The following is a 120,638-nucleotide window of genomic DNA, read 5'->3' on the forward strand; positions in this document are numbered from 1 at the left end:
TGAAACACAGACAGCACTTTCTCAGGGGCTTGAGGAGTGCACCTTTTTTTACCCCACAGTCATTTGATGTCAGTGGGTAGTAAATTTACTTTTTAAAACAATCTATCTCCTCGCCAGCAGTGCAATGACTTCTATCCCAAGCAGCATTTTGATTCACCAGGCTGGTATTTTAACCTCATTCTCTAAAACCAGGGTTCAAACCCTTAAATGTTTCCAAACTCCTGACAACCATCTTCAAATTACTCCAAGCTCCCCCACCGCCTCCTGTTCGTGCAGCAGAGAGCCACCACCAAGGCAGAGACACCCCCTTACACAAAGCTACTTAAAGCAGAATGCTCTCTACTAAGCTAGCAGAGAGCTGGAGGTCAAAGCTTTACAAAATAAAGAGATTTTCAGGGGTTTTTTTAAGTTTTCTGTCTTCCACCACCTTCCAAGGGCCCACATCTGATACCAGCAATGTTTTCTCTCTAAAGTGATCTTAGTCTGGATCCTAAGAACACTTATTCTTAGCCTGCATCTCTAGTGCAAGTTCTGCCTGTTCTGGGCGTGGTGATACCCCAATAGTTTGTAAAACTGCTAAAAAGACTAGTCTCAATTTCTCTTTTGTTTGTTTGTTTATAAAGACCTACTGCACTCATTCTTACCTAACCACAACGGTTTGCAGCATGTGACAAATCCCTGGATTCTGACCTCTGCAGGAATCACAATCATTCCTAGAGGAAGTGTTGCAGCTGTGCAGCCAGGTAAAAGAACATCTGGACAACACGGATCTCCAGAGCCACCCAAAATTCTCAGAGCTGGCAAATGCAGTGCTCACCCACTGCCAGCCCAGCCCAACACACCCACCCAGCCCCCTGGCAAATCACCCAGAAATCACAGCTTTAATCACTACTTAAATAAATTCCGCCCTGCTCAGGCCAAAGTGATGCATTCCCAAGCTTCCTCAATTCAACAGTTTTATTTTTCTTAAGAACACTTCCAGAGGACAGAGAAACACAGACAATTGTCAAGTCTTCATATTCAGTTCTTTCTCCCATCCTTTAAGAGAAAAAAAAAAAAAAAAACCACCTAAAAATTGAATCTTTTTAGTGAGTTCCAACACTGCTCTCAGCTCTGGCTGGGAGACAGTCCCTGCCCCGAGGAGCTTCCAGTCTAAGAGAGAAATACAAAGGTGAGGCTCACAGGGACAACGAGGAGGAAGGTGACACAGTTTTCACGCTGCTGGTGCCATTCCTGGAGACTGGTACATGTGTTTGTGCTGGCAGTCAGGGCAGACACGCCGAGGAGACCACACAGTGCACGGGGCACGACGTGCTCTCTCCGCAGGCATTTGGAAGGGACAAGGGAAAGAAGCTCTCAAGAAAAGTTTTCAAGGCAGTCCTGTGATGAGGAAGGCATTTGTTCTATGTAGAAATTTTTGCCTATTTACATCCTATTTTGTTTTGTTTGGTTTTTTTAAGAAGAAAATAAAACAGCGAAAAACACATTCATCGAATCAGTTAAATTACAAAAATAAAATCTTCAAGTGATGTCTTTCTAAAATAAATATCAATAGGTAAAAAATGGAAAATGGAAATAAATAAATATATGTATCCAAGCTATCTTGTTAAAACTTAAACGAGCATAATTTCCTACTGAAAAGTAGCCATGGGATCCCAATTAAAGCAGCAACTGTTCAGAGCATCCTTCTCCTCAGTAACAGAGGAAAACGAGTCCCAAGCAGTAAAGAACAGATTTGTAATAAAAGAAATATAAAGGACTGTGTTCCTTATAGGAAAGTATAGAACATTTCCTTCTTTGCTGATCAACAGAGGCTAAAAACCAGAGTTCCATGATATTCCCCAGATGAAATTTACTGGAATTTCCAACCAGTGGAAGGTTAACATTTTTTCTCTCATAGGATAAAAAAGAAAAGCCCCGTCTATGAACTTGATTGATTGTGAGCATACATCTTTAGTCCCCTGATTGAGCAGAAAATTAATCCATCTTAAAAATACTGAGCTGCTCTTTCTACCCCCTCCCCCAAACAGCAACTCCCATGTGCAGAACCCAGACATTTCAGTATCCAGGGACTGCTCAGCCTCGGGCAGGACACTTTTACTGCTTGGGAGCACAAGCTGCACCAGTTTGGGATGGTCCAACACGACATCAATGTTTCCACGGCAGCACCTTGCATTTCAAGGAGTAGTTGATTGCCCTGAACTCCTGCTGGCAGGAGCCAGGCTCAGTTTGGCCGGTGTAAGTCACAGTGCTCTGGGTGACAAGAGGCAGGGTACCCTACTCCCCACGCTCATAAGGCAGTACCACTCCAGGAAATCTGTTTCTTTCTTGAAGGTTTCAGGTTTTTGTGTGGTCCTGTATGTCCTCTTACTTTTTTAAGTTGTTTTTTCTACCTATTTAAAAGGAGCAACATGCCCAGATTAACAACAGAGGTCAAGTAGGCAAAGATTAAAATGTCCACAATGCAAGCTCTATGTTTACAATGTACTGGTCATGCATAAACCCCTACAGATCCTGGCAGGCATTTAAACATTTAGATTGATGGAAGATCAAATTGCTAATGAACTGACTGCTGAATGGACTGTAGCCAGCTTGAAATCACTGGTAGGTTCTGCTTCTGATGTCACAACTGAAGTCATGTCAGTGGTCATCTACTTTAGCCCTTTTTGCTTTCAAGGAAAGATGCTGCAAGAAAAGAAAAGAACAACAACAACAACAAAAAAACTGCTTAGCAGACAGAACAAAATTAGAAAAAAAATCAACTACAATGCTTTCTATCCCTAATCACAATTTAAATAAATTCTAACACAAATATCCACACCCATCCAAGCTCTGCTTGTCACTGACACAACTGAAATAAACCCATTAAATAAAAATCCACATGTACCCCAAAGTGATATTCTGGCTTCTAATAAAATAACTTCTAGTTCTTCTGTACTAGCTGCAAGCATAGGAACAATTTCCCACTGGAAGCGATTTTCCAGGTGTAAAAATGCACAGGAAGAAAGATGTGGCCCCAACATCACATCTGCAAAAATCACCAGGAGAATGTACGTGAAGGACAAGATTTTAACAACTGTATAAATCCTGAAGTTGCACTGGACCTTTGGAACCTCTGCGCCCTTAAAGACCTACAAATACGGAATGAAATATGAAAAGAATTCTGCAAAACTTGGAATGAGAAATAACTGCTCAAGATCAAGCTAGAGAAGAACATTTTTTAGCAGAGAGTCCTATTCAGTGGTAATTTGTTTTCAATTTGACAAAAGAATAAAGATGTATCCTTTTTCTACTGACGGATACATCTTTGTGCTTTCCTTCCCAGCACAAAGATGTATCCTTCAGTAGAAAGAGGGTCTGAATATCCATAAACTAACACAAACCTGTGTGATTTCCAACAGTTCACTTATTCAAATTTTACATGTATGACTCAAAGTTTTATACAAGAGAAATATTTCTAATTTTCAAACATTTTATAAGGACACCCAAGACTTTAATATGGATAACTGACCAGGCTGGAACAGAGAATTTTCCTCAAAACCAGCAGAATCCTTGAGAGCCACCATTTATTTTAAGATGAAAGCAGTGATTAGGTCACACTGCCAAGAAACTTCACTTGATCAAATAAAAGGTAAAAATTGGTAAAAATTAGGTTTTGATGTAATTTGACAGAATATCTACAGCAGTAGTAGCACTATCCTGAAAAACATGTTCCCTCAGACAGGTAGGCAGCACAATTCAAGACAAGTTTGCTACCATCTACCTAAAGGAAAACCTCATCCCAAACTTCAGCCCAAGGAGAGGTCACAACTGGATTTTGTGTGGGTGTGGGCTGCTAAATGTAAATTACATGACAATTGTAAATAAGTGAGTCAAAGGACTAATTATTGCAGGAACAGATTTAATACAACATTGGCTCAGCTCCTTTTCACACCATGTCTGCAGATCATTTCCCAGCAGCCGAAGGCTCAAGGCTCTGCCCCAAAGGGGTCATCAGTGCCTTTGGCAAATGTCTCACAGGAAAAAGGCAGAAAATATTCAGCTCCTTAGTAAGTCCATTTATAGATGGGAATTGTTTGGATAATTGAGATGAATTATCCAAGATGAGCATAAAAAAGCCCTCTCTCAAGTCAATCACATGAAGAAATGCCAAACCGTTGGGAAGTGTAAAGAGGTGCCCTAAGGTGCTCCGTGCAACACAGGATTCTCCACTTTGACAAAACCCCAAGGAAGTGAAAGAAAACAAACATCACATTCTCCAAGAAGTCAAATAGGGAAACAGATGTATAAATTAGAAACAGATCACCTTTTTCACAGGTCTGATATGCAAATGCAGTTTTTCACTCAGATTTTGGAAATATTTCATTAATTTAAAATATAAAGCTCAGTAGATATTAATGTCCCACGGGAAATTCAAATACAGGATCAATTTGTTAATCTGTATAGTATTTATAGGCTACATGGTACCAACAGCTCCAGCTGAACTAACATTTAGTTAATAATTCATACCAATTCAGCTCTCAGAATGACAAGTGAATGAGTCTGGATTGACAGATTCACCTGGGACAGTCAATAAAGGTTAGTGACAACTACTAAAAGATACTTATAAATAAAAGGTATCTGTATCACACACAGCAATTTGCAATAAAGGTTTGCACAAACAGCAGCTGTTTTTTGCCATTTCACATTTGAACAGATCAGAACTGATTTTTCTGCAGTAAACATAATTAATGCTCCAAAAAAAAAAAAAAAAAAGGCTCAGGATGTTCACAAACATTTGCAAAGCATGCAAAGGCTCTCCTAAAATTATTATGCAAATTGTGACCACTGCCTACCTACAGTGCTGCTCAGGGAAGTGCTACCAAGTGCCTGTATTGAAGTGTAGAATGGCTGAAGGCTTCATTTCCCAAAGTGATATGATGGTAAATGTAACTTGACCAGCAAATGGATCTCATTTTGTAACTCTGAGATCCATTGGCTGGATAACAGGGAAAAACGCTTCATGCATCCACTCATTACCCCCTTCCTTTATATTAAAACCACCATAACGAACAGACCCAACCTAATTTCTGTCCCATTAGACCACAGCAAAACAAAAACCCTTAGAAAGTTCAGACACAAGAGCTGCTGGTGCAGCAATGGTACCGTTTGGCCTTTATGCCGATTCCGTACCGTTCCTTGCTGGTAGAAGTGAGGTGCCAGCTCCAAGAGCCACGAGGATTCAACAGCTGTCACATCTCTCATGTAGTATTTAGCAGTCTGTATGACTTCATTGTAGACCACCCTGGGAGAAAGGAGACAAAAATGAACAGTGTTTGGTGTCAAGCAAGGAGCTGATTAACAGCATGTTTGGACAGTTTCACATACATGCTGCCAGAGGTGGCACTCACAGAGTGACTAGAGAGTCTCTGAGCTGCAATTCAGCCTCTTGCCTCTTTCTCTCGGGTTGGTCAGAGTTCCCCACATCAAGAAAATCTTTGGATTGCCATGAAAACAACCTCACATACTACCAGACCACATGGGTGCAAGGTTTCTTATGATAGGGTCAAGGGGGACTCACAGCTGATGCTTTGGAAGACAAAGTATGAATTACTCTGGGATATCAAAAGGGAAGATGTCCAAAGCACCAAAACTCTGCACCCACAACAAGGAGGGCACAAACCCCAGCATGACCATCCCTGGCGCCAGTCTGCAGACAAGTGAGATAATCATCAGAGGAAGAAATCAGCTTTAACTCCTGCCAGAACATCTCCTGGGAGGAGATTTAGGAACATCCAACCATGTGGACTCATCCCCACTGCCAGCACAGTCAGGTTCCCAGCACAGGGGAGGTCATATTTCTGAGGTCACCTTCAGTAGGTGAGGTCATTTTCCCCAAGGAAGTGCAAACCCTTGCACTGGAAGGGCAGCTTACCAAATCCTCGAGTCACTATCTGCCTTCTACACACAGCAGAGCTGCAAACACCTGAGGTTTGTGGTTTCTCATTAATTGGTATTTAGCTCTCAAAAGCAAAGAAGAAAGAGTCCAACATTCTCTTTGCCAAATGCGCCCTGAGACATGGTAACTAACACAACTAAAAATAAACCAGAGGAAAACAAACCAGAATGAAAACACATTTCCTATGCACCTGTAGGAGAAAAAGAATTGAAGCCCTCAATAGAGGATGGCTGCCCAGGCTGCAGTAGCACTGAAGTTTAGGCTGCTGACTAAGTTAAACCCATATGTGACAGGATGCCATGACAGCAGGACAAGCTTATCCTTCTAAGTCTCAGCAGCAGGCAGTGAAGGATGAACATCCCAATATTTCAGGTTGATCATGCTGACCTGAGAGTTCAACACACATTTGTGTTTGTTATCTGAGGACCTTTGACCTACCTATGGAATGATCATATCCCAGCTGATGGGAAGTACAGTCAGTTCTTTCCTCAATCTGCTGGACTGCCATAACTTTTCACATCATGCATTTTATGTGTAAGCCCTTTCCCTGCAATCCATTTGCCATTTTGCAGCACCTGTTTGATAGGCTATTTCCTTAACAGGCTTAATAAGAGTAAATTGACCCTAGCTCTATTGAGGTACAGAGACTACTTGGAGAGCAATCTGCAGTGCAAGATGTGGTGCCCACTAAACAGGGTCACCTGGCTCTGCTTTCCAACCTCTGCAGGTTTCTTTGACAGTTAAACATCACCCTATTTCCCTCATTTATTTGGATACTCCCTACAAAGGAAATGCCATTTGGATTCTCCCTGTGGGAACTATGACCTTCGACATCTATTCTCCCACTGATGCAAAGAAGCAATTCAATTTGGATGCTGCAAATCCCTTTAAAAAATCCCCAAAGAAGAGAAAGCAGCTGTAACGTACCAGCGTGGAGGTTTCTCTGCATACAGCACCGAGCTGGGGTGGATATGAAGCTCGTGGTCATCACGGATAGTCCTTGAAAGCAAGATACTATTTCAGACTGTGCCTCTCTTTATTGCTTAACATTTGGTTCCTTTCTGCCCCAGTATGGATGTTTAATAACAGCAAGAATGAAAGGGCTGGAGTAAATTAACAACATTTGCATTTAATGAACAGATGAAACCAGGCTTAAATACTGGCCAAAGGAACAATTGATAATTTGATGTCCTAAAAGAGTTTTATCCCCATTAAATGAAAAAGTAGCATTTCAGCCTTTTATTCAGTGCTCTGGGAGCGCTACAACACTACTGCACTACAATTGGACTTGCTTAACTTTAATGAAACTAATGACTACTAGTATCAGCTTCCCACTATTAATAATTTTAGTTATATTTGCCAAAGAAAAGGGATAAACACTGAGGCAGTTTGCAAATACTGAGCTTCAAATATTTAGTGTATCAATTGCCACATGGTCCTAATTGCAAATTAGGAGAAACATCTGCTTGTTTATTAAACTTAGATTTATTCATCAGAGGAGCTTTCCAACCAAGCACCAGTTGCAGTGAAACCGTATATAGTCACCTGTAAGCTCCCGTGGAGTGGAATTTAGCTGCATTAGCAAAGAATCCAGAAACTATGCATCTCAAAACAGGATCTGGATCACCTGGAAAGAAGATTTTTTTTTCTGTAAGATGAGTCAGTGGAATGGCAAAAATCCCTAAAATACCACTTAATCATCTCAAACAACTTTTCAGAGTGCATCAGGCTTTGATGGCAAAGGCAGGAGAGCAGATGAACCCTGAAATTCCTTTTGACTTCAATTTCACAGCAAAGCAAAAATTCCTGCCTAAAAAATGAGCGTTGTCTCCTGTGTCTCCATGCAGAGTTTCAGCCCCTAAAGAAGCCCAGTGTGACAGCTGAGCACTGAAGGATGATTTTTCAGAGCAGGTAGAGACAAGTGCTACAAACCAGTCCTGGCACCCGTGCACACACAGCACAGCTGGAAATCACATCCCAAAACCTGAACAGCGCTCTGAACAAAAATGGCCTTTTTGAAAAGACAAAGAGGGAACAGGGTGACCTATTTATGAGTCTCTTGGAAAACCTGTCCATTAAATAGACAATCGGTGGTTGTAACTTTTGTTGGAAATCTCAACTAATGAAGACTGGACTAAAATTTAATTGTACAAATAGGTTAAAGCGCTCTTCTGCAGCCATTTTTAGGAAAAAAAAATCTGGTCAAAATTAACATTACTTTGAGGCCACGATAAAAATACTGCAAAGGTTACAAGAAAAGCAGGGAGAAGACTGACAGTTTGGAAAGGACCTTCACTGTGTATTGGACAAGAGCTTAAAAAAATCACCTTCACTGGACTTCTTTGGCACTTTAAAGCGGACGAGAAGTTTTTTTAGCTGCTCTCTTACAACAGAAGCTCTCACAAGCCCTTTGTAGTTCAAAAAGTGCTCCTGGCACCACTGGGAGCTCTTGCTGTGCTGTACAGGGAGAAGAGAAAAAAATCTCAGTGAGATACCATCAGCAAAGCAAACCCAATCTCTTTTGGATAGCCTTGTTCTGTTTCAATTCTCATCTCTTACAACACATTTATTGTGGTTTTCCCTGAAAATTACCTATTTACAGAGCAACTAACAAGGGTATGTAGCACTAATAACTAAGAAACATGTCTCAAACAACTTGTAAATAGCAGCAGATCAAATGCTACAGGGTATTTTCAAACAGATGTGCTTCATTTCTTCATACGTGGTGAAAAAGAGCATCAGTCATTCCATTTAATTCTCTCAGACATAAACTCATCTGCTTTCAACCTCAAAATGTAAACAAACTTCTCAGTGCTGTTTTCATTGGTCTCCTCTCTGCAAAGAGCTGCTTCTCCAGAAACCAGCACTCCTTCCAAGAGCTTTTGCATCTGACTGCTTCTAAGAGAATTACACAGATACAAAATGTGAAGGCAACATTTCAGTTGGTGCCTGCCTGGCTGCTTTGTGGCTGGGGGAAAAAAGTCATCTTTAAACACTTGGGTGGTTATACTGCTTCAACTCAGCACTGCTGCAAGTATTTTACTACAGAAGTGCTTTATCCCAACAAAATATACTTCCCTCAAATAGGTGTAGCAATTTTAAAATTATTAAATAAACTGCAGCTTACAGAGCAGTACTAAGGTTGGTGTTAGACATCAGGGTAAAAACACAAGGTGAATGAAAAACATGGTATGACCATCAATGAGTTTAAATTAACACCAAAGAAAGACTGCCAGATTTAAATGCATATTATCATCAGTAAAACATGAGAAAATAATAATTTCATTGGAAATTTGGATATTTGCTTTCCCCCAAGCCAAAATCTGTGTCACCTTGAAAACACAGCTGTCTATCCATAACATTTCTGTGCTGTACTCCAACAAAATCCTCTTTTACTCCCTGTTCAGAGGAACTGTGGAAGGTCTGTGGCAAATGGTGACCAGAGAGTCTTTCAATGCAGAATCATCACTTGATAGGCTTGGTAAGTCCTCAGCTTTGAGGACTTTTTGTATCCAGAACTTCCAGATTCAGAAGTGAGATCCTCACGTTCCTTTCATCCCTGCAAATCCACATCCACTTGAACTTACTTTGACAAAGGCTTCATAAACATTCAGCATGGTCAGATGATCACCTTCTTCCACAGCAAACTTTCTGTGTTGCCTGGCCTGCAGAACAAGAAATAGCATTTTATAAGCAGATTGATTTTTGGTGAAATCAGGTCTGACACGCCCAGTTCCCTTCAGTTCTGTATTTCCTGGGGGCTGTTAAAATTCTTACCATCTAGGGCAGCTCCTCTGGGCAACAGCAACACTTTACTAACCCCCCTATAGCCAGGAACACTTCTAAAACTGAAATTAGAAAAATGAACAGATAAAGAATCTCCATTCATTAAAATCAGGCCCCTGCCTGATAATCCCCTATTAAGGATTTGCTACATCCTTCCTGTTTTGTTCATCTCAAAAGGAATTGGTGTGTGGCAAGGTCTTGGAGGATTTTTTTGCAAACTCTTACACTGACCAACATTGTTTTATAACCTTTCATGTTTCTGACCCTCAGAAGGAGGATTTTAGCACTCTAAGGTTCCCCTGTTATTTGGTTTCTTCTTTTACCTGCAACACAGATACAATTCCAGACCTTATTTTATTTTCACACGAAGTTGCAGTCTGTAATAGGCACCAGTAAAATACTTGCCAGAAGTCCAGAAATGCGGAACCAACAAACAGAAAACGAGACACAACTGAACTTACAGCCTGATTTTTTTGATTTGGAGGGATCACAAAGATGTTTTGAATCTGCATCATGGCAGCAATTGTCAGTATCTCTTGGGAGCAGCCAAAATTTCCTGAAGAGTAAATGGAAAAATTCAATAAAGGAAATCTTCCATTCAACTTACCCCCACAGAGAATAAAATGAAAAAGAACCAGAATATGTTTTTATAATATTTAAAACAAAAATACATAAACTCCTGGATTTTTTTAGTATAAAAGTGAATGTTTTCAGTGGAAAACTTAAGAGGCAAATGTTAGAGTTATTAGGCTGCAAAATGTCTTAGACTAATTATTTAATAGAGCCTTTAACCAATTCTTTTCACTGCAGACCACACCAAGATGAAGTATGGTTTGAGTTTAGCAAATGTCTATCAACACATTACAATCACATGACTGCGAAGAAACTCTGATCTTTTTTTCTCCTACCTGATTCCAGAAGCATCTTTGCAAACATAGGGTTCAAAGGAAACTCTGCTATTCTCATTCCAAGGGGCTCTGTTAATCGGCAGTGCATATCCAAACCTGCAGCACATTAAGAAATGCAGCTGGGACACAGGGAAAATAGCACAGCAAGGCTTCTTTTAGACTTAAACTGCACTAAAGAGCAGAATTACAAGCTAAAATATAGCAAATGCACCTTAGATTTGCTGAATGTATATTACACTAAGCTTAAAGGCAATCCATGATACCCATTTACTCTCCCATGGGTCACCAGAATTTTTTTTTTCCAAAAATACTCGAACACACAAGTTTTTTAATTTTGACCAAGTTTCACTGTTACTGTCAATAATTAAAAAAACATGCAGTCCAAGTCAATGCCATGGCCAGAGGGGATATTATATGTTAGACCTCTGATCCCCTGTTTAAATATTTAGTAACATTTTTGTTCATGGGGATGTAAAGCAGATGAGAATGAAAATGAGGATAACCATGGAACAGGCATTATTGCAGAAACAGGAAGCGCTGCTGACAGTAGGCTGTCATTTTTCCAAGCACATCTACTTAGGTCATGGAGAAAAAGAATTCATTATTATCTAAAAAAGAGATGCACAGTTGATGAAGGTTTTCTACACTTTAGTCTGCCCCGTGTATCAACCACTCAACTGCCAGCCACATTCCAGCTGTAGCCTTTTCCCTGGAGATGGCACAGGAGGGAGGCCTGAGCTTGTTCTGTGATGCCCAGTTCTCCCTGAGCAACCCTGCACATTCACCATCTTAGAATTCTGGCTCCCTCCAACCAAAGCCCTGCAGCAAGGGTGACCCATGCAAAGCAACAGGTCACAGACTAACCCTGAGTTTTGTGGTGAGATTTCAGGGAAAGATTTAAATGGAAAAGTTTTTCCTTTGCAAGAGGAGGTTGAATTAAAAAAAATACAATACCCAGGAAACAGTAACAAGGAAAAAAAGCTTGCTAAGGAAGGCAGAAAAGAGGAAAATTTGAAAGAGAAAACTTCAAGTTGTATGAGGTATGACGAAGAGGTAAAGCACAAGAAAGGCTACACAAGCAGGGGTGAGGGAGAGCCCAGTAACAGGACTTTGGGGCACTGCAGGTTGCAAAACCAACCACAGCAAAGCGACCGGAGGAAACACAACTGTGGCTCCCACATAATCTAAACACATTATTTGTCAGACTGCGTGGTGGTAACAAAGCCACAGCTGCACTGCAGCTCGGTTTCACACAGAAAAGCAAAACCACAAATCAGGTCAAGGAATGAGATCTCCTATAAGTCATGTCAGCATATCTGAACCCACAGATCCCTCCAGCCAGTGTTTATTTTATTATTTGATAAGCTATCAACTCATGACAATGTAGTAATTCACTCTCGCACGCCTACACTGTCCAACAAAACCTACCAGGCTTTTCACATAATGTCACAGTGCTTTCCTCAGAAACAGGTACCAAAGGCAGCTTTGGTGCAATGGTGAACTAATATATTTAAACACAAAGTCACAGCAGCTGCAAAAATTAAGCTATGATAGCTTTCATTTGACTAGTGCCCCATGAGACATTTAAGTTCTACCACAGCTAATAGCTTTGATGGGTTTTCATCCACAGAAAGACAACTGCATTCCTAAGTAGCAGAAATTACATATGTTTATGCATCACTTTCTACAGGTGCATCCAGCCAAAATTTTTTGGCTTCTGCTACATTCTACAAATGTCAATACAATTTTGCATGATCTATATATGGGTTGGGCACAGATCTATCTGTAGTAATAAGCTTGAATATAGCGTGCAATGGGTATTAGTTTGGAATAGGTGAAAGTTTCCTTCAAATAATCCTGGAACCAACCACTGAATCCACATATATACAGGAAATTAAAGATCTTAGAAAAAGATATTACAAAGATTTTAATTAAATGTTCTCAGGAGAGATTATTCAAGCACGATGGCACTAAAATGTTTCAAGTAACAACCACCAGTGTGTGACAGGCTGAGGGATTAAAACTATCCTTTTTAAACTTAGGTAGAGTGGCTGTTTCTGATAGGTGACAACCCACAAACAAATCTTCAACAAAGACCTGAAATAACTCTAAAAATAAAGCCACTTTTTGCCTGCTTATTTACCTCTTCAATTATACTCAAAACAAATAAACTCCAACAGACAACTCAGACGCTCAAAAGGGCATCAAAGGAGAAGGCTGAGGAGAGATACTACTGATGTAATCAGTTTGCACCACTGTAAAAATAATCCCTCTACAAAGAGTGATGTGTTTATTCAACACAGCTATCTCAGCCTTAGGAGCATCTGGAGTTGGCAGCACGCTGGCACAACAGGGGCCTGACCCCAAACTGCATTTCTGCATGTGACTGCAATGCCAGTGATGAAATTCATGTTCCTAACTTGCATAAGAGAAATTTAATCCTCACTGCACCTACAAATGCTTGGGCAGCTTCACCTCTGCTCCTTATATAAAATCTTTGTAATAAACCACCTAAAACTTAACTTCACCTTAAACTTCAGCAAAAACTGAAGAGTGAATCCATGTATCACACACATGCATACACATTTCTTTCCATCTGAAACACCAAGATCAGCACTTCTCTGTTCTGCTACAAAGCCAAGAGAATTAAGAGCTCTTTGAGGCTACATGAGCACAACACTTCTGCCAAAACATCACCCAGCTAATCAGTGAGTTTATTGAACTTTCCTCTCCATTTCCCTAAGGTGGTTTTGGCTGTGAATTCATCCTTGCAACACGTTCCTGAGCCACTGTGAAGGTCCTTGTTCCCAGCTTGCAGAGGTTGCCAAGAACCAAGTGCCTTAAGTGAAACCCTCCTTTGCGAAATGGAACTGAACCAGCACAGGGCAAAACCCTGGCCAAGCAGTGTTACAGCTCCATGAGAATAAAAAGAGAGCAGAGTGCCACAAGTTACAGCACAGCATCTGTGAGTGGTCTAAAAAACAGCCACAAATCTCTGGAAGCTTCCAAAACTTACACAATCTCCTTTATGCTGCCTCATGTTTACATTATGGAGCAAACACTGTCAACTCAGAATTAGCTACAAACAAGGAGCTAAAGTCAAACAGAGATTAGTTTTGATTGCTTGGCCTCACATTGAGTTTCTGTTTTGTTTAGTTTGTTGCATTCAAAAAGATTAAATAGCTGTCAAAAAACCTCCACAATTTAACAGTTCTTCCTATAAACAAAATTAGGCAGCAGGCATCCCACTCACCACACAAAAAGGAATTGAAAACTGTGTATAAAAACATATTACTACAGTGTGATCTGAGTGTTAAAAGTATCCAACAGCAACATAATGAATTAAACCAGAAAGAACACACTTAGAATCAAAGCCTATCTCAAGCTGGAAGGGACCCACCCACAAGGATCAAGTCCAAGTCCCCACTCCTCACAGAACCACCTAAAAACAAACCATATGCCAACAGTGCTGCTGAGACTCCAGTGATTAGTAACACAGAGAACAGAATTTAAAAAATATACTCTTTTAAGTAGCTAATAATGAATTATGCTCTCAAGATCTGTCAGACTGATCTTTTCTTCTCATTACAAGTTTATGTGTATCTGTTGACTTGTCCATAATTGGCAGGTTCAATACTAAAACTAGAGCAGAGTCTTTTCAAGCAGCATACATTTCAAAGCATGAAAAGCCATCAAGCTGTGCACTGGAACACACACACACTGCCTTGACAAACAGAGTTCCAGTTCATCCAGGAGAAAATGTGTTGGTTTTAGGGATGATCGGAGGTTTTATTAGTGGTTGTATCCTGTAATCACAGCTAATAGAATCAGAACAGTTTGACTCAGCTGCAGGACCAACAGCACAAACATGAAGAGCATTACACTACAGCAGGTGTAGCCTTACAGCCACAGCCCATCCTGCAACCAGAGCAGAGAACAGACTGGAATTCATTTTAAAAATTGTAATTAAATTACCTCTTAATAACTTTTGTAAGTCAAACCTTCAAAATTATAGCAAGAAGGCTGTTTGAAAACTATCACATTCTCTGTGGGGTTTCATGCATAGCCTCCAGGGACTGAGCTCTCCCAAATTCAGGCATCACATTTGACTCACAATGCTTAGGCAGAGTTCCAGTACACACACAGCAAGATCAGATAATGACAGCAACGTGTTAACAGGAAAATTTACAATAGACACACTGGACTTTTCAAAGTCCCACTAAGGAATAAAGTTGCAATTCTATCAGCCTTGATAAATTCTGGGTTATTACAGCCAAACCTTTGTTTACAACTTTTTTTGTTTATATTTGCAAGTGTTAACATTTCCACTGCTGGCACAGTAACATGAAATAAAAGACACCACACACCAAGTCTTAGGCATGTAACAACTTATCTAACTGGATGTAGGTAAATTTAGTGTCTAACTCCTCTACCGGTCTAATTAGTGTCCATACTCTATTTTTATCTTCATATCACTCTGTAAAGACTGAAGAAACTCAAACAGGATCTGCCAGGGAACAAACACCCTCATCAGCTCACAGCCTTGTTCTTAGCAAGGACAAATAGCTGTTTTCCTCCCATGAAATTGCAAGGAAATACAGATAAGATAGCTACAAAATACTCATTTACCCAATCTAAATAGTTAAATTCTAGTTTAAACTCTATTGCTGCTGTTTGCTTGCTTACCTGTCTGAAATAACCACAAGAAAGCAAATCCAGAAGAGACTGAGGTATACTCCAAAAGCCCACCAACAAAAAGTCTCCACAGTCACAGCTGTGTTTCTCTTTCTTTCCCAGAGTACAGTTCTCAAATGTAAATTTTATTAAAGTCCATCCAGTCATCAAATACCAGCTACCATTTTTTTTCACAACTCCTATAACATAGCTACAAATAAAGTAAAGCATTAAAATCTCACCTCCCAAAGCATACAGCAACTCTAAAGCTTGCACCATTGACTGTGCAGGGGGTGGCTGTGAAGAGAAAATGTGCATTGATTGAAGTTATCAGCATAGAACATGAGTTCATAAATCTTCCTCTTTTGCAAAATCCTTAACTACCTACTCTCTGCTGCAAAATGAAAAAAGAGCTCTCACACCCTTCCTTGTTCATAAATTCAGTGCAAAGGGATTGCAGTTACAATTCTACAAAACTTCACAGTTTGTCTTTTGAAGACTTTCCTGACGTCTCAACAATTTTAACATCCAACTCTGCAATATAAATGGTTGTTTCTAAGTAGTCACACACATTATTTGCACTTTTGGTTCCCAGGAACACACTTTGCTGCCTGACAGGGGACAAAGCTTTCCAGATCAGCAGGGCCATGGTGAATGATTCTGTGGGCTGTCCCCAAGTCATCTCCTGAGCTCTCCTCAGCCCCAGGAAAGGTGACAGCCATTGGGACTCACCGACAGGAAGGGGAACCTGAGCACGTTGTCGATCCCCAAAGCCTTGAGCTGCAGGATGACAGGGGCCAGGTTACTGCGCTGCATCTCGGGCACCGTGGACTTGGGCAGCTTCTCAAAGTCCTCCTCTGTGGGGGGACAAAGAAACAACTGGGGACTGAGCTTCAACTCCCCTTCTGTGCAGTCACCACGACAGAATCACACCCATTTCAAGTTTAAATTATCACATACGGATACTTAACATCTCTAACCCAAAGATGATCTTTCTGCAATTACTGTATTTTATATTACTTTTATTTGAATAGAAATTCAATGGCTTTGGCTACAGTGCTGATTCTGTAGTTCACCCACCCACATTTCAATTTGAAACGTTATAAAGTCTTCACAGAAATCTGGAAGTGTTTTGTTTCTCTTCTGTTTGATGTTTTTGTCAGAAAGTAAAAGGCAGGGTGCAACACTACAAAAAAAGCATCTTTTTAAAGAGACATGGAGAAGTTCCAAAGCAGCATGCTTTCAGTACAAGAACACTATTTTTGTAACTACTTAAACAAATGAAGGTTTGAAATATATATTTTAAATAAAGATTAAGGGTGGAAAAACAATTTATTTAACAATGCATTTTTAAAATCACATCCACTATAAAGTCCAAGTCTGGAAAAATACTCAGTGTATAAAACCTTTGTAACCTTCCACTAACCAACTATAGTACAGTAAAAAAAAGAAAAGGCACATCCAACATTATTTTCACCCAAACTATTTTCATTTCTACAGAACCCTTTTCTATCTCAAACCTTCCCTAGGACAAAGACGGTGCTGTTTGTCTGCTGTTGTTCACTCTGTGCACTTTCTACTTTTCTTTTTTTATTTTTTCCCTCCTTTAAAATACTTCTTACAGCACTCCCTAGACTAGCTCTTGAGCACACAAAAATATCCTCAGTGTAGTCATGGTTTCTCCAGTAAAACACTCACAAAGCTACGAGTAGCACATATTGTCTCCTGATTCTTACTGGATACACATAAATTCAGACCATAAATCATGGCTTGGTTTAACGTGGCAACTGCTGGCAAGCACGTTTTAAAGGAAAATGCTTCATCTCCAATGTCTCAGAGCTCCAGTAAAACTAGAGAGGACCTGAAGCCCATCAGCAATGGGAGTGTTCAGTTGCAAAGACTTTCCTCATTAAGCAGCTGAGAGCAGACACTTTGATTGCAGCTTTCTGGAAAGGGTGAGGTGGCCAAGAGATTTATTTATAACAGCAATTTTTGTGCACTGCCAGGGTCATTGATTCAAGGGGAGAATTTGGGGTTGGCAGCTACTCCTAGGAAAAAAAGAGACATGAAGTTTTTTCTGAGTTACCTAAAGGATTTCCAGAGCCCTTTTGTTAAATGCAAGGTCTCTGAAGGCTTCAGTCAGATAAGAGAGCATCACTGGTAAGTATTACAAACTGAAACCGCTCAGAAACCAAAATCCTTAAAGAACAAACTTCTTAATAAGCACACCACTTTAAGAGCTGCATTAACATTTCATGTTTGCAGCTGCTGACTCTACCCCATTTGTGCTTCTGACTCACAAAAACACTCCATTTCCAACACCTAGCACAAAAGAACGAGGCATTTCTAAACAAGCCCGAGGAACAACAAAGGAAAATTCTGTTCTTTCGACAAAAGAACGAAAGGCTTTTTCTCCCTAATCTCACACTACAGACACAGCCAGAGCGCAGGGAAATGAGGTGACAGCAGCTGCTGACCTGTGTAGAGGCGGTAGCACTTGCCCGAGCGGTTGCGGCCGGCGCGCCCCGCCCGCTGGTTGGCCGAGGCTTTGGACACCGGCACCACCACCAGGCACTCGATGGCCGTCTTGGGGTTGTAGGCACGCAGCTTCACAAAGCCACAGTCGATGACAAAGGAGATGCCGTGCACCGTGATGGACGTCTCAGCAATGTTGGTGGCAACGATCACCTGCAGGCACAGGCACAGAGAGGATCCCGTGAGCTCCCCGGTCTCAGTGACCCCATCAGCCAAACACCATACACACTATATATACACACTATACACACTGTATATACACACCATACACACACTATACACACCATACAGACTGAGAGAGACCAGACACACGCGAGAGACACGAGGACACACCAGACAGACGAGAGAGACCAGACACACGAAGAGACACGAGACACACCATACAGGACGAGGAGAGACCAGACACACGAGAGAGACACGAGACACACCAGACAGTACTAGAGATACCAGACACACGAGATACACGATGACACAGCATACTTACTATAGATACACCAGACACACGATAGAGACACTATTACAGACGAGAGAGACCAGACACACGAGAGAGACACGAGACACACCAGACAGACGAGAGAGACCAGACACACGAGAGACACACGAGACACACCAGACAGACGAGAGAGACCAGACACACGAGAGAGACACGAGACACACCAGACAGACGAGAGAGACCAGACACACGAGAGAGACACGAGACACACCAGACAGACGAGAAAGACACCAGACACACGAGAGAGACACGAGACACACCAGACAGACGAGAGAGACCAGACACACGAGAGAGACACGAGACACACCAGACAGACGAGAAAGACACCAGACACACGAGAGAGACACGAGACACACCAGACAGACGAGAAAGACACCAGACACACCAGACACACGAGAGAGACACCAGACACACGAGAGAGACACCAGACACACCAGACCGACGAGAGAGACCAGACACACGAGAGAGACACGAGACACACCAGACAGACGAGAGAGACCAGACACACGAGAGAGACACGAGACACACCAGACAGACGAGAGAGACCAGACACACGAGAGAGACACGAGACACACCAGACAGACGAGAAAGACACCAGACACACGAGATAGACACGAGACACACCATACAGACGAGAAAGACACCATACACACTATATATACACTATACACACCATACATACTATAAATACACCATACACACCATACACACTATATATACACCATACACACTATATATACACCATACACACCATACCTACTATATATACCATACACACTATATATACACTATACACACCATACATACTATAAATACACCATACACACTATATATACACCATACACATCATGTTGGATGGGTATTTCCAAATAACGGGACAGGACTGCTGGGAGACGTTCCTCGAGCTTTTATTGCAACATCAGCCTCAGTACAGGGTGAGACAATTGAAAGACGGCAACAGCTCTCACGTCTTGCCAACAGCAGCCAAAGTTCTCTTTGTTACAAGGCCTTTTAAAAGTTTTCTAACCAAAAGGAAATTGTTAAGAGCTTTCAGACATCTGCATAAACCACTCATTAAAATGACACGTATACCTTGTATCTAGCCTTGTAGCTAACAATTTCTTGCTATTCAGAATCTGTTTATACTCTTCTATAAACAAAGCACAGAGCCTCATTATTAAACTTTTCTATTATCTTGCTTGACATATTTTTCTGCTTGCTAAGGCCTACCTCTACACAGCACAGAAACACAGTTTTATAATTGTCCTTGTTCCGGTATATTTCTATCTCTAGGCCTGCATCTACACAGCTCTGAGAGTTTTCTGCTTTTTCTGTTTCCCATAACCAGCCAGTGAGAGATCTCAGCCATGACTGAACCAGGACACCCTCAGGAGCACAAAAAAAGATGCAGTACAAGCAGCAGAAGGAGCTGTCAGCTTGCAATAAGCCAAATAAGTTTGCATAGCAGTTCTTACAGCTTCACAATCACTTTCTTATTCAAATTTATTCTCTCTTCATAAAAGAAGAGCTTGGCAGTGTTTGCAGAGAAAATCATTGGCAGTGTTTGCAGAGAAAAAGATTAACTGACTGTAAATCAAGTGTTCTTATGCAGCATACAAAGAATATTTTCTTCCTGCTTCACAGTTACACTGAACTATTCCCCACACTGGAAGGAAGTGGGGGATAGGAGGAGAACAGAGTGGATTAAGAGTTCCACATTCCTGCAGAGATTCACTTATATATGTATGCCCTAAAATATTAAAAATAATTGTTCCCAGACAACAGAGGGAAATCTAATGCTTACTTCACCTGAAATTAAAAAGTAAGTTTTGAAAGTTAATTGACTAATGTCATATCCCAGAGAGAAGTATTTATATGAAATGTTCTTCAATGCCACATGAACAAGTTCACTTGTCAAACTCCAGCAGGTACAAGAATTACAAGTCACCTTGTCGTTTCATCAGCTTATTTCAGCCCCAACACAGGCTCTGCATAAGCAGAAAGCACTAATCACATCCAATTATAGACTTCTGTGATATTAAATGTCCAAACAAGACTTGCAGAAATCAAAACAAAGCTTTTTTCCACTAAAATCAAGTAAGTTTGAACTTGTTCCTTAGATGAAAATATAGCATTTACCCACTCTGTCATTTGTTTTTCCACTCCTGGTGGAAAACAGCCATGGACATTTAGATCACAAAAATAAAGGAAAAGGTAAAAGCAGAGGAGATCACAGTGTAAGAAGCTGCAATTCAATACAAAGTTGCATGGAGAAACTTAAAAAATGCAGAGTTGATGAAGCAGACAGGAGAGTTGGAACTGACACATCTAGGAGTGATCAAAGATGAAAAGGGAAGCAAAAAACCATGTTCTTGGTTTCCAGTTTGAAAGCTGACAGGCACTGATGGGAGATGCAGAAAGCCTCCCTCAAAGCAGCACTTGCAATAGTCCCGTGATGTGAACGTGATAAATACAACCTGAGTGTGCTGCAGACACCCTTCTGGGGGGTGGAGATTGAGACAGACACAAGAGCTCACCTTCCTGACAGAGTGAGGGACTCTCTCAAACACCTTCAGCTGCTCAGGAGAAGGCAGCCCAGCGTACATGGGGAGAACACGGAGGTGCTTCTTCATCCCGGTGCGAGCGAGGGCCCGAGCCTGCTCTATGAGCATGGAAACAACAGTCTCCACTTCCTCCTGGAGCCAGAGCAGCACAGGGCACACAGTGAGAGAGGCTGCACCTCAACAGCACATTCCTGTCACCTAGATACAAAAACTGCACCAAATAATGTCATTGTAATTGTACAAACTCCAGGACTTTGACTAGCCCACTCCACGCTGTAATAATAAATAAAGCTTTATATACATGTTTGTGTTCACTGTTAGTTGAGTCAATGTCATACCACAAACACAAGCAAAATCACAGGGGAAGGACTGAACCAAGCTCAGGAGGAAGCAGGTGAATTTTTCTATCTCAGCTGGTGAGGGCAAAATGGGAGGCCAAAATATGGCCGGAATGCTGTGGGCCTGGATCAGGAATGGCACAGAAACAGCATTGACACCTCTTGCTCAACTTCATGTCTAATCTCAGCTGTGGCATCTCACTCTTAAAGACAGAAAACAGAATGTTCAAACATTGCCTCACGAAATACCAAATTCATTATTCCAACGTTAAATCAATAAAGAGGAGGAGGAATCGCTTTTGAAAATATGCAAGATGCTATTGAAGCTCTTCAAGGTAGCTCCTCACTGCAGAAATGAGTTGCCTCCCATTTGCTCTTCCCAGCAGCAAAGTGAGCTGACAAGCATAAATAGAGCAGAAGAGACCAGTACATTTTGATCTCATAGCAATTTGTTTTTCTGTTAAACACTTCAGATGCCTAACAAATGGAAATTCCATTTGTCTTTACTATTAATGATGATTCACTGTCAATTTAACAGCTGGGTATGTGTGACTTGCACCAGCAAACCACACAATATTCCCCTCACTAACAAGGCTGAGAAAATACAGCATTAAATGACAAAAACTATCATCCATCACTAGCTTTGATAAATTCAGGCCATATATTTTCTTCAAATCTTTGGGACTGGCCTAATTTTGCCCCCATCAGTACAGAAATGTTTGTCATCTTTACTGAGAATAAAGTAAGCACAACTAAGGAAAGCCTCAGGAGACTGAGGCAGCTTTGCAAACCCCACAAGACAGCACTGTAAAGCAAAAAAAACCCAAAACCTGCTTATGTCTATACCTGGCCAGTTAAAAATGCCAGTATATCACCATCGTTCTCCATCTGGTGAATCTTCATTGTAGTTTCCACAGTAGATTTTATATAGTCAGGAACAGGGCTATGGGGAGAGAAACAGCAGAGACATGAGCGGAAAAATAGGTACAGACTCCTCCCCTCCAGCAGGGACAAACAGAGCAGCTTTGGGACACCAGAGCTCTAACCGAGACAAAATGATAGCCCAGTCTCACTACTGCCAAGAGCAGACAGGAACACACCTCTGCAGGTAAAAGATGTCCACTGGAAACGTCCTCCCCTCGACAGTAAGGATCACACTGGTGTCTTTGCTGGGGTCACCGGTATCGTTCTGATTAAAGAAATCCCTGAATTTCTACATTAAAATAAAAACAAACACTTTCAGTTTGACATTTCAAGGTACAGAGAGAAAAACCTAAAGACACAAAGAAGTTAAATTACTACTGCTTGGGTGTTTACTTCATCAGTTCGACAGTGCAAATTTAAAAATGTGAAAGTTTGATTTTGTTGCCTTCTGCCCTGTCTGGGGTTCAGGCATTTAGCACAAATAATGCTGCATGTTTATTATTTTGAGAAGTAAAAATTGGAAAGGGAAATAAAATTAACTAAATCATCTGATAAATTTGGAAAAAGAAGATAAAGAAACTTTTAAGTGGCTCTATCACATTAGTAAAGTCAAAGCTAAGAACTTAGAAATAATTGGTGCAAAAAGGTTTGTATAGGGCCTGCATATTCTCATCCATTTTTGGATGAGCGAGTAAATTTTATAGCCCTTACTGAACACCAAGATCTCATTTTGTAAAAGCAGAGTTAGGCATGATTTATGAGAGTTTTTGATTTATGTATTGTGAGACACCATCATAAATTTAGATTTATTGTCATGAAGTATTTTCAATAAATAACAGCAAAAGATGGAACTTAAGAACCCATATAATTCATCACAACTTTTATGAGCTTTGTAGAGATAACCATCAACTCTTTGTATTAAAAAAATGCTTATATAGTCACACCAATCATTTTGCTCATATTAACTCATTTTACATTAACTGTCATCTATTTGAAATGTGGTTTCTGGCAGTTAAAATTTTGCACTGTAATGTAGACAATATCCAGCCAGTGCAAACACCACCAAAGCACAGCACAGTACCAACATCCATGGCATTCTTGTCACTAAAGGAAATCTCTGTGTGCCCACATCTTCAGAGCCACGTGCAAGCTCTCACCACCACACCTCATTAAGGACAGAGCAGTTAGGAAAAGTGGAGAGGAGGAATGAAATAGGAGATGGAATAGCTGCCATATGAGGAGAGACTGAAAAGGCTGTGCTAGGGCAGCATAAGGTCGAGAAGACAAGCTGAGGTTTACAGAATCCAAGGTGACAAAGTAAATTTAAAACTGGCTTTGGGGGTGTTTTTTTTTTAAAACACAAATCCCCAGTACAAGAATGGGAGATCCCTGATGAAACTAACAGGTTTGAAAGAAATAGCAGGAGGCAAACTCCTGAAAATTACTCATGGTGTCCTGGAGACTTGCAGATTCAAAGACAAATTAACAAACAGCAGGTCCATAAACACACAGCAGAGGCAACCAGCAGGAAGGTGCTGAATGATATCTGTACTACAACTGCTGCAGATGCTGAGGCAGCTCAGACAGAACAGACCCACAGCAGGTGCACAGGCTCACGTGCCCTTCCTAAACAGCATCTCCTGTTGCTGCTGCTACAAGCAGAACACAGGGCTAGGTGAAACACTGCTCGGTTCCAAGAGAGTTCCTCTTCTGTTCCAACTCAAAATTAAATTAATGATGTTTTTTACTAAGTTTACCTAAGTGTCCACAAGCCACGAGTCAATCAGTAGGATCTCACTGAAATTAAATCTATTCATTTATCACCTATTTTTACTTCTCTGTAGTTGCCTCAGATTATTTCTATCAGCAAAACTGAGCTAAATAATGCCTCTTAATAAATTTAGCCAAGAGAACATATTTTCATAAAAAATACAAATAAGGAGAAAAAAGATATCAATACATCAAAAGCAGATTAATATTTAAATTCACATCCAAACCAGTTTGCCAACAGAACGTGAAAACCAAACAGAGCAACTGAACTACAGCAGAGTTTTTCCTGCCACTCAAGCAGCAGCGATGCAATGCTTCCCACGCAGCACAGAGGATAAGCTGTACATAAATAGCAGTGGAGCTGCCACCTAATGTCACTGCATTTCAACCCAAATCTCTGAGCTGTACCTCTGCATCCAAGGTGGCTGAAGCCACAATCAGGCGAAGATCCCCACGCTTCTTCTGAACCTGGGAGAGACCAACAACACCCAGAGTTAAAAGTGTTTTCTCAAATACAAGACTACAACAGAGATTTAGAGAATCCAGATTACCAGAAAGCTCTCTGTGAAACTACTTTAAAGTACAAGACAGATGATGAATGAAGCAGCCACATCACCCCGATGTTAAGCACTCAATGGCTGTTTGCAGTTTTATGTATTTAGGGAACTCAGTCAGTTAATTTATCCACTCATAATTTCTGGTGGGAATCAGATCTTTAGTAGGTTGAAAGTCAGCAACAAGCCCCTATCAGATCACTTCACATGATCATCAGCAGCAGAATCAACAGTGTATTTTCAGTAGTATCAGCTAAGGAGAGATTTCAGCATCAGGGAGAAGAAACAGAGCATCCTGAATGTCAGATGACCAAAGTAAATAGCTGGGTATGTAGAATAGGCTGCAGGATAAATGAGGAAGCAGCAATCACACTCCCTAAATGAGGAAGCAGCAATCACACTCCCTCAATTACCAGCCATCAGGATCAGTGGTTGAATGAAAAGGATGGAAATTAAAACAGTTACAGAGAACTATATTAAAATTACCCAATTAACATCACTGAATTACAGTGAATTAGAAAAGAATTACCTTTTTTAGTAAGCCAATGGCAATGTCTGTATAAAGAGTCCTTTCATGAGCTTCATCTAGCATGAGGACACTGAAAAAGTAGAGAAGTAAGGTTTCAGAAATTACATGACTTTAATCAGTGTCTTTACATACTTTAATCAGTGTCTCCCTGTCCTCTAGAAACACCATTATTTGAAATCTGCTGCTGGACTATTATTGTTCATAGCCACTTACAGAATTGGGGAAGTTAAAAAACACTTGCAGCAATGGAGCAGGGAGAAAAATGTACCTGGCACCACATGGGGCATACACACTGTTCTCTATTCAGGCTAGCTTCTGGAAAGGGGTAGAACAAGTCTGTGTTTGCTGTACTGCATAGGATTTCTGGGGATCAGAAAAGCCTGTTTATTGTTGATTCTGTTATTAGTATAAGGAAGAAAAATAATTTAAAATTAGGAAATGAAACAATTCAGACTCCATAAGGCCCCCTAAGCTTTTGGCTCAAAACTACAGCATCAAATCCTGTTGGTTTTGGTGTTTCAATCATCAACTAACAATAATATGTTGTTGCTAAAAACAGTGTTGTTTTTACAGCATGAAGACGTCAGACTTCTACAATAATTTTCACTTTTTTGGTATTTAATATCCACTAATAATTTATAAAAACTGCTATCATAATAGCTTGAAAAAAAGCAGGTTTTTACCAAATTGCACTTCAGCAAGCACCCATTCCATGTTTTCTTACCTGTATCTTGTTAATAAAGGATCAGCCATCATTTCCCTCACCAGCATACCATCAGTTAGAAACTAGAAGTGAATGCCAAAGGAAAAAAAGTAAAGAAAAAAATCCTATGTTAAAAAAAAAACTAACTGTGATTTTTAAAGCTGATCTTCTAGGCTTTTGCCTGAACATTTCCTTGCCTTTAATTTTCTAATTATCTATCAAATTAGACTGTGACTGCAATTGTGGTCTTGAACTAAGCAAGAATTGATGGAAAAACCCTCCAAATTTCCAACTCCAAATGAAAAACCAACATGCTTTAAAAAAATTAAATTCAGCTCTATTTAATGAACAAACATCTCCATTTCTTTCTCTGGAAATGGAAGAAAGTGGGAAAAAAAAAGATCACAAAACAAATTGTCTCGTTCATCATCACTGCTATTCCAGCACAACTAAAGCAAATCCTCTTCTGCAGGAACACAAGCAACACTAACATTGCTCACAGCACTGAAGAACAGCTGCAAAGTTGCTATTTAATCCACCAAATTATCTCTCAGCCTACTCATCTTGGCTTTTATCTGTGCTTTTAATCAAAATCTATTTTTAGCAGGGGATACTTTTAATCTGTGATTCACTGCAGCCTTTCCCTATGACTTTGAGTGACACCCAGGTCACGCCAGTGCTGTACCAACAGCTGGCCATACCTTGAAATTGTCCTCTAGATTTAAAATGCTGCTTGTCAGATTTTCAGAATAGAACAGGCAACTCATTTTATTAAGTTTTAGATTGCCAAAGCCATTTCAAGCACAATTTTGGGGTACCCATCTGGGAAACTGAAATGTTACCTATTCTCCTGACTGGGCATCACAAGGTTCTCGTTAATTTTGTAAAAGCACTTGAAGAGTTTCAACTAATCCCTTCAGAGTGACCACACAGAGCTCGTGTTTCACCTTAATTCTTGTAGCCTGTGGGTCTGTGCAGTCATCAAACCGGATGCAGTATCCAACCTCATGGCCCAGCACTGCGCCCCTTTCGTCAGCAACTCGGCCTGCAACCTGAGAAAAGAGATCCTCATAAGCAACAAACAGCTCAGCACACCTCAGCCTTGTGTCATCACCAACCACAAAGACATCTAAAGATACAATAAAACTCCACAATGCATAACCTAACCCCTGTAGAATTCCAACAACAAGTTACTGTCACTCATTTGAGTGACACTCTAACCCATACCTATAGGCAGAGAACTCATGATTTCAGTTGGAATCTTATCATCCCATCCCTTTCAGCCCAAGAATTCAGGATAATTGGATTCAGAATCCTTGGATAATGCGAGCAGAAGTTCAGGAATTTCTAAACTATGCCTTATATCTTTGCAACTACCTATCTTTATTTCTAACAACGCCCATGCTCTAGATGGGAGAGCAGATAAGTCACCTATTAAAATAAAATAAAATATCATTTTCAGTTCAAGACTAAGCAATAAATCATCAGTTATACTTCTCATCTCCTGTAACAGCCACAATCCAGGCACTCTGCAACAACGGTCTCAAAGAAAAACCCTGCTGTGTCTGTGCACTAATCCTGAATGGAAAAATCTTTCTATTTTAGGCTTAAAAATGACGCATTGAGACATGAAAGGGAAAAGAGAAGTGAGTTTGCTGTGAGAAATCATTGCAGCACTCACAACATCTCCTGTAGAACTTGCGCTCTGTCAGCTGGATGAAGGAGAAAAAGGAGGACACTGCAGGCAAACTGCCCAAAGCACAAGATGCAGAGCACTGCTAGAGACTGTTCCCTTAACCAGGCTGGACCTGGTCAAAGAGTACTGGATTCTGCACTTTTACCCAGGTAGACACTGGTATGTTGTAGAAACCATTTACCATATGATAGAGAACAGGCAAAGTGAGGGCTATAAATGGCACCTCAGTCCTCTGTATAAAAGGAATGCTGCAGCAGAAACTTCACCCAAGTCAGTGCCTGGCAGCAGTTGTGAAGACAAAGAAGCACTGCATGCTTTCTGTGCAGGCTGCTACCAGAGAGGAGAAGTCGCTGCCCTCAGTATCTTCCTTTCCTCCTCACAGCACATCCAGATGATGTTTGCTCTCTGAGACATAATATGTGTATGCATAAATTTCTCACAATAAAACTGTTTCTTCTTCTGCCTGACATTTTTACAAGGGGAAACCAAAATCCCACACCATATATACAGAAAAAAAGATTAAAAACCTAGTTATGAATTGCGAGAATTGCTCTTGTTTCTTCCACTGGCTGCATAACTCTACGCAGATTTACATCACTGTTTCACCTTGTGAAAGAAGTTGAGGGTCACACAAGCACAGTTCTAGTCCTGAGTCAATCACAGCTCAGCCCTAACTTCCATACACAGTTCTGCTGACATCAGTCAATTTTACTTCAAAGCTTCTACATCTGCAATGCTGGAATGTTTGGCCAGATCCACTAATCAGGTTGAATTCAGGGTGTAACTCCAGCAGCACTTAGAGAAAGACAAGCAGAACCATCTATTCATTCAGGAGCTCATGCAGATTCCTGCTATTCAGCAAAACCTGCTGATAAACTGGAATTTATAATGCAAACAGACTGGGAAGATGGGGACACTCACTGAAACAGCAGCGACCCGACGAGGCTGTGTCACCCCAACAACTCTTCCTTCGGCTGTCCAGCCAGCTTCTGCCAGGTACTGCCAACAACAGTGGGGAAAGAGACACACTGGTCATGCTGTGCTTACACCGAGGTGGTAGTGCCTCACTTTGTGTTTTCACCTCCTTCTGCTCAATATCCCATGTAAAATCCCCGGAGGGACTCTAAACAGACACTTACTTGCGGAATCTGCGTTGATTTCCCACATCCTGTTTCCCCAATAATCACCAGAGTCTGGTAGTTCTCCACTAGGTAAAGGATATGATTTCTTAGCTGAAAGAGAAGATGGCATTTAAACATAAAAAAGCAGATTGTCCTAAAATAAGAAAACAATTAAAATTACAATATTTACATATCTGGCAGACACAGTAACTTCTCATTACGTGGAGTTCTCTGCCAAAAGCGAAATAGTCCTTTACAATCTATAAATGACACGTACAACATATACTAAATAACATACATTAACGAAGCCCTTAGAACTGTCAGTTACAGCTGTCAAACAGGACAATAAATTCCAGTAAGTAGAGAGCAAAGTCATAAAATCCTTATTTATATTGCAAAGAGATTTTATACTGCTCTTAAAAAAAAAAAAAAAAAAAAAAAAGGGACACAAAAACTAGACATCATACAATATATTCAATATATCAAAAAGAACTTCTGTACCTTAAAAACAGGCAGCTTTTGCCTCTGCTGCTCAATGGAGAGGGAAGCATAAGGGTTGTAGATGACGGTCACAGCGCTGCTCTCAGCAGGGCTCTGCCTCTCCTCCGAGACACTGACACCAGGACCTTCTGAGCCTACACAGCAGGAGTGAATTTTAACTGGAACAATACACTTCTGCCTGGTGTGTCACAATACAGCCAAAATAAAAATGTTTCGTACAAATAGGAACCATGGGCGGCAGCGTATTAAAAAAAAAAAAACAACCAAACAAGTTTCCTGTGAAAGCAATTGAAATATTACATAACAATAAACAAGGGATATGCTCCTCGCTTCAGCTCTGAACTTACCTCAGGAACTGAAACTTGATTTATTCCTGCCGCAAATTATCACAAAACTACTGGCAACTGAAACTGTGGAATCATGCAAGTGAACTAGAAACAAAAACTCATCTGAATCACAGAATGTGTCATTTCCAGCTGCAGATTCAACTGGGAAAGTCTGAGAGCAAAGAGGAGGATTGCCCTGTTTTGTAGGATTTCCTTGCTTACACTTCTCCCACTGTTAAAAGGTTAGTCCTTTTCAGAACTGCCACGCCATTCTACCACAAACCAACAATTACTGTGATTGTTTCCAAAGCGCTTCTCCACCGAGCTGCTCTCCCTGGTGTTAACCATGGCTATTCCCACCCATGGCCAGGATTTTGTTCCTTCCTCAGAACTCCTTGGGATTTCCCTGCACACTTCATATCCCCTGGAGACCCCTGCCAAGGGCAACACACCCACCCCACAAACCCCCCACTCCATCCCTCCCCTGCCACCCCACACTGAGGAGCACCCAGCTGGAGCCACAAACACCCCCCGGGCTTCGGCAGTGAGGGGACAGCCATTTCCCTACTGTCCTCGCTCAATCATCAAGTTTGGAAAAGACCTTCAAGATCATCCTGCACCGCCACGGTAATCCCTAAACCACATCACCCAGCACCAGATTCAGACAATTCTTGAAAACCCTCAGGGATGGGGACTCCACCACCTCCGTGGACAAATTATTCCAATGCCTGACCATCCGAAAAGCGAAATAAAAGATTATAATAGCTAATTGGGATATCCCGTGTCTCAGTTTAAAGCCATTTCCCCCGGTTCTCTCACGCAGACACGGCAGGACACTTCCCACCTCAGCACAGCCTCCTGGCAGGGAGTTGTAGGGAGCGAGGAGGTCACCCCTAAGCCTCCTCTTCTGGAGGCTAACAAACCCGGCTCCCCCCGCCGCTCCTCACAGGACAAGTTCTCGAATCTTTTCAGAGCCTTGTTGCCCTTCACTGTAAATGCTCCAAAGCGACCCCAAAGAGCCGAGGGGGGGCAGCGCCGCCGGCTATCGCCGCACCCCTCCCCACGGCCAGGCGGGTCGGAGCTATGTCCCCCACACCCCTCACCACGGCCAGCAGGGCTCCATCCCCGGCACCACCACATCCCGCACCCCCACACGCCTCACCCGGCTTCCAAAACTTCACCGGCCCCACGGGCGCCGCCATCTTGGGGTGAGAGGGCGGCCGGAAGCGGCGCGCGGCGCCCACGTGACGCGGCGCGCGTTGCCATGGAGAGCGCGCCCCCCCGCGGGGCGGTGCCGGCAGGTTCCCGCCCATGGCGGCCCCGCCTCCGCTCCCTCACGGCCGCGGGCGTGCGGGCGGGAGACAGCGGGCAAAGGGCGGTGCGAGTGGCGGGGTTAGCGCTGCGCTGCTTGTCCGAGGAGCATTAGGGAATAAGGGAATCCGTGTCCGTGGAGTATAAGGGAGCGAGGTACAAATTGGGATCAAGTGAGCGCTTGGCTGCCCTTGGATCCCTGGCAGTGTCCAAGGCCAGGTTGGACATTGGGGCTTGGAGCACCCTGGGACAGTGGAAGGTGTCCCTGCCCATGGCAGGGGTGGAATGAGATCGGCTTTAAGGTCTTTTCCAGCCCAACCCATTCTGTGGTCACCTGGGGGAGCACATAGGATTTAATGGGTCAAAAGATCGCTGTGAAAAGTCCCTGCTCATCAATTAATTAGAGCTGATTCCTTCTCCCGTGAAGGATGCCTCTACGCTACTCAGGCCACAGCTGCTGCACTTGACACCAGGCAGCTGAAGGACAAAAAAGAAAATGATCACACTAATAGTGAATAGAAGCAGCTCTGCCCCACCACAGGCTACTTACAGCCTGTTTAATCCACAAACACACCCATGAAAACCCATGGAAGTTACTATTGAATCAAACTTAGAGTAGGCTTTGAGTTAATTAAGTAGAAGCTAAAGGAAATTTAAAAAAAAAAAAAAAACAAAAAAAAAAAACAACACCTCCAAACTGCCTCTAGTAAGTTTAGTAATACTCTCATATATTCATACTTATAGGAAAATAAAAATCTAATCACATCTTATATGCTTATAACTTCCCACGTTAGCAGTGCAGTTATGGTGATTAACACAAACTGCACCTCACAACGCTCTACCTCCATGGTCACATGTTGTGCTGAATAACCACGTGTAAAAGAGGTTTTTAAGATATAATTATGATGTTCTTAAAGTTTTAAGTATATGCTTCAATGTACTTTTGATATTAAGTCCACTCTATCAAAAACAAACACAACTCACAGTATTTTGTACCATCAATATATTATTAATAGTTGAGTAAAAATCCCACACAGAAAGAGCTGCCTATTAAAGTAATGAGATGAGTAACAAAGTGGAAAATACTTGAGAAAATATGTACAGATAATTATTATGAAAATAAGATTGCACAAACAGTATTTTACATAGAGTCCAACACTGTATGGGGTTTGCCTTTATGGAAAATATAGCTAAGAATAAAAATACATATTTCAAACTTCATTACATCTGGATGGAAGGTAGTATTACAAAGCTATAAGCTATTGAATATTTACAGATTAGGAGAGCCAGAATGATTATATTTCCATGATTGTGAGTATAGAAGAAAGAGGGCCCAGATTAACTGCATACCAATCAGTACATTTTTGTAATGTCTAGTTTTGTAAGATCCATCTGTCCAGTTTAATGTTACTTTGCTGCTGTTTAGAAACCCATGTGAAATTCCCCTGCCAGGTTTTAACCTTCCCCTCAAAAGCCCAGAACCCACAAGACACTCACACAAGCACATACCCAAGTATTTTGCAGTTGAAGAGCCACAAGAATAATTGAGAAATGGTAAACCTTTGTTTTGACTCATGAGTATCTGCATTGGCAGGCTGCTGGAACTTCAGTACCTCAATGTGCAGTTGTTTGGTAGGATATCTTATTCATTTGAGGGTGTTTTGGTTTTTTTTTTCCCTGCAGAAATGAATAGATTAAAAAATAATAATAATAAAAATTGAGCTTCCAAGAGACCTTAAAAATGGTTCTGTTGCTGACTTCTGTGTCATTGCATTTCTGGTGGGATTAGGACTTTTGTGAAGAGGCAACAGCTTCACAGATTTCAGATCTACTCAGCTTTCCCCACAAGATCAGACAGCAGCAGCAGCCACCAAGAAAACAAAAGGTCTGTCTGGTAATGCCAAGGAACGGGTCTCATTTGGCTCTCCTACAAACACAGTGGGTCCTTTAGAATATTATCGCTTGCACACATTTATTGCATGGTGTCCAGCATTCCAAACAGCCTAACATAAAGGCCATTTGAAATCCGGTCACTGCTAAAGCCTGGTTTGCTGACACACTGTCTCGTTCTGCCTGCCAGCATAGCTCTGCATGAAGAAAATGTAACATTTGAGGAGTAGTAGTGTGATGCTGACCTGCTGGTTTCTAGATTAGGGTTACTCCTGTTCTGTGTCATGAACCACTGAGTGTTCATGTTTGTACAACACAAGACCAAGACTGATTTCAGAGCCTGCTTTCATCTTGGAACAGACTTTCAAGCAATATTCATTTCAATACCTAGATTTCTTTAAAAGAAAAAGGCTGAGCTACTGAGCTATGGCACTGCCAACCCATCAGCTTAAAACATGCATGAACAGGTTGAGAAATGAAAATTTAACAGAATAGTAGAAGTCACTAATGGCTTTATAGAATTCTTCAAACAAAGCCACAATTCCAGTTTCACTTTCTCTCAGTCTGAGGTTTCTTTCCCAGCTGCCCTCGCAAACACACTGCAAGACAGTGCTGGATAGGGATGGACAGACGTGGTTCCTGAAGTTCTGCTTCTTGCTCTGCAGGGACATGCAGTTCATCTCTCTATGATCCAGTGTGGCCTCATAACCAGGGAGCCATTCCTCTTAGTCAGCGGGGGAGAGGTGTGCATCGTGTTATTTGGGGTGTACAAGGCCTCCCTGGAGGCGTGCAGCCAGCTCCTCTTCCTCTTCAGATCTCCTACAAATGCTCTCAGATACAAAAATTCCATTCTCAGGAAGTGTTCCCTGGTCACGTCTCTGGAAGCCACTGTTATCCTGAACAGCTGGTCCCACACCCTGTTCTTCTTGCAGCTGGAAAACTCTTTGAGGTTGATCGGCTTTGACCGTGAATGGAGAATCCGAAATTCCAGGTCAAAGTGCGCAACTGCGGGGCCTGACAGGATCAAAATGTTACTGCTGTTCAGCTTCCCATCCGTCCACGTAAAACTACCAAAGGAAGAGTGAGAAAATCATGAGTTAATTCAAAAAAATCAGTAAAGAAAGTATTCACATTTAGTTATATGGTTCTTACAACCCACCTGATGAGCAGTGGGCTCTTTTAAGGATGATTGTTAGTCATAAAATCTGATAAGGAAAGCAATTCTGCAGCATTGCTGTTTTTATTTTCCATGGAGGGAAATCATGTAAAGCAAGAGAAAGAAGCTGGCACTTGCCTGTAGGAGCCTGTTGTCACTCTAATGCCATCAATTAACATGAACTTTTCACGGACTTTTCCAATGATTTTGGCGCCCGACCTGGTGCAGTATGTGCTCCCCGTGATAATCCGAACCCTCATCAACTGTTAAAGACAACGCAGGAGTCAGGTGGACTGCAAAGTACAAGTGACTGCATTTAAAGGACTAGCACAGCAATAACCATCCCCGATGAACTGCACACCGGCACAAGTCACCCACTGGGAGCCAAGTGAGGATTTTGTCTTGTTTTTGTAGGCAAGAGGCAAACCCATAAACTGGCTGTGCAGAATGTGACTGTGAAAATTCCTGTCACCTAATCATCAGGATCCAAATTCCACAGGTTCCTGAGAACCTGCTTCTCCCTCAGCCTTCAAAGTCTTGGCGAGCCCAACAACTCCAGTCATGCTTTAGGAACTGGACATTCCTCCTGCATTTCCTTGAACATTCAATTAGTATTTGTGCTCAGAAAGCAGCTGTAGTATCCAATTACAAAGGTTTCAGGTTTTCTATTAATTGCTGTCTTATATAAGAATTGTTAAATCTTCCAAGATAGAGTTGGAGCTACTTAACACCCATTTTAAGTTGTGGCAGCAAGTGCAAATAATTTCTTCTTTTGACAGCTCAAAGATTTTGACACCTCAGACAGTCATAAGAGGATCAGTTCCCTACCCCTATAAATATGACAAGGCTCACCTTTTCCTGCTCAAGGTCAACTCCCAGATCCTTGCACATTTTTAGAAAGTGGGGGAATGAAGACTGATCTAGAAGGATGTACACTTTAACTTGCCGTTGGCTACAGGCTTCCAAGAGGTCTGTGAAGATATCAGTATCTGTGAAGGAATCCATAACCAGGGCAATCATCTGCAACAAATTTCAGAAGAAACCATTAGGCTGTTTCCACAGCATCTCAAGGGAGATAGCACATGAGAAAATTGAGTTTCAAATTAAATATTCCCCCCTGCCTTTTTTTTTTTTTCAGGTGGCTATGGAACACAGTGCAGTCTTCTGTGATAGAGTATTCTTCCTCACCCTGAAATAGAACTAGACACCTGTTTTTGCCCTATGTTAGGAAAATTTGATCTCTTCCTAAGCAAGAAGTTTGGTTTTGTGTTTTTTTTTTCCTTGAGAACAAAGGTCTTTTCCTCAAAAGCATTGCTTTTGAAGAAATGAAAGAGGAAAAAAAGAAGAAAGAGGTGAGCTTACTTCCAATGCTACAGTTCTCCAGTCTTTCAACTCTTCAAATATGAAAGAAACAGTAAGAAAACCCAAACCCACCAGTGTCTGACTGCTCTTTGCATTTCACCTCTCTGTTTAAGATAAAAGTCAGGTTCATCTTCACCTTATCATTCAAATTCTCATATTTCAAGTCAAGATCTGAGTTAAACATCTGTTGAGAGTCAGCTCCTACCCCTGGCAGATCTTCCCCATGGGCTGAACCCCAGGGTTTGCTGAGGATCCTCTGCAGGATGGGGAAGCAACAGCTATTTTAGAGAGCCGGGAATGGGCACGCTGGGGATGTACCGCTCACGGGTGCCAACTCCCTCAGGGAACTTAGCGGCACCCAGAGAGCCCGGACTCGGCTTTCAGCAGTATGGGGAAGGAAAGCGGGCAAATAATGAACCTGTTTATAAAATAACTTCAAAATATGATGTAAATGGCATAAAGCAATACAAAACAACAGAGTGATTAAAAACGGAAGGTTATGTAAGACTAAGCGAAGCGGGGAAGGACGAGGTGGCCCCGGGCAGCCGCGGCAGGGCAGGGAGCGGGGCGCTCCCCGGGCACTCACCTGCCGGGCGGAGCGGATCTGCCGCCGCACCGCCTCCTTGCAGCCGTAGATGCTGTCCCCGCAGCCGGGCTGGAAATGCGCCTCCACCCGCGTCAGCCCGCGGAAGGCGCCGCTGGCGAAGCCCGGCCAGCCCAGCTCCAGCGCCGGCGGCTCCAGGTCCGAGCGCTCGGGGAAGTAGGTGAGCGACGAGGCGTCGAGCGAGGCGCCGGCCGACGGCTCGGCCGCCGGCTCCGGGCCCGCGGCGGGCGGCAGCGCGGCCCGAGCGATGTCCTGCACCTCGGGCTCCGACAGGAAGGGCGGCAGCTGCTCCCGCCGCAGGAAAGCCCGCAGCGCCTCGGGGCCGCCCGCCACCAGCTCCTCCAGCGCCAGGCGCTGCGCCTCGCTGTACGGCCCGGCCGGCGGCGGCCAGCGCCCCGAGCCCTCCTCCAGACACTGCGACGCGTTGGCCATGGCCGGAGCGCGGCACCGAGCCCCGGCTCTTTATAGAGCTCCGCGGGCTCCTCCGCACCGCGCCTCCCGCCCGGCTCCGCTCCTCCCGGCCGCTCGCCCACGGGACAGTCACGGGTGGCACAGCCCGCAGCCTTCCCCACGCCCAGGGAAGAGGCAGCCTCTAAGGAGGAAGCATCAGCCCAGCCCTGGACCTGCTGCCCAGGCGGGATCAAAAGGCTGCTCCTAAGGTTGGAGAGGGCAAATGGCCCCAGCAGGAAGGCATCGAGCGCCGGCGAGTGACTTAGTCACCCCGATTTAAGATGCCAAATAAACAGAAAACAAAGCTCAGCGATGATCAAGTGAAAACCCCATGGCAAAAAGGAGTTTATTTGTAAACTGTTTCTTGTTCCTGTTAGAGTACCTTACCAGCTGCACGGTATAATAAGGTTAAAAATCACATAGAACAAACAAGGTAATTTTGCATACATTCAAGAACTGCAGGACTTGAGCTCTTAAACTCGATATTGGCTTTGAAGGTGTCAACTTGGCTCCTTCCCTACAACTTGGTTTGCTGCCAATGTTCCAGATCCACAAATCAAGCAATAAATTACCTTCTCATTTTGAACAACTGCAGACAGAACTTTTTTCCCCACCTCCAGCTTTAGTGAAGGAGTGGCTGCTTTGAAATCCAAGTAATAAAAGTAGCTAAGCCTCTTTGTCCATAGAGATTTCAGACAGAAATGCCAGAGTTGGTTGCCCTCAACAGCCTTTTCGAGTTATGGATATTTTTATTCATTCATTCAATATTCAAGCCAACAGCTGAAATGTGCCATCTACTGGTCACACATGCCCCTAAATAAAAAAATACATAACCCAGACTGATTCGATTTGGCAGAATTCGGTGTGGTTGGTCACTGGAGTACTGAGATGCAGGTCTAAAGAAAAACAGTACTGATCAGGGTCAGATCAGATCTCAGGGAGAGACTGCACTCACTGCTCAGGTACGAGACACAGCAAGCACAGACGTGCACAGAAATCTGCAAACAGTCAGATAAAGGCTTTGCAAAGCAGTCACACCTCAGGTCTTATTCAATACTTGAAGTATCTTCAAAAACTAGAGTGGCACTTTAGCTCCCCAAACCAAGTTAGTAGTAGAAAAATGATGGAGCAGGAAGGAGTATTTCAGACAGCACAGTTAAAAAGAGAAAAAGGTTTATTTAACTCCTACAGTTATGTTAATGTAAATTAACATTACCCAACTTAACCCATAACATTCTGTAGTGCATTTGTCAGTTTGCTTTTGAACAGGGGCTTTGTCACATGCCCTCAGTGATTGTCTCGCCTTGGAGGTCACTGCAAAGAAGGAAGCACACACATACACACACACGTATTTATATATCTCTAAAGAGAGATATATAAACATCATGATCAAACTAAAGGGCTAGTTAGCTCATTCTCTTTCTGAAGGCTTAAACAATAGAAAAAGAATAGTTGAAGACAGCCTACAACTGTTTCAACAGACTCTTTGCAACTTTAATGGAAGAGTAAAATATATATCACAGAAGTTAGAATAAAATCAGCTTTATGGCTCTTTGTTGAAGATGATTTTTTCCCCTGTCAAAGATACAGTAGAAATAAAAACCAATATTGGAAAAAAAGATTGAGAATCCCTTGACATAAGATAGATCTCCAAAGCCACTCTGAGCAAGTTCAGTGTGACTCAGGTTTTTCCAAGATACATAAGTTAAAACTAGGGCATTAGCAAGCCCGGAAAGCAGTAATAAATTCAGCTTTGAGGTTAAATACCCAGAATTAAAATGATCTTCACCACTAAAGCAAACAAGAGGAACCCGTGAGTAGTTACTACACAATACCTCATTTTCATCTCTTACATTGCATAGTACAAAGCAAAGTGCTGGAGAGCGGTGTGCACACGTATTAAACAAGTGAAAGTGCTGGAGGGAAGTGGAAGAACCTTTAGGTACAAAGTGACAGCAACTTGAGACTGGGGTTTGTGTGTTGCGTGGTCAGGGCAGGAATCATTTATTCAGGGAGAAGAGCGAGGCGTCGCGGAGGCTGCGCAGGCTGGCGCTGATGTCCCGCCTCTGCTTGAGGCTGCACCTGCCCGGGTACTGCGTCGTGTAGCTCGCAGGGACACGGCCCCGCCGGGACAGGATATCCACCATGTGGCTCAACTTCGACCTGATGGTGGAGTAGTGGAATTGCCTCTCTTTGTGCAGTTTCTGGAAATATTGTGCCCTGTGACTACCGGAATATTCAAAGGAGCGGAGAGAGGATATTGAGCCTGCAGAGCTCGCGAGAGAGCGCTGGGACGATGATGAGGATAACGATTGTAGACTAGAACTGGATACAGCCTTTCCAGACAGAAAATACTCTTCTTTTGAAAACTTTCTGGGAAGGAGGGGTGTTTCTGTGCCCTCCTCTTCCTTTGTCTGTGTCACTGCAGTCTTCAGCAAAATGGATGTCTGAGTGCCTGTCACTCTGGCAGCGACAGAAGCCTGAGTGCTGGTGTCTGCTGTGGCAGTGCTGGCCTGAGTGGCTGCATTACATTTGGTCACAGCTGCCACCTCTTCCCACGGGCCAGTTTGAGTTGATGCACTTTTCTGTTCCACTGTGGCCACTTGATTGCTGAACGACTCCTCTTCACACAGGCAAGAATGCCTCAGGTTACAAAGCTTTCCTGCAGGAGTATGTTCAGTCTGATCTGTTTTTTCCAGCAATTTCTTTGGAGTGCTAGACAGTCTGGCAAATTCTGCTCTCAAGTTGCCTTCCACAGTATATTCTTTAGAGGATTCTGTTCTGGTCAGCAGGTGATCAAACATGCCACTGTTCCTGCAGCTGGACGGTCGCTTTGGGCTGATGGGCAGGGACTGGGCATAGAGAATCCTGAACTGGAGGTCAAAGTGTTCAACCACTTGACCTGACAACACCAACAAGTTGCTGCTGTTCAGCTTCCCATCAGACCATGTGAAACTGTTGAAAACAAACCAAGACTCACCGTTAATCTCCAGTGCATTTCAACAATACAGCTACAGACAGCAAGACTCAGCTTAAGAATGAAGGTAAGAAGTCAACAGACTATTCATTTCCACAGGAAGAACTCTATTTAGCTATGGACAAGCTCTCTGCTAGCAACAAGTCTTCCAAAGGTGTTTTCAGATTTGTGTCAGCCCCACTTTGACTCAGCTAGTCCATATGCCATTGGCACTCATTAACACCGGGCAAACAGCAGAGTTAACACATCCTTTTGCAGCAAATGCCCATTTCTACAGCTTCACTGGGCACCAGCAGACCCCAATACTTGCCTGTAGGAGCCTGTTGCCACTCTAATGCCATCAATTAACATGAACTTCTCCTTGGCTTTCCCGACAATTTTGGCACCTGACCTCATGTAGTACGTGCTCCCTGTGAGAGTTCGAACTCTCATCATCTGGTTCAGAAAAGAAAGGAAAAAAGTAACACCAAATTCAAGTTAACTTCCAAAAACTTTCGATGAGCAATTCTACTCAAAAGCGGCTGCGCACAGTCTGGAAGATAGGAATGAAATGAACTTTTTAATATATACAGTGTGTATATGAGTGTTTTTAGTCACACAGTGCTAAATTGCTGTTAGATTAGGTGAGAACAGTCCGTTCCAATTAATTACTGCCCAGGAAGGCAGCAGTGTTTTTCCCTTTCCAGACAAACTTTTACTGCAGTGAACATTAGCCTATCCAAGCCAAGCCATAACAGAGCCATGTCTGTTTATATTCACAGCAGCTAAGCAAATCACCTGGCTCACATCATCCAAACCCTTTTAAAAGAAAGTATTAGGAAAGAAAGCAGATGATACCAGAGCTGTACCACCCTTTAGCTTCCCACGTTTCTGTTTTCCTTAACAAGCAGTTCCTTGAGCCAAAGAATAAAGCTATTTAAATATTGCAAAATTAAATCCCTGAAAATTGCTGCATCCTCAGGACAGGGATCCCAGTGCACACAGCACGTGGGGCTGGTGCACATCATGGTTGTATCTCCTGCGTGTGTGCAACAGACAGGTTGTTTTAGCCTTTCAAGGCAGTCTGATGCTTTATAGAAAGGTTTCTTTGTTATGCATAAACTGTGCCACAAAAATAAAAACAAGCCACACTGACCCCAATTTATTACTTACACTTTCCTGCTCAGGACAAACTCCCAAATTGTTGCACATTTCCAAGAAATGGGGCACAAAGTCCTGGTCAAGAAGGATGTAGACAGGGACTTGGCGGTTGTTATAGGCATCCTGAAGGTCACTGAAGATCTCAATGTCTGTGAAGGAATCCATGACAAGGGCGATCACCTGCAAGGAAAGTCACAACACTTACTCAAGGGATTTTTTTTACACGAGGCCACTGCCTCCCCTGCTGCTATCATCAGGGCCTCATGCACATTTCCTTGTCCTGCTGCACAGGCCCTGGCAAGTTCTAAAAGATTTCTATATTCCCATAACACTCCTGTAAATTCACTGTGCCCCAGCAGGCAAAGCGTAAGCCTGAAAAGGTTTTTTCTGTGTCTGCTGCTTTTGTACACTTTCACATCTTCCTTTCCTACACAATCCCCTATAATGTGGCCAAACTGGGGAAGCTGTCACAGCGGAATCTGGACTCCAGACAAACCATCTCTACACCTCTTCTCCCAGTGTTTCAACCAGCTACAGGAGAATTAGCTCAAATGGCCTCCTTGTTGTCAGATCTCACAAACCCCAGCTGATTTCCAGACTCTACCTGGTTTCTACATTCTTACTGAGTTTCTATCCCTCACCTTCACAGGAAATCCCTCCACTCACTCAACAGTTCTTTCAAAAAGACAAATCCTAAGATGAGACTATCACATCTATGAACCATCTCTCCAGCTAATTTAGAGCCACCTTATACACTGATTTGGTGCTAGAGTTCTCACCCTTCAAAACCACTCCTGTGTAGGGACCCAAAGGCATAAAGGAATCAGCTTTATGACTGAATTTTCCACTTTTCTATTAGACAAGCATCAAGAACAATGATAATACAACCCCTGTGGGTACCTGGCACCTCCCTTATCAGCTGGAGGCTGCTGCAGCACACCCAAGGTGTGTAAGCACGCAACACAGCTGCTCTGTGTGTGGCATGGCCTGTACTCACAGGAAACCTTTCCCACAGGAACAGGCTGAGCTTTGCATTCCCACCTCTGTCCTGCTCCCTAAGGGACTGGTTCTGTTTGGCTGAGTTCTGACACATAACATGCACAAGCACATGGGTATTTCTAGATAAAGTTACTTCGTGTTGGTGCTTCTCGCGTGTGTCCTGAGCTTCTTGCCACCCAATCACTTGCCTAAGTGCTGAAGAAGATTAAAAAACCAATAAGATGCTTTGGACAAGACCAGACAAGTAAGAAAACCATCCCTGAAAACAAAACAATTCACACTAAATCCTTGGGAACACTGATGCCTTCATATGACAGCTCAATTCACACCACGTTTGAGTTCTAGTCCCAGAATTAGCAGCTGGAAAAAAAACCCCAGTTTTGCCCAAAATGTTTAGAGGAATGAGAAAAAAACCTTTTCTTTACTCATCCATTCAGGATAGCAAGGATAAGATTGCAGCAGTCACTTGAACTAACTGCAGAAGAAGAAATTGTGCAGCACCTGAAGTTTTCCCAGTCTTCACATTATCTTGAGGAACTCAGAAAGGATTGAGAAGTGTCATACAGAATCTGACATTCAGTAAATTTTAGGCTGTCAAAAATGTCCGTTTATGTCCACAAAAACGCTCCCTGGATCAGGCACAGCCACAAATGGGGCAGGAGCATCTTGCCTTGCTCAGTGCGAGGGAAGGTGTTTGTCGGGATGCTGCAAGGAACAGCATTACAAACAAGCACAGCTTTTGGGGGGAATAATTGTCTTTATGGTGTTTATTCAAGTTACCAGACTAGGCTCACATACCTGCAGGGATTGTTTGAGAAATGAGCTTCCTCTGTGACCGTTTCTGCAAGGAGCCTGTCGTTCGTGTCATCCTCACACACTCCCTAAGCTTCTGCCCTCGGAAGGGAGTAGAGACTAAGCTCGATTGCTGATTCAGGGTGTGCCGTGCACGTTACACAAAGAGACAGGGGGTTGCTTCATCTGGCCGCCCAAAAAGGAAGCTACACATTTAAATTGTAGCTGAGCCAATGGAATGGCTGCTAAGGAGAAGGGTGGTTCCCGGCTGGGGATTCCAGTTGGAGGCTATAAACTCCGGGAATGCAATGAGTTACAGGGAACAGTTACAAGTTACTACGCCACGTGATTTTCAAGCCACATTGTGCATCAGAACAAAAGCTTCCACTCCTGTAGGAGTAAAGTCCTGTCCAAAGCAGTTCTGTACGTCACTTGGGGGCAATTTGCGAGCTAAGGAAGGGTTATACAATCATGGTGTTATATCTATGGGTAACCTTTTATAGAAGAGGCTTTTTCTGTGTCACACACTTTAAAGGACGGCAGGACGTTTCTGCAAGCGAACCCGTCCGGCAGAGCACATCCGTGGGGAGTCTTGAATAGGAGAGCTTTTGCTCCTAGTGAAAGCAGGGTCAGCTGGGTACAGCGGCTGTGCCGGCCATGGCAGCAGCGCTGCGGGACGGGGAGCTCTCGGCGCTGCACCCCGCGAGCAGCCGGGAAAGGGAGGGCTCGCAGATGGGGCAAAGAGAGTGCCCCTTCTGTACTTTCGAGCTTGTCCTCCTTCATGAGACACTGTCTGCTCGACAAGGGTTTTAAAGCCACTTGCCTTTGTTCGGTGTCCCACGGCGACGCTCAGCGGTGCCGATTTTTGATGTGCTCGCAGACCCAGGGGAGAGGGGCCCCGCGCAGGGCAGGGAGCGGGGCGCTCCCCGGGCACTCACCTGCCGGGCGGAGCGGATCTGCCGCCGCACCGCCTCCTTGCAGCCGTAGATGCTGTCCCCGCAGCCGGGCTGGAAATGCGCCTCCACCCGCGTCAGCCCGCGGAAGGCGCCGCTGGCGAAGCCCGGCCAGCCCAGCTCCAGCGCCGGCGGCTCCAGGTCCGAGCGCTCGGGGAAGTAGGTGAGCGACGAGGCGTCGAGCGAGGCGCCGGCCGACGGCTCGGCCGCCGGCTCCGGGCCCGCGGCGGGCGGCAGCGCGGCCCGAGCGATGTCCTGCACCTCGGGCTCCGACAGGAAGGGCGGCAGCTGCTCCCGCCGCAGGAAAGCCCGCAGCGCCTCGGGGCCGCCCGCCACCAGCTCCTCCAGCGCCAGGCGCTGCGCCTCGCTGTACGGCCCGGCCGGCGGCGGCCAGAGCCCCGAGCCCTCCTCCAGACACTGCGACGCGTTGGCCATGGCCGGAGCGCGGCACCGAGCCCCGGCGAGCGCTTCGCGGCGAGTTTGAATCCAAACAGCGCGGCCGCCGCTGCCGCCTTCCCCGCCCCGAGCCGCAGTTGGCTCCGGCGGGGCGGCACCGCCTCCGCCGGGCGGGACCGGCACGGAGCTCCGCGGCTGGGAACGGCCCTGCCGGCCTTCAGCGGGGTTCCCCGGCTGGAACAGCCTTGCTGAGCCCTGCCGGCCTTCCGTGGGATTCCCCTGCTAGGAACACAGCCCTGCTGAGCCCTGCCGGCCTTCCATGGAACTCCCCGGTGGGAACACAGCCCTGCTGAGCCCTGCCGAACCCTACCGGCCTTCCATGGAGCTCCCCAGCTGGAAAAGCCCTGCCCGAGCCCCGCCGGCCTTCCATGGGACTCCCCTGCTAGGAACACAGCCCTGCTGAGCCCTGCCGAACCCTACCGGCCTTCCATGGAGCTCCCCGGCTGGAACAGCCCTGCCCGAGCCCCGCCGGCCTTCCATGGAACTCCCCTGCTAGGAACACAGCCCTGCTGAGCCCTGCCGGCCTCCAGTGGAGCTCCCCGGCTGGGAACAGCCCTGCCTGGACCCTGCCCACCTTCAGAGGGCCGGCAGGGATCGCGGAGCTTTTGCCCCGAACAGAATCACACCCCTCTGAGAAGGACGCTCGTAATGATGCGTGCTAACAAATGCTGGAGCTAAAGCCTTTGAACGGAAGGCAGGCACAGCTCCGGCTTTTCCAGCTTGTCTCCAGCTCCAACTGCCGCACTTCACAGAATCACGGAATATTCTGTGCTGGAAGGGATCCCCAAGCCTCATCAAAGGGCAATTTCCAGCCGTGCACAAGGCAGCACCGGGAGTCCCACCATAGCCCTGAGAGCATTGTCCAAGCGCTTACTGAGCTCTGCATTTGAAAGAAAGAGTTACACCCACCCTCTGCCGAGATTTCCTCTTCTAGACATCCCCTGGCTATAGACAGCAGAGAGGTAGAGATATTTAAGAGTGACACAACTTAAACCAGTCAAAAAACATAAACCAACAACAACAAAAAAAAAAAAGTGGCATTTTTGTATTATTAAAAGAAATTTAATATAATTTTTAAATTAAAAAATTCAATCTCTCTATTAAAGACACTGAGTCAGGTGCTAATACTGTCAAACACGCTTTTGGCATGAGTTTTACATAAAGTTTAAGATTTTATGCATTGCTTCAACATGTTAAGAAACCATCTTCATACTTACAGTAGCAATAAAGTCAATTCCATACAATATCAAATATCCTTTTTTTTTAAAAAAAAAGTTTTAAATATATTAGACTCTGATTGCCAAAATGCCATTTTATACACAAAGCTGCTAATACAATATACAGTTCTTACATTATTTTTTTTTTCTTCACATAAAATACATCTCATCAAGTTTTATTTGTACATCGCTTACTACTGATCAATGGAATTACGAGTTATTGCAGAAGGCTTGCCAGCATCTCTTACTGTCCTGTACACGCAGCAGGGTTATCCACACTCCTGCAACCTCACACTGCAATCTGAAGGCTGAAGATGTAGTGGTGGCAATACTAAGGCTGCATCTGCACCGTTTAAAAACCCGTATCTCCCCTCCAGCTGCGGGTGGAGATTGTTGCATTGGTGTAGCTTTGGGAACAGGTATCTCGAGCAGAGTCTCCTCTGCTACAGCTTCCATGGTCGAAATACAGCAAAATATTCTAGGTCAGAATTGTGCCACGGCAGATGTTGCCTAGAGAGCCCAGTGGTATTTGAATTGTGTGAGGGAACTGAGAAGTCCATTACCAGTCTGGCCGACATGAAAACAGAATAAAGGTGGAGAACAGCCAGGGAGAACTGTTCTGTCGCACAGCCACGGGCAAAACAAAACAAAAAATGTAAATATGTTCTGCTGTAAGAACTTGCTGCTGCAAGCATGTTCTGGATTCTGCCTGTAGAGAACTGACACACCAAAGCAGTCAACGTGACTTGCTAAAATACAATGAAGCCCCTGTGCATTTCCTTTCTGTATATTTAGGAAAAGAGAAGTGGCAATCATGAGAGAAATCAAAAGAGCAAATAATAATGTCAAAACCTGGCATGCTCTGAACAGTTATCCACCTGCAAAAGTCTCCAAGTTAAAGATCAGCAAGAACTGTATAGTCACCACAAACCTTCCAGAGATGAGTTACCTTTAGCAAGTATAAGGCACAGAAATAACCCAGGTGTAGGGAGAAACCTTCCAGACAACAGTTCACCCATGGCTCACTGGAGTCCAGTGCTATCGCTTTCTCCGGATATTCCCTTTCCCATGGTAACTGATTTTGTTTCAGCAGGGGTGATGTGGGTAATCAGAGCTCCAAGACCGAAGAAAAAAGGACACTAGACAGAAGTTGTAATGTCATTTGGGAGCTTTTAAGGGATTTCAACGCCATGAAGTAAGACCCTGCTCAATAAACTGGAGAATTCACTGCCTCCACTGAATATTGCACTGAGTCATTATTGCTATTGCCCTGCCATGCTCTTCTCCTTCCCTACCAGGAGTTCCTCATCCAGGTGGTTCTTCAACCACACCTCCAAGATGGCACAGAATCACATCAGCTAGAGTCAGTTCTTCCCAAAACTGGGAGGGTTTTAAGATTCAGGAGCACCAAAGAAGTGAAATTAAGTGGGTTGAAATCACATCACGTGGTATGTGAAACACACATCCAAGTCTGATTTCAAACAGATCCCAGAAATGGGACTTAAGCCCTTATCTAACATTTCAGTGCTGGGGCTTCCGTGGCTGAGCTCTCTAAAGTACAGACTTTGTTTTGAAAGACACCTTTTTTTCCATCTAACAAATTTCTTTCAACATGGAATGCAAAGCTGCTCTCATCAACCACTTAGTTTGCTAGAAATAGTATAAATTCAGCACACAGGAAAATGTGAGGAGAAGAAAGGTTTATTCTTGAGCAGCTCTGTCTGCAACAGGCCTGTCAGTACATTCACATTCACATATCTTTGCACAGTCTCTACGAACAACTACAACCTCACTTGGCTCACTGGTAGCTGAACTGGGACTCAAACCTGGCCTTGAATCTGTAATTAGATCTATTTATTGATCTTAAATCCATTCAGAATATCATCAAAACCTCAAATGCTCCTCTAACAAACTAAGATATGTCAGTCACCAGAGGATTTCAAGGTTCTACAGCTTTTTAGCCACATTAAGATCCAATGAAACAGCCAAGTGCCCTCTGCTCTGTATCTCAGCTTTCCTCTGGGATGGCCTTTAAAACACACAGCTATCAAAATGTCACTACTGTTGTAACACTGCTAAATTTTACCGTGAAAAGTGTTATTCCTAGAGGTAGGCTACTACAATGCCCATGTAAGAGGATCTATGTGGTTTTTATTCCCCCAAAATCCTGTTTTTCTCCAAAAAATAGTTCACCAGAAGCAGGTTAATTATCCACCTTACAGAATCCCTCATCCCAGACCTACAACCAACAGCTCTGCCACTGCTCCCCAGGCAGTGACCATTATACCCCAAATGTCATCACACAGAAGCATGAATAATTCCAGGCCATTCTTCAACAGCCTTCCAACTCATGCCCTGGTGCAACTTCAGCCCAAAGCCTGTGGCAGGTAAATACTTGGTGGGGCTGTGAAATATACCCTGCAAGACTTATCCCTTACTGCCTCTCACCATTAATAATTCTCCTGTCTGATTAAGAATGGATTACATTTGATCAGACACTGCTAGACTTCACAGCTAGGATGATGAGTTCCCAGAGTTTTACTTTTGTGAAATACCAATGGAAGCCAAAAAGCTCTTTGTCTAAAATGGACTGGTTTCCTGCAAGCCTCACTTGCTTTACACTATTGCATTCAGTGATATCCTTTTAACTTCCTTGGAATTAGGCAGGGTTCAATACACTTGCTAGCACAAAGAAGGAAAAGGGCCCTACTCCTCCTTTGCTGGGAGGGAAGGCAACATCTGGGCCCAAATTTTGCACCATATACAACCTGGTAGATAGCGGCACCAAAATTTGTTAGAGTGAGTTCAGAAATCTCATTAGGATGGATGTGGAGAGACAAACCTCACCACCATGGGAGAGGAGAGGCACCTGAAAGATCATCTCCCCTGTTCTGCAATAGCCAGGCCACACTTGGTGTTATCCCAGAATAATTCACTCAAAGTAATCAGAAGATCCACTCTTTACCACACACAGATGCAGTAAAGTCTTTCCAGTCACCAAATCATCCTCTTGCTACTAGAGAATGACATAAAGAACCCCTTAAGGTCAAGCACAAGAAGTATTTTCTAGTCCTATAATTAGCATGTTTCAACAAGGGAGGGAGCCCAACGTCTCTGAATGCTTTAAACTCTCCCTTTAAGCAGAACCGGGGTTTTAAGTGAACCAGATCAACTGCTACCACTTTCTAGTTTGCACCTAAAACTGGTGAGGAAAGACAATTCTATCTTCATAGAATTCAAACCATTAAATTGTCAGCCTGGTACCTCACAGGTCCAAAAGTGTCTCCTGCACAGCGTGGCAGTGGTGGTGACACAGAGCCACCTCTGCTCCTGGAGGAACCCAGAGCCCTGTGTGGGAATGCATCCAGCCCCAGCAATGGGTGGATTTCATGGGGGGCAGAGGGTAGCAGTTAACAGTCACTGGCAGCCTCAGTGAACTTTTTATAGCCTAGAAAAGTTAAGGCTGTGAGGAGCCCCACAGAGGCAGAGTACAAGTGAAGGCCAATATTGATGTCTAACAGGAGCCAGATAAAAGGAAGATGAGTGGAAGCTGCATTTGCTGTTGCTTAGCTGAAGCACAACTACATGAGCTGGATTTAATCCACTGATGGCTTACAGAGACCCAAACAGGTTTAACTACAGGTTTAAGTCTTCAGAGTTTGGAATTGAAGCTGCCCAAGAAGACACATAATCATGCAGGCTAACAGTTACGTGTGTGACAGAGGAGTTAAAGATTTACAGTTACTTCTTAGATACGACTGAAGCGTGGCCAGTTCCTCAGAGCTGTCCCACACTCCTCTCACCTCCCCCAGGGACACAAAGCCTGAACTTGCTGCAAAGCCAGTGCCAAACCCCCGGGCTGACCCGTGCCAGTGTTTGCCAGGTGGGCTGTCAGAGCTCACACCAAGACAGTGCTGGCACTGCAGCTCCACAGCAGAGAGGCTTTGTTAAGTACTGATGGTGTCAGGCAACTCCCACAGACACAGAGGCATTTCAGCCTTCCTCTGCCAGCTGCTACCCACTGCTGACAGCTTCAGCAAAGGGAGCTGGAACGCAAGAAAACATCTCCTGTCCTGCTGCAGTGCTCAACTACCGCAGGGATGGTTAGTTATTTCTCAGCCAAAGACTGCAGGTTAATCCAAGTGTCGTCACATCTACGGGATTAGAAATGCTTTCATGGTGTTCCTAGGTTAGTATTGGCAAGCCTTTCCCTCCCATCCCTCCTGAGCCCTGTGGTTCTGGAAATCCAGAAAAAATCAGAACACAAAGCGTATTGCCCCTAGTATCTGTGTTGAGCATACAGAGTAAACAAACAGAATCAATAGGAAAGTGAGATCAACAAAAGTATTTTCAGTTTTAACAAATTAAGAGTCTAAATAGTACAAATAAGTTTTTTAAATTACTTATCCCAATATAGACCTTTGTCAGTATTTTATTGCAGTAAAATTCTATTGCCAGGGCCCCTTTATTGCAACATCAGTTTTAAAGCCGATTGAGTGAAGCCTGTTCCAGGAAAAGTTCTGCTTCAAACCTGATGGCAGTCTGCAGCGACGAGCTGACAGGAGCAGAACAGGACCCAGCCAGTGCACAGTTCGTGATGGTGAGCTGTCACTGCAAGGAGGTAACACCTTGCAAACTTCCCAAGTGCAGCCTCTGTGCTTGCTCGTTACTCTGGCCCAGGAAGGACTGGATCCAGCTGTGTGGAAAACAGCTCTGTCCACTCTTGCAAGCCTCACGCGGGGGCTGACCTCCCCTCCAGGATATGTGCATCACCCAGGAGTGAAAACACAGGTCTGAACTGTCACCTTCCAGCTGCTGGGTGACTTACAGCAAGAGGCTCAGACACAAAGATTTGAATTCAGATCCTTTCTTTGTTCCAAGGCATCTCATGACTTCCCAAGGATGGGGAGGCAGCACGCCATACCTTCTTCCCCAGGGAGCAAGACTAAGGAGACTCTGACATCGTACTGATGTGCATCCCTTCCTCTCCTAAGAGCCTTGCTCCACCTGCATTACTGCTCCAGCTGCAATGGGAGTAATTGGCAGGGTAAAGTACAATTCGAGATGAACGAGGCTGCCACAGTCAGGATGTCCATAACCAAATTCTCCCTCTGGAATGCAAACAACCCGGCCACTGCCATAGACGCAACCAGCCCACCCACGTGTCTCCTTTCCTCCGGGGTGAGACACACACCAGACTAGGAAATCCTGCAGCACCCGTGCACCTTCTCCTCCATTTCCTCCATGGGAGCCTTGAATTTCAAGAGGGGCGGATCACCACTGGACACTGTGTAATACACCGAGGTCCCGTTGGAGCTGTAGGGAGAAGTCCTGGATTCGATTAAGTGCGATTTGGCCTCGCCCACGTTCTCAGCAACTCCTGCCATGCCGGTGCTGAAGTGCGTGCTGAGGAAGGGGTGCTGGAGGAGTTTGGCTGCAGCTCGCTGCCGCTTCAGTTCCGACAGCGTTTGGTGGTTGTGCTCCTTGTAGGTGCCCCAGAACTGCGGGGCCTCGGGCAGCGCGGGGCTGCCGTAGGGCAGCGCGTGCCCGGGGTTGCCGTCGGGGTCAGCGTGCACGCTCCAAATGTCCCCGTTGGAAAAGGTGTACTGGTAAGGGCTGGCAGATGCCATCAGTCCGTTCTGCAGCGGGATCTCGCTGTCACACTGCGTGCTTTTGTTCGCTAGCTCCGGGAGGAGGGAGGAGTTCTCCAGCACTGAATTCTGTAACAACGAGACATGAAAAGAGCGTTTTCCCCCGTTCCCCACAGCAGGGTTCATCCCTGTGACACCTCCTCAGCCTGCTCACACTCAGCCTTTCCACCAGGCAGGTGCTGCAGCACAAACATTGAATGCCCCACTAATGCTGTGAGCCCCAGGCAGGAACTGCTTCCCAAACAGGACATGGAACCTTAACTAGGAAGGCCTCACACACACACACACAAATAATATGTTTATCTATAGAACGTGACAATAACATAATTAAAAGCAAGTAACTGCAAAGCAAGTTTACAATTCTTTTGTGCTTACCAGTTTGTGAGCTTTAGAATAAAAGGCACACGATATTTTTTTGGAGCATCCTGGTTCATTTTTATCTCAAAACTCTGTATGCAGCTGTAAATCCAAAGCAGGCTTTCCACTTGAGTGCGACATCCCAGGTTATACCAAATGAGAATTTAGTCTTTTGCTTACATGTACAAATTTTTCAGCCACACCTTCCACCCAACTGCTACTGAACCTGCACCACCAGCCCTCCTCAGTGACGCCCATGGAAGAGAAGAGATTCCTTACAGGGTCTGTATTCTCCTGGTCAGACCGAGTCTCCCCAATCTCTCCAACAAGACCTGAGTTTCTTCCTTCTTCTGCTGCCCCTAGTTGCTGCCACACCATGGCCTCCTTCTCACACTCCTTCCTGTAAAGGTTTGTCCGGTCCGAAAGGCTGGCCCTCCTCACCACCTTCCTGTGGGACAGGGACAAGGGGCATCAAAGCTGGGAGCAGGACATGACATTTCCTCTGAGCCTGTAGCTCTTCTCACCTCCTCCTCCTCCTCCACACACTTGACAGCCTCTCCCTCTGGAATGGAACGTGGATTCAGCTTCCTGGCACCCACGCAAAGCGAAGGCACTGGATGGATACTGAAGGTGGGAGGAATTCTAAGGAGCTCTGAACTGGCGCTGCAAATCTGTGTCAGAGCTCATGCAGGTCACCTTATGAACCTCTTCTGCAACCACTGGAGTAAATGTAAAGGAAATGGCCCACGCTTTGGTGTCCAGTAAACATCTTATAAAACATCTTCAAACTGTGTCTCAGCACTGCATCTTGGCCATACTACTGAAAAGCTCAAGTTCATCCACTTGAAGCATTGATTTTCCAACACCAGTTTCAGAGGTTTAACAGGGTAAATTCTCACCATTTGGTCCCGTGCTCAGGGAAGTTCTTAAACCACACCAGCACAAAACCATTTCCCCCCCAAGAATTAGCACCTCTTCCTAGTGAAAAAGCCACTCTTCAAAGGAGCTTTGCTTTCAGCAACCAAAGTGAGCTACTGCCTTTCACGAGTTCATTCAGAAAGGACAGGTGGGTCGTTCCCCCCACCTCAGGGTGCTCTGCAACCACACCTGGGTGGCCAGGCCAGTGCCCCAGTGACCTGCAGGGAACAGCACAACTCACCCCCGGCTGCCCGTGCTGGACGTCCTGCGGCTCAGGGAGGATTTATGTCTCATCTGAGACTTCATGATCACATCGTGTTTGTGTTTCAGCTCCAGAAGCAGCACTTTGAACTCCTCCTCTTCACACAGATCTATGGCACACACGGAGCAAGCCCTTTGTCAGACAGTTCTCATTAGCACCACGTTATTAATTGTGCCTCCCTAGTTAGACACCAGGCTCGTAGGGCTGCACACAACAGCGGGGATACCCCAAGCACAAGGGATAAAACATAGGAAACACCCAGCAGGAAGACTTGGTGCTTGGGAAATGCCTCCTTCCTTCTTTTTATGAGCAGGAAGAAGCATTTTCTGCAGTAAAGTAGGTACTTCAAGACTTCAGTCCCAGTTAAAGAAACTTCAACTTTGATTCTAAAATGATATCTAAAAAATTATGCTAATGCTTCTGAAAGCACCATGTGAGGATGTGAGGCCAATTTCTTAGCCATTTCTTCTTTAAGCTTCATAAACTCACCTATTGGCATCTCATCCAAAGATGTCCTGGCACTCAAACTGGCCCCATGGGACACGAGCAATTCAGCCATCTGCATCTAAAGAATGCAAAGAAAGCCAAGTTGATAGAGGTATTTTGGGCAATTTATGTTTTCCTCCCTGAAGCTGAAAGGTTGGAATAAGATGAGAGGCAATGGCACACGGGTTCCACTCGCCTCAAATAACTCTGGTGTGTGTGTGATGTTAAATATTGTTCCCACCATCCACCTGCACAGGCATGCTCTGCCTGAAATTTCTCAGCAACCAGCTCTTTTTGGAGCCCGTGGGACCTCCTCTGATGCTGTCCAGAGAGCCCAGGCCCAGGACAGATTTATTCCATTTGCAGAGCACTCCACAGTTTGTCCAGGCAGAAAGAAAGGCCACCCTCACACATGACAGAGAGAAATCCTTACCTGTCCCCAGAAAGCAGCAGCATGCAGAGGCTCCCAGCCATCCCAGTCCTTGACATCCAGGCTTGCCCCCTGGTCAAGAAGCACTTCAGCTGCATGCAGATAACCATTGGCTGCAGCTATATGCAGCTAGGAGATAAGGAACAGAGCATGAGCCACCTGCAAGGACCACGAAGGGTTTCACACACCGAGTTTCAGAGGATTTTCTTGGCTAATGTTTGAGCCTAGAGCTGGACAGGGAGCACGTCTCACACTGGGCAGATGGCACCAGGTCAAAAGCAAGTGGTTCCTGTTACTAAAGCTCAGGATGGCCTGCATGTAATTTCATTTGGAGAGGAAATTGCTTAACTCTTCTTAGAATAACTTAGATATATGGATGAGAAAAATAATGCAGTCACATTTTAAATCAAGGGGTTTTAAATGCTTCCCAATCTGTAGGGAAAGCACCACCAAAACACGAGCCTGCAATGCAGAGTATCATCCCCTGTAAGTTCTGCATTCCTCATGCCAGAAGAACATCTCCTCTGCCCTACTAAAGTGCTGTGGATGTGATTTTTTTTGAGTCAAATTTACAGTCTGCTTTAGTCAGGACTCTCTCTGTGCAATTGCACTTCCAATCACACTGTAATTATTTTCACCATTTGAAAGTCAAAAACATTTTAATTGGCTACTTTAACTTAAGGGAATATGATTTTTCAGACATTGGCTTCCAACTACAGCCACCACATTGGAGACAATCAATAATGGTCTCTTCTAGTCTCCCAGCTTCGTGTCTCTGAAGAGTTTCATAATTGCAGCCTGCTGTTGCATCTCTGAGGCAGACATTGACCCATGCACTGCTCTGAAGGGATTAACTCCTCTCAGAGTTCCTCCTACTTCAGTTGTGCTAAAGGCCAGAATCAAAGCTTATTTCAAAAAATTTTTTATGAGGATGCCACCGCACAGAGTTAAAACTTCATCCGGAAATAAATTCTGATGCTTTCTAGCAACTCAATTAATTTCTACATAAATTTTATCCCACTTTCTAGAGGCCACATGAATTAATAAGGAATCAGTTGGGGGTGATACAAAAGGGGGAGCCAAGAGGTCTGCTTAAATGTATGTATATAATCCTTGTTAAAGGGAAAAATGTGTTAAAAAATAAGCTGCAATAAAAACTTCAATCATCCAAGCTTACCTTCGAGGGAGCCTGCCCTCCCCTTACACTTCTGGTATATGCTAAAGGTGACATTAAATTAAGAAACTGGAATGCACTGCCCTCAAACACATGAACCACGTGCCTGTATATCAGTTATGTTTGGACACAAGCATTCAGTGACCACGGCTGTATGAAATTCCTAGCACCTACAACCTCATTACTGAACAGTCCCTAAGCTGGGGCTGCTGTAAGACACAATTTAGGAGACACATTTGTGGGGTAAAAAGAACTCGGATTGTTCACCCTTCTCAGTCCCTGTCCAGACAAATCAGCTTGCTCTGTGCTGGACACTTGTCCTGGGTGCCCACCTCTGCCCAGGGGCAGGTGTGAAAAACACAGCAGCCACTGACCCTGTGTGAGCCAGATCCCACACAAAGCAGGAGGAGGCAGGAAGTCCCCAGGGCTCTCAGCACTGCATCCTGCTCCAGTAAGAACCAGAGGGCTCTCACATCTCCTCCACAGGACTCCAGCCAGTCCACGAGAAGCAGGAGGTTACTGGGAGGTTTTCCAGGCCCAGGTCCCTGCAGGTCAGCAGATGTGTTACGTTCTGTGGGATTTCTCCTCGCAGTGACTTGCACCTGTTCATTTTGTATAACTCCTGCTCCGGGGCAGGTTTCATAACCTCTGGGCTGAAGGAAAGCAAAACTGAAGCGGCTGCAGTTTCACTCACCAGCGTAGCACCTTGGGCATCGGTCCTGTTCAGGTCTTGTCCAGTCGCAAGTATGTCATGAATGTCACAGATCATGACCTGCTCCGGAGCAGCTCTCATCTCATTGATCCTTTCCTGGGTAATCCCTGTCAAAATTCCAGTTAGAAAGAGGACAGTTGGAAAGCTGGAGTCAAACTCTCCGCTGGTTGAGTAAAATAAGACTTTATGATGCTGATTGATACGACCCCACATCCTTCAATCCTCATGATCTTTAGGAATCAGAATAACCAGACAAAGTCAGGTCCCAAGAAATTATGCCAGGAGCAGCTGCCCGCTTTTCTCCAGAGGCAAATCCAGAGCTGAGAAACAGGGTAATTTTTAGTACCACATTGACCCATTTCTGTATTTTACATAAACTCAGTCTCCTCACCTTGATAGGCCATGCAAGTCTCAATGACATCCAGGGTTGGCTCATCTTCACAGAGGTCATATGGCATGTTGCCATCTGCATTGACTGCCAACAGGTCTGCTCCACTGCAAGGGGAAAGCTGAGTTACACCAGGAGGGACCTCAGACATCCCAGAGCAGGCAGTGCCAAACGCTGGGAGGAATGCTTAGGAAAAACTAACTGGGCTTTGATAGCTGCCCAAATGCCACCAAGGTACGTATGAGATAAGAAAGACTTGAAGCAAAGCTGTGGAGCTATGAATGGAGAAGATTAATTCCAGAAGTGGACAAAAGGCAGCACACTGTACCTCCTTCCTGAGTCAGCAACGCCCTGTGTTCCACATCCGCTCCATTTTTACAACCCTCATCCAAAAATTTCCCAACCCAAGTGGGAACATCCTCCAAGGGATGCTTGACTGCATCCTCTTCTCTCCTTCATTATACAGTCAAAGAAGAGCCAAGTTTTCCATGCTCATCTCCCAGATGACAGCACCACAGGGAGAAGTCTCCCTGCCTGAGGGAGAAGCAGCAGGCAGGGCTGTGCCAGGCAGCAGGTTGGCACTCCCAAAGCACCAGAGCTCTGGGAAAGGGAGGAGAGAGCTCCATACAGGCACAACTATCTGCTCCAGGCAGGATTCACCACAGGTGCTCATGAAACAGCCCAAAACACACCCGGCTTCCTCCTCCTTGCTGGCAAGTCTAGAAAGACTTGAGCTTTAGGGACTTGGTGAAGCACCCTGTGTCCCCACTGGGGATCAAACGTTGCAGGAAGTTTACTGGTCACTAATTAAGACCCAGTGAGACAGGTCACAAAGTTCACCCAGGTGTCTGAGTTACACCAACACTGCTGCCCTCCTGCACTGGTGTCTGCTTGACTGGGGCTGGAAGATCTGAAATGAAGTTTAGGAGTTTGAGGGTGGATGCTGCTTGGCCGCTCCTGTTTCTACCCCCTCAGTGACCACAGGCACACACAGACACACCAGAATACAGGCAATAAGGGGCACATTTTGGCCCAGTCTCCAGAAGCTTCACAAAACTGAGCCTAGTCATCTAGAGGTTTATTGTCTCCTCAGCCTTTCTGCTCCTCCTCCTTCACCCCCTTCCCCCCCAAGAAGGGAACAATCACCACTGCTGCAGTCTCCCAAGATACTGAGCAGCCTCAGCTTCCATCCACAGAAGCTGTGGGCAGGATCAGACCCGCAGAAAGGACAGACACAAAAAGCCACCTACTGCTGGATGAGGATCTTCACCAGGTTGATATGACCACAGGTGGCTGCTGCGTGCAGTGGAGTCCACAGCTCGTTGTCCTTGGCGTTGACGTTGGCCCCGTGGCTGAGGAGGAGCTTGACAATGTCCTCATAGTTGTCTATGCAGCACTGGGCAGGAAGAAATGCAGACAGATTGGGGTTTTTTTTAAACTTTGGGAAAATGAGGGTTCATACCTGCTCAGCTGTGAAATAATCAAGGGCACCTGGACATGGAGACCTACTTTATCCTGCACTGCTTGGCAAGGAGCATCTCCAGCAGGGTGAAACACCAAATTGAGCTCCAGCAGGAGCAGAGCACCTGCACTGGACAGACCAAAGGGTCACTGGGGGTTTCCAGGGCTCTCTGGTGTGGGAGCAGAACCAGCAAGGAATAACAGCAAACACGCTCACAGCTTCTATTCCACTGTGTCTTCCATATTCAAGAGCAAACATAGCAGAAATTCACTGTAACCAGTATAACCGCATACCAAGGGAGGAACTGACAAGCTGACATTCCCTTTTCTTGGGGAAAATCCCACACACTGGCATGTGATGAGCAAAAGCCTTCCCAGGAGCTCACTCTGCCTACCACAGTTATCTGGAGAGGCACAAACTGGAATCCCAGAATTATGAGGTACTTTGCAGGGCACTTTTCAGTTCCTGAATAAAACCAGCTTCCTTCCTGCATTTAGAGCATAGCCCAGCAGGCCAGAAGGGCCTCAACCTCTTTCCTTTGGTGAAGGTGGAATTTGCTCTTTGATCCACCTCTTGTTCACCTCTAGACATGAACGCGCATGTGATAAAGACATCAAAATGAGATTTATTCTCGTGCAAGAAGCCTGTTTGTGGTCTATGCATTGCTGCAGACCCACACAGCTCAGCACACAGTTAATGGGACTGAATTCCAACACACAATAAGCATTTCAGCAGCCAAGTGACAGGGACCTTCCAGGTATTTCTATTTTGCTCACTATTTGTACATGGAAGCGGGGTTAAAGTCATGCCTGTCACACAGCCAAGTGACCACGGGAGTGGAAGGAAGTCCCATTCACTGGAAGGAATGCTAATGCGCCCACTGAGGGGTTTCTGTGTGCTCAGGGAATCAGTTAATTCCAAAGCTCCCGTCATAACTCCCAAATGCACCTTTCCAAACCTCTCAGTGGGCAAGGTGGGATTCTCCAGGCTTTAGAGCCTGGCTGGGAAAGCAAGGAGGCTGTTCAGCGTTCCTCTGAGTGCAGGATAACATCCCTTTGGAGAGGTGATGGTGCTGGGGACCTTTTGTTCTTCCAGGAGCCAGTTTGCATTTTAAAACAAACATTCAGCCAGCTTTGAAGCGAGCAGGCGACCGGCAAAAGAATCCAAAATCCCGAGTGAATGGGAGCATTCAGAGCAGGGAGTTACGGCCAGAAATCCCCGAGTGCTCGTGTGACAACCACGCCACTGTTGTTCGAGGCAGTGGAGGCGGCAGCTGCCAGGCACAGCCAGTCCCACGTGCCTGAGAAAGAATAGGAAAACCCTTGTGGAGACAGCACAGGGGCTCCAGGGAAGGCCACAGAGCCACACACCACTTTGGCAAGGCTGTATTTCACTGGGGATCAGCTACTGCCGTGTCATACGGACTGTGGAAGTCCCTGAGCCTACAATGATCAATCAAGCATCTCGTGCATCATTGATTTAAATCAGTTGCAAACCTCATGGATTGCCGAGGTCTCTAAAGCTGAGTTAATCTGCTGTAGGAGTTTAGAGCCCACTCCTATAAAAATTAAGGGGTGGGGAAAATGCTGTTCACATGTGAAGTCTAGCCCTGACTCCTGAGCTCTTATTATCACTGAATACATCTGGGGTACAGCAAGAAAAGGATTCGATCTGTTTGCTCCCCAAGAAACCAGATCGCCAGCACAACATGATGAAGTTTCACTGCTTTAACTGAGGAAAAAAAAATGAAACCTAAGGGGTGTCCCTATGTTACCCTGTTTTTTTCTGAGCCTTTTGATTTTCTTAAATGGAGTCAGATCTTTTAGTTATTGTACAATATTAAGAGCAGTTTTCTACCTTTTCCCACAGATGTAACATAAACAAATCCTTTGTTTTTCATTCCCTGTCCTTTGTTTGCATATTTCTAACCTGAAAACAATTGTAACTGACAATTCGTCTGGCCACTGAGGCTGAGGGGTGGAAACCCCAAAAAGCCAATCTTCTGCTAGACCCACAAATGTATAAAAAGTAAGAAATAAACAAAGGGCTCTCTTCTCTCGGCTCTCTCAGCTGGGAGCTGAAATCGGAAGGACCTCTGCCTTGCGAAAATCTCTTGTCTGCGTGTGACAGCTTTGTGTGTCTCGGTGACATCCCTGTTTAAGCTGGACAGCGGGGAGCCGCAGGGGTGTGAGCTCCTCACCTGATGCAGCGCAGTTAATCCATCCTCGTTGCACAGGTCGGGGCTGATGTTGCTCTTCAGCAAGTAGCACACTGCAAGGCAAGGACAGGAGAGTCAGAGCAGCCACCCTGCTCGTCCCATGCTCTCAGCCAGCGCCCGACAGCTCCAGGCCAGGCGATTCAGCATCAGCGTGGGCAGAGCTGCGGGAGCCGCAAGCCCAGCAGTGAGAGCACAGCCTTCCTGGCTTTATCCAGCAGAGAGCACCAGCACGCTATTTTCCCCCCAGCTTCCTTCCAAAGGAGACTCTTAATACAGTTAACATTTTCATTCGGTTGTGCTGGAACAGTCTCCATTTTTGCCGTGTGCTTTGCGATACCCGAGTGCAACCTCTGCACTTTGCGGTCCAGGAGAGCCCAAAGGAGATTTTGGGGCCTCAAGTTACAATCATGAGAGAGATCCCTCCCACCGTGAGAGGGATGAGGCTTTGCCTGAAGAAGTAATCCACCCATGATGAGAAACTAAATACATTCAGGGCCCTGCCCTATCTAAATACACCAGGGTTTCTTTGGACACTTCACTTGAGCTGCTGGGTGTTTGGAGAAAGCTTCCCAGAGGGTTTAGTTTTAATCTCTGCTTTGGGGGGAAAGGGTAATATTTATTCCATTAAAATGCAAATTTCTGAAACACAGTCATTAGGCTCTAGTTGAAAGACTTGCACAGAGCAATTGCAACAAGGTTGGCAGAGGGCGTAAATTAATAGCAACACCAGAAACTCTTCAAATTCAACGCTGCTGACAGATCTTGATGATCCAGGCCCATTTTCTGTTGTTTTCTTGCTCCTTCCCTGTTTTTTCTCCAGAGATTTCACTACCTAACGCTTTTGCTACCTCAAATGTCACTGACAGCACAAGCCAGAGGTTCATAATCATCTCCCCAGGGCCAGAGCAGATATTCACGTCACATCTTGTTTGACGGCAGGCATGCAAGCGCTGAGTGAAACCAGAGCTGCACAAGGAATGCCGAGGGAGCTGAAAGGGCATTAACCATCCTCAGAGCTGGCAATCAAAACCACTGCAAGGCTGCTCACTCCAAAGCATCCTGCAGCCTCTGATCCCTGTCCTGCTGTCAGAGGGAGCTCTTTCCCCAGCGCATCCGCGGGGAAAACCATCTGCAGGGCTGCCCCTGGGGACAGAGCACTTCTGGCACGCAAAACAGAGCATGGGAAACACACCCACCATGACATCAGTGATGATTTATGAGGCTTTGTTTAAACGGTCTGGAAAACGCACTTGCAAGAAAGGCAAACTGAAAGCAAAGTGAAATTTTGATTGGAAACCTCTGCTCTGACGTTATCACAAAGGAAGGCAAAACCAGACAAAAGCGAAATAAAACACATCACAGAGTTGTTTCACCCAACCCAAAATGAATGCTCGGATTTACTTTTGCTGGAAATAACTTCAAGGCATTGACACCTGCTCGATGAAACTGCTGCAAAAAAAGCAGAATACAGCAAGACAAAACTCATCCAGCACCACAGTGAATCCAAAGCCTCTGTTTTTTTTCCAGCTCAGAGGCCAGGGCAGGAAGCCCACGCCTACACTGGACTCACAGCCCCAACACTTGCATGCTTAACAGTAATAAGAGCACTGAACCTCAGCCAGTATATCCAATTTAATGACTCTGCTTCTACTGTTTCTGGCCAGCTCCGAGCTCTTGCTCTCCTAATCCAAGCTGAGTGATAGACAGTCATTCACCAGCGAGTCTGCTTGTCTCTTATTTATGTTGGATGCTCTGCCATTAGGGTTTTAATTCAATCTCAGTCAGTTAAGTGTCATTGTGTACTAATGACACGCAGCTCCATAATCATGTTTTGCCTGATTATGGAGATTTGGACAAGTAGATGCTGGCAAATTAACCTTGTAAGTGCTGTCTCTCCATGGGAAGAAGCAGCAGCATAAATCCCAGCTTGTTACAGAGTTTTGTGTCAAAGGCGCTGTGATCATGGCTTGACAGAGCTTGTAAGAGGCCCCGAAGGGTTAAGATTCAGAGAAGTTTTAATCTTAGCCTAAAGAAGCTTTGAATTCTTCACTAACCCCTGCAGCAGCCCTCGTGTTCCCAGTGCACCTCCCCGTGGCTCCCTTCTGCCCTCAGGACAAGCTCACCTTATTTCCCAGTATCTCCCAATACACTGAAGGCTGACAGCCACAAGACACCAGAAGAGGGCTCAGAAAAGTCAGACAATGAAGCTAGGTGTGGATGTGGTGCCACTGAGCCCTGGCAAACAAGGCACCAAGAAGAGATTAGACTGCATTCTGTCCAGTCCTAAACTGGAGACTGCACTTCAGGGCTCGGCAGGGGAGCAAGGGTCAGGCAGCAATGAGCCCTCACTCCTGCCCAGCAGCCCAGGATCACAGCAGAACACAGCCCAGGATCACAGAACACAGCCCCATTGCTGCCCAGCAGTCCAGGATCAGAGAACACAGCCCTATTCCTGCCCAGCAGCCCAGGATCACAGAACACAACCCCATTGCTGCCCAGCAGCCCAGGATCACAGCAGAACACAGCCCCATTCCTGCTCACCAGCTCAGGATCACAGAACACAGCCCCATTGCTGCCCAGCAGCTCAGGATCACAGAACACAGCCCCATTGCTGCCCAGCAGCCCAGGATCACAGAACACAGCCCCATTGCTGCCCAGCAGCCCAGAATCACAGAACACAGCTCCATTCCTGCCCAGCAGCTCAGGATCACAGAACACAGCCCCACTGCTGCTCACCAGCTCAGGATCACAGAACACAGCCCCATTCCTGCTCACCAGCCCAGGATCACAGAACACAGCCCCATTCCTGCCCAGCAGCTCAGGATCACAGAACACAGCCCCATTCCTGCCCAGCAGCTCAGGATCACAGAACACAGCCCCATTCCTGCCCACCAGCTCAGGATCACAGAACACAGCCCCATTGCTGCTCACCAGCCCAGGATCACAGAACACAGCCCCATTGCTGCTCACCAGCCCAGGATCACAGAACACAGCCCCATTCCTGCCCAGCAGCCCCAGTTCACAGCAGAACACAGCCCCATTCCTGCTCACCAGCTCAGGATCACAGAACACAGCCCCATTCCTGCCCAGCAGCCCAGGATCACAGAACACAGCCCCATTGCTGCCCAGCAGCCCCAGTTCACAGCAGAACACAGCCCCATTCTTGCTCACCAGCCCAGGATCACAGAACACAGCCCCATTCCTGCCCAGCAGCCCCAGTTCACAGCAGAACACAGCCCCATTCTTGCTCACCAGCCCAGGATCACAGAACACAGCCCATTGCTGCTCACCAGCTCAGGATCACAGAACACAGCCCCATTGCTGTTCACCAGCTCAGGATCACAGAACACAGCCCCATTGCTGCCCAGCAGCCCAGGATCACAGAACACAGCCCCATTGCTGCCCAGCAGCCCAGGATCACAGAACACAGCCCCATTGCTGCTCACCAGCCCAGGATCACAGAACACAGCCCCATTCCTGCCCAGCAGCTGGGCATGTGGTGGCAAAGAGCAGCCTCATCCCCCCCTCTCCCTGTGAGCTGCAGAGGCCCATGGAAGGAGGACATGGACATCTTCTCCGTGCCCACTACTCAGGAACAGCCCTTCCCAAACAGCCAGGAAGAACAAGTCCTCCCTTCTGATAAAGGAGAAAATGTGCATTTGTGGGTTATCCAGTGCCCTAAGAATAGGAAAGGGGGGGCACACCTGTGATGCTTAGCAGTGCTGGAAGCTGGACCCTCACCTGAGGCGGTGCCACCGCCCTGCTCTGCTGCTTCACACACAACATAAGTTACAGGGACCTGAGCGTGCAAAATGCTTCTCTCTTCAAGCCCTGCTGGCGTCACACAGTTCTCTGCAGAGCCCAACACCTTCTCCCCTACCTCCAGGCATGACTGATGCCATACAGGTAGGAAGCAAACCCTTCAGCTCCCAAGGACACGGATTAATCACCCAGCACCAGCTGATCTCCTTCTGTCGGCTCAAGCCTCAGCCTCCGCCGGCGGAAGGACAATCCCCCCATATGCTCGTGGAACAGCACAGAAAGGAGCCCTCTGCAAGCCCCTGAGCCCGACAGAGGGGCTCCCTGGGGTCACATCAGCGTGCTCAGCAGCATCAGGCTCCACGCTAACACCACGATTAACTTCTTAGAGAGCTCCGTGCCGAAATCGCCGAGCTCTGTCAAAGCTGCGCGCTGCACGTAGGCGGAGGCAGGTGGGGAGCAGGGGCTGGGTGCGTGGAGATTCTTCATTACGTGTCGAGCAAGAGTTGTGGGAAGCAGTTCCAAAGGCACAGCAAATGAAGGAATGAAAACGATCACAATAAGAGCCGGGTGAACAAATTGTTGTGAATAATTCATTGCAAATTATATTAACGGAGCGATCGCTCAAATGTATTTTCCATTATTCTCCCTGCTCTGCCTATAATTGAACCTCTCACACGCCAAGATGGTGTACATTAATCTTCAATTTCTATTTTATCATTCACATCTGTGCTGCATTAAATGGAAAAAGCTCCCACAACAGCTGTGAAAATACAGCCTCGGTTTTAAGACTCCCTCCTTCTGATGTCCTAGGGCAGACTTAGAAAGATTCTCTCCCCAAACAGAGAAAACCGCTTCTTAGGAGCTCCTTGTCCTCCCAGCCTCACTAATTCTCCCCAAAAACTAAAAAGCACAGGGAAGGCAAAAACAACACTGCAAAGGTCCTAAGGAAAATTCAACGTGGGGAAATCGACTCTCCCGCCTGAAGAGATGTCACAGTGCTATCATTTTTTATTGGTGTGACTTCCCACTGAGTTTACAGTAGAAGCAGCTTTTCCAGAAAATCTCCTAAACCAGATGAAGAAAAAAACCCGCCTTTGTTAGTGCAGTTTCCCCTAAGTCAATAAGCTACACCATAAAATCCTGGATACTGTTACACTCCCATCTATACCAAGCCTGCATACCTCAAGCATTAAAAACTCATAAGAGAAAAAGCCAACTGGAACTGATATGGATATCATGGAGGGATAAAAAAAAAACAACCCAAGACACCTTCCTGATAGGAGGCCCTGATTCCTCCCAAAAATATATAATGGCAAAGTGCCTCTATTGGCAAGCAGGCTTACCTGTGTGCTCCAAGTTTACATACACACACATTACTTTTTAAAAATCCAGGTGTGTCTCAATCTTTTTTTACTCAACAGTTTCTCTTTGAAATCATCCAAACCCTTCAAGTTCACCTTTTGGTGAACCAGGCACTCTCAGGGCACCTTTAAAAGGTGTGGTCTCTATAAATGGCAGTTCTGTATGTTCACACGTGATTTCACTGCATAAAATGAAGTTTCACTTGGGTTAATTAAGTGTTTTTACACACTGCTCCAAGTCCCTTTCACCCAAATGCAGCTTTATTCAGAGACCCAGTGCAGCAGAAGCAGCTCCTTCCAGCGTTATTTGTAGTGACATACACGCAGGGGTGTTGGCAAATGTCTGCAAAGACCGATCCCAGCCTGCCAGGCATGGGGCTGTGGATGGGCTCAGCTACTTCAAAGCTGCATGTTTACTGCTGTGGATTTGCAGGGATATTTATTACACAGGAGAAACAATGCCAGGAAAACAGCACTGAGGCTGTGAGCGCTCTGCCAGCTTCCTAGCCCAGCAGACAATGATACTCGCATTTTACAGCATATCTAAACTCTGAGCAATAACAGGATGAACTCACTCACCCTTATCCTCCACCCCCTGCAATGTACAGCTGATAGCCCATGCTGGTCCATTGATAAACTCTACAGCACCCTAAAGCTTTGGGAAAGACAGAAAAACCCCACAGAAAGCGAAATGCCGCACGCAGACAGCTTCAAACACATAGTACACCTAAAAATAAATATGGCCCAGTTTGCCTGCTGAGCCAGCGACTGACATCCCATCCTGACTGATCACTGAGCTTTCTCAGGAAGGTCCAAAGCCTGTTAAACACCTCCCACCCGCTTCAGTGCCAGGCACACACGTTGCTTCTGATATACCCACAAAATCTGGGAAGTCTGGAGAGAGGCCAGCAGAGCCCCATCTGCTCCGTGCCACGTTCACAGGGCAGGGACACTGCACGCAGCCACACTCACTCCAGGTGCTGCTGCTCTCAAGGAAAAGCTATTTCTGACTTTGATGCTTCTTCCTTAAGAGGGCACAGCCCTCCTCACGCCTGAGGAGCGTGTTTTTCACAGCAGGCTGTTCCTGCAGGGTTGGGGGCCTGGCTTAGACAAGTTTTATTCTGACAGCAAGTCACCAAGTCGTACATTGATTTAATGCATAGAGTCCAGTTCTTTCTCCCCCTGGTTGTGCGTATTTCAATCTGTTTTTCCTCTCTGCTTTGACCCTTATCCATCACTGCAGTGCCACAGCAACAAGGGCAATGCTACAAAGGGACCTACCTCCTACAGCTGCCTCTGAGATGGAGGCCTGGCCCCCACACCCTTCTGCATCCCACATTTTTCTTGTTCTGTGCAGGACTTCAAGCTCTGGTAACCCACTTAGTGCTAGTAATGATAAAGCATCTTTCTTTAATGGCTGCCATCCACCTGGATTACTGGGATAAGGAAATGTGCAAGTTACCCATCTGCAGCCACAGCGCTTGAACAACGTAGCAGAAACAAAGCCAAATTTATTTCAATTGGGAAAAGAGAAATTAGGGGCTGCTGCCATCTGACACACCCTTCTAAGGATGTGGTGTCATGTTCAAAAGTATCCTGATCCTCTTCTCACGCCAGTGAAATTGGTCCACACTGGAAATGTTAAATACATAAAGCAAAATTAAAGTCAGAGATTACTTCCCTGGTTTCCCATTTGTCATCTGGTATTGGAAGAACAAATAAATCATTTTGGGATGGTTTTTAAACAGATGATGGGATTTGAATGGGATGAGTGTTTTATATAACCTTTGGGCTCAGCTGCCTTCAGCAGGATTGCTGTGGGCAGGGAGCCAGGAAAGCAGATTCCCCAATATCACTGTGACAGGAACACCTGGGCTGCCACAGAGCCTCTTCTCTCTTCACAAGGCACTTGAAGAGTGCTAAAAAAATATATTAACTCGGGCTTTGGGAGGCATGCACCAAGCAACCCAAGGCCAAGTTGCATCCCAAGGATGACTCAGGAGCTTGGCACCAGCAGAGCAGTGCTGGTTTTTGGGGTGTGAGGGTTCACAAAGGGCATGGTCCTGCTGTGGCCTGAGCTGGGAACAACACAAAGCAAGGGATGATGGACAGCCACGTTCTCCAGCAGCTGCTCCAGGGGCACCTGCATCCCCCATCTCCTGAGTTCACAGCTGAAATTTTGGGTTTGGTGGGCCCAAGCAGGTGAGCAGCACATCTCATTTTTGTTTGAGTTTCAGGCAGAGTGAGGCAAAGGGCACCTACAGAATCAGTAACTCAACCAGGGCCTCCTGTTCTCTTACTCCTCTGGCTCTTCCAGCCTTCTTCCCACAAAAAGCACTTCTTGGAAGTCATGACAGCACATGCAAATCCATTCAGACAACATAAAATCAACACATGTGCCTTTTATCTGAGCAGCACAAGGATCTCCCTGGTATACGTGTTCAGAAACAACTTTTGATGTGTTGGACCAAAGTCCATCCACTGAGACATCCACTGAGGAGCACTCAGCACCTGTCTGTATTAAACTTATCGGAAATTAAATCTTTCAGGGTACCAAAAATGAAATGCATCATAAAAATTAATTTGCTTTAATAGAAATGACAGCCTGAGAAGTGTTTAGATAAAAAGGAGCAATGGTGTCAGGAGGGAAACTTCTGCAGCTGAGCCTGTGAAGAGCTTCCCCAGCTACATTAACACAATATATAAAACAACAGGTGATCAGAGCAGCAGAATTGCAAAGGCCCCCTCCAGCCTCCACACAGAGCCAGACTGTCAGGATTTGCAAGAGGATCCTCTGATGTGCTCTGTGTAGCAGGAAATAGTTCCTACTGCCATTTGAAAGAGCTCTTAGGTTCCAGAGCCAACAGCCTCTGCCCCAGCTCGTGTTTCAGGCATCCCCTGGCCTCAGCTAAGCAGCTGTGCAGTGACCTGAACCACAGGAATGTTTTGAAGAGTTTCAATTATAAAACAGGAAACTTTCTACTTAGAGTAACGGAAGAGAGGTCGTGGTGGAGGGTGGGGAAATCCAGATCTGCTTTTTCAAGCTGCCCTGGGTTCATACTGAGCGATTCCCTGCAGTGACAGCCCGCTGACCACAGCCCAGGAGCTCGTGGCAGACGGGGCTCTCCTCCTCTGCCCCACTTCAGAGACTCTTGCTCTGTGTCCTGCTTCTCCAACCACACCCTGGTCTGTTCTCTCCATCTGCTCTGGCTCTTCCAGTACCTTCTCCACTGTGACCTCAATCAAATCTGCTTACTGGTTTGTTGGGTTTTTTTTTCCTCCCCACCTCCAAATTTGTCTCTTTTTTTTAGTTTAGGATGGGCACACTGGGGCTGGAGATCTTTCAGAGCTACAGATGCAGCTCAGGCCCTTCGTGCTGCTCCCGTGCATGGCTGCACTGCTGCCCAGGGTGCCACGGGGCCGTGGTGTGTGCCAGGAGCAGCCCAGCCCCGGGTGCCAGTGCCACAGCTGCCAGCCCCGTGTGTCTCACACCATTACCCACCTGGGACACGCCAGCAGTTAAAGAGTAATCTGCTAAAACCTCACCCTCTGCTCCGGGGCACGGTTTCTAACTGGAAATGCCGTGCAGTGTGGGGAAGGGAGATGTCTATAAAAGCAGAACATCACCCTCACCCCCCCTTTTTTTAATATCAGATAAAGGCAGAATATGGTTTCATTTTAAAACACAAACGTTACAGAAAAAAAAACTTTCATGCAAGTTTAGCAGCAACCTGAACTTTACCAGAGAAGCACTGGCAATCCTTAGCAACCCTTTTGCTTTTGCAACCTGTAATTATTCAGCAGGAAATTTTACACATTTCAGAGATTTGAATTTCAACAGCACCTTTCATCCAGAGATCTCCCAAAGTGCAAAGTTAGTGGAGTGAGCTCCAGGCTATCTCCTGGGATTTTACAATCAGTTTTTGCCTCATTTCACAGCTGTGACATCTCAGCCCAAGTTAGACCAAGGCTCTGGAGGCTCGGGGACTGTTCTTTGCCAAGGTCACAGTGACAGTCCATGGCACAGCTGTGACACTGCCCTTGAGCCCAGCTCTGCCCTCTAAGCACAAGAGAACTCCACTCTCCCCCATCCTTTCTGCTGCTCAGCCAACAGCAATTGGACAAAGCAGCTGAAGCCCCAGTGCTAACAGCATTTTTTTATCCCTACTCTCTCATGCCCAAGTCCCAGAAGTTTGCAATTTTTAAGGGCTGATCAAATCTCACTATTCCCCCAGACTTTCCAACCGCTGCTCTTTCAACATTCATTTCAGCACCTGCCACACAGACAAACCACACAGCCCACAATTTATTCTTCGTATTAACGAAGCAGTGCGTTCAAATTTGCTCTCCAGGTCAAACACCTCCAATCCCAAAGCAACCCCCAAAGTCCCCTGGTTACCAAAAACGTCTTGTCAGAGATATCAACTTTAGCTGTGAACATCATCACCAGAGGTGCTCAGCACTGCGTGGGAGCCAGCTGACACATGTGAGAGTGGAATCAAAAGCTAGCACCTGAGCTTGGCGGAAATGCAGGTTTTTCCACAGCTACAGTGGTGCTTACAATAAATGAGACAGAGGCTGTAAAAAGGCCTTCAAATTTGATCAAAACAAGCAGGCACACAGTCCTACAACCTGGCTTGGTCTAGAAGCTGAGTGCTGTGCACACAGATCACCTTGGTCTGATAATCACCTCATCGGTTCCATCACACAAAGTTGAAAACTCTCTCAGACAACTTCTGCCACAAGCTCCACATGATTTCTGCTTGCCACCACTTCAAGAAGTGGAAGATGTGCAGGATGATGCAATACAGCTCTGTGACTGCTGGGAGGCCCACGGGAGGCAGCCCCAGAGCTTGACAGGTCACTTAGACCTTCGAAAGGCAAAAAAAGCCCACCTGGCTGCCTTCACCCATCCCTGCCCTGTGCACAGACACCAAAGTGCAGCCTCGTGTGAACTCAGGACAGCTTTTGCTGCCAGCTCTCCTCTGCTGAGTTTCCAGCACTTTGATGCAGAAAGGAAAGAACTGAGCACAGGGTTGGCAGCACTTTCCTTTTTCACCTCACTTTCAAAAGCTATCTCCATCAGCTTCAATCTTTCATCTGCACAATACAGCCTGAACTCAGCAAACCCCTTCAGATTAGTGATGGGCGGAGAGAAAAAAGCTCAATTTCCTGGCAGGGCAACAGGGATGCTCGCTCCAGGAAGGAGAGGTTTGGGGTCCAACCCTAGAGCAGCTCAGACTGGAGCTCTGAGCTCAGGACTCTGCCAGCCTTTGGGGCAGTGGGAGAACCTTTTACTTAGCACAAAGAAGAGAAGAACTGAAAGTCTCCAGAAAAGGCTTTGCCTTAGTGCTTCAGGCCAGGTCACTGAGGTGACACCCACTTCAGTCTCTATGCATACACTGATTCACTTATTTTTAATCCACTGCTTTGTGTTTACACACTGACCTCATTATAATGATATGTATTATGTGTTATATGGATATATTATTGTAATACATATTAACAAAATACATAATTCAAACCACCAAATTAAAAACTACATCATTCCTGCAGCTCTTCCATAGGTTTAAAGCACCCCACTTATGAGAGCAGTATCTCTGAACATTGAAGCCACAGCCCCTTGATGCCGGGAACAAGGAGAGACAGGCAACAGCAGGGAGCAGAAAGAGCACAATAACATATCCCACTTAGAATCACAGAATTGCTAAGGTTGGAAAAGACTTCTAAGAGCATCAAGTCCAACCATCTGTTGACTTCTCTCCCTTCACCCCTGCGAGAGGACTCTTCCTGGGATGAAAGACCGAGTCTCCAGGTCAGAATTGCAAGAGAAACGCCTCCCCCAGCCTCTGCAGCAAGAGGCAGCTCAGAGGAGTTCTAGTTTTCCTTTCTGCACCAGTGGAGAACAGCTTCAGTTTGCCAAAGCATATCACATTTCCCAATAAAATGGCAATTTGCAAAATAATTAACAGCCATTAAAATTCCCCATTAAGTTTTGCCACTAGCAACAGCAGGACCATTCTCCTCCCAGCAGCAGTGAAAACTCTGCTTATTTCTGTAGTAAACCCAGTGTTGTTAATGAGCCATTTTATCCCATCCTGTTTGTTTCTGAAAGCTCCCTCACCAGCAGATCCCTCTTACCGGGGAGTTTTTCATTACATATTTAACACCCCGAGGGCCTGAGTGCCATGGACCACCTTTGAGCTGTCACAGTGCAGGAATGGTCACATGCATCTCCCGGGCTTGCACAGCAGACTGCCCTGTGCTCGCTGCTCCCTTACACCCAGGAGTAAAGGGAGAGAGCCTCCCTGCTCCCTTACACCCAGGAGTAAAGGGAGAGAGCCTCCCTGCTCCCTTACACCCAGGAGTAAAGGGAGAGAGCCTCCCTGCTCCCTTACACCCAGGAGTAAAGGGAGAGAGCCTCCCTGCTCCCTTACACCCAGGAGTAAAGGGAGAGAGCCTCCTTGCTCTCACCTGCCATGCTGCTCCAGGAGAACAGACTACAGGAGCAAGTTAAAATAACCCCAATTTCGAACATGAAGACAAGAGGGAAGCCAGGCTTCAGCTTTGCAGCATCCCCCATCAATCCCACAGTCTAATGTTTTGATTTGAACATTTAGAGGAACAACAAAATGCTTTAATAGCTCAACCCACCTTGATAAGTTCATTAAAGTAATTAATGCTAAAGCGCCTGCTTACACCGCTGTGCTGACAGCACTAATTACAGGCTGCAGAGATGGATCCAGTGACAGCAAAGGGGACCAGGAGCTGGCTGGGAATGCAGGAAACGGGCAGATGTGCAGCCCTGTGCCATCCCTGGGGCTGGACCCAGCACTCCCCTGGTCCCTCCTGCTCCTAACCCCAAAATCCAGCATCTCCAGCACAGAGCGTAACGGAGCAACTCCATCAGCTTCTGCTGTTCTTCTGCAGACCAACACCCAGCCGAAGGGACCTGGAGCATCCTCCTGAGCACCTTTTTGAGAGCAAGCCCTTCACTAACAGGAGCAGGACTAGCCAGCCAAGGTTACAGACCCTCACCAGGAGAGCAATCCATGCGTTCTGGTTCCTGGAGACACCATGGACCATTCGTCTCCTGTGAGATGAAGAGGGAGGGTTGTACTCTCCCTCACTGAGGCAGGGGTATAACCTTCCTCACACAAGAATTCCTGTCCTGAAGGCACAGACAGAGACCCTCCATGTGCTCAGAGTGACGTGTGCCAAGAGCACCTGTGTCTCTTTTGGGAGATGCAGGAGATCTGATCCTCATTGCTCGATCTGTGATCAAGCACAAGATCCCTCCCCAGCTGCTTTTGGGTCACCTTTGCCTGGGAAAAACACAGGCTTAAAGAAAATTATTATTTTTCCAGTCAGTTGTTTGTAAAAAATGCTTTTGATATGCTTCCCACATTTCACAGGCTGAGGCAATCCCACTCCAACCCTCCATCAGCACCCAGTTTCTTTCTGTCCACCTGATCACAAAGCAGCATTCCCAGGGAAAGGAGCCCACCCCACCAGGAGCACCCAACGAGGTCTGGATCTCACAGGAGCAGCTGCAACCAGTACAGTTGTATAATGGAAACCTGACCTACAAACCCTGAACCAAATTCTAGCAGTTCCCCTTTGAGAAGCGAGCACGTGAGGGCTGCACACATCTCCTGCCCTGGCTGCTGCCACCTCCCACAGCTGTAATCCCAGCTTGGCTCCACATCCCAACAGGACTGCAGCCTCTCCTCCACCCAGCAGAGCTGGGAGAAAGGGGACCACAGCAAAAAGTGAGTTTGAATGGGCCCTGGCTGCACAAATTGCATCATCTGTGCCACCTACAACCCAGGGATGGACGTGTTTTGGTGGCCAAGCTCTCCACACAGCACCACCCACTTCTAGGTTGAAGGACACACAAAGGACCACGGAAACAGGGCACCAGAACACACATCCCTCAGGGAGCAAACAGCCTGCTCTGGGGACAGAACAGCTGTGTGGGCTCCAAGGGTGACAACCAGGTGACACACAGTTCTAGGGACAGACAGCTTTAACCTCTCTGCTGCTGCAGCCTTGCTCTCCAGTGCACCCCCAGCTCCTCAGGAGGGCTCCTTCTCTGCACAGAGCCAACAAACCAGATTGGTTTGAGGTGTTCTGTGCCTGCGATGCACAGCAGCATCAAAGACGTTAGGAGGAAGAATATATTGCACCAGAGAGTCCAACAAATAACACACCCATAAAAGCAGAGATGAAAGCTCAGCACACGCAGGCAAATCACAGCAGCTGGGAGCTGCAGAGTCACCCTGGGAAGGGGACAAGAGGCAAGGCAAAGCCATCCCCTCCTCCACCCCAAATTTGGACAGACCTGAGTCCCAGAGCAGCTCGGCAAGAGGCACAAACCTTCCCTCGGGTTTCTATTCCGCAGTAAAATTCCAAAAAGCATTAAAAGGAGGTTCTTCAGAGGACTGAGAAGGGAACAGGAGCTCTCACAAGCAGGTCCTTACACTGTCAGCAGTTCTGAGATGCTCTGCAACCATCTGATTCCTCTTTCCCTATTTAAACCAAGGAGTTCCTTCAGAGAGTGGACTAGATGTGAATAACCAGGTTTCCCAGCTCCTTGGCTGGAAATCCCTTCTTTTCCTGCAGTTTTGCTTGAAATAAGGAGAAGTGTGCTGTTGATGAAGCACATTCCCAGCAGTGATGGACAGCCCAGCCCTGCCTGGCCACACTCCTGGGCAGCTCCCCGGTGTCCGTGCCACTCAGGGTACAGTACCTCCCCTCACAGATGACACTGTCCTCTCACAAGAAACACAGCTGGAGAAAAGCTGCCCTGCTGGACTAATCCCACGAGAAAAACCAGCCCAGCCTGCAGCGGGGAAGGGGCTACCTGCGCCAGCTGGGAAGGTGCTGGAAGCCTGGAGGATGAGAATTTCAGGCTTTCTGTGCTGACAGGCACTGAGCCTCAAGCAAGCGCCACATTTGACCTGAGGCTGTGGAACAGGCTTCCAAACTTGAGTGACAGCACTGGGGTTGTGGGTGTGTGGTTTGAATAGAATGTCCCGGGGTGTAAAACTTGGGATTTAAGGTTTTAGTATACAGTAATATATGTAAAGCAAGATGGAGGATTTAGGGCATAGGCTATGTTCTTCTTTCACTTTCTTCTTCATGGGTTTGGGTGGTGTTCTGTAATTGGGTGAAAAGGTCTGCATTGTGTACCATGGAGGGTTAGTTATTGGGTTAAAAGTAAAAATAATATAGGTGTCATCTTGTTATTGGGTAATTAGCACTTAAAAGACCATGGAGAGAGTCAGAGACAGAGCCATTTTCTACCTTGTTGGCTGGAACTCCCAACTTGTTAGACTGTGCTATAGATAAAAATTAATAAACAGTAACTGAGTCTGAAAACTGCATCTCCTGTGCTTTAATCCCAGCTCTAACAGAAGAAAAGATAAAAAACCAACAGGAAGATGCTCCTTGACCCCCACCTGCCTTTCCCAGTGGACATTTTGAGCGTGTTACAGACACCAGGAGCACAGAGAGAGAGGTTTTAGCCATCACATGTAAGCACAGTGGATAATAACTCACTAAACACCTGATTTACCTAACGACTGCAGCAGCAGCCTGGCACAACGTGGGTGATTCCAGAGGCAGCTGGGGCTCTGCTGCTGCTCCCAGCCACAGGAAGAGCAGCCAAGCCCCACAGCAAGGCTGCAACACGGAGATTTCCCCCAGCTGCTCTTATCTTGTCTCACAGTATTGAAAACTGGGGCCTATTGAGAGCAAACAAACAAGCCACGGCATTCACTGAACTCTGCTGTAAATCACGTGCAGGGACAGGCTCTTCGTGCAGAAGTGACAAGGAAGATGTGTCTGCAATGCTTTGATGGCACATCAGCATGGAAAATGGTTTTATGTCCCGAAAAGCAGGTGATTAAAATTCCAAGATGTCACAGATTTTAATCCTGAGCTAATTTTTCCCTCTCTCCTATGCTCTGTCATACATCAACCGCTGTCAAGAGAGCAGAACTCTCAAAAATCAGATGTCCTGAAGCAAGAGTACAAGAAAATTATGTTTTCTACAGCAAATCAGTTCAACAGAGGCTCAGTAAAACATGATTGATAATTAGTGTTTTCTTTTTGGCAGCTAGTAGCAATTGTCTTCTCCTTAAGCCTGGTGCATTTACCAATTTAAAACTAATCTGTCCAAAAACGAAACAAAACATCTGCCAGAAAAATTCCCAGTGAATATTGGTTAAGATTTACAAAGTTCTACAGCAGTGTCACCTGCTGCTGCACCAGACAACTCAACAGTAATTAGGGTAGAGCTGAGACAGCCTCGTGGAAAGAGCCATCAGGCAAATGGAAAATGGACGGGAATAGCTAAATCAGTTTAGATTTCCTTAACAGAGGTAGATCAAAAGAAAACTAACCCGATTAGGAGGGAGAGAGACACTGATCCAGATCCATGGAGCAAAGCAGAACAGCTACAAAGTGATATTTATGCCTGTTTTCCTTTCCAGGGCTGCATGCAGAAGGCACCAGCATGTACCAGCAGATCTGGCCCAGATTGATGGGCTAAGGGTAGTCCCTTTTAAACAAGGACAGCCTCTCTCCTCCAGTTTACTTTCCCAGTTAAGCAACTGTCCAAAAAAAAAAATAAAAAAATAAATAGGCCACCAAAAAAAGCCTCCCAAATTCAATTAAATAGAGTAGGTGATAGTCAGTGCCTGCTGGCAGTGCCACCCTCCCCGCTCAGGGCACCTTGTCCTGCTTGCAGCAGGGCACGGATGCATTGCCAGAGCCTGGCTTTTGGCACAGCCCCTTTCAGACCGCCCCAGATCCGCTGCCAGCGCTGCCTGTGGGTCTCTGAGCATCCTGCCCTGAGCCCAGTGTGGCTCCCTGGGCCCTGACAGCAGGCAGGGCACCTCAGTGCTGCCCTTGGGATGCCGCCGCACCGAACACTGCAGGAATACAGCACACACCCCAGGATGTGCCTGCCTTCCCAAGGGGAGCCTGCCACAGCCCCTGGTCCCTGCCACAGCCCCTGGTCCCTGCCACAGCCATCACCCCCTGCAGCTGAGATCACTGCTAAATCACTGCCACACAGCGCTGCTGTCCTGCCACGGGCTCACTTCAGCGGAATGCAGCTGCTCAGTGACTTTCTGGGCACCCTGCCCCATGCCCAGCACCGCCACAGCCTCCTCCTTAGCCCCAGGAGAAGTGTTTCTGCAGCAACACCCACTGCTGCCAGGGTAAGAGGCTCCATGAGGCCGCTCCTGCTGTCCCCAAACCCCACGGGGACAACCCACTGCCCGGAGATAATGACAGCACAAAAGCTCCCTGCCACCAGCAGCCTCAGAGAAGGCCACCCTGGCTGTGTCCCTGCATGCTCTTGGCAGCCCTGCTGCTTTCCAGAGCTCCCTGTGTCCCAGGGGATGCCTGAGCACAGGTACACGGCTTTTTCCAAAGCAAACACGCTCCCAAGCCCGTGACACTTCTGTTCAGGTGAAACACCCCCAAGGCAGCATTTTACACCATCACTACACCACAAACTGTGCTCAGTCTAGAGAGGGTTTTGCTGCTGAGGCTGTCCCAGAGGCAGGGCAGGCTGCACCGCTCGCTCTGCTCCTGCAGCGTGCAAATCCTGCTCTGGCAGTGACAGCTCCAGCCTCCCTTTCACCTGCTCCAGGAGCATTTCCACCAGCAAACCCTCCCACAGCTCCTCTCATGTCTCATCCTCCTGGCTTCCACCCCAGCTGTGGAGAATTCAGACATCCCAACAAGGGCAAAGAGATGCCCATAATGAAACAGCCCAAAGTCCTGTCATATTTTAGTGAGAGTTAAACACAGCTGAGACTTTTCATGAGTCCCACCAAACCCCCACATTCCTGCATGTGCCAGGTACCCCCTGACACCTCCCAAGGAGCTGATACTGCATTGGATGTTATTAGGATCTAACACAGAAGCTGTTTTGGGACAGGGCACAACCATCTGTGCCCAGTGCAGCGCCAGTAAACATAAACACCCTTCTTGTGCCCTGCAGTCCAGGATCCCTGGGTGACCAAGCTGTTATTTTCACGTCCCAGTCACGCAGGAACCAGTGCTGGGTTCTGAAGGCCTCTCCAGCTGTGGCTCCATCTCAGGACCTCCCCACACAAAGCTCCTGAGGAGCTCCCAGCAGAGACAGGACAGCTGCCAGACCAGAGCTGCGAGCAGCACGGGACAAGGAGGAGCTCGGAACAGATGTGAGCAGCTCAGTGGGTAGGTAAACAGGATCCCCACTTCTTTCCTGTTCCACGGCTGGAAAACCCACAGGCCCTTCCTGCAGGAAGGGAAGGAGGAGGGTGGGGAGCCCACAGCACTGGGGTCAGCTCCCAAAACTGGGAACTGCCTGTCCCAGGGAGCCACTCCTCCCCATGGCACACACAAGGTGTTTGCACTGCTGCTGGGAACTCCTGGCTCTGGTCAGGCTGAGCCCTGAGGGACTCAAAAAGCCATCTCAATATATTTTCATACCCTGGGGCAGTGATGGATAGGGTGGTGCGTGCAGCAGCATCCAGCAGGAAGGAGCTGAGCGTTCTTCACGTGGACTCTGGTGACCAAACCAAACTGCAGTAAAGGCAAAACACCCAAATATCTCTAGAGGTCTGTGCCAAAATGCTCAGGGATCCACAGGAAGCCCCCAGTCAGTGGCAGCAGAAGGTGCTCCTATCAGAGCTTGTTTGTGGAAGCTTTTAGCCCCACGAGAATGGCACGAGGATCGAGCAAAGGCAGCCACACTTCTGGCTCAGCACCCTTGCCCTGCTCTGGGCACAGCTCCCTCCACCTCCACCTGCAATCCCACCTCACAGGAGAAAAATCAGTCAACAAATGCTGCCCTTGAGCTACAAGAGAAACCTCTGGATGTAAGCAAAGCAAGAATATTTCCTGTTCACTTGTTCCTCCTAGGGTAACTGACAGGTCAATGCTGCAAACGTTCCCATTACTGACCACGTGGCAAATCCTAGAGCACTGAGACAATGCAAGGATGACCCAAGTCTTGAATTAATGCTACAGATCCAGTGCTGACCTGTACTCAGATGACAGCTTTCCTGGCTCTGAAGAGTGATGGAAAATTGCCACAAATGAGAGTAATTTGGGCCAGGGGACAGCAGCAGCTTTTTCATAGCTATTTCACAACTGCATGATTGAAGTTATAAAAAATAAATTTCCTCTGAAAGCACAAGGAATCCCGCTTAGGTGCCCTTTCAGATGAAGTTTTAAACTCAGTTGCCCTTCTAATAAAAGCAAAATGGACTTCCAGCACCTCTCCACGACCCACTGTCACCTCCCAAACCAGACAAGCTGTGGTTTTGGCACAGCATCCAGCCTGGACTGGAACTCCATATCACATTCAGGTCCTGCATCACTGTGGTGACAGCATCAGCTTTAGGAGGAAAGAAACCCCTGTGATAAGAGCCTGACAGGCAGGAGGATGTCACTGCAGATCCACAGGGACTGTCCTCCTTCGCTGGAGCTCTGGCTCTTTCTAACTCCTGCTATTTCAGGCTGTTGCACCAAAATTTTAATTAAAACAAGAGGCCCATTTAAGCTCCCATGGAGCCCTGCTCCAGCCTTGCTAATTAAAGACAAACTGACAGGATCTGAAATGATAAAATAAACCAGGTCTGAAAAGTTGGAGAGGTGCAGGACGAGTCTGAGCCCTAAGTAGGTTGGAACTTGCTCTCCGTGCAAGCACTGTGTGCTGCCCAGCCCCAGGCTCCTGAGGGAAGTCCTGGTCTCTGTGGAGCTCTCCAGAGGGTTAATCACAGCACCCCCGGCCAGATCTCGCCTGTCTTCTCTGACAGCACATAAAATGTGATCCCAGAGCTGGCAGACAGATCCAGGAATTCCCTCCACGTCCCTAACACGAGTGGAATGGCTGTTCTTCACTGCAGGGGCACCGAGCCCTTCCAGCCCCAAGGGGCTGAGAGCCGGGATGGATTTCCAGGTGAATTCCTTGCTGTGGGAAATGGATTTGTAGAGAATTCTCAAAGCCTGACAGAAGGCTCACATAGTCTTGTGCATCTGTGTGCAAACCTTGAGATAAAAAATGCTGACTTGGAAAGCATATGGGACAGGACAGACACTGGTGAGAGAGAAATGGAACTGGAAACAAGTTCCAAAGGATGGCCTTGCAAATAGACACGATATTTTGGAGAACCAGAACTATGAAAGCTGCTTTATAGTAGGACCCACAAGGGGTAATTTTAAATGATTGGCTTTAAGGCATTAACAGCACTGTGTGGCAAAAGCTGATAGGCCAAGAAACGCTCATAATGTATTGGAATTAGGAAATAGCCTGGCTTCTGATTGTGATGGCGTGGATTGTAACATCTGCACTGTCTCACCCTTCACATGAGACTGAAAATGGAATAAAAGTCTTTAAAACACCTGTCAGGAGCCCCATCTCTGGGTCAGAAAAAGGGATAATCCAACACCTTGTCCCAGGTCATTGGGCAAACCACAAACACCCTGCAATAAAAGAAACCTTGGTGCAGCAGAGCTGCTCCCTTCCTGCCCAAGGACCTTGTACTTTTCATTCAACATTGTTGAACGGGGTAAAAATTTGCTGTTATTAATAAGGAAGGGTTTGACACAGGGAATCCTTCAGATCAGACCATTTAAAAGACCATGAACACACCAAGCCATCCTGTCCCAGTCCTTATCGCTGCAATCACTTATCACCAGAACCATGGAAGTGTCAGCACCTCACCGCTAACCCTTGCTGCTCCAAAGGGAAACACTGTGAAGGTGCCACAATCTTCCCCACCCACTCAAACCACGGATGTGTCCAGACAGCTGCAGGTGTAACACAGGACAAAACAGAAGCTGTGTGCAGGTGACTCTGCCTTGGACACCAGCAGCTGCCAACCAGGCTAAAACAGGGCTGGTGCAAGCAAGGAGAACGGTGTGACAGTCACTTAGAGGTTAATTCCTGCTCTAGTCTCCCTTTTTAGAGGTAAACTTTAGAGCAGTAGCCCTTAGGACAAAAAAAATGTGCGTTGTTTTGTTGGTGGGTGGGTTGCTTGGGGTTTTATTCTGGAGGAGGGTTGTGGTTTTTTAACTAATGGGATTTCTCTTGTCAGCCCAGGTAAAGGCAGACAAAGAGGAATGAGACTTTGGAAGTTTCCCACTACATTTCAGAGCTTGATGCTCTTACACTCAAGGCAAGCACCTTTTTGCCACTTTGAAAGAAAGCACAGCAGACAAGGCCACCAGGAAAATGTGAATTAAAGCCTAGCTTGAAAACCTTGGCCAAACGGAGAAATGCTGCAAACTGTTATAAAAATGTATTCAGAGCAGGAGAAACATCTCAGAGTAACTAAAGCCCATTTTCCACATGAGTGGCATTTGCAGCCTACCTCAGTGATCCAGGGAATCCAGAGGCCAAATCCAGCAAACAGTTGCAAATTGCAGGGACCTCAGTGGAAACTGCATCCGCTTGCTCAGAGCTGCACATGGGCTCTTGTTCCCTGAATTAAAAGGGAGTGCAAGGTGCCTGATTGCATCTTGGCTCTTGATTACAAATGCACCAGCAGCCAGAATTAAACAGTTGGCTTCCTGGCCTATTTAGCATCCTTTAGTGCTGGGTTAGAGGGTGGGCAAAGCTCGGGGGATGTTTTCATATACCAGCATCTGATGTTTTTTTATTTTATTTTTTTCCTCAGGACATTTGCAGTGAATGATAATGTTTCACAAAGATCTGGCCAAGCTCCAGAGGAAAAAACGAGCAGTGGAAGTGTCTGTAGAAGCAGCTCTGCACTAGGCTATAAGGCACTGCCTGAACCAGCTGCCATAGCAACTGCTATTACAGAAAGAATTAGAGCATTCTTCACGGAAGTAGGAAAACTCCCAGTCAATAAGGGTAAGGATGAGATGCAAAGCAAAAAAAAAAAAAAAAAAAAAAAAAAGGAGGATAAATATATAAGCAAGTAGTAAAAATATGCACAAGTGGATGAGAAGCGGGGCTATTTGCACAGGTAGATGTGCTCTGGTGTTGTGGAGATGCCTATAAATACACTGAGATACCTAACTCCACCCTCATTAGCAAGCATTTTAGATACAGTTGATCCTGCCTTGGGGCAGGAGGTGGATTACATGACCTCCTGAGGCCCTCTCAACCTCTATTTTCCATGATTCTAGGAGGGAGAAATCTACACCAGCTGAGCTGAGCTGGCCTCGTTCCAGAGAGGCAGGAATTTAAATCTGGAAAAAAAAAATAGATTTAATCCACTTTTCAAGTTCTCCTTGACCAGGAGAAAGGGGCAGAAAGCAGAGCCTGCAACCACAAGCTTACAGGCAAGTTCTTCCTGGCAGGAAACGCATTTTCGAGTGTACCAGAGGTAAAGCAGCAACACCAGGTTTCACCCTGCAAGAAAAGATTCACCCCCAAAAGCATTCATTTCCCCACCAACATTCATCTGCAAAGAACAATCAGATAATGGCTGCAGAGCTGTGGTTTTGGTTGTGGGTTGATCTGTAGGGGGTTGTTTCACAAGACACACTTGAAAGCAGAACGATGCTGCAAAGAGCCAGCGAGCTCTCGGGAGCGGTCGGGCTCATGTCCTACATCCCTCGGCAGAGCTGGATCAGACCCCACAGCAGGACAGAGCCTTGGCTCTCAGAGCTCGCAGCCAAGGGGAGAAAGCAGACCAAATTTCACTCTGGGTCCTGCTGTTCGTTACGCAGAAGACACCGGAGGTCCCCGAGGGAGCTGCTGTTCACGCTCTCCGATGCCTCCCACTGCAGTGGGACAAGCCACAGGGTGAATCGGAGCCCAGGCAGCAAGGCTCACCTGGAAGGCAGCCAGGCAGGCAAGAAACACCGTGTCTGCAAGAGTCTCCACTCCTAGGGCAAGGCTCTGGCTGGGCTGCAGTGCCAGCCCTGCCCTTCCAGCTGTCATGCCAGTGAGCAGGAGCCAGGCGTGCTGCCCCCAGCGCTCCGTCCCACCCTCAGCCGCGCCTCGACCCCCAGCTGCACAGTGGCAGTGGTGCCCTCGGGAGAAAGCACAAGGACAACCAAGTTACGGGCTAGAAAGAGCCACTGACACATCAGCAAGTAGTACCAGGCTTGGAAGTCCTGGCTTGGACGTTTGGCAGCTCCGTAGACACCAGGACACAAGACACCTCCACGTCACAGGAAGCAGAGCAGCCAGGACAGCGAAGGGAGAGGTTAAATGCCACCGATTTAGCACCCGTGGGCAGGGACATCTCCAGGCACCTGGTTGAATTAAGGTCCCATTGATAATCTGCCTTGGGCTCACACGAGTCTGACGTTTCCAGCGAAGGCGGCTGCTGCAGCCTGAGCCCTCCCTGCCGTGATTTGGCCGGGCAGGGTTTGAGAGCAGATGGTGACCTTACATATCCTACCTACTGCACCTTGCAGGCACAACCTGAGGAGTTCCAGCCTCTCCTCCCTGTTGCCCAGATCTCCTTTGGAGGCAGGAACACTCCACACACGTTAACAACGCCAACAAACCAAGGAAATGTCCACTTTGTATTTAGGTGCACATGCAACCAAGGAGACACTGAGTTTCTCCTCCAAAACACACTGTAGCCAAATGTTGGAAGATGATTAAGTGATTTAAGCTACCTCTTATAAGAAACAAAACCTTGACAATAGGGATTGGCCAATCCCTGTTTGATTAAAAACACCTTAAACCCAAACAGACCATTCTTACTGGCAGGACAAGCAGTTTGAACCCAATGTTTATTCATTACCCTGTAATCCTATTACAAAACGCACCAGAAATATGTTCAGTGGTATCAGAAATTGTGGGAGGCAGCACACGTGTAAAAGCCAGAAAATGAAATGATGTGGAAATTGCCAACTTTTGAGAAATAAAAGAAGTATTTCTGATCAAACTTGTCTGTTCAAAGAAAAATTGTCAAATGAATTGTTGAAGTTGAGTCCAGATTTGGGGAAGGAGAGAGCCTCATCCTAGGAAAAAACCTTAGGCGGACTTTCAGTGTTAATTTTGAGACAGCAAAGTTGGTATTTGAAGCTCTTATGGATATAATTTCCCCACTTGATTGAATTTCAGAGAGTAGGGGGGAAAATTTAAAAAATATTTACTTGTTATGACAACAGAGAAAGCTGCTGATTCAATATTGCTCGTGCTTCCAGATGCCTCTAGTTAGCTGCCATATGCAAATCACCCTGCATTGGCATCACATCCAAACTGCATTAAAAAGCCAAGTTAAAATGTGGCCAAATACGTGAATCTGCTTTTGGAAGGCACCAACCCCCATTAACAAAATTAACAAAATTCATCATTGCCAAGGGCTCCCACACGCAGCTTCCTAAAGAGGACAGCCCTCATTTCCATACCCAGTGAGTTTAAAACTCGAGAAACGCCTTTGTTATTGAAAAGAAACTTTTCAATTTCTGACTCAAACCGTTCCCAAATACTCAGATATACTCTCTCAGACTGATGGTGATAAAAGATCTTTTCTTTTCAGAGCCCTTCAAAGGGCGCAAAACCCAGGGGAAAATCTTCTGACAGATAAATGCACTTACTCACAGACCTGGACACAGGAACCCCATGGAAAAAAAGCTTCAGGAGATTAATAATGTGGGTGGAAAATTAAGGCACCTCATAAAGGGTTTGAAGTAACAAGGGAACAGATCACATCAGCTCAGAAAGGTTACAGAAAGCCATTTATAGACACTAATTAGGGCCTCTTTTAACAGTGTCTTTGCAAATGACAAGGTTGGGTTTATTCCAGAGGTGCGAAGGGAGCGTGGTCGGAGCTGCTCCTGGAAGGGTGCACGAACCACGCTGGGCATCACGGCACAGGAGCAGGAGATTCGAGGGATGGCACAAAGGGAAGCAGGGACACGTGTTTATAGCAATAAGTTGCTTTCTCCCCAGGGAAATCTTCCCCACACAGCGAGCTCCAAGTTTATGCTCTGTCACTGGGAACTGTTCTGCCAAATGCCAAGTCCAAGGTCACCAAACCCGAGTTTTTCTTCACTTTCAGCCTCACCGGCCATAAGGATCTGCACAGTTAAACTCCTGCAGAAGAGCTGCTTTATGCAACACTCTGGCTCTGATAAAGTTTTGCAGGATGAAGTGCCAGGAGGTGGGAGCTGAAGGACTCTGCAGCGATGCCATCGCCGGCGGTGTCTGTGGGAGGCAGCTCTCATCCGAGAGCAGGAGAAACCAGGGCACCTCTGGCACTGCTGGAAGGTGAATCAATCCTCGGGGTCTCTGCTTCTCTGCTGGCTCCTCCAAGGAGCCCAGCTCACCCTGGAGCCAATGCCAGCAACCTGCAGCTTGTGTCATTCAAGCAGGAGCTCCCACTGCAAACAGCCCGGGCGTGCAAAGGGAGTTCCAGACAGCAAATGCCACACGTCTCTACAAGCAGCCACTTCACCCACCTCTGGGATCTGTTTCTCAGTTTACAGAACACCAGCTCATCTCCCCATGCTCTGGGGCTACTTTTAGAAAAGCTCAGCGATGTAGAAAGACCTGGACATGACAGCCCTGGCTGTTTTTGGGGACGAGGTGCTGCCCTGGGAACGGCAGGACCAGCCTCCTCTCCATGGTTTCAGTCCATCACCTCACAGAACAGCCTCAAAGGGCCACAGCCCTCAGCAATCTCTTATCTTCTGAAATCCTTTGCAATCAGTAGAGTAGCTCATAAAGCATTCCTTTATTGCATTATAAAGCAACTCCTTCGCAGCCATCGGAACAGCCCAGAGGCTGCATCCAGCACCACGCTCCCTGCAAGCTCTGTGTGGGCTGAGGGCCCTCCCTTTTGCAGCATCCCTTTGAAACCAGCTGGATTGAGCCCAGAGCTGGGTGAGGGCTTGAGCATATTTCCACTTAAAACGGTGATGGTGTGTGATGCCCCTCCCCAGCATTCCCACAGAGGAGCACGGGGCAGGTCCGCTCTGGCAGCTGGGAGTGCTCTGCTCTCCCACCACCTCGGGGCTCACCCCTGAGCTGTCTGCAGCTATCCCAGCTGGCCAAACTGAACGTCCAGGCAGCACCCCGGAGCCCAGGGGCACTGCTGCCCTCAGGCTGGGGTCACTCCCGTCACCTCGCTGTCCCCTCACATCTGCCCCCAGCGTGTTTGCAGGGTGCTCCCTACCCTGCTCCTGTCAGCAGAGATCCAAAGGAGCTTTTAACAGCAGCTTGTTTGTAAACCCTGGGACTTTTTGACAGATCTGTTGCAGAAGATGCGAGGAACAAGCAGACAGGAGCCATCACCCCTTGGCAGCTCCTGCCCACGCTGGGGCTGACGGCCTCCAGGAGCCCCTGCCTTCAGCCCTGCTTGGCCACCACACTGAGGCCATGCAACCACAGAACAATTTAGGCTGGAAAAGCCCCCAGGATCATCGAGTCCAGCCATTCTCCCAGCACTGCCAAGGCCAGCGCTAAACCGTGTTCCCAGGTGCCATCTGCTAAATCCCTCCAGGGATGGTTACTCAGCCACTGCACTGGGCAGCCTGTGCCAGGGCCAGAAGACCCTTTTGGGGAAGAAATCTTTCCTAATAACCAACCTAAACCTACCCCAAGGTGCAACTTGAGGCCATCTCCTCTTGCCTTTCACATGTCACCTGGCACACAGTGGCTCTCTCAATTACACCTGGGCAAGAGGCAGGCAAAGGACAGTGACAGCAGCATGTCCAGCACCTCAGGATCCCTGAGGAGCAGGGCTGGGTTCTGCACCCACCAGCTCCATCCTGCAGCACTCAGCTTCCACCTCAGGAGGTGGTCACACACAGCACAGCCTCAGACATCAGCTGGACAAAGAGCCAACACCGCACCAGCTCCACTTTCTCCTCCCTGATTTCACTGCACAGCCCCTGCCGCCATGCCCTCTCCCACTTTGGGGGTGAGAATGCCAAAAATAAACAGCCACGTCACAGGGAATGGCGGTGGCACAGCCGCCCAGAGGTGACACGTGCCAGCTGCGCCCCCAGCTCCAACCTGCCTCACACTGACTTATCCACTTCTTAATATTCCCATTTCGCCTCCCCCTCCACATCCCACATGGAAACAAAAGATGATTCACACATCAAAATAATCACCTGGGACCTCTGAAAGCCCACGAGTTCCCACACTCCCTTGATAAGGAATTTTGCCAGTTCGGCACCTGGGTTTGACTCTGTCCCCTCCTCCCTTTATCTGGTCCCACATCACAGAGTGGGCAGAGCAGGCACAGAACCTGCCCACACACTGCTTTTAGGACTTAAATTAATTGAGCACAAAACAAATTCACTGTAAAAACTCGAGGCATCTGAAAAATCCAGCTACCTGGGAAGCACCTGTGCCCTGGGAATACTGTCCCTTGTCCTCTCCTGAGGGTGGGGAGATTGATTTTCTGGCAGCAGGGAAGTGACAAACATTTGGGTTTTATCATCAGCATCACACTGGAAAGAGCAGCTGCTGGTTCAAGCCCACGACCTGGGCTTGCCCACAGAAAGAGGTCAAAAGGATTATGGTGCCAAAAGAGACCTGCAGTGATGGATTTTCCCTCGCAGGAGGAAAAGAATGAAGCTGGGAGCTGAAAGCTCAACTCTGCAGCTTCAGCAGCGAAGCATCCATGTCCACACGTGGTGCAAGACCACTGTCCACAGGACCCTGCCACCAGAACACAGCCAGCCCTGCCTGCTCGCTGCCCTCAGGGAGCACAGCCACCCCTCACCAGGACCCTGATCACAAACACCTCCACCATTCCTGCATCCCCCACCAAATGAGAAAGCATCTGTAGGACAGACAGCCAGGAGCTTTCCTCTTTCCAAACGGCCCAGATCCCGAACCAGAAAGAGCTGAAAGCAAAACTGCAGGGTTGGGCCTCCTGCAGACCCATCCCAGCCCCAGCACTGAGCAGAGGCACCAGCGCCACGCAACCCCTCAGCATCTGTCCCAACGCTGGGACTGTCACTGGCAGCTGAACAGCTGGCTGTGAAACCCAAACCACGGCCTGCCAGCACAGGCAGAGGGGACACAAGTCACAAACCTGCCCGCTGAGGCAATGCCAGCAGTCACAACTGCACAGCTGCCTTCAGTGTCGGAGCCCTCCCAGAAAGCCACAGCGAGAAACACGGGGCCACTGAAGCACAGAGCTGGAACGAGCTGTGAAACCTCTAAAGCAAGGAAGGAACGAATAAAAGCCTGCGGTTCCAGGGCATTATCACAGGTCTGCTGTCCCAGGGAGGTCACAAATGCACAAAGAGCCAGGGCCACGGCAGGGCTTGGCAAACGCAGTGACAGTGCCCAGGCAGGGTCACCACCGTCCATGCTCTGTTTCCGAACAGGAGCAAAACACACTCACAAGGACAAGTCACAGTGCAGAAAAGGCTGGCTCAGAAACAGGGACATGACTTTGGGGAGATTCTTCACGAGACAAGAAGAGGTCCTTGCCTTGCACCCACGTACCAGGCAAGGATACACTGCCTCTCGTCGAGGGTGCTGGAAATGAGCAACATTCTCCAGCAGAGATGCTCCACTGGCCAGGTTTCCTAAGCACCCTCCTGTGCCACGCCAAGGGACCAGGAAGATCACACCAATTTCACTGCCTTGCAGAGCACCAAGCCCAAAGGCTGCTCCAGCTCTCCTGCAAGAGAGATTCTTACTCCTCTGCAGAGAAGCACTCTCCAGCTCCCCAGAGCTCACAGGTTTTCCCCTGTGCTGTGCTGAGGCTAATGGTTATTGACTTTTAAACATATTTTTCCCTCCTCTCTTCAGATTTTGTAGCAGAAGCAAAGCACTTTCATCCACTTAGAAATTGTGCAATTAAACCAATTTCGGAACGATTTGCAGTTCTGTTCCTCAGGAAGCACTAAGCAAAGCCATGCTTCCCAGTATTTTGGGGAAAAATTTATGCATTCACGTAGCTCTGAATCCATGTCCTCGAGCAGGGAAGCTGAAGAGATTTACACCAGCATGTAAATCCCTGCGACAGACTTCTCTAAAGCCACCAGAGGCACGCCCAGAAGGCAAGGAAGTGTTTCACACCTCCTGTAAGTAGGAAGTGTGAGAAGGAAAGAGATGAAAACCGCCTTCCTTCACCCAATCCTCAGTCACAGCTCCTGCCCCATCCTGGCACCCACTCCTGATGCCAACCAAGGTAACGCTGGTGTCACACGGGGCCTTGGGGAACTGAGCTGTATCAGAGACGGAAACGCTTTAAAGCCCAACACCACAGCAAGGGCACTCCATGGAGGGCAGCACAGGTGCCTGTGCACGCCACAGAGGGCTTCACAGCACACAGAGCTCACAGGCAGCCAGACAAAACCTGCCAGGCACCAGTGCCATACCTTCCTCCACGTCGTTCCTCAGAGAAGCCTCCAGCAGAGCAACGCTGGCTTCAAAAGACACTTTCTTTCTGTTGACGGCATTTCTCTTCTTTTCATGCTTCCTCTTCTTGTGCTGCATCTCCTTCTCGTACTGGGCCCATTTCTTCAGCTGCTGAGCCCTCCGTTTCTGGGCTGCCCGCAGCCTCTCCAGCGTGGGCACCTTGTCCAGCAGCTGCAGCTCGGTCAGGAGGTCCACGTGGGCATCCATGGCTTCTGCCGAGAGAGGGGAAGGGGAGGATGTCCCAGGGGAAGGGGTGTCCCACCACAGGTCCTCTGGCTGGCAGCCACCTGCTGCTATACCAGCATCCTGAGGCCGAGCTGCGGAGGGCCCATGGCAGGGAATGAGAATGTGGTGGGAACCTGAAAGGAGGAGAGAAGCAGGAGATCAGGTATCACCGAGCACAGGAGCTCAGCCTGCTGGAAAACACAACAGGCAAGGTCTACCACCTGGAAAGGCAGCTGAGTTAACCGTGCTTTAATTGCTCTAATTGCTTTAATTGTCCTTACCCGCCTCGGTGACTTCCCCCTTCTCCCCCACTCCAAACATCCCAGCAAACCCCTCTTGATTACGCACAAGTTCCACTGTGCAACTCGTTCATGTCTGCTGCTCACATCAACCCCCTCCTAGGAGCAGAATAAAGTCTTAACGAGCAAAGATCTTCCGCATGTTTGGTGCCATTTGTCAGTCAACCAGGGGGCAGTGTGAGTACTGAGACCCCCACCCCTCCCTGGGCTGGTGCTCTCCACCAGCCTCACTCCAGGCGTCCCCAGCCCAGTGCTGCGGCACGCCAGCAGCCACCTGCCTGAGGGGTTTCAGTCTGAGCAGCACAGCACAGGCCAGAGGGGACCGGGCTGCGGTCACAGACACCAGAAGAGGCCACTCCAGCACTAATAACCCAGAAGCTGGAGATACCTGGGGCCACCTGTCTGGTGCCCTCAGGCCAGGCAGGTTTTCCCAGAGGAACTCCACCCACCAGGAGCATCACCTGTGCTGCTCAGCCTCATCCATCCAGCCCCAGCTGAGGACAGATGGATAGACCCGGCTCCCAGGTATTAGTAACGCTTAATAGCCACCTCAGCTCTTAAAAACATGGGGGTTGTGTTCTTTCCTCTCTTCCTCCAGGTTTTCTCTTCACCCCACACACTAAATCACTGTTTTTGCTGTTCGGGGTCGCCAGGCACAGCAGTGAGAGCAGTCAATGCACAGCTCAGTGTGACCACAACAAACCTCTGAGCAGGGCTACCCACAGAGTGACCAGCCAGGGACCCCAGGAGGAGGAAACACACCCCAGAATTCAGGAGATGTCCAACAGGTGCATTTGAAATAAAGCTGCCATCACAAGCAAAGGGAATTAATCCTTTCCAAACAGACCTGTGCAAAGGGCATTGAACGGCTCATGCAAAATCCACGTCAGCAGCACATAACCAGGAATGGGATGAGAGCTCGTGTGGTTCAACCAGCTTGGAGGGGACAAAGAAAAAAGAAAAAGGAAGTGTTGATGGGAAAGAGTGACTGAAGAACTTAAATATTCACAAGAGAAAGCCACCATAAGACAGCTGAAGCTCAACTCTGCTGCTGCAAAAGAGGGGAAGCAACAGCTTTGTAAGCACTGGATGCAGAGACTCTGTGGGAAAAGTAGTAGAAGAGAGGCAGGTAGAGCCATGGTGAGGATAGCAAAGCTCACCCCAACCAGGTGAGGCAGGAAAAGCCACGGCTCACCCCTCTCAGAGGGTGAAGCAGCCCATCAGGGAGAGTCTGAGGGGCTGCAGGGCAGTGTCCACACCACTCAGCACATCCACCACATCCCAGGGAATACCACAAAGCTGAGGCATCCACACCTATTAAACACTGCTGCAGATCTTCCACGGGGGTTTGACCTTACCTATAAATATCTGGGCAGACTGAGAGCGAGACATGCCATTTCCTCTGACAGATAATTGAAAACAAACAAACCCAGCCAGAGCACACAGGCAGGTCCAGGAAGCTGCTTTGTCCAGCAAATGGCCAAGGACAGCTTCAGCAGCACCTGCAAACCTTATTTTGAGGACTTCAGGATAGACCCGAACAGGAAAAAAAACCAAAAAAAACCAAACCCTATTTAATCCCATATGAATTTAAGAGTGCCAAAAAAAAATGCTTTAGTTCCACACAGGAACAAACCCAAATCCCTGCAAAGTTTTTCATAAGAGAGCTACTAGCTCAAACTTCAAATTCAATTCACTCGCTTGAGAAGGAAAATACCAACTTGTGGCTTTAGCACGGCCCTGGAAAGCAAGGGAAGGGTGCCGTGGGTGCTCCACAGCACAAGAGCCACTCACAGCCCCCACGGGCTGGGACTCACCCCAGTCCCCAGAAACCCCGCAGAAAATGCATGAGTGCACTTCCCAAGAAGTTTTCTTTCGGGACAGACGCATTTCCCGAGCGCAGGCGCTGGGCTGGAAAGCTCTTCAGCACCTCCCGTGAGCTCAGCTCCTGCCCCTGGCAGGCATTCCTGGGATGTATCTTTGTTGGCAATCTCAGCCTCTGCTGCAGCAGCACAGCCTGCAGATCTGAAGCCCCAGTTACAATACCTCGAAGGAGGGGAGATAAGGGCAGGAAATGCCTCTCGGAATAGCGCACAGGCACTCCCACCTTACTCCTTTTCCAGGCCACTTCTGCCATTGTTTGCTCAAAGATGAACAAATATTTTCCAAAACACACCTGGAGTAGAAATGAGGGCCTAATTCTGCGGGATTTTTTAAAGCAGGAAACTTTATTTCAGCATTTCACAAGATAGGCTGGAAGTTTTCTTGTGGGTTTAGGACTACACCTTGGAAAGAGCAACAGGACGTTGATTTATAAGCAGAGGACAAGTGTGGCTGGGCTTGCCCATGTTTCAGCTGTCCTCCAGCAGCTCCTCTGCTCTCACAACAGAAGGAATGGGAGATTCAGGTGGTCTGCAAAGGGGAGTGAAACGGAGAGGGGAGATCCAGGGACATCAAAACCTCTCCGGAAGTACCAAACGCCTCAATCCACCCAGAAAATGAACCTCTAAAGGAGCTAAAAGGTCACCCTGGGAGCTCTTCCTAAAGTGGACACAGCTCCACTTCTCCCAGACATAATCCCCTATGACTCTCACAGACCCCAGTAATTTGTCCCCCTCGCTCTGGCTGCCTGCTTTGCGGTGACCTGCTTCCTTCCCGTACCTACAGAAATGCCACACTGACTTCTGGCACAAACAGGTCAGGCTAACTACAGCACAGGTTCAGGCCCCAGCATTTGCTTACCTGCACAGTGACACAGAAGTGGCTGTGTGGGTGTCTGTGGCTTGCAAGGCATCACATTTTGGTTTCTGTTTTATTTAAAGAAGAAGAGGGGGCAGAAGAAAAAGCACCCTTCCTCATGTTGGACCGAGCTGAGCAGTTTCCATGACCTCAGCAGATCTGGTGCCACCACGCTGAGCACATCCTGCCACACACACACACACACATAGCCCCTGCAGGGACAATGGGGATATTTCAGGGGCCAAGGGGAAGGCAAGGCACTCCCTCCTCCCAGAAGTGAGCGGGTCAAAGACTGGTTCCTGCAAAGGGCACACAAGCGTTGGCCAACACCATCATGGGGCTTTCTTGTAAATTTGCATTTCCTGTATATTTTGTCCTACCTGACTAAGCCCAAAAGGACTTTCAAGGCAAGGTTACTCACTGGCAGCACCAGAAGAGAGGGCAGGTCCGTGATGTGAGAGTTTACTGAGTCAGGGGATGCAGCTTGTGCCACCAACCCTGTCTGAAGGTGTCACACACACACACACACTCCTTCCCATTTCACACCTTGAGGCTTGCACCTGCCTCCCTCAAAGGTGCAAACCAAAGGTACTCATTTTCCTCCACCAGCACACACTCAGAGCTGCCCCCTGACCTTCCCACTAAGCATTCAGCTTGCAGACAGTTTGCCAAAACACTGCTGAGGCTGGAGCTGGACCTGTTAAAGCAGCCATGCTGCTGAGTGGGGCTGGAGAGTCTCCTCATCTCCCCATGTGATGATGAAGCTGGAGCTGAGACCTGCAAACCCTCTGTCACATCTTCCCAAGGCAGCAGTTAAAGCACAGCATGACACTGATGCAGAACACAAACACTCACAGAACTCCTTCACTTAAGTGTCATCAACTGATTCCAGTTTTATTCCACTTAAACAAAACCAAACAAACACAAACCATGGAAGAGCAACCCTTGAGTGGGACACCTCTAAGTGAAAGACGAGATTTCTTAGAGCTTTCAAGCAAAGGGAAAACAGGAAGGGTCAGAGTGGCCACTTCTGAAGTGAAGGACAATTTCCAGCCACTGGATTGCTCGTGGTGGGACACCTGCAGGACTGGGCCCGGATGATGAGGTGAGGTGTGTGCAGCACAAAGTCAAGTCAGTGGCATGAGCAGACAGAAATAGCCCTCTCCTCCCCACGCCAGGCTAATCTCCCCACTGGAACTGGAAACCAAGCACGAAAGCCTGCAGCAGGGATCTGAGCGCACAAGCAGTCAGCAGAGGAGGAGGTGCCTGATTTGTTTCGTTAACATCAACTCCTGCACCACGGCAAGGTGAGGAGCTGCCAAACTCACCTCTCCTGCTCCCTGCGAGGGCCAAGGCCAGTCTGTGCTCCTGTGCCACGAAAGGCAGGGTGGCCAGCCCGCTGCAGCCCTTCTGCTGAACCCATCCTCTGGCAACAGGCACCAAGGAAGAATTCCCGGGCTTTTCCTTGGGCCATCACCTCCAGCACTGTCCCTGTTTAGGGATGCAGACCAGCCCAAGATGCGTGCTCTGCATGGGTGCTCCTGCTGTTGGCCAGGATCCTCCCAGGGTCTGCAGGAAGCAGCAGAGCAGCTCTTCATCACTCGGTCCCCAATGAGGCAAGAGCTCACTTGAGCCCAAAAGCCAACACCATCCACAGCCAGCCACAAAGCCACTGGGAGAGGCTGGGGAGAGGAACAGGAACAGCAGGGAAAGGCAGGCACAGGGAGGGCAGGTGGGGGGCTCAGGGAACATGCCATGGGGCTGAACACACACAAGGAGCTGAGGTCCTTTCCTTCCCTCCCACAGCCCAGACTGTGTGGGAAGGGCAGCAGGGTCCCTCTTCCCAGAGGAACAGGCTCCAGGTCATTTCCTAAGCCCTGTCCCTACAGAGCACGTGCCCACGAGCGGCTCCGCCAGGGCTGTCCCCAGCCCAGCACCGACACTGAGCTGCTCCCACCTGCAGCACCTTCAGCAGGATGGGAAACAAACCCCCTCCTGTCCTGCTGCTGGGAACAGGGAGCCCTGCGCTGGGCAGGAGCTCCCGGGGATTCTGTGGTTTATCTGTTGAATTACCATCAAATCAAGAAGGTCCTTCATGCTTAGACCATCACAGCCTCAAGCTGTTTTTTATAAATCTGCCTCTGTCCCTTCCTGCCTTTTGGGAAAACATTTCATCAGAGCACCATCAGTAAGGACACTGCACTGAGCCCCACCTGTTACAGCCTCCCCCACCCACAGCAGGGGACCTGGGTTTTCACACAGACACACAGAGGGGTGGGCACCAACAGTGACCACACGGCAAACTGGGAAGGGGACTTCCAATCACAAGGGCTGCTCCTCCCGGAATCACAGCCCCAAAACACTCATTTTCACCTGCAGTGCCACAGGACACAGTCCCATTCCCTACACAGCAGCATTTCCAGCCTCCTGAAGGGTTTCCTCTTTTCCTGAAGCCTGTATTTTTATTTCTGCAATACTGCCCTGCCACACAGGTTGTACCCTCTCCCTTGTCAGGGTCTGTGTGTGGACTGTGATGGGTGGGCACTGACCACCATCTCCTCTGGACATCAGGGCTGGTGGCAAGGCTGAAGGCAGGAACCTGAACACAGCCCAAGGCAGTGCATCAAACAGCAGCTGGACACACTCCTCAGCCACTGCCCACACGATAATCTGCAACAAACCCCTCTCCAGAGCTCAAGAGCATCCACAGGTGAGCAGAGGAGCACAGACCAAGGTCCCTGGCATTTCTCTGGGCAGCAAACTCACTGCAAGAGCCACACCACCACCTCAGGATTGTTATTTCCAGTCCTGTGCTCCTGCCACGAGGTGCTGGTGGAACCTACTGGTCCCTCCGTGCCACTGTGAGAGCTCTGGCTATTGCTTCTGGTGGCACAATCCTCTTGCACACACCGTGTGATTCTCCCTGTGTTGTGCTGTGAGCCCCACAGCACGCACAGGTTAACCACACAGAGGAGTGAAAATCATGAAAATTGCTGCCTGATTTTATTTCACTGTTACCTTAGAAGTAAACAGCTCCTTTCCTCACTCGGGGCTTCAGATACACCCAAAGCAGCAGATGCTCAGCACTACCAAAAGAATGGTTCCTCCTGAAGGAATGACAAGGAAAGTGGCAGGAAACACCACTCTAAAAAAGAAATATATATTTATATATATTTCAGCCAGAACCCCTTAGGAAACACAACTCCTACATCTGCCCTAGAGTGCTGGGGGGGAAGAACAGGTACAGAAATATTCTGGGTGAGAGATCGTGTCAGAAATTGGGAGATTCAGGAGAGATTCTTGGCTTTCCCACAGGTTTCTTGTATGCAAAGTAAGTAACTTAATCTGTGCCCCAATTACTTTCTTAAAGTGAAGATATTGTTTTACCATCTGCAGCAAAGGAACTTTCATTGCTGCCTGCTGCAAAGGTGGTGAAGGTACATCATTGTAAATTATTTTTCTAGCTTGATGGAAAGCTCAAAATTTCAAGCTAAATTCTCCAGAGAATTAAAAACATTTTGGTTTGACTGCTTTATCTCTAATTCCAGATAATCTCTCTGTCTTCCATGAGGTCTTTCCCAGCAGAAGGAATAAAATACAATCAAGAAGAAAAAAAAAAGTGAAGCAGAAAGTCAAAAAAAAAAATCTCTTTGGAGCCAACACTGGTAATAGAAAATTTTAAGTGCCTCTTTCTTTTCTCCTCCCAACAATACTGGCAGTTTCTGGAAAGCCCTTCAGTATTTTCACTATATATTTCCTGCAAACACCCAACACGGCACAATATACATTCTTTTTCCTATCACTATTTCAACGTGGGCTTCCTTAAAAAAAAAAAAAAAAAAAATTGTAAAAAGCCCTTCTGTGCTAAGCAGTCCTCCCCCAGAGCAGTGTGCAGGGAGGAGTAACACAAACCTGGTGGTGGTCCCCAGACATAAAGGGCTGGAGAGCTCAGTCGGGGGCTCAGCAGACACAGCAGGGAAGGGCTTTGAGCACAGTTCACACACTCGATTTAGGAGCAAGCCAGAGCATTAAAGAGAAATAAACCAGCTCAGATCTCGCTTCCCTCCACGTGGCTCCTGTGCAAAGCTGCTCCCGGAGCCCCGCTCCCAGCACAAGGCAGCGGGACCTGGAGGTGTTTTCAAAAACCTTCCTCTAAAAGCTCTGTAGAGCAGATAAATGCATCTTCCTGCTTCTGCTCCAACACAGCACCCCAGAGCTGCCACCTTTCTGCATTAAACTGCCCTTGCCTGGGGAAATTTTCAGATCTAAAACTTCCACGTGGATGGTTCTCCCCGCTCATTAATACTTGGGGGTTTCTTCTCCCTTCTCTATTTTTATTCCCTATCATCTTCCTCGCCAGCCAAGCTCCACTCTCACTGGCTCTTCCTCCACATCCCTGGGCAGAATGGGCTGGTCCAGCCCAGTGTGAGGTGTAGCTCTAGACCAGGCACTGGGAACAACTTGGAGGATGCACTGGAGCTGCAAAAACTGCTCAGTCCCCTTGTACTTCCCCAGGGGCACGCCTTGGGTTCCCCTCTGCTTTCAGGTTGATCCTGAAACAGACACCCCAGGCTCTTGGCCATGAACTTCCAGAAGGAGAAGGGAGAGGGGCACTTCTGCCAGCTTGGACTTGAAAATCTTTATGGTGATTTCGAGCCGAATTAAAAATCAGAAAGCAAGTTCAGGGCTCCATCTCAAGCTACACCAGAAGAAGGCATTCTCCTTTAACCCAGCGCCATGGAGAAACCCCACTCAACAGCGGGTAAAGCTGCAGACAGCACTCACTAATTGTCCTGATTCCCTTTTCCCTGGGCTGAGCACATGGAACCGGGAGCAGAGCTCTCCCCTGCTCCCCTCTGACTGTGCCCCAGACAGCACAGGCGGCTCCAGGGAAGATGATGCTTGAAGACAAGGAAATTTTATTCCTTCAAGAATCCAGCACACACCACTCCCCTCTCCCCTTTGCTCCCCTTAGCAGAAAAGCGTCTGCTAACAAAATTTATCTCTGGCATCAGAGGAGCAGCAGGATCCCCGCCCTTAGGCAAAGAAAGAAGGATCAGAATGGGATTTCTGTGCAAACACGACTTCCCTCGCACGAGAGCAGCCCCATCCTCTGAGCCAGGCAGTTAAATATTGAAGGAAAGGCATGCAGCAGCTCCGATTATGTGGAACAAAAATTAATTGAGGGCATAAGTCTCCAAACTGGGCTCTCCATTTATTTTTTCCAGAGCACATTATATGGGAGAGGGGGTTGCAATGCAGACACCTGCAGGGAAAGCAGCCCGACCCATCTGTGACAGTGATATTACCTCTTTTTATTTGTTTTTCTGGTTAGAGCTTCCATTTTTTATCAACCCTGCCACAGACAGATGTGTGCAGGCTTCCAAAACTGCATCCCACTTCCTGACATTTCTCAGCTACACATTGAGAGATCCGTAATTTGGAAAACAATTTCTGGAAAACAATTTTCCCTCAAAACAAGCTTTAAAATAAGACATGGGAAAAATATTTTTTAAAAAAAAAACTAAACCCCAAGCTAATTTCCAACAGAATCTCAAAAACACCACTGGAAGAGCCCACACCCTTCCCTCGAGATATAAATTAAAGCCCTATTCGCACCCGCACCCCACTCTTTTTAACAGAAACCCTTCCATTGTTTAAAGCCATTTACACATATTTTGGCCCACGGAAAAAATAATAATAATAATCCTTGGAACAGCCCTTTTCTGGCACAGCAACAAGCCAGATAAATGCCTGGATTTTCCATCTGCAGCTCCTAGGCACCTCAGGCCGTGCCAGCATGGGATGTGTCAGCAGCAGGGCTCTTGCAGGCTCCCAGCTATGGACAGGGATGTGCGTTTCCCTGGGAATACCCACAGCAGGCAGCTGTGCCTTCTTACAGGGAGTCACCATCCAGCGGGACTACATCCCTCAATTTTTATTGATTTTCTGGGTTTTGGGTTTGTTTTTGTTTTTTTTTTGCCACCAAAAGAAAGTCCTGCCTTGCTCGTCTCTTTCCAAGGCAGAGGTGTGATTCTGTCAGCGCCACGCTGACAAAGCCAGTGATTGGCAGAATTTAAAAGCGTTCGCTGCACACCTGACAGGAGGAATATTGATTTTGTGGGAGATTTATGAGAGGATTCTCTTCCCAGCCATCTGATCCATCCATTTTAAATAGCGGTATGCATTTAATTACTGCTAACAAAATGCTTTCAGCTCTAAAGATTATGGACATTATTGAGCCTATCTGTAACAATTCCAATAATCCTCAATAGGTCTTAACAAAATAACATAAAAAGACGCCCTCTGACCCCTCCTGCATCCATCAGGAGCCCGTACAGATACCCAGGATAGTGTAACCCTCCTGCCTCTGCTGGGAGAGTAAAGAGCTGAGACTTCGGGAAAAATTAATTATCCATGCGACAGTGTGCGATGCTTTGTTTCAGACAGCTCAAACATCTGGATTTGCTGTCCAGGGTTTAGCCCTTATACCTTGGTGAACTCCACGATGAGCGATTGGCCTGCTAAAACACGCACAAATGTCACCAAAAAAATTCATCCTCCGGTTCCCCCAGATTTTGCAGGTCAAGGTTAGCACGCAGGAAGGGGGCCCAGAGGCTGCTGGTGCAACACTTAGAGATGGGGTCAGGCCTCCTGCAGCACCCTAGAGCTGCTGTAGGGTACCAGGGCCAGCCCGCTCACAGCATCAGCCGGGCAAGCCAGGCTGCTTTCCCCGGGGAGCCCGCAGGAATATCACAAGAGCATCTTCTAGAAAGTGGAACCGCAGTACTTGAAGAGGACAAAGGCTCCTTAAGATGCAGATGAGCAGAAAGCCGGCACGGGAAGAGCAGCGCCGCCTCTCACTTCCACCTCTGCCCGCGCCCCGCTCTGCTCCGGAGGAACTCGCCTTATCTCAGATGCAAGCCGTGAGAGTGAAACGAAATGTTTTGCCAGCAGAATGCTAACAAAACGTTAGCACGGCTCTCTGCGGCGCCGACATCGCCAGTTCCAGTCTGAAATCAGACTCTGGGAGCAGCTTGCCACTGCCTTGCTTGCGAGGCAGATTTTCTGTTTCTGAAGATCCTTATTTTTAGGCGCAGCTATCAACCCGCACATCACCATACGTGCCCTACTTTCTGCGTTTTCTGCATCTCCTCTTGGCCACTGTTGGGGTGGTTGTTGGCTTGACTTGCTGCTCAGACAATGCAACTGCTCTGACATGCAGTTTAATCAAATATTTACCACTTACCAGCTTGAAAATAGGATTTTGGATGCTTTAGATTAACTTGACTTACGAGCATGGAACCAGAATTGCTGGTACAGCTCTCCTCCTCACCAGTCCAGTTCTTACTTTGCATTTGCCATTACCTTGGGCTCTGCTGCCACAGGCCAAGGAAGTCCAAGGAAAACCTTGGAAAACCTCATGAGCCCAACGTTCAGCCGTTCTTCTCTGCTGTCCCAATGCAAACAGTCAGAGCTGTCCAGGAGAGGCTTTTCCCAAAGATATCAAGATTTAAGGGCCACAGCTCAGCTGGGAAGAACGGCTGCTCTTAGGGAAGACTTTCTGGAGGGCTTCCTGGGCAGAGATGCCAGCCCTGCCATTCGGTAGTAACCTCACCTGAATGCTTGTTCTGGGAAGAAATGTTATTTGGGTGGCAGAAAAACCAGTGCTGAAGTCAAATTCAGGTAGCAGGGGCACCTTAAAGCCTGAAATTCTGCATCCCACTGCCAGCCCTACAGCACTGCTCCCACCCGCTGCTTTGGGGGGTTCAGCAGGGCAGCAAACAAAGCCCACCCAGTACCAAACCCACTTAACTTCACATACCAGAGGAACTCTTGCTTGAGATCTCATTAATGAAAAGCCAAGTTCCACACAAATCCCTGAATCTCAGCACCACCAAGGAGAGAAAATGAAGGTATTGCTGGACACCTCGCAGCCAGCACAGGGCTCTCCTGCCTTCCTCGGTCTTTCTCCTTGGATGGGTACTTGACCTTTGAGCTGCCATGCAGTCACTAAGCAGAATCTGTGCCCATGAAATGCTGCCAAGCTCCACCATCACCACATGGAGCCTCCTAAGAGCAATGCCTCAGACTTGGGGTTTTCCCATGTGGATCATTAAGGATGCCATGGATGTGCCATAACACCACATGGAGCAGTTGGGGCAAAATTAGGACAGCTGATCCTGATGAGTGAAGCTGTGCATCTCCATCCTTCCCCCTGCTGTCCTGTCTCCTCTCTTCCAGAAGTACCCAACTTGCAACTCCTGCCCCTGCCAGCTCAAGGGCAGAGCATCAAGACACAGCAGACCCTCACCTACAAAGCAGGGGCAAGAGCAAACTCACAAAGGTCTCTTGGCAACTCAGGGTGAGAGAAAAGGAGGGGGGAATTGCTGCCAGCTTGTTTGTGTGCACTCAGAGTGGCATTTCCAACCCTGTAATTGTTGCATAATGAATTTAGCAATGGAGTTCAAGAGCTATGAATCATTCAGGCCAAGAAAGCATGAGTCAGCCCCCGAAGAATCAGATGTTAAAATTACATACATTTAACTTCAGCTTGACAAATCCAGAGGTGCAATGTCTCAGCACAACTCAAACCAGCATGCCAGATCCCCACTGCTCCTCCTGAGAGACACAAGACCAGAGCAGCACCAGAGCAAAGCCTTTGGCCACCGCAAATAATTTACACCTGCCACCCCTGCCCAGCCCAAGTTATCAGCCCCAGCTCCAAAACAACACCCGTTGCTGCCTGAGAGCTGGTGCTCACACTGACTCACTGAGAGAGGTGGTGAGGCTCCAGCCAGCCTGAGAAAAGCCGTGTGATCCTGACACAGACTGAGCACTGGGATGCTCATTTCCCTGTGTGATCCTGCCATGGACTGAGCACTGGGATGCTCATTTCACTGTGTGATCCTGACACGGACTGAGCACTGGGATGCTCATTTCACTGTGTGATCCTGCCATGGACTGAGCACTGGGGATGCTCATTTCACTGTGTGATCCTGACACAGACTGAGCACTGGGGATGCTCATTTCACTGTGTGATCCTGACACGGACTGAGCACTGGGATGCTCATTTCACTGTGTGATCCTGCCATGGACTGAGCACTGGGATGCTCATTTCACTGTGTGATTCTGACACGGACTGAGCACTGGGGATGCTCATTTCACTGTGTGATCCTGACACAGACTGAGCACTGGGATGCTCATTTCACTGTGTGATCCTGCCATGGACTGAGCACTGGGATGCTCATTTCACTGTGTGATCCTGACACGGACTGAGCACTGGGATGCTCATTTCACTGTGTGATCCTGCCATGGACTGAGCACTGGGATGCTCATTTCACTGTGTGATCCTGCCATGGACTGAGCACTGGGATGCTCATTTCACTGTGTGATCCTGACACAGACTGAGCACTGCGATGCTCATTTCACTGTGTGATCCTGCCATGGACTGAGCACTGGGGATGCTCATTTCACTGTGTGATCCTGACACGGACTGAGCACTGGGATGCTCATTTCACTGTGTGATCCTGACACGGACTGAGCACTGGGATGCTCATTTCCCTGTGTGATCCTGCCATGGACTGAGCACTGGGATGCTCATTTCACTGTGTGATCCTGCCATGGACTGAGCACGGGGATGCTCATTTCACTGTGTGATCCTGCCATGGACTGAGCACTGGGATGCTCATTTCACTGTGTGATCCTGACACGGACTGAGCACTGGGATGCTCATTTCACTGTGTGATCCTGACACGGACTGAGCACTGGGATGCTCATTTCACTGTGTGATCCTGCCATGGACTGAGCACTGGGATGCTCATTTCACTGTGTGATCCTGACACGGACTGAGCACTGGGATGCTCATTTCACTGTGTGTGACCCGCTCAGCAGCTGGGTGGGGACAGGGGAGGACAGCAGAGGTGGCTGTGGGAGGTGGCACTCAGGTGTTGGAGCAAAGCACAGGGTCTCGTGGGGGTGGGAAAGGAGTGCGGTTCTCTGCAGGGGATCGAGCATGAAACAGGGCAGATTCATGACAGGGAAGGATGCCTGAGTTAAGGAGTGTGTGTGTGGATGCAGAGAAGACCTCAGGAAAAAGAAGGTGTTTTCCTGGCTCTGTTGGGGATCCTGCTTAAGCCATGTCCTGTATTTTTTGCATTTACAGGGCTTGCATCTATGGAAGGAAAGTTATTTTGAAGCGAGGTAGGGCGCAAATGCAAAGCAGAACGACTGTTCTGGGTTAACTCCCCAGGTGGCTTCTTATTCTAGAGTGGCAGTACCTTTTCCTAGTTTAATTCACTGTAAAAATAGATTAGGCCAATGGTTCTCATCTGCAAGGCCATGGTAGCTGGCCTGCTGCTTTTAGAGCAGCCTTAATTGGGGCCTGGCTACGGGGACACGGGGGGCTCTGGGATGCAGATGTGCCTGTCTCAGTTTGGGAACAGCACATTAACTTAAGCCTGGAAAGAAACAACGGCCTCCAGGAGCGCGTGCACAGCCACAGAGCTGTCCCTCAGCAGGTGCAGGGGACACACACGGGCAGGGACAGACCCTGCAGTGCTCCCTGCCCACCATAACCAAGCACAGCACCAGACCCACAGCCTGCCCTCCACACACACCCCAAGGCCTCCTTGGAAAGCCATTTTCGTTTGAGGTCCCTTTGAATTCACCATTTATCAAGCTTCCATTTAGGCCCCGTTAATCACAGCTTATCAAGCTCTTTCAAATGCAAACACTGAAATGCACCCAGCAACTGCACTTCTCCCGTTTTTCCTTCTCCTGCTGGAATCATGGAGGGCTACAAAGCAGGAACGCCAACCCACCTGTCTCACGCTTTTCAACCTCTTCCCAAGGGATGAAATCAGCTGACTATTCTGGGAAAAAAAACAGACTGATCTCTTTCCCTGCCAGCTAGCAACATTCAAGGAGAGCAAACAATGTGTTGTGCAGGAGAAAGAGCATCCCTGTGAAAGTCAAGGGGAGAGGCAGATGGGCGGCTCCAGCACCTGCATCAGCACATGGATGCTGTCTCTGGAAGCAGGGACAGCCAAGCCACCTTTGCCAAAGGCTGTGGATTTCCTAGCTGGGCCTCCAGAGCCAGAGATCTCACAGCTTGCTTAATCCCCAACAAATGATACACCATTTTTTTTTTTGCTTTGTTTGGGTATTAAGGCTTAGCCTTCCTCAAGCTATTCATTCATTTTGCACAGTGCCTAGGTGGCTGTTAACCCCAGTGCTGACATGCTCCTGAGAGCTGCAAGGAACAGCTCTGTCAGGAAGAGCCACATCACTCTGCAGGTGTCGCTTGTCCCAGACAGCAGTGCCCGGGTCTGACTCAGTCCCGTGTCTGCAGCTGCACTGACAAACCTCTCCCCTCTTGCCGTGAGGGCCGGGGTGGTGCATTCATTCCTGTCACCTCCCAAAGTCTGACAGCTTCTCTGCTGCTCCTGGCAAAGCAGGAGCTGCCCCGATTCCAGTGCAGGTGATTCCCATCACCATTACCTGTCCCTGCTGGCCAAGCACCCCCTGCTCCACACTGAGCAGGACCTGACCCAGGGGTGGGCTTTGCCTTAACCAGAGCTGGACTCAGCTTGCTGCTGGTAGCACCCTGCACCTCCACCCAGCCAGCAAAGCACCCGGGCTCCACTGTCCTCTCAGCAGTGTCATCTTCAAAGAAAACCTTTTAAAATGCACCATCTCTCTGTATTAAAAAAAACAAAACATATTGGATGGTAAAAAATGTCAGTCCACAACTGTGCATGCCCTCCAGAAGGCTCTGGCAAGCAGCAGAGCTGGTGTGGGCCAGCAGCAGCGCTGGGTTGTGTGTGGAGATGCATGTGCAGGGGAGCGCTCGGGAAGGAGACCAGGAGAGACGAGCAGATTAATAGAAGACGACAGATTTCTAGTAAGATTGTGATAAGCCTCTTGAAACTTCCCTAAAGGATGAGCCAGCTGGCAGGACCATCCTAGGAGGTGGCATAAGTTGACTAACAGCCCTGCAAAGAGCCACCAGCTGACCCCTTTCACACATCCCAGCGCACTCCTGCAGCTCCTCAAGCAAGGAAAGCTCAAGAGGCCACACCTGGATGCTTCTACCCTGGCATTCACCCGCAGTTCCAGCTCTCCTGGAAGCCCCTGGCCCTGAAGTGTTTTGGACAAGCAGTGAGGTGAGGCTGAGCGCAGCACGGGCAGAGCTCGCTGTCCTGCTCTCCCCAGCCACCCACCCCGCACAGGGGGCTAACCCTGGCCCCGTCCCCAGGGTTGGGTCACAAAGCTGCCAGGCATCTTTGGGAAGTGGCACATGGCTCCTTTCGGAAAGGGCTCTGCCAAAAGGGGAATGAATGACAAGGTGATGAGCAGGGCCCCTGTATAATGCTTCCCCTTCCTTCCTAAATTCAGCTCTGCTGGGATCCCCCCAGAGCCAGGTGCTCCAGAAACACCACACCCCAGTCAGTGAGCAGTTTTAGCCTCTGAGGAGGAAGAGGAGAGGGCTATCCAGAGGGGAAGGCAAGCTTAAGATTTTTATCCTTCAAAGGACAATACCTTCAAAACCTGCTGGAGGTGGAGGGGACACCGCACCCAGGTCCAGGTATGGCCAAAAGAAGCAGCTCACTGTGTCCCCTTGCCAGTGCCACAACAAAACCCTGTCACCGTTTGAAACTGGAGGTTTCACCTGGAGCGTCTTCTCCAGGATAATGAACAGCAGCAGCCAGTTTATTTGATATTGGGCAAGTTTTTCTTCTTAGGCCAATTAGCTGCTGATATAATTTGCCCACTGAGGTCACTGAATCATCATTTAGCAGTTTCAAAGGAGATGAGATGAACTGCAGGCCAATTTCCCCCCTCCAGCTCAATGAGTGATTCAAAATGCAGTTAATGATAGTGGCTCATAAGTATCTGGCAGAGGATTTGAGAGAGCAATTTATTGCCCAAAAAGAGGCTGATCTCTTTCAACCAAAGCAGCTCAGCTGGTGAAGATGTAGGATCTGATGTTGCCATCTTACTTGACAGTTGTTAAATACTCAAGAGCTGCTAAACTTGCATCAGACACAGGTAAAAGGAAAAAGGAGAAGAAGACCCAAAATCAGAGTAATGAAGGTCAGAGTTAAAACCCACAGTTAAAACAGAAGACTGTCAGCAGCAGGCAAGAAACCTTTTAAAGGATGGGGAAAAGAACAGAGTAATAACCAACAAGACTTTCAGCACAAATCCTGCATTTTTGTGAGTTTATATAAAATAAAAATGAGACACCCCCTCATCCACAAAAGCTTCATTATTTGTCAACCTCAGGCTCTGTAACCAGTAAACACTGGTTGATGTTTTTCTTCTTGCTGGATGAAATGCGCCTAGAGGCAACAGGCATTTTATAAATTATTAAACCAAGGGAAAATAAGGTTCCAACAAAGTGACTGCAGAAGCACCAAGGAGCCGGTACAATTGGTACCAGCACATTTACACAGAGTCATTTTTCCTGCAACAACCGACTCAACAACAAGACATTGTTAGAAATGCACATCCTGGACACGTGGTCTTGATGGCAAAAAGAAGATGTGATATCTCAGCATTTCATCACATCCATCACATATATCTGCAGTTCAACACTTTAAACCTTATTTTTCTTATAAAACAGTCACTCATGTTTTCCAGTCAGAGGGAAAATTAGCCTTTTTTTTTTTTAATTCCACTCTCATGAGAGCTCTCAGGACATGAAGCAAAACCCATCAAAACACTGTAATAAGAGTATTCTAATATCATCCACAGTTTTTGATCCAACCCATAGCATTGAGAAGGAAAGGAAGGAAAAACCATGAATGAAAAAGTATTCTTCACTTTCAGGACTTAATACATTACGTCTTTCACAACAAACACAATCCACCTCCAGACTAAGTTCTGCTCCAGCCAGAAAAAAAAAAACCCCTTCTGCTTTCTGCCATAACAGCACTTGGCCCTTCCATCTGTGAAAAACCACTTAACAGTAATGGCAGGGCTCAGGACAGCAGGTCAAGGTGAGAGCTAGGGCAGCCGCTGCTCCCGAGGGTCCCTGAGGGTTTGTTAGGGAACAGGGGGGCTCCGACACGGCTTTGGGGTTTTTATTCACAGGTTTGTGAACCCTCTCCTTTCCCTGACAATCTGTGAAAAGCCACTTTTGCTGCTGCTACTCTACTGCAGCCTGAAGCATCTTCCTCCTCCTCCTCGAGCGGTTTTCACGGTGCAGAAAAGATCCTTTCATGATAAGCAAGCAGAGGGATAAACCAGAATTTGGTGGCTTGTCAGTCAACCAAAAGCATCCCTGCCACCACTGACACCTCAGGCCCCGCAGCTGGAGAAGGAGCTGAAGTTCAGAGTGAAGTTCCCAGAGTCTGAAGGAGACCGTCCCCAAGAGCCCTCCACTCCCACGGAAACCGGCACTGCCAACCCCGTGTCAGGAATTACGGCTCCTTCTATTTCTGCTACCTCGAGTAAATTTCTTCCCCACCCCTCTCGCGCCAGAAGGGAGAGGAATTCTACATTCACCGAGCAAAACCCACCCACGGCCAGCCCGAAACATCCCCATCTACAGCGCGCTGGCTCTCGCGCGGTACCAACGGCGCCGCAAGCCGAGCGAGGAGACAGAGCTGCGCCGGGCCAGAGCCGCCCCGAGCGGGGACCCGCGTCCTCAGCCGGGCGCCCGGAGGGTGGCCGGGCTGCACAGCCCGCTCCGGGCTGGAGTTACCCGAGCTCGCCGGGGACCGCGGCACGCTCCCGCAGCATCCCCGGGCCGGAGCCGGGCCAGCCCCCGGCCCCGCTGCTCGCCCCCCGGCCCCGGCCCCGCACTCACCGCGGCAGCTCCGCGCAGCGGGCCCGCGCTCCCGCGGCCGGAGCGGGCGGAGGGCAGCGCAGGGAAGCGCAGGGAGGCAGCGGCGCCGCGCAAAGCCGATCCCCGCCCGCCTCCGGGCCCGGTTACGGCCGCAGCTCCGCCCCGAGGAGGGGCCGGGGCCGGAGGCGGGCGGGGACCGGCGCCCGCCCCGCAGGTGAGGGCGCGGAGCATCCCCGGGGATGCTGCGGGCTCCGGGCAGCCGGGGCTGGTCCGCATGGGGCGGGCGGGGCTGTTTCTGTCGCCGGCAGGGGTAATCGAGACAAATAAATAAATAAATATTTAAAAAAAAAAAAAAAACGAAACAACTCATTGTATTTCGTGGAAGGTCTCACCCCTGCCTGCCTGCCCAGCTGCCTGTGGATAAGATTTACCCCGACTTCTGGCCAGGCACAAGGTGAGGGATGCTGCTGCCCCCACTGAGGCTGGAAGGTGGATATGTGGCTTAGAAACTGCTCTGCCAGGGTTTTTGGCATAAATATCTGAGCCCGGCAGCACGTTCCTATTTGCCACAGAGCGGTTTGGTCCAAGGGATGGGGTCCCAGAGAATTTTTTAGGAGGAACCAAAATTCCTCCCAATGCAGTGTAACATCATATCAGGCTTTTAAACACAGTGACAGATACCAAAACTAAATGCCATTCCTGAAGTGCGCCTTATGCCAATCTTATAGGCAGATAAGAGCCCTTGCCAGGAGCCAAACCAGTCACTGGAGCTGGGGGAGAAGCCAAGAAGCCTCCTGGGCCAGGGAGTGGCCCTGGGGAGCCCACACTCACCCACGGGGAGCAGAGCAGATTCCTCATGCTGCTGTCAGATATTGTGTCTGGAATCAGCTGCCTTTTCCAGGGTGAAATGGGTTTCAGAAGGTTTGGAGAATTAATCACCATGGACTCTTTCTCCTTGGGAAGGAGCCTCCTCCCAGAGTGAGCAGATCCACAGGGAGCAACTCTGACACCGAGCTGTGGGGTTCCACTGAAACCCTTCCAGGTCAAGAGAGGTCTTTAGGTTCAGAATGTGAGTCACTCCTCGAAACAGGACAAGCTGTAGGTAAGGGTTCACAGGTAATAAACCTGAATCTTTGCAGCTGCACCGGAGTGTGAGAGACTCTCCACAGGGTGAAGGTCTGACTAAGGTGGGAGCTTACTCTGACTTGTGATTGAGAGCTCTGTCCAGAATTCACTTATAATTACTGCAGCATGGCAGAACCACAGTTTAAGAGGCAGCAGGTGACCCATGGAGACATGGCTTAACTGTAAAACTTGTCTTATTGCTGCCTCTGTATGTGCAAAGATCTGAAAACAAAGCTGGTAAGGAAGAGAGCACATCTGTGCTTTCCTCCTCACTGGATCCACAGTGCAGGATGGATGGAATGGGAAAAGCTTTAGCCACGTTAGAGGTTAATTACAGCTCTGGGACTAGACTTAGATCAGCAGCCAGGACCTTGGCAGCCCTGGGCTGCGCAGGGTGGAGGCGGCTTTCCAAAGCCCGACTCTGGCAGCAGGAGCCTTAGCCCAGGGCACTGGAGAGCTCAGCAACTTTACATCAGCCTCTGAAGTCCATAATTCAGTTGTCTGTTTATTGAAATTGTGTTGTAAGCACAGCTGCTTTCTGAGGCACGTATGGAAATGAAGGGGGAGTCTCATAAATACCCTGGCTCTGCGCCAGGCCAATGAGTCAGCATAAAGAGCTGAAATGCAGTTTAACAGCTACAAGACAGAAGGAAAAAAACCCTAAAATACCCCCAAAAATGTTCCCCCAGCCCTCCTCCTTCTCTGTTCAGATTTGGGTATCAGCGTTGTGATTGGGAAGATAAGGACAGCCACAGCCCCAGCAGGATCTCACAGTGCCCAGGGCCTGGGACTGGAGAAGGCGGAGACCTTCAGGGCAAAGGAGGGCTGAGCTCATCTGAGAGCCCGCAGGCATCTGCATCATCCTCGTTCTTGCTGGCAAATCAAAGCCTTTGCTTCAGTTGCCAATGCAAAGATTTGGAGCTAGAAGAGAAATAAAATGTTTGTTTACAAATACAGTCAAACTTCACTGCATCAAGTTTTGTCTTTTTTTTTTTTTTTTTTTTTTTGTACAAATAAATTTTTGCAGAGACCTAAGTTAAAAAAAAAAAAAGACATTTCAAAGGTGTGCTTGCATGAAAAAGCACCGCTAAATCATCTAGCAGTCTCAAGACCCAGTTCCTAGATTCCTCTTCCTCATCCAGCCTTCAATCCAATTTCACAGGTAGTTTTGGTCGTTCAAATTCCTTTCTTCAGGAAGCCCAGTGTTTGCTGGAATGATTTCACCCAGGCCTAAGCAGGGGATTTTTCTCTTGTGCTTTTATACTCCGTGAGGTGCTCGGCAGTGAGATGAGGCTCCTGGATTAAGCAAACAGGTGGAATTCTGCAGTGGCTGAAGGACACTGAGCAGTCCCCGTGCCTTGGCTGCACAGAAGGAGCTGTCATGGGCCGTGCTGGGAGTTCAGAGTGAAGAAGTGAGGTGAGAGCAGAACTCCTGCCCTGCAGCCCTGCAGGACACGCGTGGTCTCTGCTCTGCAGTCAGCCCCGCAAACGCGGCTGAGCGCAGGCTGCAGCCCCACGCAGGACTGAGGGTGCTGCTGCGCTTTCCTCTCCCCTCCATGGATGCCTCCAATCCCTGCAGCTTCAGTGCCCTGGCAAAGTTCTCTTCTCATGGGGTTTCAAGGTCTCCTGGTGCGTGTGTGTGACTCCAGCTCGGAGCTGCTGTCTGATGGCGAGCGAGCAGACTCAAACCTCACTCAAACCTGCTGCAGAGGTGCGAGAGCCTCTGCAGAGCGGAGGAGCGCGTCCTCTCCCTGCCTGCGCATCCCAGCCCCGCTGGGAATGCCCAGGGGCGCTCCGGCAGCGCAGCCAGGCCTGGGGAGGAGAAGAGAGCCGTGACACAACACCTGAAGGCAGCAGCTGGTCACAGGTGGGGAGCGCAGGCTGCTCCCGGCGCCGGGGCTCAGCCCGCTGCCAGCAGCAGGTGACAACAGCCGGGCAAGGGAGGCACAGAAAGCGCTGGGAGGCTGCTGGGAAGGCAGCTGGGTAAAACAGAAGGAAACGGGCAAATTCGCAGGTGGGGACAGGTTTTGAACGGAGATAGTGGGAGGAAATGAGCGGGGCAGCACAAGGGGGAGGGTGTGGGCTCCCCAGAAAGCAACAGCAAGGGACAAGAAGAGGAAATGATGTTCAGACCAGGCGGCTGCCGGCGGTGAAACGATATCTTAGAGAAAGATTCATGAGTAAGAACACTGACGTTGATTATTTTCTGTGAAACAAACGAACAAACAACAAATTCAAGGGCTTGAAAAGTGCTGATGTCATGGGAAAAGCTCTCCAATGTCTTACACGTGGAATAACCAGAGTCTGACTTAAAAAGGAAAATTAGTTGAAGGAAATCAGTAAGATAAGGAAGGACATAGGAGGACACCAGGGGAAAGGTGAAAGTAGCAGCAGAATTGAGGGACTAAAAGGGACAGAGGAATAGATCTGTGATATTCATGCTGATTTCAGTAGAAGGTCAAGAGAGGATATTGGAGACTAGCTGAAGAATAGACCAGGATGCAAAACCAAGGTACATACATCTGGTACATCTGAATTAAAAAGTGCTGCAGAAAGAACAGTAAAAAGTAACTGATATTTCATGCTCCAGCTTCAGATCAGTAAAAAACTTTGCAAAGCTGGTGGGAGGGGCTGTGACCTTGAGAACATCACTCCATCTGCACCATGAAAATACACACCAAACTGGGCACTGAACTGGCACAAGGAATTCCTGACAGACCAACAAGCTCTCCAAATGTATCCTCACCATGGCAGAAAAATTAAGACGTGGGATGGCGCCAGTGGCAGTTTGTACCTTGTAAATAGGCCAAAAGAAGAAAAGAGATTAATTGATCAATCCCCAATATTTGTACAGCACACCCTTATCACAGGCTCACTCACTCCTCCTCCTCTGCAGGCACAAAGGCCAACTCCCTGCAGTCAGAACACTCAGTACCAGCCCCAGCACTCACCCAAGGCAGTGAGAGCTGCAGCGAAACAGCCAGGACTTTCCCAGACACAAAAACCAGGAGCAGGGCTGGAGAAGAAAACCTCTCTCAACCCACCAAGAGCCAGGACCAGCTGACCTGTGAAGGATTTCGAGCCTTGACAGGAATGAAATATTACAGGCTGGTGGGCAAAGATCCACGAGCCAAAATCCCTGTGGTTAGGAGCTGCCTGCTTGCCCAGGGTGAAGCTGTACCCAGGAACAGCCTGCTCCTCCTCATCCTCCAGCTGAGGAATGGGCACTGCCTGCCCCACCTTGTCAGAGCCAGGCCCCTGGTGTCAGGTGAGCACATCTGTGGGGTCACTAGACTGCCTGGCATGAAATCCTTGGCGTTTGCTTTGAGGGGGTTTGCTCTGGAGGTGGTTTCCTTCCCGCACCAGGTGCTGCAGTGACAAGCAGGCGTTGTGCTGCAGCAGGGCACAGCGCTCCAGAGCTGCAGCAGCACTGCTTTAACCTCACAGCTAACTCCCACCTCTTTTCTAGAGCTTCAGACCCCTCCTGGGGCCTCCCTCCTGCTGCAGCAGAGCGACACGTGGGGTGAGTGCCATCTCCAGAAGTTTCCACACAGACAGCTCCAAGCGTTTCTCTCCGTCCATGGTCTGGGAGATGAAAACCTTTTATACCACTGTAGTTTGTTTCCCTCCTCTCACCCTCACATGGCACTTTAATACCTGTTACTTACCTTCTTCACAGCACTTTGGGGAGATTAATCACAAAGTTCGTCTCAAGGTGCAAACTCTGCGGCTGGCTGGAAACTTTGAAGGTCAGCAGTCAGCTGGTTTATGTTTATTACAGACTAAAACATGAAAGCACAACACTGCTGGCGCTGCACAGGCTCACTGCACTGACACGGTGGCAATAGATGCATATCAGGGGGTTTAAAGGTCACAGCTACTCCTGAGGAGGGGAACCTCCAAATACAGTCTCCAAAAAGGGTGACTCAGGAGCAAGAGCCTCTGAAATCAGGCCTTTCTGCACAGCTCTGGTGTCTGTGATGGAGGCTTTTAGGAAGAAAATATCACATCAGGCAAAGCAGGATGCTGCTAAAACACCTCAGCACTGGGCTACTGAAAGATGCTTTAGCATTTAGATGAGGCAATGCCATTTTACTTGCAACTGTCACTCCTGATAGCATCCTTGAATTTCTCCGTTTCTGGCCGTGAGGAAATCTCCCAGCCCATTATTCACTTGTGGAACAGGGCGTGCCTTCACCTGTAGTTCACAAAGCTGATGGAAATTTGGAAGATTACTGCCACACTCCTGTTCTCCTGCCTGGGAACTATGCCCAGAGAAAGCAGAGACTTACACAGAAACCCAGAGCAGAGCTGCACCAGGTTTGTTTGCTACACCTGCAGGATGGGGTCAGCACCACCCTCAAACACCTGCAGCTCCACTCACTTCTCTAACTTCTGCCTTCTTTAATCTGTTAAAAAAAATGGTCCTGACCTGAGAATACAGCCCTTGATGACAGGAACAAAACAGGATTAAGTGTAATGGCAAATACAGAGAGTAACCCTGGTTTTGAGAACAAATGTCACTTTTGTAGAGGGCTGTGGTTCAGAGGGAAGGTCAGGGCACTGCCAGAGGAAAACCACGACATTTTCTACACAACTCTCTCACACTGGTCCCATTAACGGGCCTTCCACCTTCTATTAGGCAGCTATTGATTGGAATTAATTAAAATATCTCCTGTGCACTGGACTTGAAACTCATCAGTGCTTTGTCATTTTCTGCGAGCTTTCTCCCCAGTTAAAGCAAATATTGTCCAATAATCTGGTTTGCAGTAAATTCACAGAACATTTAGCCACAAATACCGTGTGGCATTCAGGTATTTGACAAGCTGGAGGGTTTAAGGGTGTGCCTGGCATTTCTGTTTAGATACACAACTGTGCAATGTATTTTTTAATCCAAGCTCAGAGAGAAACTTGGCCTCAGAACCCTCTGGAACAGAAAGACTGCAAACACATTTCTGGAGTCATAACCTCAAGCCTTTGGCTCGTTCTGGGACTTAACCCTTGAGATGAACCAGCCATGCTGTGCCTTGCAGCCTGCTCAGTCCCCTGGTTCTGCTGTCTGAGCCACTTCATCTTCCAGCTTCCAGGTGGGTTTGTTCACGGGAATTTCTCTCCAATCATTCCCGTGGCTCTGGTGCCTTCCCTCGGGTCCTGCTCCTCTCCCAGGAGCGACCACACACTTTGTCCCCTGGAGCAGCACCCCCGAGGGAGCCTGTGAAAGGCTGGGCTTGCCACCCCTGCCTCTGAGGCAGCCCTCACCTCAGACAGCTGCACGTGGCCAGGCCAGCTCCAGAGGGACCCCAGTCCTGCAGGACTTGTCCATCTGGGGAGCAAAGCAGCACGAGGAGACGGAGAATGCTGGAGCTGCTGCTCGGAGCCCAGGCAGTGCTGCCCTGCTGGGAAATGATCCTGACGGGCCATGCATCTTTAATGATGCTCTCTGCACAGAACACATTCGATAGCTGAAGGCATAAAAGCCTCAGCAGGAGTGTCAGAAGCCTTTGTCCATCTTTCAGAGCCAGATCCAGTTTCTACAGTTGATGAAAGTCCCCCTGTTAGTTTTAGCAGGGCTGAGGAAGGAAAGCTGCAGCTTGGGCTCAGAGCTGTGAGAGTCAGGGGCTGGTTTATAGGGATTTAAACACAGACATCCCACGCTTAGGACTTTCTCCTCTGTAAGAAGGATGGCTTTACTGGTCAGCTGCCCTGAGAGTGATGATGCTGTGCAAACACAAAGCTCTGCAGCAGCAGCATTCAAATAACCTGGGCTATGTTTTCAGAGTTCCCCTGTCGCTCATGCCCACTGTTTCCAAAAGGGAACATAATGCCTTTGCTCTTTAAATCCAGGCATCCACATTTAAATAATCAGCATTTAAGAACAGTGAGAATGAGAACAAAGCAACACCAAAAGACACATCAGGAGACAGCAGAAACTCAGCCCTTTATCAAAGTTCCTTGACATTAGAAATACAGACTCAAGGTTAAGGTATCCAGCCTTAATTGAATATTCAGTATTACACAAGGCACACAGCACTGAAAGCAACATCAGGATTCTTTTTCCCCCCCGAGGCTATCGAGACCTGGTTTAATGATGTGTCAAGACAACCTAAGAGAGCAGAACACACAGAACAGACCCCATTCCCTGGTTATAGGAACACACAAGTCGCTCCTGCCCCAAACTTGGGTATTATTTTGCAATCCCCCAGATTTTCCCACTTTTATCCACCTTTTAGCAAATCAGATGAATGTGGTTTTTTTCCTTTCCCAGTATATTCAGCAGTTCATTTGGGCATGGCTCTGCAGCTATTGCAGGTCAAGATGTTCCTAATTGCTTTCACATGTACTCCAGTTAACTAGCCCTGGTCATGTTACAAATGAAAGACCATTTTTTTCACTGAGATCCTAATGAGTAGGGGAAAAAAATCAATATGACAATTGTAACAGGAAAAGTGATGATGACAACATGCACTGCCCTACAGCATTTAAAATGAGGGGGGAAAATTGATTCTAATCAATATTAATTGGAAGTTTCCTGCTCTGATACTCTGAGTGCTTGTTAAAAGTCTGGTTCACAGTTGTACCACCAAGTCTAGATGAACTTCCAGGAAAAATAAATACTAAAAAAAAAAAAAAAAAAAAAGAGGAACAAAGAGCAAGATGAGTTCTTTCACAGATGAGTTCTGCTCACATACTTCTCCATTTTATAAGACATAAAACTGTTAATTTCTAGTTCCCGTTAGAAGATTTGGTGCCTGACCAGGCAGAGTGCAGAGGGCTTCATTTCAAGTTCCAATCTATGCCCAACATCCCCTCTTCAACTGCTGCTGCTTGTTTAACAATAACCACGTTTAACCATGCAGTTCTTCAGCTGTTCTAAAGGTGATAAAAATTCACAGGGATAAAGTTATCAAAAAGGAGCCTTGGCAACTTACATTACATTAACAAAACTTATTTCACCCTGAGCCATTACAGGTGTTGGCTCAGTAGTGAGGACAAACACAGAGCTCCCAGGAAAACACAAGTGCAGAAAGGAAGATGACATTCTGGAAAATAAGAGGACCCTGCACTAAGTTATTCCAAAGCTCACAAGGCACTGCTAAATGTTGATAACTGCTTAGCATTAATTAATTTTATTTATTTTTTTATTTCCACCCCCAGGTGAAGGAATAAAACCCTGATGTTTGAAATGAGTGCTTTTAAAGGCTCAGCAGAATTAATGCTGTAATGACTCAGCTGGTTACCAGCAGAACTTGAACTGGGGACTGCTGGCACTAAGCAGACCCCAAGGGGACAGAGCCAGCTCACAGCAGAACCTGGCTGTCCCAGTGCTCTGCAAGCCTACCCCACTCATTTCCTAAAGGTTTTTGAGAAGGATTATTCTGGAGGAGAAGGAAAGAAGGGAGGATTTGTGATGGTTAATCTTAATTTCTTAAGGAGTTACAGTATTTTTATACTCATAGAGAAATCCAGTTCTGCAGATTGGGGTGCAGGGAGAATCAGGGATGGCTGTTTCATGGCTGGCTTACAACAGGCTGGGGATGGACAAGCTGCTCCTTGGTTGGAGAAGATGCTTTGGCACCCATGCTGAGTTATTCCCCAGGGGCAGTGGTTAAAGTGGGACACTGCTGGTCTGCCTGGTGCCAGCACACCCTGCATCCAGGTCTGTCAGCTGGGGTGAAGCCCTCTCAAGACAGACAGCAAAGCCTTCAGGAGTGGGATTAAACTACCCATCCCCTCCTCAGAAACCCCTGCTCAGCACTCCAGGACACTAAATACACACAACACAGGATGCTGTGGCCAAGCTTCTTTGGTAAGGTCTTAAATTTTCTTGGCAGTAATGTTTTAGAGGTATGTGGGGGGTGAGGTATCAGTGAAGTCACCAGACATACAGATTTATATCGATTAAATCTCACAGCTGCAGTGAGTATTCACAGTAAAATTATTTTCTTACCTGTGCCTTAAATCACACTCTAGCAAATAATTTTAATACCTGGACTACAGCAGCCTGGTGTTAAAATATCCTTGTATCAAGGACATATTCCTATCCCTGACCATGAAACAGTGGGGGGGGGGGGGGGGGGGGGGGGGGGGGGAAATAATCTAAATCTGATATACAGTAGGAAAAGAAAGGTTTCCAAAAGCAATGGATATTGGTTTAAATCTGCTCCCAAGCTATCAACAGAAGCTTTGTCTTGTTATCAGGCTGGACACTTACAAATCACCTCATAATGCCTGAAATACAAATCCTGCTGAGCAAGGGACAAAATCCTGCCTTTTCCTCTGGGTGGTAAGGTGGTGAGGCTGTGTGTCCTCACTCAGGTGTGTATACCTAAATAAAGGACATATACCCATGGAGTGTAACTGGAGTTCCAGGTCGCAACATTAAAAAAAAAAAAAAAAAAAAAAGAAAAAAAAAGTCAGATTGCAGCTCTCATGAGCACAGAGATACTGAGGCTCACTTTGGAGGCCAGGCCTTGGCAGCATCATCCCCCAGCCCACGGAAAAGCCCTGGGAGCTGCCTGGCAGAGGCCAGCTGGAGGTGGGAGACATTGCAGTGCTCCCCTGGGAGCACAGGCACAGCAGGGTTGAGGTGTGGGAGGACAGAGAAAAATCCTCTCCTGCATCGTTTTACTGATTCATGCAGGCAGCTCCTTTCATTTCTTAAGACAAGAATTAACGGGTTGCTACCAATTCCTTATTACTGGAAAGCTGATGCTTTCACTGTCCCTGCCCAACACAGGCACACAGCAGGGAAAAGCCCCTGTGGTTTCCTAGGGCTCTCGCATGGCCTGGGGGACACCCAATTAAACATCACCAAGGACTCCTGAATTACCTCTGGACAGGCACGAGCCCTTCCCCTGCCCAGAGGGGCTGCAGGAGCAGCCAGAACTCCCAGGAGGAGGCACACTGGAGATGTGCACCCGCCTGGCCCCAGGCTTGCCCTGAGCCCAGCCTTGTTTGTCCTCTGGCCACCTCACCCAGTGCTACTGGACACCTCCATTTGCTGGGAATTTAAAAATACCCCCAACCACTCCCATCTGGGCTCCCAGGGCTCTCGCACTGCACACAACAGGATGAACTCCCAGCAGCATGATCCTCTCAAGAGGTCAGCCAACACCCCTCCACCTGTTCTGCACAGGGGGAATCACCCATTCCCCCTCAAAGTCCAACCAGCTGATGCCTTCCAGTGTGCCAAGGCAGCCCCCAAACGGGAGTGTCACCAAAACACCGGGGATCAGACACATCAGCAGAGACCACAAGCAGCAGGATAACCCAAAGAGTTAATTTGTGTCCTCTGCAGCATCCTCCTTTCACACACAGGGGACAGTCCCAGCCTTTCAGCAGTGGCACAGCCCTGCCAGGCTGCAGCTCAGCAAACCTGGCAGGGCCACAGGGTGCTGCTGGCACACCTGGCTGAACTTGTTCAGCCTGAATCCTTCACTTCAGCCCAAGCCTGAGCATACCCACACCACCACTGGAGACAGGCCCTGGCTGCCGGCTCAGCCTGGGAGAAACAGCTCTGCTTTCAGCAGTGCAGCCAAAGGTGTTGCAATAGATTTTGCATCCCTGCAGGTCCAGCAGGCTGTTGTCCACACTGTGACAATTGGCTTTTTCCCTCCCATCTTCCTGCCCTAATCACCCCCAGTGCCCAGCCTGGCCATACGCAGGTATGGCAGAAATGTGGGAGGGGGTCTGGGAAAAGGAGAGTCCCAGCCCCAGGAGAAGGAGAAGCAAAGCATAATCCATGCTACAGACAATTGTCAGCCAGCAGAGAGATGGGGAAACAGCCCTGATGCTGGTGATCCCTGGTGAGATGCTTCTCTGAGCTGTTGCAGAAGGAAACACTCTCAGAGCCATCATTGAGCCTTCTCTTAATTCAAGAGTAAGCAGAACATTATCTTAGATATATCTACAGCTTTCTCCCCTGGCTACTGTGGGGAAACTGACCTCTTCCACCTAGAGTAAACCTCACTTGAGCAAAAGGGAGCCTGTGACCACTGCAGGGTTTCTGCAAGGAGCTCTGCTCACCAAGGGACAGAGGCCAGAGACACCTGTCCTGCAGAAACACCACTGCAATCCCTTCCTCAGCCCCCACCCTTCCCACAAAGCTCCAGCCAAGCAGGGAGTGGAGCCAGGGGTCTAACAGGAGCTACAGGACTCCTTGGGAACACCTAAGGTGGGATATCACTGGGGTTACTCCACTACAGAAAGAAAAGCAACAAGTCCCAGAGACCTGCTTGCCTCCCCTCTAACAGCAGCCATCAATGCAGACCAACAGACCCCAAAATTTCTGAAATCGCACAGCTGAGAATCAAACCCCTGTGAGACAAAGCTGATTCCCAGCTGGACAACCTCCACACTCAATATCCCCATCCCTCTGAGCTCATCTCCAGCCTACCCACACCTCACCCACTGAGTGAATCCACCACCAGGCACTCAGCTGCAGCCAGCAACACAGCCCAGGCACAGCTGGGCAGGATCCCTTTCATTCTGCAAGGATTAGAAATGCTCCAACCAAAAGTGCCGTGTAATTATTGCAGTAATGTATAAAGCAGAGTGGAGGTGGCGAATAGTTCATGGTGCCTTATTTAGTGGCAGGTGATTAGTTAAGTTGCAGGGTTGGGGTTGTTCTTTTTCTTTCTTTCTTAATCTTCTGCTCTTCTGTGAAAAATTCAATTTGCCTTAAGGCAGTGTTGAGAGCTGATACTGACCTAATCCCTGAGCAGCCCAGACCTGACCTGCTGCAAATTCCCACCTCTATCACAAAACCACATTCCTCTCCCTGACAATACAGTGGCCCCTGGATCCTTTTACCTTCAGGCCCTGCTTAAAATGTGTGCTTCAAAACACATCATGTAATTGTGAATCAAGAGTCCAATCCGAGCCAGCAGGTGAAAATGTATTTGTCTTGTTCTGCAAGCCTGAAAAAGCAGTGTTAAATATTTTCTGTAGTTCTTTCTTTGAAGGCTTCCAGTTTTCGTTCTCCTCCCTTCCGTGTCAGGATATAAATCTTTCTGCTCAGCAAACATTAAATCTCCTCTCTCCAGCTAGTGTTAAAATTGGCATCTCAGCTGATCACCGTCCCTCCCTAATTGACCATAATCGCTACTAAAGTCATCAGGAAGCTGGGAGGAATACTCAATATCAAAGTACTCCCTGGAACGGCTCAGGGAGGAGCTGCAGGCAGAAGTAAGCGCTTATTTCTTCTTTCAGCCCCGCAGTGACAGCGAGCTTGACGTACACTCTCCTCCCTCCGCATTCAGAAGTTAGAGCGAATAATTTGAAGGCGGTATTCTCGAGCACGAGGGTGTTCCAACACCCTGTCAGTGACACCCAGCTGTGTTCCTGAAACACGAGGGTAAAGAGTGGCCTTGGACATGTGGGTGTCAGCGTGCAGCCGTGTGGAAGGAAAAAGCACAAATGTATTTGCATCGATGAGAAACGTGGGCTGGCGGCTCAGAGGTGAACAGTGATGTGCGAACAAGGCTGTGGCACGTTGCACCAGGGTGGGGATAAAGCGTATTCCAGCTGCATCATTCTGCTCCTGCTGAAGTCATTAGTGCTGGATTCCCACCAGGGGAAGATAAATGCTCCCAGGCTCGAGGACTCGATGGCAGAATGTGCTGTACAGAGATAAAGGGATGAGGTGTCAGTGCTGGGAGCGTGATCCCTGTGGGATGCAGCAGGGCGTTGCAGGGACAGCCAGCAGTGCCAGCTTCATTCACAGCAGGGCAGGCACGGAGCCATCAAACCCCGGAGTGCAAGAGCAAATCGTAAAGGTAACACCAGGGCACCTTTCCAGAGCATCCCCCACAGCAGTGTGCTCGACACTCATGTGCAGGAACTCAGAGCTGAATGCAAATCATCCAGTCATGGAATGGTTTGGGTTGGAAGGGACCTTAGAGACCATCCTGTGCCATGAGCAGGGACACTTTCCACTATCCCAGATTGCTCCAAGCCTTGTCCAGCCTGGCCAGGGATGGGGCAGCCACAGCTTCTCTGAGCACCCTGTGCCAAGGCCTCACCACCTTCACAGGGAGGAGTTTATTCCTTCTATTTAATCCAAATTAACCCTCTTTCAGTATAAAATGACTCTGTGTGCACAGGCTCACAGGTTCACGAACCTTTATGAGCCTCTCAGGAAAGACTCACTGGAGGGCTGGGCATGACAGCAGGGTGGTTGCTGCTTCTCTACACATGTTCTGCTTCCCAAAATGGCCGGGAAATATAGTTTTGACAAAAATTGGAGAGAGAAGTGGAAAACAGAGCGTATCTTGTGGAGCACTGACAAGCAAAGGCTTTTCATTGCTTTCCATGGAACAGTACTGAGAGAAAAAGGGACAACTCTGGAAAATCCCACTGCTCCACCTGCACCTGCATGTACTTGTTTGGGCTGGGATAGAGTTCATTTTCTTTCCAGAAGTTGGCATGGACCTGCTTTGGGTTTGTGCTGAACACAGTGTTGATAACACAGGGATGTTTCCGTTCCTGCTGAACATCATGCCAAGGACTTTTCTATCCCACCAGGGAGGAGCCTGGGGGTGCTGGAGATGTGGGAAAGGGACACGGGTGGGACAGCTGATCCCAGCGGGCTCCAGGGATACACAGCCCGTGTGGCCTCACCTCAGCACACAGAGCTGGCAGGAGGAGAGGGAGAGGGGAACATTTGGAGTGTTTGTCTCCCCCAGGCACTCGTGATGGAGCTCTGCTCTCCTAAGGAGGGCTGAACACCTGCTGCCCACGGGGAGTGGGGAGTGAATTCCTTGCTTTGTTTTGCTTGCATGTGTGACTTTTGCTTCCCCTATTAAACTGCCTTTGTCTCAATCCACGAGTTTTCTCACTTTTCTCTCACCCCTCACACCAGGGCAGTGAGCAAGCGGCTCCATGGGGCTGAGATGTTGGCTGGAATTAAACCACAACACCAGGGAGGGAGGATGCTGTGGGCATGAAATGATGCTCCCTGGGATTCTCTCTCAACATCTCAAGCAGGCCATTCTGCATTTTATATCCTGCATCGATCCTATGTAATGCCTGTAACTTCTCGGTCCAAGAGCTAAATGATTTTTAAAGTCTTGTCATTTGCTCATTTGAGGAAACTCTCTTTCTCTGGAGAAATTATTCCATCGTTCTGCTGGGTAAGGAAGAAATTAAACGTGATCATATTAATTATGGTTCCTCATTTAACATAAAGCTGTAATCAAATGGCTTTTATGTCTAAACAGTCATGGCAGTGGTACTAAAAAAAATTGTGGCATTAAAGGCTTGCACTTAACTTCAAAATGTTTGAATTATACATCTCAGAAGAAATTGATGCTACACTGAAAGAAGTACAACCTTTTTATTTTCAAGCAAAAACATGAAGGTGCAAAACCCTTTAAAAAGAAACATACTTTTGCTTTCATTTCCAGGAAGATCTAAAATAATATACATATTTATAATAATATAAAACACCTTGAGTTTTTTGCTTAGATTTAAGCCATGGTGCCTTCTTTTGAAAGGAAGGGGCATCTTCTGACAAAGCCCATTAAACAAAAATATGTCAAGGACATGAAGTCTGCAAAGCAAGGGAACTGGAATTTGTCACTTCTGGCACTCACTGGGTTCCTACCAGCCTGGTGGGGACTGCTGGTGCCTGTGGCTCCAAGTCAGCCTCAGATTTGAGCACTGATTTCCTGAGCCAGAAAACCCAGGAGCATTTCTGTCTGCATTTCAGGAAAACACTTCCTTCAATTCAGGAGCCGGAGCTGCTCAAGCAGCCGCCTACCAGGAAGAAAAATAGGAAATGGCCAGTGGGGCTGCTCAGAACGAGTCACGGAGGGTTCCTTCTATGGGAAACACAAAATGGCTATTTCAGGTTCAAATTCACAACAGCAGTGTCTGGAGGGGTGATTTTTTTGTTGTTGTTTTCTTCATATCTACTTCTTCCAGAGCAGGCAATTCCCATGGGAACCAGCTCCACTTCCCACGTGGCTCTGTAGCTCAGTCCCTGCTGCCAGGCCGTGCAGAGAGGTGTTGGAGAGCACTTGGAAGTTAAAGTTCTCCTTGAAACAGTGGCCATCTACTTAACCCCTCCCCATAAAGCTCAGAACTTGAGATAAAATCCCTCTCTGAGCCCTGCTCCCCAGAGAGTAAGGGTGCACTTTGATACCTGATAAAATCAATTGGTGCTGGCTGCTGGCTCCTGTGATTGAAGTGACACTGCTTGTAAAACTCTCATCCACGGCTCCTAAATTCACAATTAAAAACACATTTCCAAGCTCTCTGTAAGACAC

The 120,638-nt window shown here is 47.5% G+C and overlaps 4 protein-coding genes across 9 annotated transcripts; all 4 read right to left on the reverse strand.

Moving 5' to 3' along the window:
* Nucleotides 1-943: 943 nt before the first annotated feature.
* On the reverse strand, nucleotides 944-30,604 carry DHX35 (DEAH-box helicase 35). 2 transcript variants are annotated; one of them, XM_040080167.2, is made up of 22 exons: nucleotides 30,523-30,604; nucleotides 29,035-29,168; nucleotides 28,552-28,644; nucleotides 28,334-28,411; nucleotides 26,664-26,768; nucleotides 25,738-25,799; nucleotides 25,014-25,083; nucleotides 24,339-24,398; nucleotides 22,337-22,449; nucleotides 22,083-22,179; nucleotides 20,872-21,030; nucleotides 17,784-17,994; nucleotides 16,039-16,163; nucleotides 15,549-15,603; nucleotides 10,633-10,728; nucleotides 10,186-10,280; nucleotides 9,526-9,603; nucleotides 8,266-8,395; nucleotides 7,484-7,565; nucleotides 6,866-6,937; nucleotides 5,173-5,284; nucleotides 944-2,685 (listed from the first exon to the last, which is right to left on the reverse strand). In XM_040080167.2, the coding sequence occupies exons 1-22, from the start codon at nucleotides 30,560-30,562 to the stop codon at nucleotides 2,641-2,643; spliced, it is 2,112 nt and encodes a 703-aa protein (XP_039936101.1). In that variant the 5' UTR covers nucleotides 30,563-30,604; the 3' UTR covers nucleotides 944-2,640. The 2 variants fall into 2 exon arrangements, with proteins under 2 accessions (XP_039936101.1, XP_039936100.1); XM_040080166.1 differs by having other exon boundaries at nucleotides 5,146-5,284.
* Nucleotides 30,605-31,869: 1,265 nt separating this feature from the next.
* On the reverse strand, nucleotides 31,870-36,115 carry LOC120760176 (protein FAM83D-B-like). The gene is made up of 4 exons (XM_040080148.1): nucleotides 35,666-36,115; nucleotides 34,570-34,737; nucleotides 33,856-33,980; nucleotides 31,870-33,628 (listed from the first exon to the last, which is right to left on the reverse strand). Exons 1-4 carry the CDS (start codon nucleotides 36,113-36,115, stop codon nucleotides 33,238-33,240), a joined length of 1,134 nt encoding a protein of 377 aa, XP_039936082.1. The 3' UTR covers nucleotides 31,870-33,237.
* Nucleotides 36,116-36,558: 443 nt separating this feature from the next.
* LOC120760098 (protein FAM83D-B-like) lies at nucleotides 36,559-43,429 on the reverse strand. The gene is made up of 4 exons (XM_040080045.1): nucleotides 42,980-43,429; nucleotides 40,263-40,430; nucleotides 39,421-39,545; nucleotides 36,559-39,088 (listed from the first exon to the last, which is right to left on the reverse strand). The coding sequence occupies exons 1-4, from the start codon at nucleotides 43,427-43,429 to the stop codon at nucleotides 38,134-38,136; spliced, it is 1,698 nt and encodes a 565-aa protein (XP_039935979.1). The 3' UTR covers nucleotides 36,559-38,133.
* Nucleotides 43,430-44,549: 1,120 nt separating this feature from the next.
* Nucleotides 44,550-105,320, reverse strand: PPP1R16B (protein phosphatase 1 regulatory subunit 16B). 5 transcript variants are annotated; one of them, XM_040079850.2, is made up of 11 exons: nucleotides 105,265-105,320; nucleotides 87,144-87,542; nucleotides 58,708-58,778; nucleotides 56,296-56,441; nucleotides 55,049-55,152; nucleotides 54,640-54,764; nucleotides 52,775-52,900; nucleotides 52,345-52,420; nucleotides 51,835-51,964; nucleotides 50,955-51,123; nucleotides 44,550-50,387 (listed from the first exon to the last, which is right to left on the reverse strand). In XM_040079850.2, the coding sequence occupies exons 2-11, from the start codon at nucleotides 87,388-87,390 to the stop codon at nucleotides 49,866-49,868; spliced, it is 1,716 nt and encodes a 571-aa protein (XP_039935784.1). In that variant the 5' UTR covers nucleotides 87,391-87,542; nucleotides 105,265-105,320; the 3' UTR covers nucleotides 44,550-49,865. The 5 variants fall into 5 exon arrangements, with proteins under 5 accessions (XP_039935784.1, XP_039935783.1, XP_039935781.1 ...); XM_040079849.2 differs by lacking the exon at nucleotides 105,265-105,320 and adding an exon at nucleotides 88,169-88,185; XM_040079847.2 differs by lacking the exon at nucleotides 105,265-105,320 and adding an exon at nucleotides 87,757-88,021.
* Between the last annotated feature and the right edge of the window lie 15,318 nt (nucleotides 105,321-120,638).

This window comes from Hirundo rustica, chromosome 16 (genome assembly GCF_015227805.2).
Source record: "Hirundo rustica isolate bHirRus1 chromosome 16, bHirRus1.pri.v3, whole genome shotgun sequence".
Classification (NCBI taxonomy): Eukaryota; Metazoa; Chordata; class Aves; order Passeriformes; family Hirundinidae; genus Hirundo; species Hirundo rustica.

Bases quoted from the DNA above. Each gene is read 5' to 3' on its own strand.
- PPP1R16B (XM_040079846.1), bottom strand. From the start codon at position 87,729: ATGTTTGGAGTGGGGGAGAAGGGGGAAGTCACCGAGGCGG. The intron at 87,543-87,689 runs GTAAGGACAATT...TCCTCCTTTCAG, and splicing joins GGGGGAAGTCACCGAGGCGG to GTTCCCACCACATTCTCATT. The intron at 52,901-54,639 runs GTGAGTGAAACT...CTTATCTCCTAG, and splicing joins ATGCCCAAGGTGCTACGCTG to CTGCATATAGCTGCAGCCAA.
- LOC120760098 (XM_040080045.1), bottom strand. From the start codon at position 43,429: ATGGCCAACGCGTCGCAGTGTCTGGAGGAGGGCTCGGGGCTCTGGCCG. The intron at 40,431-42,979 runs GTGAGTGCCCGG...CTTTCCTTGCAG, and splicing joins AGATCCGCTCCGCCCGGCAG to GTGATCGCCCTTGTCATGGA. The intron at 39,546-40,262 runs GTAAGTAATAAA...TTTCTGAACCAG, and splicing joins TTTGTCCTGAGCAGGAAAGT to ATGATGAGAGTTCGAACTCT.
- DHX35 (XM_040080166.1), bottom strand. From the start codon at position 30,562: ATGGCGGCGCCCGTGGGGCCGGTGAAGTTTTGGAAGCCGG. The intron at 26,769-28,333 runs GTGAGTGTCCCC...CTCTTTTCTCAG, and splicing joins GTCGGGTCGCTGCTGTTTCA to GTTGCAGGCCGAGTTGCTGA. The intron at 22,450-24,338 runs GTACAGCTCAGA...ATTTTAATGTAG, and splicing joins CAGCCACCTTGGATGCAGAG to AAATTCAGGGATTTCTTTAA.
- LOC120760176 (XM_040080148.1), bottom strand. From the start codon at position 36,115: ATGGCCAACGCGTCGCAGTGTCTGGAGGAGGGCTCGGGGCGCTGGCCG. The intron at 34,738-35,665 runs GTGAGTGCCCGG...AATTTGTTGCAG, and splicing joins AGATCCGCTCCGCCCGGCAG to ATGATTGCCCTGGTTATGGA. The intron at 33,981-34,569 runs GTGAGCCTTGTC...TGTCTTTAACAG, and splicing joins TTGACCTTGAGCAGGAAAAG to TTGATGAGGGTTCGGATTAT.